Source organism: Erythrolamprus reginae, chromosome 3, assembly GCF_031021105.1.
Source record: "Erythrolamprus reginae isolate rEryReg1 chromosome 3, rEryReg1.hap1, whole genome shotgun sequence".
Taxonomy (NCBI): Eukaryota; Metazoa; Chordata; class Lepidosauria; order Squamata; family Dipsadidae; genus Erythrolamprus; species Erythrolamprus reginae.
In genome coordinates, this window is record NC_091952.1 from 112171518 (window position 1) to 112315696 (window position 144179).

The 144179-nt window shown below is 38.3% G+C and overlaps 1 protein-coding gene across 2 annotated transcripts; it reads left to right on the forward strand.

Moving 5' to 3' along the window:
• The first annotated feature begins 2086 nt into the window (after positions 1-2086).
• On the forward strand, positions 2087-109346 carry PTPRC (protein tyrosine phosphatase receptor type C). 2 transcript variants are annotated; one of them, XM_070746388.1, is made up of 30 exons: positions 2087-2129; positions 2215-2336; positions 52481-52528; positions 61385-61465; positions 63843-63860; positions 65272-65484; positions 68074-68178; positions 68821-68982; positions 71466-71600; positions 74897-75064; positions 78237-78439; positions 81192-81252; positions 81380-81488; positions 85257-85291; positions 87177-87286; positions 89367-89457; positions 89588-89664; positions 89803-89839; positions 91840-91937; positions 93636-93761; positions 94673-94830; positions 95551-95686; positions 96277-96426; positions 97628-97718; positions 99331-99464; positions 100427-100549; positions 101840-101962; positions 104776-104960; positions 105980-106115; positions 107023-109346. In XM_070746388.1, the coding sequence occupies exons 2-30, from the start codon at positions 2270-2272 to the stop codon at positions 107299-107301; spliced, it is 3459 nt and encodes a 1152-aa protein (XP_070602489.1). In that variant the 5' UTR covers positions 2087-2129; positions 2215-2269; the 3' UTR covers positions 107302-109346. The 2 variants fall into 2 exon arrangements, with proteins under 2 accessions (XP_070602489.1, XP_070602491.1); XM_070746390.1 differs by lacking the exon at positions 61385-61465 and having other exon boundaries at positions 2099-2129.
• The last annotated feature ends 34833 nt before the right edge of the window (positions 109347-144179 follow it).

Genomic DNA, 144179 nt, shown 5'->3' on the forward strand with positions numbered 1-144179 from the left:
TTCATCCAGGGAGAGCATACGCAGAAGCCGAATCTCACATGCATGGCATACACATGGTGCTTGCACGGCCGGTGCTGATGGAGCTGCACCTGCAGCTCCATTTCTGCCAGTGGAACGGCGTTCCACACCATCCTGTCAACCTCTGCAGGTATGCATGTGCACACACGGAGATACATAAATGAGAAGCAGGATGCATGAAAGAAGAACAGGAAATGTATTCTTTTGACACAAAAAGAATGTTAGCAATCTATAAGCATCCAATCAATTATGAGAGCAAGTGTATTATAGGTTAGACTAATAAATCACAAGTTTTCTGAGCTCAGGGTTATCGTTTAAGGAAAGACAATGGGATATGTACCACCAAAGATTCCTAGGAAAACATGAATATAAATAAAATTATTTTATTTTATACAAAGTATAATTAAATCTCAAATCAATCCTATTTGATTTGGATATTCAGATTTCCTATTAATAATGGCAACTTCCTTGAATCTTTTCTTTCTCCATTATTTCTTCCCATTTTCCTCCTCAGTTATGTTCAAGGCTATTTATGTAAGTTAACTGTAATTAATGTAAGCCCTGAACTCTCCATTGCCCCCAAATTTCTCCATACACATTTTCACTGTTTTTTAAAATATCATTATATTGCTCTTTGTTGTTTTTAGCCAACGCCCCCAAAAACTTTGCAAAGGAGGCATTCTTAGGGATACTGTATGATGACGATACACAGGTGATTATGTAAAGAAAGATTATGCCAGTCTATGCCCAAATCACTCCCTAGTCAACTTTGTGAAAATTACTGCAGCTTGAACAGATGGAGGTGAGATCGGGCCCCACCCTTTTGGCTTTCCAGGTGGACGGTAAAACCTGGCTGTACCATTTAGCTTGGAGTCTTGATGGGGGCACTCAATGTTGAAGATGGCAGATGAATCAACTGCAAAGATGCTACTGCTGTATTGATTTTATCATTTTTGCTTCTTATCTTTAATGTTTTAGATATATATTTTAATTTTAGGCTGTCCAGAGTTCCTTTTCAGAGTGAGATGGGTGGCATATACATTTTATAGATAAACCAATAAAAATCACAGGACAGTTTCATAAGGTTTTATTTATATTTTACTAATTAAATTTATATGGCTGTCAATTACACATAAAATTACTCCACTTCAGTATTTCTACTACTTTGAAAACTGCTTTAGCATAGGGATAGTCACTGGGTAATTGACCTGGGATATAGGATTGGAGAAAAGTCACATATACCCACTTGTCCCCATAATGACACATATTTTGTGTGTGTAGATGAGTGCAAATAAGGGAAGCAGAGGAAATAAGGTCAGCTGACCTTTTTGATGGATCTTCCATGGATTGGTGTTGCATTATACTCAGATCAACCAGTAAAAGGAATGCATACTTTTCATAGAACTGTTCTACAAGTTGTTACTGGACTGGAACAGAAAAGAGATATTAGATGCATGCAAATGTAAATATAATTATAATTACAATTAATTTTAGTTTGATTTTCCCCCTAATGTCATTCAGTTTTGGAAGGCATACCTTCTACTACTACGGTACTGGAAGGCCCAAAATGGATCTTAATCTGAAAAAAAAAGTTGCATGCATCTAATTAAGATGAGTGATTCTTAAATTACTCCAAGGCTAATTTATTTTAATGTTGTTGTACTATAATGTCCATAATGCTAGCTAGCTTCCTTGATCATGAATGAGAGTTGTAACGCTGTTGCTTCATTTACTTGACTAGTGAGTACTTTAAAGAAGAATTAATTAATTTAATTTTTAAACTTGTCATTATATTATAGCATAGAAATGTTTGCCTTATTCTATTTTTAAATAGCAGGGTTTTATTTTTTTTTCTTTGATCAAAGACAAGAGTATTTAAAATTATTTCAACATTCAATTCTACAGAAGCACTTACTTCTTGAGTAGGATATCAGAACAGCACTGGGGGGAAAACTTTCTTTGTTACTTCCTGGAAACTGAAGAAAGAAGAAAAAGTGGTTTTAGAGAAGTGAGCAAAACTGACATCACTTTGCTGTAGAGTGTGACTGCCAGTAGTTACATTTTGCTTGACAGAGGAAGCTGCTTCTTGGATTATAAGGACGTGTTTCAATGTATGCGTACAGCCTGTTCTACATTTGATGCTGGGGACTTTGCATGACTTTCATAGAGAGCAATAACTTTTATTTTACTTTCCAGAGACAGACATCCACATGCTGTTTTGTAAGGAAACATATAATCCCTGGATATAACCATGTTTTTGTGGCTAGAACTCTTGGTGTTTGGCTTGGCTCTTGTGGACAAGGAAGTTTTCACAAATGGTAGGTGCCTTCATTTGTTTTGATACCAGAGGTCCTCTTGGTAATTGTAGCAACAGCCTTGAATCAGTCTGATCAAATAATCAGCTCTAAAGCTGAAAGTCAGTCTCTCAAGCTTGGGGTTGTTGGTTTTTTTGGCTGAAAAGTTGGAGTTGGTCTAAACTTTAAAAGCATTAGGCCTTGATATCCCTCTTTTTGAGTCCCCCAATTCTATGATCATCAAACCCCTCAAACTAAACACCACCATTTGGTTGAGTAAAATTCAGGTACAGCCTTGAGTTATATAAACAAGCAGCATGCAGAAATGAGCTCTAAATACTCCTGCAATATTCGAGGAAACAGAGGTGTCCACATAGAAGTAATTTCCTTCTCACAAGGAACTTTTTAAAAAAAATTCCAGATAACTTCATCATTTGGGATCTGAACCATGTGGTTAGTTATTTTCCCCCCTCACTGCCTCTGAGGCTGTCCACTAGGGGTTAAGGTCTTCCTTCATTGCCTATGTTGTCTTTGGGTTGTGCAAACTATAATGGAAGTGTTCACACCACAGTGAAGGTGCAGTGACTTTTCCCAGATCTTCTTAGGAATAGATTTTTTTTTATGGTTTTCTTTTTCAATTCAAATGTGCTGCAAATTGGGAGCTTTTTTTGTGAAGAACATTTAAGACTGCAGTCCTACTGCTGTTAAGTATGATACCACATGTAACTCAACAGATTCACATTTAAATGTTGCACAAATACAGTTTTTTCACATTTCTTTAAGCAATAATGTAACAGTGAATTTCCCCTGCTTTAAGATGGACTTCTGCATTACATTTTGAGCCACTCCCTAATCTCAGATCCTGTATTTAGTTCCTCAGATTTCAAGCTCTACTGCATCACATATTTTTTGTTCTTTTTTAGTTAAAATCATCATCAGATTATCAATGATGCCAATATGTTGCATATAGATATAGTCTATAGAGGTATTCATAATGGCCAACACATCTATATTTTTTGTTTTATGATGTCCCAGATTAGAAATCTAATTTTATACACGTTCCTCCACTAGTTGGAGGTTACGTGTCTTAGGCAGTATTGTACTGCCATTTTATTTCAATTGCACTTAACCAAGCTTGTGAACCATTTTGAGTATCTGGAAACCTGAACTTATTGCACAGTATAACTCTCAGTTCTTTGGAAACCCCAAAGATTACCATTTTGGATTCAGGCAAATAATAAAAAAATTATTATTCACAGGAAAAAAATTGCTTCACTTGATAAAAGAGTTTGTGCATCTTTTAGGTCTAGCTGGTGAGAAGATGGTAATGGCTTGATTTATAATAATAGCCTGATCACAGGAAGGGTTGAACCCTTATCTGTATCCTCTTTGAAAGTATATTTCTGCGCGTTTTTGCAAGCTAAAACTAGCAGGAGGTTTCTAAATCTATTTCTGCTGAATGTACAGTTTAGTAACAGTATAAACACTGTATTACTTTATATAACACTGGCCCTCCAGCTTTTAAGAATTCTCATTCCCATTGCTCAATTTCAATAATTCCTCAAGTGGTTAGAAAATATTGAGATCTCACAGTTTACATCTTCTGCTGTTGGTAATGCCACTGGTGGGATTTTTTCCCCTTTCCACTGATGATGTCTAGCCTGATCACAAAAGTGCACTATCCATTAAGAAACAAGGCAAAGGGAGACTGCAAAATTTATACCAGAATATATATAAAATATTAGCTAATAACATTCACAGCTTCTCATAAAATACAGACTTACAACAGTTCATTTAACGGCTGTTCCAAGTCACAACGGCACTTGGAAAAGTGACTTTGTGACCGTTTCCCACAATTACGACCATTGTAGCATCTCCCTTGTCAAAATTCAGATGCTTGGCAACTTACTCATGTTTATGACAGTTGCAGGGTCTCAGTTTCACATGATTCCCTTTTGCGACCTTATAACAAGTAAAGTTTTTTTAATCATTGGATTTATATTATGTATTGTTGTTGTGGGCCGCTACGAGTCTTCGGAGAGAAGCGGCATACAAATCTAATAAATAATAAATAATAATAATAATAATAAAGTCAATGGGAAAGCCAGATTCATTTAAGAACCGTGTCCCTAATGTAACACCTGCAGTTAGTCACATGAAAACTGTGGCAAGAAAGGTGGCATTCATTTAAGAAATCTCTCACTTAGCAAGAGAAATTTAAGGCTCAGTTGTGGTTGTAAGTCAAGGAATACATTTATATGAACTTTTTTTAAAAAAAGTTCTAATATTGCAACAAATGAGAGCAGATTTAATTCTGGAATAAATACATTATGATGATTTTTTATCCATATCCTGCCTGGATATGGAAATCTAAGAGTTATAGAAGTTTCAAAGTGGGCCAACATGTATGGAAGGGCCCGGCACAACATATTTGTGCTTAAGCTGTTTTTCACCTAAAAGACTAGTAGTGCATTACTCACTAATGATTCTTCATGCAACAACCCATTGTTTTCTTGCCAAATTATTGTTATAAGGAGAGTATGAGAATGAAGAGCCCCATTTTTCTTTCTAGTGCGTAGTTCTGTCCAGGTGATTCTGCCTTTGTTGTCTACAGCTAATGCTGTCTACAGCTAATTCATTTAAGCTTAATTTGCGACTTGCTAAAATTGCTACAAAAATTTAAAAAGCAGTTTGTATACATCTGTATTTTGGTGGGGCAGAAGGCAGAAGGAGGAAGTATTCTTCTGTGAACATTTACTACACAGTTTAATTCACTTTTTAAGGCATGAATGAAAATGAAAAACATTTTTGAAATGTTAATGTTAAAATTTAAAATACTAGTGTCAACATAAAGTCACCATGATTCAACAATCCATTAAAATGATCCACATTTCAGTATTTATGCCTGTTACATGAGTGAATCTGTTCAAATTTTAAAATTGAAAAAAAGAATCTGAGAGTCCAGCGCTGACACAGATTTCCTGAATAAGAGTATCAGTATTGAAATTTCAGTCTCTTTTTTGTTTTTTAAATCTTGTAATTTTTCTCCCTGCACTACTTTATAAAGATTTGCATTCAGGTCTTTTGCCATGTGAGATTGATAGAATCTTGGTGACATTTTGCAAGGTCCCATTCATCAAAATGTCGGCAAGATTCTATCACTCTTACACGGCAAAAGACCGAAATACACCAAGACCTACCTACCTATACTTGTGAAATGGGATTTGAACCTGGGACTCTGCCTTGTAAGGCAGAAGCCTTAGCCTCTAGCCTACAGGCTCATTTCTTGTATCAATAGATGGATGGATAGATAGATAGATAGATAGATAGATAGATAGATAGATGGATGGATGGATGGATGGATGGATGGATGGATGGATGGATGGATGGATTTTGACAAAATATAACTGCATCATAAAATATAGAAAAATGAGAATTTTAAAGGAACTGTACTTACATACTAACTTGACAATGTAAAAATTTCTTATATAGGAGATGGGAAGCATAACAAAGAATCAAACAAACAAACAAACTGCAAACAGAACAATTTTTCCTGACATTTTTGTCAAAATATTCTTATATGATTGTTAAAACGGCTGTAATAAATACATGGCAGTAATAAGACTTCTTGTACCCATTGTTGTTGTTTTCTTTTGTTACTGCAGAACGGGACTGCTAAATTCAGAAAAGTACAAATTTCAAAGAAGTCTGTTGACATGTTGTTACATATTGAAATTAGAAAATGAGCATTAAAATGTTTTCTGAATACCTTTCTTCCCAATGGTCTTGTTAAATGCTGATTAAATTGGTCATCAACTTATTAAATTGGTCATCAAGAGAGAGACTATAAGGCTTGAATGACTGTGGTATGAAAGCATATATATGCAATGGAGGACAAAAATGTGTTTCTTCTTCAACCATTTCTCATGCTGTTGCAGCCCAGTGTTTATTTCTGCAGCTTCCCTGTATTGTGACTTCATATGATGTTGAACAGGGAGAGCTATGTGGCAATAATTTTCTCCAACTACCAGATTGCAATCTTCTTTGCTTGCTTGACATAGATAGCCAGGATATCCTAACAAATTGCTGTTATATAAATGCTAACTATTACCTAAGCGTTAGAAACTATGGTTCTAGATATATCAGCTTCTTAACTGAGAAGTAAGGAAGAAAGTCTCTTTTTCTTCCCTTAATTATAATTTTGGAAGGGGTGAGCTACTCCCCGGGCTGGGGGAGGAACGCAGTGGGTTATTAAAAATGGAGCTTTACCTCAGAGTACCCAATTTGCGCTGAAAGATGTTGAAAGAAAATGCAGGGTGTCCTGCATAAGCTATGCCCACAGTGTGGTAGTAAAAATTTTGGTAGCCCGTCACTGGAATAGTTGCATGTTGGTCTTCTCTTCTGTGTTTGTACAGGTAGTCCTTGACTTGTAACAGTTCATTTAGTGACTATTCAAAGTTACAATGGCACTGAAAAAAGAGACATTATTATTTTTCACACTTATGGCACCTGATCACATTTATGGTCAGGTGATTTACATTAAGATGCTTAACTAATTCAGATTTATGACGGAGAGAATCTTGGAGTCACACGATCCCCTTTTGCACCCTATTAGTTAATGGGGCAACCAGATTCAATTAACAACCATGTTATTAATTTAAGAACTGCAGTGATTCACTCTGAGTCTTCGGAGAGGGGCAGCATACAAATATAATAATAATAATAATAATAATAATAATAATAATAATAATAATAATAATAATAATAATAAATGTGGTGAGAAAACTTGTAAAATGGAGAAAATTCATTTAACACATTTCTTACTTTAACAACATAAATTTTGGGCTCAGCTGTAAGTTGAGGACTACATGTACATCTATCACATCACTTGTGACAAGAATATTGTATGTACTTTTGAGCAAGAAAAGGTCCTCTTTTTGTGAAAGAGGAAAGTGCTGTCATGGATATTTCTGAAAATAAAACCAAAAGAGAGCATTTACAAATATTTGATTAAGCACATAGGAATTTTCCCATCAGAGTAACTGCTGCCCCTCCACTCCTACCCAAGTTCTCGTATTCTGACTTTCACTTCTACTCTTACCACATAAATTAGTCTGGGAGATACTCCCCCCCCCCACCAACCTAATTTATCTTTAGGGCAGAGCAAGGGAGATGAAAGAAAAGTTTAAATATGCTGTAGGTAAATAAGGAGCTACAGTCCGAAGCTCTGTCTGCCTTGGATGGGTTGTTGCAGCTCTGTAGTCTGGGAATGACTCTGTTACTTAATGTACAGGTAGCATCTGTGATAAGCAGTACCTCTGCACAATTGTAGCTGGTGCAGTCTGTTTTGGCAAGAGTTATTCCCACTTGGATGGTGTGCAACATGCTTACTATGAGGGTGATCCTCAGGAAAGGTCTTGTGGTTGCTGTTGTTGATGCCAGATGCTTGACTGCTATTGGGGATCAGATAAAGACTCTGCTTGTTGCCAACTGCTTACCATATCTTTGGAATTGACCTTTAAAGACCTATATGGTTTATAATCCAATTATCATGGGACCATCTCTTTTCTTACAAAATTGTCTAGACTTTATTATCTGCAGCAGTGGTTCTCAACCTGTGGACCCCTGAGTGGGGGGGTGACAATGTCATCACAGAGGCTTGAAGAGATGTTATGATTTAAGTCTTGAGTTAAGTCTTGCGGGATCAGTGGCCATGGTTTGTGACCATAAAAGATTTTTAAAGGGGTCCATGGTGAAGAAAAGATTGAAAACAACTGATGTAGGAAAGATGTGTTTGAAGTGACCCTATACGTTTCTTTTTCTAGCACATTATCTGATTCTTGAGGAACTTGTCTTTTATTTTATGTACACTGAGAGCATATGCACCAAGACAAATTCTTTGTGTGTCCAATTACACTTGGCCAATAAAGAATTCTATTCTGTTCTGTTCTGTTCTGTTCTATTCCATTCCATTCCATTCTATCCAGTGATTCTATCCGCTGTTACTCCGTTAGAAAATGAGTAAAATGTACTTCTTTCCGCAGGCTTTTGTAACATTGTTATTACCTGTTTAAATGTTAATGTATGGCTTCTAACCATATATTCTATTTTTCTTTTAATTTTAATTTTGTTAATTATCTTGAGTACACTTCACAGTAGAAAGGTAGAGAAACTAAACAATCATTCAAAGCTCTCTCGTATTGTAAAGTTACATTTGAGAGCCTGGCACCTTACAATCCTTCTGAATTACCAAATTGTTTGCCCTACTACATTTGTTTCAATGTTTTCCCTAACTAGTTCTTATATTTATTCATTTATTAATATCTCACTTTTTCTCTAGGAGCTTAAAGTTACATTCTTTCTTCCACATTAACACAAGTTTGTGAGGGAGATTGGAGTGGGACTAGCACATTGATAGTGACTCACTGCAGATTTCTACCTGGATCTGCTGATAAAAAACAACCAACTCTTCTTGTGTTCTGAGTAACACAGACATTGAGTCTAGCTAGTGTATTAATTTCCTACAATGTCCATGACTTAGGGTACACCACGGCATTGTGAAGTGGTGGTTGTGTTCCTTCATAGCATTTGTGCCCTTATATTAACCCAGAAATTCCTGCCAGTAGAGAGAGATTTTCCACCAAGTTTAGCTCGCCCAGGTCACACTGCAACCTACAGCTTAGTGGGGGAGTTTAGTTGGAATGAGAAGTTAAAATGTACTGATAAAAAGAAACCATTCTCAACATCCTGCCACGTGTGTTGCTAAAAATGCTCCACGCTTTAAAAAGAGTAATAATAAAGAAGACCAATGTAAGAAAATAACCAATCCTATGTCCTACATGGGTCTCAATTACCGCATTTCTTTCACTTGTGCACCATTGAGAGGAAATAATTTTGAGGAAGGTTGGTAGGTATAAAATGCAAGGAGAAAAAAAGGAGAACCTTTGTCTCCTTTCTAAACTTACAGAAAATAGGACCTTTAAAAGTGCAAAAGTGTGTTAGGGCAGGAGCCACCAACCTTTGAGACCTTAGGGACCACTAATTTCATAATTTTAAATTCTGTGGACAACTACTATGTTTTTTTTAAAAAAAGATACAAATCCCAGCGACCGATTAGGACTGGTTCTCTGTAGCAGCCCCGGCCCTCTGGAATCAGCTCCTCCCAGGGATTAGGACTGCCCCCACCCTCCTTGCCTTCCGTAAACTTCTGAAAACCCACCTATGTCGTCTGGCATGGGGAAATTGATTCCCCCGGCTGCCCCGCTTTATGTATGGTCTGTTGAGTTGTGTGATTGTTTTTAATAAGGGTTTGTTAATGTGTTCTATTTTTAATATTGGATTTGTAGACTGTGCTGTTTGTTGGAAGCCGCTCCGAGTCCTCGGAGAGGGGCGGCATACAAATCTAATTAATAATAATAATAATAATAATAATAATAATAATAATAATAATAATAATAATAATTTGATGTAAGTTAAAAAATGCAAATTATTTTTCTGTGGACCTCCAAAATTTTCTCATGGCCCACCAGTGGTCTATGGACCAGTGGACCACAGTGTTAGGCATTTTCTAAAAAAAAAAGCAAGGATACTACAGTCTTGTGAATATTTTCTCTAGTTTCTCCAATAATGAGATCTGCTCTATTGAAGCAGCGCCCTCCATTCATTGTTCCAACCAAATTGCTCAGAGTTTTAGGGTGCTCTGAAATTCTTATGGATGGTGATCAGGATATGAAAGCCTTGGTTGATGTATTTGATGTTTATGAAAGCAAGGGTTGATGTATTTTAGAATTATTAAAGCATTTATAGGAAGAAAATGAAAACTCTGATGTTCCAGATGTTGCTAAAGTACAGCTTCAGCAACTTCATCTAGCAGGGCTCATTGCGAGGGATGTTGGGGGCTTATAATCTAGCAACATCTGAAATGCTACAGCTCCTTCTGGGGATCCTCTGAAATGTGGGTTGCTAGATCAGGCAGTTGGGGCTGAAACATGTCGGTAAAGTCATTTATTTCATGCTTTTGTTGGAGAAAATGATTGATCTTGAAACTAATACTCAAGTAGTACACATATGTCCCCCCATGCAAAAAAAAATTCTGGTCAATTGTGTTTGATTCTCAAAGACTTGCCTGAAAAAATAAATCTCTTTACTTGGCAAGGTTTTTCAGAAATAGTTTGCCATTATCTCCTTCCTAAGGCTGAAAAAAAAAGTAACTGTCTAAAGGTACGAGTCTATGGAGAGAGGCTGCCAACAAATCCAATAAATAAATAAATAAATAAATAAATAGATAGATAGATAGATAGATAGATAAATAGATAAATAGATAAATAGATAAATAGATAAATAGATAAATAGATAAATAAATAAATAAATAAATAAATACATACATACATACATACATACATACATACATACATACATACGGCTCGGTGCCTAAGTTGGAACTTGTTTATTTTATTTATTTATTTATTTATTTATTTATTTATTTATTCATTCATTCATTCATTCATTCATTCATTCATTCATTTATTTATTTATTTATTTATTTATTTATTTATTTATTTATTCGATTTTTATGCCGCCCTTCTCCTTAGGCTCAGGGCGGCTTACAACATGTTAGCAATAGCACTTTTTTAACAGAGCTAGGCTATTGCCCACACAATCCGGGTCCTCATTTTACCCACCTCAGAAGGATGGAAGGCTGAGTCAACCTTGAGCCGGTGGTGAGATTTGAACCGCTGACCTTCAGATCTACAAGTCAGCTTCATTGGCCTGCAGTACAGCACTCTACCTGCTGCGCCACCTCGGCCTCCTCATTGTCTCCTGATATCTAACCTGATGCTTTAACTACCACACCAAACTGGATGGTGTACAGAGGTGGGTTCTTTACACTTCAGACTGGTTCGCCTGAACCCACTGGTGACATCATGAAGATATCACTGAAGCAGATTGGTCGGTGCTGGTCAGTGGGGGCCACCATCTTTTTTATTTTTATTTTTTAAAAATATTATTTTGCTTTTGTGCCTGTACAGAAGCTGAGTTTCCAGCACTGTGCACAAGTTGCCATTTTGTTTTCATTTTTAAAAGGGTGCTTTGCACTGCACATGTGCAAGCCCACACAGCATGGAAGTGAAGTGGCAGCGATGTAATTTGAAACCCACCCCTTGCCTGAAGGGTCCACAAATACAATCCTGAATAAAAGGAATACAGTCCATATTTTTAGATTTTACCGCAAGAATAATATGTGTTTATTTCCCACTTTTATTATTTTTACAAAATAATCAAGGCAGCAAACCTAACTGACACACCTTCTTCCTCCTATTTTCCCCACAACAACCACACTGAGAGAGTGACTGATTCAAGATCAACTTTTTAAAGTGATCTTGGCTCAGAAATTTTAAGCAGAAGTCAAATCTGAAAAGGTGCCCCTTCAAAATGAAACTAGGCTGGGTGGTCTTCTAATGAAGTCATGAGATAAACTAAATATTAGCTACAAAATAATACAAATACCACATCCTATTAGTCATTCTCCTTTCTCAATAATATCTAGTGGCTTACATGAGGAAGAAATAATCACTGCTTTCAAGCTGCTAAAAGGCCCCAATGATACCTCAATTCTCTACACCCAGCTGGGTTAACATGTACAAGTTATTTTTCAAATAATGGAATGGTAATAGTGCTGGTTGTAACTTTGGGTTCTTGAGTAAACTGAACCCCACCAAACTCTGGCTTTCATTTTTTTAAAGTGAAAGTAACTGTGATAAAAAATGTATTAAAATAATTTTTCTATTTCTACATCAGAGTCCATGGCGGGTTTTATTCATATAAAGTATTTTATAAGGCACATTACAACCAAATCATACAAAAGAAATAAACTCTCAATCTAAGTGCTGATGCAAAGACCAAAACAACAACAACAAACAAATAAAATCCTTCAAGTTGAGGTTAACCTCTGGTGACATCATGGACAAGTCCATGTAATTTTCTTGGCAATAATACAAAGTAGTTTTCATTGCCTTTTTATAGTTTTCTTTTTTTTCTAACTTCCTGGTCTAGCTTAGTCCTAGTGGTTTCACTAACAAGGTCCAACCAAGCTATTAACTTTTTTGGACTAATAAGTAAGCTTAAATGTAGTTTAAAGCCAGAATCCATTGTAGTGAATTATGTTCAAGATTTAACCAGATTTGAGACTGCTTAGTTTTGGGGGATCAGCTTCACATTCAAATTTGTTTAAATTAAAGGTTATACGAAGCAGACAAGTTTGCTTTAAAGCTAGTTCCTTGGCTAAAATTTAAGCCTTTGTTGTACCATCTTATGGCTAATGTTCTTAAAAAACACATAACAATTTGATAAAATAGCTGTAAATCTTAAATTTTTAGTAGTTATTTTTCAGTTCCAAGTAAAATATATTTAACTTTGCAAGGCATGATTCCAAGAATCAAAAATATGTTTTGATTCATAACTTACTGCATTTGTTTATATCATGCAGACAAATGTTATTTTTTTAAAAAAATATTTATTTTAAATCAAAGTGGTAAATCATAATCCCTTCCTTCCTTCCTTCCTTCCTTCCTTCCTTCCTTCCTTCCTTCCTTCCTTCTTTCCTTCCATCTATCCATACTTCCTTCCTGTTGTGAGCCTTCTAAAATTTTCTGGACATAATTATGATGGCTGAATTATTTATTGTTGATCTATATCTCAATTTATGTGGCCCCCAATCTCAAATTCATGAATTTAGACAGTAAACATTATATATATCTTAAAAAGTATAAAAATAAAAATAAAAAGGCAATGACAACATATACATAAACATCAGTCAAGGTATAAAATAAACTTAGCAGTAACAAACCAACATAACCAATACTGTATATGGTATCAATTGTATCTCCTGACCCCCAAGCCCGGTAAAATAATTTAGGGTAACAATAGGAAAAAGAAGCAACTCAAACTTATGCCCTGTGTACTTTGTATATTTCAGCGTCTTTCTTTTTGTTAAAAAAATCATTTTGTTTATTAACTTTAGAAGGCTTTTTAGAATTGACAAGAAAAAGGCTGTGGTAAGAATGAAATGGGAAAGCACAGCTGGAGAATGAATTTCTAGCAGGAGATGCCATCTGCTGAGTTTCAGCTGCATATATCAATAAAATAGGACCCTTGCAAGAGGTCATGCTTGCTCTCCTTTTAAGAACTACTAAGCCATTTATCTATTTTCAAATATTTTCTCCATTCTTTCAAATAAAAGAAAGAAAGAAATCCTTTTGTGGCTGTGGTTATCTAGATGTTTAAAAACTAGGTATGATTCTTTTAGAGTGCGCCACAAATGTACATAATGTTCAAAAGAAAAGCAGGCTATTTTTTCGCTCTTTTTTAAAAAAATCCCCTTTTGCTCTTCAGGGTAGCCATTATTCCTTCTGTGTCAACATGTCCTTAGTTGATATGCTTGCTTGATTCTTCTTTTTCCAGTTCAAAGAGTTTGCATCCTTTTACTCCTAATTCATGAACTTGTGCCTCAATATAGTTAGCACTGTCAACCGGATCTTGACAAATGTATCTTATCTTCTCGTATCTTTTCTTTTATGAATACTGAGACCTTAGCCACCAAAGACAAATTATTTTTGTGTCCAATCACATTTGGCCAATAAAGAATTCTATTCTATTCTATTCTATTCTGTTGTGGTTAGCTCTGGCCCAGCTCCTGCCCCAATGAATGTGGAGGTGGATGTGGGGGAAACATCCACATGCCACAGGCCTGTTTTGCTCCTGATAGAATCTGCTGACGAAGTCTCTTCTGACCAAGGAAGTGTGAGTGACAGGGAAGAGGGGAGTTTGGCAGACAGTCCAGGAGGAGATTAGTATTCCTTATCATCCCTGGATTCTGAACAAGAACTTAAGACAGACCCACGCATGCGGAGAGTGATGCATAGGAGAGAACAACTGAAGGATTATTACAGGAGATAAATGAGGCCACCTGTGGTTGGGTGCGGCTGCTGAATTAGTGCTACAGATAAAAAGAGCAGCGTGCTGATTTAGCCTTGTGGAAGTTTATCTGATTCATAGTTTCGTCAAGATCGTGGTTTTTGCTGTTTCCCTGTTCAAGTTTGTGTGTGGACTTTCTGGACTTTAGAATTGGACTCAATTTCCCAGTTATTGGGTGAGAAATTGGATTGCATGTAACCTGTGCCTTGTGTGTATCAGAAAATCCCTTTGACATTTAAAAAGGGAGCTGTTTCTGTTTTTCTGTTGATAAAGACTTTTGGTTTTTCCTTCTATCGTGTGGTGTGTGCCTTTCTGGACTAATTACCCTGTAATTACGGGTAGTTGGGACACGCCGGCAGAACACTATTCTATTCTATTCTATTCTATTCTATTCTATTCTATTCTATTCTACTCTACTCTACTCTACTCTACTCTACTCTACTCTACTCTACTCTACTCTACTCTAGATCTTGCATTATACATACTTGAGCCAGAATGTTTGTCTGTTTTAAAAGATGTAGATTCTGAGGTATTAAAATTGCCTTTGAAATATTGTTTATATGAATAATATTTAAAATAATTGTACTGGTAGACAAGTGGAAAATGGAAATAGATCAAAGCTGCTCTTGCAAAGAGATATGTTGTTGCAATGTTAGCAATAGCAAATTAGGTTCATGAAATGGATTAAATGAATCACAGAATGTTGTTAAAGAAGATTTCTTCTGGATATATAGTTCATTATTCAAAAAGGATATGAGAACATAAACTCTTGCAAACCATGTCATTTATGGGTTTAAAAAAGGTTTTAGATGTATCACATTTGAAATATGTATCAATTTATGGGAAGGCGACTTAATAACTATTTGTTTAAGCACAGAAGTATGTATAATTCTATACAGAAGTCCTCTAGATATATTTTTATTTTATGTAGAAAGGAAAAAAATCCAAATGAAAACCAGCAATTCTCCACCCTCAACAGTTAGATCACGAAGTTGAATTATTAGGCATTGAAGATAATGGAACACAGGTGCCCTTCTTGAATGAGAAATTTTAGAACTGTAAACCTAGTGATCAATAATTGCACTTTCAAAATAATGATTTTTTTAATCTCCTCAGTAAATACCAGAAAACAAATTCAAAAGAAAGGCACTTTTGTCCAAATCTCATAGGAGGAAATAGCCTCCTACAATATAAAGATCGTCCTTATTTACATTAATATAAACAGTCAATTTATATAAATATAAATTTTGTGTTTGAAAATGGATTCCCCTATCAGGCATACACATTCTGTTTCAGAATTTTGGGACTTGAAAGTTGATTATTGCTTCCTTTTTCCAATCCAACTGAACCAGGAAATGAAGATTTATCCCAAATCAAATAGATTTTAGGGGGATATGAGCCTTAATATCTCAGATATTATATCTGCCTTCTCATTTTTTTATTTAATCCCCACATACCAATAAAATCAGGAACTTAATAAATTTGCTATATACTGAGTTTCTCTTCCATTCCACATCAACAGTTCCTAGTGCAATTAATCAAACCAAAGGCAATTTATGACTCTACAGGTAGCTATGACCTACGAATACAATTGAGGCCAAATTTTCTGTTGCTATATGAAACATTTGTTAAGTGAGTTTTGCTTCATTTTCAAAACTTTTTTTGCCAAATTTGTTAAGTGAATCAGTGCTGTTGTTAAGTAAGTAACATGGTTTTTAAGTTCAACAGGCTTCCCTTTGCTTGTCAGAAGTTTAAAAAAGGGTATCATATGATGCTGAACACTTCAACTGTCATAAATATGAATCAGTTACCAGGTATAACTATGAAAAACAGTCATGAGCTGCTTTTTTCAGAGCTGTTGTAACCTAAATGAGCTATTATAAACTCAGGACTACCTGCATTTCATATTTTTTCCTTGTCTTTTTTCTATTTAAAAGAACAAAAATTATAAATGGAAACTGATACAGTTGTGATTCTCTCCACTTGTCCAGCATCATAAAATCTCACAAATAAGGAAAGATGATTGGACATAAGAAAAAAAAAGTCATCTAAGTAAATGTACTCTAGAGAATAAAGTTTCCTGTAACTGAAATAATAAAAAGTTTTTATAGAGGTACAATTTAAGAGCAGGGAAATGGACCATAGAGCTAGGTCAGGATTATTAAGCGGATGTGTGAATATGCCTTTATTTTAACAGTTTGCTGTGGAAGATGGTGTTATTCTTCTGTGTTTCTTTTCTCCAAAAAAGTATGCTTAAAAAGTGAGGGTCGTGTTCAGGAACAGTCTGTTTTTTCTCCACTTGAAAAATGAGTTCTCCACTCCCAGAAGAAGGCAACCTGACCTGCCATCTCTTTTAGGCTCTATACTATATTACAATTAAGCTTGGAGGGCGAGGAGGGGGAAACCTTTAAAATTTTTCACATAGGAAGGTTTTTTCAAACAGGATTTGAAACCTGACGCATGAATTAGGAAAGTAAAAGTGCTTCCATCTTGTCCTACCATCAGCCAATCACCAATTTTAGAGAATAGGAATGTGTGATATCATCAAATTGCCTCCAGCCAGCAGCTAAAACAACTTTCAGCAGTTTTTCCTGATATAGAATAGAATACAATTTTATTGGCCAAGTGTGATTGGACGCATAAGTGCGTATGTTCTCATGCACATAAAATAAAATATATGTTCATCAAGAATCATAAAGTACAACACTTAATGATAGTCCGGATACAAATAAGCAATCCAATAATATTAGAAATCAATCGGTATAAATTGTAAGGATACAAGCAACAAATTTACAGTCATTTGTGGGAGGAGATTGGTGATGGGAATGACAAGAAGATTAATGGTGCTGCAGACTTAGCAAATACTGTAGTTTAACAACGTTGAGGAAAATATTTGTTTAGCAGAATGATGTCATTCAGGAAAAAGTATATAACATCAAACTGAGCAGTCTTCATTCCGGTCTGTCTCAAGCCATGAGGTCTGGAGTATGCTTCTGTTTTTTTCAATTCCTTGTTTCAATTCCTTGTAAGCAAACTTCTTCATGTCATTTGGCTACTGTGGCCTGTGGTACACTCAAGTCACAGACTGATATAGTCTGCTACCATTTTTGAAGGCTGGTGGGCAGGTATGGGAGGAAATGATGGAAAGTAGCTTTTTTCCCCTCTTAAAAACAAAGTAACAATGATGGAACAGTGAAACGTTGACTCTAGTTTTTTTTTAAATATGTCACTGATGAAGCAGTGCCATTGAAATAAATAAATGGAGTTTGTTTCTGAGTAGGTATATTAGACCAAGTCAGTTTAAACTATACTGTTTAACATATGTAGGCCATAACAAGATTGTCTGCTTTACAAACATTTTCTGCTAAGACTACAACCTAAGAAACAGCTTGCTTCACCTCTAAATCAAGGATGTCAAAGTCGCTGCATCATGTTGTTGTCATATGACATACCATGACTTCCTCCCCTTCGATAAACCCGGAATGGGCGTGGCCAGCACATGACGCATCTGACCTGCAGGCTGCGAGGTTGACACCCCTGTCCTAGGAGATTAAATGTTACTGGTCCATATTAACATGGGTCAAAAACTATGCAGACTTCTTGTATTTTAATATTCAATCTGTAGGTTGTATCTATCTTGCTTTGGGGTGAAGTCCAAATTGAATGGAAATCTTCATTCTATTTCCACATTTGTTTTTGTTTTTTACTTTATTTATTTATTTTGTCAAGTACGTATTGGTAGTATACATAAATTTAACATGATACTAGTTAGAGAGAAACATTAGGACAGGGGACGTTAGGCATGCTGGTGCATTTATGCATGCCCCTTACTGACCTCTTAGGAATCAGGAGAGGTCAACAGTAGATAGTCTAAGGGTAAAGTTTTGGGGGTTAGGTAATGATAGTACAGAGTCAGGTAGTGAGTTCCATGCATTAACTACTTGGTTACTAAAGTCATATTTCTTGCAGTTGGAGTGGTTTACTTTGTGTTTCTATCTGTTGTGTGCTCATGTATTGTTGTGGTTGTAGCTGAAGTAGTTGTTGATGGGAAGGAAGTTGTAGCAGATGATTTTATGGGCTATGCTTCGGTTGTGTTTAAGGCAATGTAGTTCTAAGGTTTCTAAACCTAGGATTGTAAGTCTAGTTGCGTAGGGTATTCTGTTGCGAGTGGAGGAGTGGAGGGCTCTTCTAGTAAAGTATCTCTGGGCATTTTCTAGAGTGCTTATTTCAAAAATGAGGTGTGGGTTCCTGCATTCAAGGATTGGTCTGGCAAAAGTTTTGCATGCTCTGGTTAGTAGTGTGAGATTACTGGAGCAGAAGCTACGTAGGATTAGGTTAACAACTCTTGAAGACTTTTTGGCGGTGTTGTTGCAATGGGCTTTGGCACTTAGGTAAAATGATACTCATTTGATATGAGTATTCCAAGATCTTTAACAAAGTGAGGGTTGTCTGTAAGGTCATGTTTGTTCACTTTGTATTTATGTTCTGATTCTTTTTGTCAATGTGTAGGACAAAGCATTTTATGGTTGAGATTTGGAGTTGCCAGATGTTTGACTATACAGACACAAAGTCAAGTTCTTTTTGGAGAGTAGCTATGTTATCAGTGATGTTGAAAAGTTTTACATTGTCAGTGAAGAGAACACAGTTTCTTGTAATGTGATCACAAAGGTCATTCATATAGAATATGAAGAGTGTTGGTCCAAGTACACTGCCTTGGGGTATTTTTTACCATCCTTGGCATTGCACAAAATGGAATCTGAAGACTTTATTTAAGGCTTAAGTAAAAAAGAAAACCACTTGATTTTTCACAATATGTATTTTGGATCATAAAAGTAGCTTTTAATTTTGTTCTCTATTCAGAGTTGCTTGTTGAGATGGATGACCATGCAGATGGAATGGATAAATAGCAAATAAATAACAATAGGATTGAATATCTAGGAGGAGGAGGAAAGTGTCAGGAAGAGAAAACAAAGTTATACTTGGCTGTTTGGGCTGCAGTATTCAAATACAGCAGCCATGTCATCCTTTAATACAGTGTTTCCCAACCTTGGCAACTTGAAGATATCTGGACTTCAACTCCCAGAATTCACCAGCCAGCATTTGCTGGCTGGGGAATTCTGGGAGTTGAAGTCCAAATATCTTTAAGTTGCCAAGGTTGGGAAACACTGCTTTAATAAGACCAACAGGAAGCATTTTTTCATTGGGTGTTACTAATAAGGAAGAGTTGATGCCTGGAACTGATGAATTGCCTTATCTGCAGCCACATGCATAATGTTGCATTTTCTGAAGGTTGCATTTTCTGCGTTGAGTAATTCCTTGGCCCTCCTTATCTGCTACGGTTTTCCGAAGCCATGTTGCTCTTAACTGATTTTTGTGTGATTGATAACTCTTATTTGTATGAATGCTATTCTATTCTAAATCACAGAAATCTAAACCAAGAAGAGGTTAGCATGTTGTGTGAATGCCACCATTAGGTTGTACTTGACAGTTAAGTAAAGACAGCTAATTAAAGCATTGCTACTTTTGTTTAATATAATATTAAAGCAGCAGCACATAATGTTATGTGAGCTTCCTCTCTTGCCATACTCTGCAATTAATCTCTGAAGGTCCTTTAACCTTTCAGCTGTCATTCTAATAGCAAGATTCACTTTGTGTACTGAATTGTAATAATGATTGAACGATAGGATTAAATCAGTCAGAATAAAATAATAAATTAAATCAAAACAGTCAATGAGCTTAATGCATTTAACCTGATTTTTTAGCTTTCATGTTAGAATTAAGATTGTTCTTCCCCAACTCTGAACTCTATTCAAATACAAAGTCTAGGTAATATTTTTAAAAGCGTAGTAGAATAAAAGCTCATGTATTAAAACTTTGCTTTGACAAAATGTAATATAGCCTGAAGATAGAACGACTTGCATAATATACAGGGGTGTGTTTTGAATTTTCTTGCTGCTGTTCACTCAGTGGCATGCCTCTGGGGCATGAGCACATGCACAATGCTTTAAAAAACGTCTGTGCATGGGCAGAAGCTAAAACCAAGATGACGGTGCCTATGGCAGCACTGAAAAAAACCAGTTTGGGGGCATGGGCCACATGACCAATCTAGGTTTCAGACTGTTCCAGTCACCCAGGCAACCAAGTTACTACTGGTTCTATAGAACCAGGAAGAACCTACCATTGATAAGATATAAGCATGACATGTGATAAAACTCTTTGAATTGATCAGATCACCATGACCTCTTAATGGTAAGGAGGAAACAAGGTGAGTGAAGTGGAATTCACAAATATTATGGCTGTTGGAACATACACCAGATTGATAACAAAAAATTGAAAAAGGCTTGTGTTATTGCAATGACTCACAACTTAGGATATTGAGTCAACCAGTCTAATAAGGAGTTATTTCAGCTTCATGAATTTTCATGAATTGAATATATCATTTGGCTTTTAAGGTAGAAAAGAAGGCAGTTTTATTACTGAGCAATGAAAAATTGTTCAGCCATTTTGAATGCAACATAGGAGATATGAAATCCATTGGCTCTTCATATTACAATGCAGGAAATTCATTTATGTGTGTCTGGTCTGTGCTAAAATTGCGAGGATCGCTTTCTTTTTAAGAAGAAAAGAAAAAAATACAAATATTGAAATGATTGATTTCAAGATGTTTCAATAGTGATTCAGTACCTGACCCCCTTATGTGGGTACAATAAACAATTACATGGTTTATCTACCTCCCTATAGATTTAATCAATATTGATGACATTTGCTTCACTGTCAGCAGAATTAAAGATAATCTAAGGGGCTATTTAGCCTAAGAAAGAGATGTTAAAAAAACTTTTATGACCAATATAAGTGTTATTTGGAAGCAAACTCTACAGGAATTCTGTAAGTAGAACACTAGTAAAAATGTCTGAGAATATAAATTCTTATAAAATTAAAGGTACCATGTATGTTTTCTTTGTCTTTGTGATATAGTATGTAACTACCATCTACATTTTTGAATTCTTCAGTTAGCTAGTTTGGGATACTAGCTTGGGGTACGCCAGTTTTGCTTTCATTCCATATTATTTTTTTCTAAATTTGCTTCAAGGCACCTTCCAGTTAATATAGATATCTGAAAAATAACCACATAAAATTTCATAGGTATTTTAATATGCTAATATTGATAATACTTGCATATGTAGTTTTCCAAGTTGGCATACTTTTCATTAAGCATTTAAAAGAACATATAAGACAGGGGTGTCAAACTTGATTTCATTGAGGATCGCATTAGGGTTGTGTTTGATGTAGGGGAGTCTGGAAGGGTTTGAACATGGTGGATGTGACCAGCTCAACATGACTCGTGTTGGGGGCACTTGTGGTGGCCCAAGTCTCTGCCAGAGAAAACAGGTTCTCGAGTTCCAGTTTCAGCTGTGATGGCCTCCTGTATGGGTAGTCCTCCCTTGCTGTGACAGACTCCATGGGCGTCGTTCCCGAGCTCCATTTTCACTGGCAGAGGCACTGTGGGCTGATCCTTGGCTTTTTCCATGGCCCAGATCTAAGCACCCTGTGGGTCAAAACTGGCTCCCAGGCCTTGAGTTCGACACCCCTGACATAAGATATAATGACTGTTATAACAATATGCAAATGGTCTCTGCTCTATATTTGTGCCTATCTCTGCACTAGCATACACATTTTGGGTGATAATTTGGGAGTTATCCTGTAAAGTGTATCATAAAAGTTTGATAAGGGCTAACTTTGTAGGGCATATGTTTCATTTTAAGATTTAAGAGATGTAAATAATGTAAATTAGCATACATATTTGAATAGATTCAATTTTTTATTCTTCCCTATTTTGATTTCCACTGAAAATCCTTCTAGCATTCTGGGATTTAAGAGGAGGGGGGGATAATTTAGCAATACAGAGCAAACTTTATAGAGACAAGTCTTAAAATTTAATCTTGTTTATCCTAAGTACACTCAACCTACTGAATCTCAAGTTATCCAACAGATTGATCCTTTCCATTCCAATGTACAATATTGTAGTAAATATCATGAAATATATTTTTAACTTTTTCTCTGAACATAATGCTTCTAAATTTATTTATTTATTTAACATATGGCATACCATAAATAGGCTGGCAATATTTATTAATATTTCATCTAGTTTAGTAAAACACAATAAAATATAAGCATCTTTAATTTACAACAGTTCATTTAATGTCCGTTCAAAGTTACAACATCACTGAAAACATGACTTATGACCATTATAGTATACCTGTAGTCATGTAATAAAAATTCAGATGGACTCATGTTTATGAAGGTTGTAGTGTCCCAGGATCATGTAATCCCCTTTTATGACCTTCTGGAAAGCAAAGTCGGGATAAACCAGATTCACTTAACAACCATGTTATTAACTTCACAACTATAGTGATTCAATTAACAACTGTGGCAAGAAAGGCCATAAAATGGGGCAAAATTCACTTAACAAATGTTTTGCTTAGCAGTAGAAATTTTAGGCTCAGTTATGGTTGTAAATTGAGGACTATCTGCATAAATGTTAAAAAGATCTATGTTAAAATACCAGGATCTAGGCCAGGGATGTTAACTCCCGGCAGCACATGACATATCAATACTTTTTTCACTTTCACTAAACCAGATGTGGGCGTGGCCAGCACGTGATGCATCTGGTTAATGGGCCAGGAGTTTGACAGCCCTGGTCTAGGCTGTCTAACCATATGCTCAGGGAATTTATTTATCTATCTATCTATCTATCTATCTATCTATCTATCTATCTATCTATCTATCTATCTATCTATCTATCTATCTATCTATTAGATTTGTATGCCGCCCCTCTCCGTAGACTCGGGGCGGCTCACAACAATAACAAGAACAATGTAAGAACAAATCTAATAATTTAAAAAACACTAAAAACCCCATTATTAAAAGCAAAGAAACACACAAACATTCCATGTATAAACTGTATAGGCCCGGGGAAGTTGTTTCAGTTCCCCCATGCCTGACGGCAGAGATGGGTCTTAAGAACTTTACGAAAGGCAAGGAGGGTGGGGGCAGTTCTAATCTCCAGGGGGAGCTGGTTCCAGAGGGTCGGGGCCGCCACAGAGAAGGCTCTTCTCCTGGGTCCGGCCAAATGACATTGTTTAGTCGACGGGACCTGGAGAAGGCCAACTCTGTGGGACCTAACCGGTCGCTGGGATTCGTGCCGCAGAAGGCGGTCCTGGAGGTATTCTGGTCCGATGCCATGAAGGGCTTTATAGGTCATAACCAACACTTTGAATTGTACCCGGAATTTGATTGGCAATCAATGCAGACTGCGGAGTGTTGGTGTAACATGGGCATATCTTGGAAAGAATTGTATTTGGTGTTGTTTTTTTAAAAAAAAATTAGAACAAAAGTAGACAAACACCTCCAATATCTCAAATTACACATTATAACAGTTGCCAGAATTCTTTTGGAATTTTGGAAAAGAGACATAATCCTTACAAACACTATGAAAATTACTAAAATATTAGAATGTGCAGAGATGTGCAAAATGACAATGCAACTACAGAATAAAGAGGACAAAGAATTTTATAAAATTTGGGAGAATTGGTATAAATGGTTGGAACACACACAAAAAATTCATACAATAAATAATATTACATATGACACGACGGGTGATGAAAGATAATAAGTTAATAAAGTTAAGAATATAATAGACCTATGATTATATTAGTTGGGGGGAATTAGTTGGGATTAGTTAGTTGAGGGAAAGATCAGAAGCAACATGAGAAAATATTATTTACTGAAAGAGTAGTAGATGCTTGGAACAAACTTCCAGCAGACGTGGTTGCTAAATCCACAGTAACTGAATTTAAACATGCCTAGTATAAACATCCTAAGATAAAATACAGGAAATAGTATAAGGGCAGACTAGATGGACCATGAGTCTTCTTCTGCCATCAATCTTCTATGTTTCTATGGTAGCGATACGTAATGCTGTAATGTATATATATAAACTTTTTTCTTTTTTCTTATATATGTTGGTTTTGTATATATGTATATTTTGATTTTTCTATTTTGCATGTTGTGTGTTGATTTGTTTTAAATTCAATAAAAACTTTTTTTTAAAGGAATTGTATTTTGATCTGCATAACAAATCTATTCCCCATTTTATGTCTCTTGAATTTTACTTGCCCTTTTAATAGCTCAGTCCCACTAGGCTTCTTTGACTTCTGCTTTTTCTAAATGTTACTTCATTTTGCTTTTGCTTTTGTTCCATAAAAGAGTGTGCAGGTTTTTGAGTCTCGATCTACAGTAAAATGTGGTACATCTCCCCTGAATGAAGCTTATCTGACTATGGATTCTAGTTGCTACTTAATTTCATATTTCCATTATCTAGTAAAAACATGGATGAAAATGGAAAGGGTGTATATTTGCCATGACTCTGTAATCATAACATTCTTGTCTCTGAAAAAACCTACATTTTATTTGTTGCCACTCGTGATCAAACTAATGTAGTTTAGGAGTTGGACAGGTAAGAGTTAATTCAGCTATTACATTCAGTAGGTGAGTTTCATCTGTTCCCCATGCTGCCTCACAAGGCTCTTGAGAGGATTAAAATGAGGGAGGAATACTATATGTCAGACTGATCCAGAGGAAAAATAAATAGTTATAATAAATAATAGCTGCATTGTTGTGACATTTACATGGCATCCTTGTTAAAACAGTGCGGCTGTCAAAGGAAGATCCATGTTTTAAGAATCTGAAATGTAAAAACACAAACTGTCTTGTACTTGTTCTTGGCTGATAGCGTTATTTCAGTTTTCCAAGGGAAATTAGAACTGGGTCAGGGATTATGGATGTGTGTGACCAGGGGTGGGCTGCTGCCCGGACAGTGGGGAAATGCAGTGGGGTAGCAAAAATGGAGCTCCACCCCCGAGCACCCAATTTACACTGAAAGATGTTGAAAGAAAATGCAGGGTATCCTGCATAAGCCACGCCCACAGTGTGGTAGTAAAATTTTTGGTAGCCCTTCACTATGTGTGACCATTCCCATCTATGCTGTATATGCTGTATCTATGCTGTAAATTCCTTTCCTTTCCTTTGTATTAAAATATCCTTCAATGTTAAATAAGTTGCACTTTCTGCAACACCTCATCTTTCTCCTTTTTAAAGAAACAAGGAAATAAGTGAACTCTAATTAAAATGTGCTTATTTTACCTATGCTACAAATCCCCTCTCCTGTTTTACCCTTCCACTCTGTTTTAACCCTTTAGTCTCATTCATCTTAGTCTTCATTCGTCGGTGCTGATCAAACTGAATTCCACACTTATTCCAAGCATTTAGACACATTCTTGTCCCAGATCTTGATTGTCTCCCTTCATCAGAGTTGGATTAAGGTCAAGCAATGCCCTGAGGAGCGGCTGTACCAGTATATCTCGACAGAAGCAAAATTCTCATGCCTTGGGATGAAACTAGGAGTGATAATGATCCATTCAAATCAAGCTTTTAAACTTTAGTTATTCATCATGCCAAAGGCAGATTAATGTTGAATTGTCATTATTCCACATAAAGAAAATTACAAAAATTTGAAGTATAGTCAAATGTTGCAATGAAAGAGTAAAGGCATAATAGTTAATTCATGACTGATCATACTCCTTCAGCTTTTTCTTTCTCAATCTATTTTGGTTCTTCAATTCTACTTCCTTTTCATTGTGCTCATTCCTTTTCCTTCTTACTGTATGTTTGGGCATGTTCTCTTTCTGCTAGTATGTTCCTGTGTAAAGTTGAAACTGGTACATTTTTCCTTCCTCTGCGTATAGATTCTTTCTTTCTTTCTTTTTTTCTTTCTTTCCTTCCTTCCTTCCTTCCTTCTTTCATTCCTTTGTTTTCTTTCTTTCTTTTTTCTTTCTTTCCTTCCTTCTTTAATTCCTTTGTTTTCTTTCTTTCTCCCTCTCTTCTCCCCCCTCCCTCCCCCCTCCTTTCCTCCCCTCTCTTTCATATAACCAGTATTTTTAATACAGGTTAACTAACTGGTCTATTTTTGAGACATTCAACTAAATATTTTTGGTGGATTAATTATATGCCTTTAATAATTAAACATTAATGAATTACATATCCAATCTATAAAACAAGTACTTTAGTAGTATTTAAAGAAAGATTAACATTTAAATCAGTGGTTATCAACCTTTCTAATGCAGTGACCCTTTAATACTGTTCCTCATTCATAAATCTAGTGCCAATTCTCCCAACATAGCTTTAAGCTGATTGGCAGGAAGATCAGAAGGTCATCCCCATTATAAATGCCTGATTGGTCAGATTATATAAATATATTGCAATATATTGGTATTCCTAATACCATAGAAATTTGTCTTTTCCCACGGTCTTAGGTGACCCCTGTGAAATGGTCATTCAACCCAAAGGGGTCCCAACCCCCAGGTTGAGAATCACTGATTTAAATAAAAGAAAAGCTGAAATGCTTATTCTATACATTTTATATGACTGAAAACGTAAGTACCAAGGTAGTCTAAACATTCAATATACAGTGATATCTCATCTCATGAAACCCTCATCATATGAACTTTTCGAGATATAAACCCGGGGTTTAAGATTTTTTTTGCCCCTTCTTTTGAACTATTTTCACCTTACGAACCCAAGCCGCCGCCGCTGGGATGCCCTGCCTCCAGACTTCTGTTGCCAGCCGAAGGCTCCCCTCGCTGGGAAACCTCACCTCTGGACTTCCGTTGCCAGCAAAGTGCCCATTTTTGCGCTGCTGGATTCCCCTGAAGCTCCCCTCCATGGGAAACCCCACCTATGGACTTCTGTGTTTTTGTGATGCTGCAAGGAAATCCCAGCAGTGCAAAAATGGGTGCTTCGCTGGCAACGGAAGTCCAGAGGTGGGGTTTCCCAGTGAGGGGACCTCAGTGAAATCGCAGCATCACAAAAACATGGAAGTCCTCCAAACCCCATCTCCGGACTTCCGTGTTTTTTGCAATGCTGTGATTTCGCTGAGGCTCCCCTCACTGGGAAGCCCCACCTCCGGACTTCCATTGCCAGCGAAGTGCCTGTTTTTGCGCTGCTGGGATTCCCCTGCTGGGATTTCCCTGCAGCATTGCAAAAACACGGAAGTCCGGAGGTGGGGTTTCCCATGGAGGGGAGCCTCAGGGGAATCCCAGCAGTGCAAAAACAGGCACTTCAGCTGGCAAAAGGGGTGAGTTTTGGGCTTACATGCATTAATCGCTTTTCCATTGATTCCTATGGGAAACATTGTTTCATCTTACGAACTTTTCACCTTACGAACCTCGTCCTGGAACCAATTAAGTTCGTAAGACAAGGTATCACTGTATCCTTAACTAAATTAGGAGAATTACAACTTTAACCAATTAACCTTCCATTTAAGGCAGGGGTGATAAACTGGCAGCCCACAGGCCAGATGCATTATGCACAGGCCATGCCCACCCAAGCTCTGCAAATGTGAAAAACTTCGTGTAACATCACATGATGCCAATGGGATGCAGCAAGTTTGACAGCCGTGTTTTAAAGTGTTCACTAGCCATAACTAATGAGAGGAAAAGAACTGACACTATAAGTGAACATAAAATCAAGCATGTTCCTGGTCTTTAAAGTAGTAAGTCTGACATTGTAAATCTGAGAACCCAGAAATCCTAATAGCTCAGCCAATTTGGACATAACTTTTTTTTCTTGTTCAGTTTATTTTCAATTGTTTCTGTATACTATGAGCAGTCAGGTAGAATGTTTTATGGATTTATTGCTTGTTTTACATCTTAGATCAAAATTATTTTGCAATGAACCTTTCTGGACCCAATTTGACCAAGTCAAAGGGCATTTATTAAAATGGTTGATCTTACTTTTAAAAGAAAGAGTAAGGAATGAAAAAAGAAAAAAAGTCTTTCAACCCTTGACTCTGTAGTGACTGGTAGCTACCCATGGTAGTAAAATCAGAAAATGCAATAAACCAAGAGCAAGCAGCAAACGAAAGTACTTTAGAGGCATGCATTTGAACGATTGTAGTAGAAAGAAAAATGGATGCATGTATTATCAGGTTTTTGAGACAGACCCATTGCCAAATGATTCAACAATAACATATATCAGATCCAGAAGATCAAGAATAACTCAAAGAATTACTTCAGAGTAGTTTTTTATAATTGCCGTTTGCCTATAGACAGAAATCTTGCCAGACTAAAGTGAATTGCTAGGAAGGGTCCACCTTCGCCCTCTTCCTGCTTACCCAAGATACCAAGCTACATCAGCTCTTTGCTCTCTGTGAGCAAATCCAAGATTTGGATTTGAGAAGCCATCCCTTCTGCAGCTCTGGAATACATTCATCCACAGCATGCTATCTTTTAAATATGAAATGGCAACATGCTGTAGATTGTGCATAAGGATGTGAAACTAACCAACACCAATTACAGGAACCAGAATCAATCAGACCCATAGGAGAAATTCTTTTACCGATTATACAGAGCAAAGATGCAAGCAAAGCTCTAATCTTCACCTGTAAGGATGAAAGCTGGGTTATATATCTTAGAATAGAATAGAATACAATTCTTTATTGGCCAAGTGTGATTGGACACACAAGTAATTTGTCTTGATGCATATGCTCTCAGTATACATAAAAGAAAATATACATTTGTCAAGAATCATGAGGTACAACACTTAATGTTTGTCATAAGGATCAAACAAGCAATCAGAAAACAATCAATATTAATAGAAATCTTAAGGATACAAACAACAAGTTACAGTCATACAGTCATGAGTGGGAGTAGATAGGTGACAGGAATGATGAGAAAAAACAAGTAGTAATAGTAGTGCAGACTTAATAAATAGTTTGACAGTGTTGAGGGGATTATTTGCTTAACAGAGTAATGGCGTTTGGGGAAAAACTGTTCCTGTGTCTAGTTGTCTTGGTGTGCAGTGCTCTATGACAATGTTTTGAGAGTAAGAATTGAAACGTTTATGTCCAGGATGTGAGGGGTTGGTAAATATTTTCATAGCCTTCTTTTGACTTGTGCAGTATACAGGTCCTCAATGGAAGGCAGGTCACCTAACCAAAAGGCAATTGGTTTTTTCTGAGTTCTGATTATCCTTTGAAGCCTGTGTCGGTCTTGTTGGTTTGCACAACCAAACCAGACAGTTATAGAGGTGCAGATGACAGATCAATGATTCCCCTGTAGAACTGTATCAGTAGCTTCTTGGGCAGTTTGAGCTTCCTGAGAACATTCTTTGTTGTGCTTTTTTGATGATGTTTTTGATGTTAGGTGACCATTTTATGTCTTGAGATATGATAGAACCTAGAAATTTGAAGGTCTCTACTGTTGATACTGTGTTGTCTAGTATTGTGAGAGGTGGTAGGATGGGAAGGTTTCTCCTAAATTCCACCTCCATTTCTATGGTTTTGAGTGTGTTCAGTTCTAGATTGTTCCAGTCGCACCCTGCCATTAGGCGCAATGAAATCATTGCTTTAGGCAGTAGACTGAGAAAGGGATGGAAAATTGCTGCTAAGCTCGGGTACATGTATTTCTGACTCTGCAATCCTGAAAGGCTTTACCAAGTTATTATATGACAAGTGTAGTTTAAAAGTTAAATCTCTTTCAGAATGATAAATTCTTTGTGTTTGTCTGCTTCAGGCTGGAGTCACCATGCATTGCACTGCATGATTTGGGGTTCCATGACCTGTGCCTTATAAGGCCTCTGGGTACATATGTGCATCTGTGTGCATGGATCTTTTTCTCTAGTATTCTGCTAACCTGCTATTTGAGTCTAAAGCCACTGAGGAATTCTGGGAGTTAAAGTCTGCACATCGTAAAGCTGTTTTAGCAAATTGATGAAGATACTTTCAAAAGTCTTCAGGTCAAAAAATATATGATTTAGAACATCACCTTGATAACTTGTTTGTTTGTTTAGGCCTACCTATCTAAACATAAAGCATATATTTTATACAGAAAATAGTTTAATGTAATGCGTCACTTAACCATGAGGTGGAGCTCAAACAGACAGACAGGGGTGGATTCCTTCCGGTTCAGACCAGTTTGCCTGAACTAGTAGTGGCCCACTGGTGATGTCACAACGACATCACCAAACTGGATTGGTTGGCGCTGGTGTGTAGGCACTGCCATCTTTAAAAAAAAATTTTTTTTTTGAACAATTCCTTCTGAGCATGTGCAGAAGCTAAGTTCTGGCACTGTGCATGTGGTCACCATCATTTTTTTTTTTGCTTTTTTTAAAAAAATTGTTACTGCACGCATGCCCATGAGGCGTGCCCACACAGCGCAGGAGAAAGGAAACAGGTAGTGAGGTAGGTTGGAACCCACCCCTGCAGAAAACTAACATAGTAGTTCCAAATATTTTTTTAGAAACATCTCCCCTGTATAGTTTCCATAGAAGAAAATAATTTCCAGGAATACGGACAGCAATACTTACTGCTATATCTCTGGGACTGCCTTCTGCCACACAAATCCCAGCGACCAGTTAGGTCCCACAGAGTTGGCATTCTCCAAGTCTCATCGAGTAAACAATGTCGTTTGGCAGGACCCAGGGGAAGAGCCTTCTCTGTGGCGGCCCCAACCCTCTGGAACCAACTCCCCCCAGAGATCAGAACTGCCCCCACCCTCCTCGCCTAATAAATAAATAAATAAATAAGTGAGTGAATGAATGAAAGAAAGAAAGAAAGAAAGAATGAATGAATGCATGAACAAACAAACAAACAAACAAACAAACAAACAAACAAATATATAAATATTCTAGTTTTGTTTGTACTTGCTGCTTACTCTCATTTGCAACCTGCATTACTTGATGGACATGGCTTGGTGGGCATGGCAAAGGGAGGATATTGCAAAATCCCCATTCCCTCACCACTTTTGGAGGAATGATTTTGAAAAATCTTCATTCCAACCCCACTCCAAGAGATGGATACCGCAAAATCCCTATTCCCCACCCACACCTGGGGAAGGCTGCCATAAAATTTCTATTCCCACCCCACTAACATGCTTTCCAGCTCCATTCTCCTGTGCAGGGCAACAAAAGAAGACCCAGCCAATTAGCTGGGACTTGGGAGGCAGAAAATAGATAGGGGCAGGGGCAGCCAGAGCTGGCATTTGCCAGTTCTCTGAACTACTCAAAATTTCCACTAACCATTCACCAGAACCAGTCAGAACTTGGTGAATGCCTCTGGATATAGAGTTTCCTGCATAAGCAAAGGGTTGAATTAGAAGACCTCCAAGATCCCTTCCAACTTTGTTAATATAATTCTAATTCCCATTGACATTTTGTATCACCCCCCCCCCACACACACACACAAAGATTTCAGACCTGAAATTTCTGTATTTAACGTAGCAATAATTGCAGGCCTCCCTACATTTATATCCAATTTATTTTCCCCAAACTCTCAACTTATTTAATGAGTTCACATGTCTATTTTTATCTTACATTTTAGAGTGTTACATGATATTTGATTAATTTCTTACAGATTAGAAATTCTATTTTTGGATGTGTTTTTTTAAAAGTTTGAATGGTTAGGAAGACTTTTTTTCTGGGCTGGAAATTTGAAGAATGTGGATACAACATCAGGCAAATAGATTTTTGTTTTTTCAAGAAAATTCAGGTAGAACATGCTAATATTTACATATGTTTATTGACATATGTGGAAACATTCTAGAATCCATGTGGTTCACATTGTGAATTGTTTCACATTTAGAATGTAAAGACCAGCACAGTGTAAAATGTAATTTTAACTGAAATGAATACTCATTAAAAAATGAGTCCTCTAATTTAGCAAATGTTTGGAAGTTTCAGTGACAACATATTATATAGAATAGAATAGAATTCTTTATTGGCCGTGCGATTGAACACAGTAGGAATTTGTCTTTGGTGCATATGCTCTCAGTGTACATACAGAAAAAATAAAATATATTAGTCAAGAATCATAAGGTATAACATTTTTGATAGATGTAAAAGAAGGGATTTAAGGAAGAATATCTTATATCATTCCAGGGAGAATAATTATGTAAGTGAATTTAAGTGAAAACCAAATAAATCAAGTTAATTTTCAAGAAAGCAATATGATGCAGGACAAAATTGTGTTCAGGGCTGTGGCCTACAATCTTGACAACCGTACCTGATACCCGAATGTCTGCTAACAACACTAGGCTTCATTTTGCAAGATTTTCAGCCATATGCTGGTCTTTCCAACTTGCTGCAGGATGAAAGTCTTACAATGCAATTCCAAATATCAACAAATAAAGGATACTAGATAGGAAAGAGCCAACAAGACCCAACTTTGTTAGTTTAGTTAGTTCTTCCAAACTGCTGATGGGGCAATGACAAAAGATGCTGATTTCCCCTACTATATATAATGTTCAAAGACTTCACACCCAGAAATGTTATTGCAATTGCTTATAGTGGGTCAAAATCCTTATCTACTTTCCCCCATGAGTTTCTGCAATGTTGTTTTTGCTCATTGGTGCTCGTTCACTTCTTCATTTATAAGAATCTGATCTTGGAAATGAGAAGGTTGCTTCTGAAAGCGTAGGAGCTGAAACAGGTGCTAGCTCCCATTGCAAAGTAAAAAGACTCTGTATGCTGAAGATAAAATTAACATAGCCACATCCGGTACCAGTCAGTTGTTCAATATATCAAGCCTATGCCAGGAAATAAAGTAATGAAATGCAAAAAGCCGTATTTACATATGCACTGTTAATGGGGTGGCTAAATGCTGGGAAAAAATCATTTCTTGACTGTTATACAAGAAGGGAATTATTTTTCTTGTTGTGTTCCACACTACACTTGACTAAAATGTCTTTCTCATATTTCTAGTGAACTACTTCAACACTGATCATGGCCTTACCAAAGAGGGCTGAGAAAGCTATGTGAATTATCTGATGCTGAAATAATTACCAAGCTTTTCTCCATAATAATTATTATTTCTCATAAAGGAAATATATTTTCTCCTTATTCTCTCTCTCTCATTTGCAAATACTGTTGTGACCACAGGTATTTTTTCTAAAGTATTTTTTTGGAGAGCTTAGAAATCATATCCAAGCATTGATCCTTATGAAAAGCAAGAACAGAGCTTGTCAGACAGAGAGGGAAGAAAGAAAGCAAGAAGGAATGAAGGGACAAAGAAAAATATAGTAAAGCATGAATTTTACAGGCCTCCATCTGGCTAACTTAAGATGCAAACTTTTTCTTTAGACTTTCAAAGAAACTTCATAAATTTCACATTGCATTTCACAAATAATGGACAAGTTGATCTAATTGATAACTTTTATCTCATGGCACAATTATGATGTCATTATAGGTACTGTACTATATTTGGAAGGTCTATGGATATTTACAGTATTTTATTTATTTATTAAATTGTTATGCTGTCCATTTCCTCTATAAAGTGACCCTGGGTGACTTGCAGGCAAGAAAGCAAAACTTGCTCTATTTTCCTACCAAAAGGAATCGGATTGTAAATGCTATACCAGTAATCCTATACCAGTAATCCATTTATACATAAAGATGAATGGAATTAATATCAGAATATTCTCTCTAGTTTTTGCTTAGGATAGGGTATTTCTCTAAATTCTTACTGAAATTACATTGATAATTTGGTTAAACAAGTTTAAAAGTTAACCTAAAATATACCAGGTTGTTTAGCCTTAAGGCTTACTGCCTTTTGTTGACTTATAGTTTTCCCAATAAGGCTCAATTCTCAATGTTTCTTATTGGTTTCTCAATATATTTGTTGGCATCATCTCAACTTGGTCTACATTTCTTTCCTCTTGTTGAAATGTGCATTTGTGTTCTCAGGCCCCTAAACCAGAACTTCATCTTTAATTGTTTACATCCCAGGCCAACAGGAAGAGCAAGAAATTTATCATTTCCTGAGTTAGTCTTTGTGTCCTGTGGATTGCTATGTCAGTATATGACTGTAGCTATAAGGAACCTACTTCTTCATTGGATCTCCCAATGCTGCTTAATATCACTTAGGAATTGAAGCAAGAAAGATGCACTGTACAGTTCAGACTCCACTATTGCTCCAGAAATAACTGTTTTGCAAGCCAATGAAATTTAGAAATTAATTTGGCAAATGGGCTGGCACCTTAAAAAAAAAAGGTCAGGCAGACAAACAGTTCTGTACAATAGCTGAAATCTGTACAAAAGATCCTCTTGTTTTACAACAGGACATTCGAAAGATTTATTTTTGGACAGCCTACTGGTGATAATACACACAAATCTACTGCCAAGCATTTATCATTGTGGAAGCACAACAAGGTTTTTGTTGTTGTGGACACAACTAATAACACTGATGTCCTTTCTTTGTGATAGTTTGTTCTATCACATTTTCTCTATATGTCTCACTATTCAATTTTTGAAATGCCACCTTAGAAATACTTTGTTGTCAAGCTCAGAAAAGTTGTTTACAGGTCTGCTGAGTCCTCTGGCTCATGTTTATTAGAGAATAGAAGAAGGGTAAGAAAGAAAGTCACTGGAGCATGTAATCATGGGTTTTCTCAGCTATTGCCCAAAGGCTTTATCTGAAGCCTGGAGCAGAGACTTTTAAAAGTCCTGGCAGATTTTCAAAGCCTCAGCTTCGCTCAAGATTTTGCACCTCAACTTATTGAACTAAAACCACACACGCAAACTCTTTTATTTTCCTTTGCCTGCCACTTTTTCTCAGTATGGTACAAATTAAATGTGTGGTATAAATTGAATAAAACAAACATTTGAGCGAAAGGAATAGCTCTCAGAAAAAGCTTTTTCTTCTTATTATTTTAGCAGTATTTTGTAAAACAGGTACATCCACACACATAGCTTCAGTAAAATTTAACAAGTTTTTTAAAAGACCTTTGTGACTATAAACATTGTATTTTGGAGACAAATGAATCAATCCTGCTAAATCATTTTAATTTGAATGGAAAAGCTATAGCCAAGTTTATAGTTCTCACTAAATTAAAAAAAATGTTTCATTTTGCTGCATCATCCCCAGTTTTATAAAAATAAGACTCAAATCCTATAAGGCTCAAGTCCATTTTTTAAAAAAATTATTTATTTATTTATTTGTTTGTTTGTTTGTTTGTTTGTTTATTTTCTTTGTATGTTCTGTTTGTTTAAATTGTTTTTCTTTTATTTCTATTTTTATATGTAGGAACTTAATAAATATTTTTTTTTTTACAAAAAAGCCTCAAATCCTATACATACTAAGACAAAAGTGCGCTTCAGTGACACTAATATCTAGTCTGCCTGCTTACGGTTGTACTGTGAGATCTTAATAATAATTAGAAAAATAGCATAGCTTTCATTATAACTATATATTTTAAGCATAATTCTAACATTTTAAAACATTAGAAAAAACTAAAAATATTCAGTGCCCATTATTTGCAAAACTGAAACAAAAATGAAGATTAATATTAACAAATAGGCTTATCAAAAAAGTGGGTCTAAAATATAAGAGAGGAATAGGGGTAGCAGAAACCATATGTAGCCACTTTTGTCACAAAACTGTGAAGTTGTACTGGCTAGGAATTTTGAGAGGGGAGTAATTCAATAGTTACAAAATTTGTAGTAGCACTGACTCATAACACTTGCCAGTACACAATAAGGTAAATAGAAAAAAGAAAAATGAAACATGAAATCACACACACACATACACACAAGCACAAACATAAATTTGTTCAATCAGGATCAAATGCATAGTAGAACAAAAAATGTCATTACCCTGCAAAGAGAAGAGTGGGGATGCTACACACATCTTGTGGGAAACATAGAAGTTTGGGGACTTCTACAGAGAAGGCTCGTGTTTTGATGTTATTTCCAGAGAGTTTCAGTAGATCCTCAAGATTTTTGAACAAGATAGGCAGACTTAATATTGACAGGGCAATAGCTAATGGAAAGTTGAAGTTAGACAAGTATAGAAGGTGTCATTTGAGGAAGAATGATCTACACAAACAAAATCGATTCTCGGGGCTCATGGCACTGATTCAGTTCATTGCCATACAAATATTAACTTAGAAAGTATTATTTTGCCATTGCTTGTAATTGCACACATTAGCATAGAAATGTTCACTAAAGAAATCAAGCAATGACAGTAGTTCAAGACCATCTCAATGGCAATATGCTGTCTATTGTTGCTAGAGTACCACAAGATGTGTTCATTGGTCAGACAACTCATCAATATGTTCACCTGTTATTTATCTCATAAGAATTTTAAAAACTGCTGAAAACCTGGTTCTCCCAGATATTTCTGGTCAGTAAGTAGAACAGTCAGACCACTGATGGGTAATGTCACCATTAATCTTAATATTATGAATGATGGATTTGTTACACAACTGTTACTATGTTGTTTTACTAATATTGTTTGCGAATATGGCATTGAACAGATTTGGTTTTGGTAGAAATTTTTCAGATATTGTTGTGAACCCCTTGGATTGGTGTGACTGAAGGACCTTAAAAGCACCTGAAAATCAAAAACTTTCATGAGCTTGCCAAAATTTTGTGGTGATTTTAAAAAATCCTAAGTGTCTTCTCCTAAAGGAGGATCCAGGATTAAATGCAAAGCTGATAGCGATGGCTCAGTTCTCAGGACATATTTTGTAAAACAGAAGCAGTTGGCATTTGAGGCAATTGATAACATCCCTAAACATCTACATCCATTGAAATGGGATTTTGAATAGTCGCATTGACAAAAGAATGGTGACAGACCCTGTTCATCCTTGCAATGTCTATAGTTTTAGGTTCTCTTGGAAACTTTACAATTAAAAGGTATAGCACGTTTATGAGGAGATTGATATTGGTGAAACTGGTTTCATGTGCTACCATTTCTGGTGCCATCAAAATATTGCAAACACTGGGGAAAAGTTCATGATGTATAATGCACTTCTAAGCATTCATATAGCCTCCTATAAAATTATTTTAATCAAATGATCATTCCGTGTGTTCTCCAAAATAAGACCCTGTCTTATATTTTTCTGAAACCAGAAATAAGTGCTTGGCCATATTTCGAGGAGGTCTTATTATTTTGGGGCGCAAGGAGCAAGACAGAGCTCCTCTTGCCAACTTACCTGATTTCCAGCTCTGTCTTTCTAACCCTAACCAGAGGAAATGATGAGAACTGGCTGTGTTTAAATATTTTCGGGCGGGTTATTTTTGAGGGGAGGCTTATTTTGGGAGGGATTATTTTCGGGGATGGGCTCAAAAGCCCGATTAGGCTTATTATCAGGGGATGTCTTATTTTCAGGGAAACACAGTAGGTACCTCCTCATTATTTAATAAGTTTTCTACCATTACACTAATCACACTTATGTGAAGAATTTGCTTATGGTGTTTAATATCATTGAAACCTAATTTGTGTTTCTGTATGTATGTTTGATATATGTAGTGTTACTTCACCCCTTTAGTTCCTGGATATCTCTCTGTTAGCAGGAAAAGACAAAATTTTGAATACCAATCAAACAAAATCCTGGTTTTGGATTTATTCCATTTAATCAGGCAAATGCTTGAAACTCAATACGTACTGTTTGTGTCTATACAGGGCCAGTAATCTACTGCTTTGAACTGACTCAGGACTGTATACAGAAATGATCCATGACTCGTGTGTGTATACTTGAAAGAGCAGGTGCTAGATTTATATCAAGCAGTGGGATTGAAGGTACTATAATAAGAAATTGAGGTCAGGGCAGGTGAAAAGCATGAGCTACCTCTTAAGAAACCATCACTTCTGGAAAGCCATGTTAGCTGGATTTAAGATACAGAAATAGAAAGAAGGCTCCAGTGAATAACACAGAGAGAAGGAGCAGGATTCTGAAGGACGATTTATTGAGAAACAAAGTTTTTGTACAAGACTTGCTGCAATATAATACTTACCATGATTCAGAGAACTTCATGGTTGCTATACTTAATCCAGAATTTTTCTAGAACTATAAAAGGCTGAGGAATGATGCTGTAAAGTACTTTGCTGTACTGCCAGGGAACAGTAGTATTCTGAATGTTTTCACTCAAAATGAAAACCACCACATTTCTATTATCTTGGGAAGGGAAGGGAAGGGAAAGGAAAGACCCATAACCATGCAAAATCAAGGATCCAAACTATATTGGGAAAGGAAAAGCTTAAATGATTTATTTATATTATTTATTTCTCAAATGGACATGCCACTGATCTTACTGTCAAGTGACTCACAACGTCATAAAAATTATCTTAAATTATAAATTACGATCAATGTGTACTTCAAAATAAAATATTTTTAAAACGGTTTTTAAAATGTATGAAGTGCTATTTTATTTTGCAGTTGAAATTAGAGCACAAGTTACTTTCTTTCCAGAGTTGTTTATGGGAAGCCATTTGTTCCTTCCTCCTTTTTTATTCATCCTAAATATCCATTCATCCATTCATCCATTCATCCATTCATCCATTCATCCATTCATCCATTCATCCATTCATCCATTCATCCATTCATCCATTCATCCATTCATCCATTCATCCATTCATCCATTCATCCATTCATCCATCCATTTATTTATTTATTTATTTATCATTTGTTTGTTTGTTTGTTTGTTTGTTTGTTTGTTTGTTTGTTTGTTTGGATTTCTAGGCTGCCCTTTTCCAGTGGGCTCAGGGCAGCTTACAAGGTGAAAACAGATGCAATATACAAAATGTGAGAAACCCAAAGATAAAATATAATCTAAAACCCCTGACAGTTAAAACCATACAACCCAATTCATCCAATCACAATCAAACTCTCATCCAATCAGCCAGAGCAGAATGTCGATTCTCAATGGCCAGCAGAGGTGTGTTTTTAAAACCTTTTGGAAAGCCAAGAAGGTGGGGGCAGTATGGATCTCTGGAGGGACCTGGTTCCAAAGAACTGGTGCTGCCACAGAGAAGATCCTTCCCCTAGGCCCCATCAGATGACACTGCCTGGCTGATGGGATCTGAAGAAGACCAACCCTTGGGATCTAACCAGCTGCTGGGATGTGTGAGGTAGAACACGGTCCTGTAAGTAGTCTGGTCCTAAGCCATGTAGGGATTTATAGGTAATAACCAACACTTTAAATTGCATTCAAAGACCAATCGGTAGCCAATGCAGCTCATAGAGTGATGGTGATACATGGGTATACCTCGGTAGGCCCATGATGGCTCGCATGGCTACATACCTATATGTTTGGAACATACAATGATTAAATGATGTCAATCACATTGTTACCTTGGGCCATTGTTATCCCCTTACTATATGTTAAAGAAAATATTTTTTAAAAAAATCAGGGTACATGAAGTAGCTTATTTATGTTGCTTTTAGCACCAGCCCAGCTTAGGCCACAAATGCTAGGAAAAACCAGCAGGAACAAAAATTGTTTGTTGGGGTTGGGGATTACATTTTGTTCTTCAGCCCCAAAGCAAAATATTTTGGGCAGGCTCTGGAAAAGATGCATACACATAAACATGTTGGAATACACACCACAAATATTTAAGGTTCCAATCATTCTGAAAAAGAATTTATCCTTTGATGTCACCAGGATTTTCAGAATAGAAGAAGAAAATACTTATATCTTTCTCTGTTTTGTCTGATGGAGGACATAACTTCAGACTACTTGTTGCATAGGCCTGAGTAAATGTCTTCCCATATCAGAGCAGTATCAAATGGAAAATCTCCTACACAAGGCCATCCTTGTAAGTTCTGCATCCCTATAAAAAAGTTGCCTAAGCTACTCACACTCTGACCTAGAAAAAATTACCCTGCCACGTCCTTTCTTCTTCAGATATCCTGAACTACTGCATAGCAAGGTATGCATAAAAAGATGCTGTCCCTGGCAATTCTCAGAGGCATTAAGCGAACGTTAGTGTCTAGAATATACTACCTGACTCTGCAGTTTCTTCCACAAACAAATCCCAGCGACCAGTGAGGTCCCACAGAGTTGGCCTCCTTAGGGTCCTGTAGACCAAGCAAGGTCGGTTGGCGGGACCTAGGGGAAGAGCCTTCTCTGTGGGAGCCCCGGCCCTCTGGAATCAACTCCCCCCAGAGATTCGCACTTCCCCCTCCCTCCTTGCCTTCCGAAAGAGCTTAAAAACTCATCTTTGCCGCCAGGCTTGGGACTCTTAGATCTTCCCCTGACCAGTGAATATCTTAAGTATGATTGCTGAATGCTTGGTTAATAAGTTAATTTTTAGGTTAATTTTCTCATTCTAATTGTTTTTAATATTGTAGTACTAATTGGATTATATTACTGTTCTTTTTTTATATATGCTGTGAGACGCCCCAAATTCTCGGAGAGGGGCGGCATACAAATCCAATTAAATAAATAAATAAATAAATAAAATAAACCCCCAAGCTTTAACCTTGGACTGTCTACTGTTGACCTCACCCCATTCCTAAGAGATATTTAAGGGGCAAGCATAAGCACACCAGCATGCCTACCGTCCCTGTCCTAATAGTCCCTTTTATTTGTATCCATTTCTTGTATTCATAATCATGTTTATAATTATCTCTGTTATCTAATACATGCTTGATGAAATGAATGAATGAATAACATGGTATTCATTTTATCTTCTTAGTCCATCTATCTTCAAAACCAAGACATTTTTTTTAAATAATAACTGGAAGTGATTGTCATTCATTATTGACAATATTAGATATCCATCTGGGGCCTTCTTACTGATTTTGGGGAATATGGGAAATTATTACTGCCATGGAATACAGTATGCAGATATTCAAAACCACAACCTACATCCTTTAATCTTAAATTCTCCTTCACAGTGGAGTCTTCTCCCTGAATAAGAGATATATTATATCAATATAAGGAGTCACAAGGTACTTAATATTGTCCCCAGTTGACCATTTTTGTTCCCTAGCAGCTCACTTTAATATACCACAGCTTACCTGTGGCAGGAATTTTACTAACTCCTAATGAGAAGAATGTCCATAAATGTACTGAAATTGGGTTAAGACTCATTTAAATATCAGCTTGTTTAAAAGTTTTTCAATGGATCATATCTTACATTTTAAAATTCCAGTGAAGGAAATTTATCCTGAAGAAATGAACCTGAATTCTTTAAAATGGCTTCAGATGCCTTTGGTTGAAGTCTTAAATGCACTGAGAAATCTTATTTTTTCATTAAGACTAATTTATGCACAGGACTTTGAATGAAAAAAGAAGTCCAAGATCCAATAAACTAAAATGAAAATTAAATTCATAAATCAGGTTTCAGCATATTGTAGTAAGAAAAAGCTCCCATTACTGCCCTATGCTTATATTGGAACTGGAACTAATTTATGCAATTAGTTCTTCAGTCAACTATAGTTTTATATGTTATTGTTATAGTTCAGTATGGACATACACTAAGTCAGTAACTAGTAAACTTATTTTTGGCTTCAGGGACAATCATGCAATTTTGTATGCAGTGGGTAAGCCTCAAATAATATATTTTTTTGAGTGGCAGAAACCTCATAAGATTACAAAATTGTAATTTTGTTATCTAATGTGGTATTTTATGAGGCTTGCCAATATCATATAAGGTCACTGAAATGTCGTATTAGAATTCTAAAAATTGGTGATATTGTACATAGTCTTATCAATACTTTACACAATTATACACATAATTTTATGTGGATTGTATAATGCTTGAGAACACTATCAATGCTATAGTTCTCATAACCAGAGTGTAAATACTGGACATATGTTCTGGAAAATAAATAGAGTTTGTGAAAAGTTTCCAAAGTGGTCATGAGTTCTTAAGGTTTTCTTCTTTATTATAGATTTCTAGGAATGCAAAAGGACAGCAAAAAAGATTGAAAAAACTTTTTTTGTGTTATGGGATTGTTAATGTATTGATGACATTTGAAAATATAATAGAATGTAAGTTTACTCATTGCTTTAGATTAATATCGTCATATTTCTGCCTGCCAGAAGAAGCTAATAAAAAGGTCATGATAAACCCAGACTGATTTTTCTTCTAGCACCATAATACTTTAATCAGTGCATAGTCATTCAAAAAAATTCTAGTTGAAAATTCCATGGCCTTTCTTTCTCATAGGGAAGGATTTCTTCAATAGCATTTATTTCAGTTTCTCAATTTTCTATTTTTATGATTTGTTCTGCTTTTATCTTAGAGGGTTTTTTTTTATTCCAAGCAAAAAGTCCTATTTTTTTTAATGTGCATTTCTCTCCCTTATATCCATTTTGTGTAACACATAACCTAAGACACCATATATTTGTACAAGGTTATCAAATATACCTCTCGGTGTACATTTCCCACCTCAACACACCTAAGTTTGTTTTGATGTCTGATTGTCATAATGCAGGTAGTCCTCAACTTATGACCACAATTGAGTCTCATATTTATGTTGCTAAGTAAGGTATTTGTTATGTGACTTTTGCCCCATTTAAAAACTTTTCTTGTCACATTTGTTAAGTGAATCACTGCAGTTCTTAATAGCAACAGCACTTAGACTTATATACTATTTCATAGTGCTATTACAGCCCTCTCTAATAGAATAGGATAGAATTATTTATTGGTCAATTCTTTCTTGGAGCAATAAAGTGATTGGACACACGAGGAATTCGTCTTTGGTGCATATGCTCTCAGTGTACATAAAAGAAAGATACTTTTGTCAAGAATCATGAGGTACAACACTTAATGATTGCCATAGGGTACAAATAAACAATCAATAACCAATCAATATTAATATAAATCATAAATAAACAAGCAACAAATTACAATCATACAGTCATAAGTGGGACGAGATGGGTAATAGAAACGATAAGAAGACTAATGGCAATAGTAATGCACCTTTAGTAAATAGCTTTACAATGGTGAGGGAATTATTTGTTTGGTAGAGTGATGGCGTTTAGGAAAAAACTGTTCTTGTGTCTAGTTGTCTTGATGTGCAGCGCTCTATAGTATCGTTTTAAGGGTAGGAGTTGAAACAATTTATGTCCAGGATACGAGGGGTCAGTAAATATTTTCACCAACTTCTTTTTGATTTGTACAGTGTACAGGTCCTCAGTGGAAGGCAGGTTGGCAATAATTATTTTTTTTGCAGTTCAGATTATCCTCCAAAGTCTATGTCAGTCTTATTGGGTTGCATAACCAAACCAGACAGTTATAGAGGTGAAGATGATTAGACATTTACATTTACAATCTGGGTCCTCATTTTATCCATCTTGGAAGGATGGAAGGCCGAGTCAACCTTGAATCTGGTGGGATTTGAATTGGTGAACTGCAGTTAGCAGTCAGCTGAAGTAATCTGCAGTACTATCCTCTAACCACTGTGCCACCTCGGCTCTTAAAATAGTAACATGGTTGCTTTTGCTTGTCAGAAGGTCGCAAAAGGTGATCATATAGCCCCAGGACACTGCAACTGTCATAAATATGAACCAGTTGTCAATCATCTGAACATAATTCACATAACTGTGGGAATGGTCATAATTGTGAAAAATGGTCCTAAGTCATTTTTTTCAGTGCCGTTTGATCCGTCACTAAATGAACTATTGTAAGTTGAGGATTGTCTGTATTTAGGGAAGAAATACTTTTAAGTTATTGTGCTTGTGTTTTCATATTGGCTTGGGGAGCCCACAGTACGTAAGTTCGCATGAAATATGAATTAAATTTAATATGATTAAATATGATTTGTATGCAAATCAAATACTCTACCTGCCCTCACTTTATTTGTATTTTCTCCATTCTTTCCCTGTCTGTACTTCCCTCCATTCTTCCTTCTCTTCCTTATTTTTCAAATTACGCTTCTAAGTTGGCTTCATACCTTAACCAGGTAATTTGGTATCTCTATATTCAGACACATACTATGAAAATATTGCTGATATGTCATAGCTTTCTGCAGTGAAATATGTCTAATCCTACAATATATAATTTGTTGAGGAGCTTGCCTTTGTGCCTCTGCGTGATTTGTTGTCCTGGATTTCCTTCCCTGAAATCAGTTTCCCTTGCGGCAAGTCTTTTCGTACACGTTAGATATGTAAGATTGGATTGTGCAATTGCCAACAACGAAGACACACAGCAGAATCTATAACATGAGCAGAAGTTGTTTATTGGCTCTCATTATGAGTTGTTCCTCTGCAAAGCACCTCTTTGAATACAATGGTGACAGTACAATAAATGAACTCCTCCGAAGTCATTATTTACTTATTTAACATATGATGAGAACATAACAAAGATAATTATATTATTACATGGATTGTACACACAATACACATAATAATATACAAAACATCTACAAGGGTAGGGCAGTGCAGTAATAACTGGAGGTTCAATTCAGCTATCTGGAGTGAGTTATACTTATTCTTGCACATTACAAAATATACACTGGAAGAGGAACTTAGCGCCTTAACACCAGGCGTTCAACCTCCATGAACAATTATTTTTGACATTTTCATGAGCAAGTCTGGGCTGGGCAAAATGTATTGTATGACTCTTATTTATTTGGCTCCCCTTCCCTGCAGGGTCTTCCCTCCCCTCCCCTCCCCCCCCCCTTCCTTCCCTTTCCCTCCTTCCCTCCCTGATAAAACCATCCATCTCATTTGGATGATCAACTCTTTTTTTAAGACAACTATGCACCATTTTTGAGCATCATTAGAAATGCCCAGTTGTAGCAAAGAGTGAGAATCAGGAAATATGACAACTGCACTGGAGAAGTTGTGGTTTAGCACTCCGAGTGGGCTGAGACTCTGAGCCTGTTGCTGCTATGGAAACTGTTTCGCCACTTAGACAAGCTTGTGTTCTAAAACCACAATGTGCTGCACATCCCCTTCCTTTTCTACAGGCTTCTGAAAAAGAAAAAAAACCCAGAAATACCCATAGCAAAACCGCACATGTGTAACTAAGGACTCATTTGCTGCAGGTATCCTGTTTGCTGTACTTTTTCTAAATTAGTTGAAGATCAGATAATGGGGAACTTGCTGCACACAGTCAATTGAAACTAAAGATTAGAAATCAACTGTGTTTTCATTTCAGTGCAGATTAGCACTCCTTTTTTATTTCCCCATTGTTCACCTTAACTGGAGGAGAGTGATATGCTTAAATCTGAATTTTCTAGATTTTGTAATGTACCTCTTTTTATGGAAGAATGTCTGTAGAATATTTATATTACAGCAAAGGGTTTGATTATAGCTTAATTACATGGCTTAGAAAAATATGCACATTAGTAAAATTGCATCAAAAGCCTACAAAATCATGTTTGTGTTTTTTTTTTAATGATGCAAGTAAGAGAAGCATCTTGAAAATAAGCTGAGCTAAATATGGAATTTTTTAAAAACAATTAGCCTGGGTGAAACTGAAATAGACTTGGTTTACTTCCCTAGTTACGAATGGCACCAGCTTTCAATTCTGTAGGTCAGAACTACTTTAACTTTGCCACATAGCCATATGTTGGGTGAGAACTTTGTTCAGTTAATAGAAGAAGGCTGACTTCAACCATTGATGTCTTCTATCTTTATTATGTCTGATGAGTTTCATTCCTGATAAACTTTGTAGAAATATCTAAACTGTTTTTAAAAATTTTGTTGATATTTCAGTGAAGGCTTTGTTACATATGCTTATATATAGCAGTGTAATGGCTAATATTTTCTGGACTGAGTGCTCAAAGCATACGCATGCACATGCAAATGTGCATTTGTGCACCCGAACCGCCAAAATGCAATGCGCCTGCAGCCCCCCAGCATGTGCCACATGAATCCCAGCGACCAGTTAGGTCCCACAGAGTTGGCTTTCTCCAGGTCCTGTCGACTAAACAATGTCTTTTGGCAGGACCCAAGGGAAGAGGCTTCTCTGTGGCGGCCCCGAACCTCTGGAACCCCCCGGAGATTAGAACTGCCCCCACCCTCCTTGCCTTTCATAAACTCCTTAAAACCCACCTCTGCCATCAGGCATGGGGGAATTGAGACATCTCCCCTAGGCCTAAACAGTTTATGCATGGTATGTTTGTGTGTATGTTTGCTTTTAATAAGGGGTTTTTAGTGTTTTTAAATTATTAGATTTGTTGGACATTGTTTTATTGTTGTTGTGAGCCACCCTGAGTCTCCGGAGAGGGGCGGCAAACAAATCTAATTAATAATAATAATAATAATAATAATAATAATAATAATAATAATAATAATAATAATGTGCCCCCGCATCAAAGGATGGTGCTGGTTGAGCATATTGCTCCAAAGTCACACACCCCAGCAACTAGAGCACTGCTAAGATTTTTTCCCCCCATTTTCAGAGATTTCCAGGATATGGGGTTTTTTTAAAAGGCAAGATGTAAGCTGTGAGGATACAGTATAGTGATACATTAAAAATAGGCAAAGCCTGAATCATACAATCATGGGTTGCTTTCTTGACTTTTTAACACTGTCCTGTTAAAATAATGGAGCAAGAAGAAGGGAAATGGGATTGTCTTGCCGATGGAGAAAGTGTAGAAAAAGGCTTTATTTTTTAAGATCAATAAGCTTGAACTCATGTCCTTGTAGATAAGGTGTGATCTGTTGTTTGACATACAATTCAGATTATATCTAGCTTCCGCTAAGCAAAACCTGATCTCACCCTCACATATTTAGCAAAGCTGTTTTTATTTTCAACATATCCCCATTACAGCTCCACATGGCCCTTCTTTTATAGCAGGGGTGTGAAACTTGTAGCCTGCAGGCTGGATACATCCTGGCCCCGCCCCCCCCTCAGTTTAGTGAAGGGGGAAGGTAACTGATGCTGCCATGATGACATGAGTTTGACATCCCTGTTTTACAGCTTTTGCTGCTGGTGGGTAAAGGCTTTCCAGGCTTCTTTTAAATATCAGTTGCGCTTCGCAGGTTAATTGAAGAACCGTGTTAGTTGAATGAGCTTTCTAGCAACGTACGGTATGTTATAAATATAAGCCATTATTTGCACAGCAGTTACAATATTCATTGATTCTCCTGACCAAGCCAAACCTACTTTTTGTCGCCTTGTGATGTAAGAACACTGTTTGAATTCCCTGGACCATTCCATGACATGATGGCACCCAGTGATTTCTTTCCAGTGGCTGCATTCATTCGATTGCCAACTGCTTGTGCAAGGCTAGCCTTTGAATCTAGCAGTTGGATTACGGTCTTCTTTTAAAGCAAAATGCAAAACTACAGTGTTTAACTGAGTTTTTTATACCAGTTCTATCCATCTTTTAGCCATTTCCGTTCATATATTGTAATGGTAAGTGAGAAAGATCTTGAGAGAATGGGCCAAGAAAGGCCCAGCCGGCAACTTAACGCCGGCCAGGATTTGCGGCAGGGCCAGGGAAATGCGGCCCTCGGCCTCTGCCGCCATTTTGAATGGCCAGGATCTCGCTCGGGGCCTCCTTTTCACCCCTGACAATGAGCAGGTGAACACCCGCCCGCCATCCCTATCTTTCGGTGTGCTACTGGGGTCGCCCTTAGGGGGCCGAATAGGAATTTTTGGCGGTCTCGGTATTTTCTGCAACTGTTTTTTTGCCTATTCCACACTGTGGTGCGGGATGTCTGGTTAGGGGGTGCTTCGCTCCCCAATTAGTTCTAATTGGCTTACCTCTGGTCGGCAGGTTAGGGGTGGAAATTGGGAGGTGTTTAGAAACTGCGTGTTCTCCGTTAGGCATCTTTGGGGATGATTGGCAGACTCTCTCCAAGGGCTCATGGTGCCTTTTAAATCGACCTGAGCAATTGGGGAGAACCTGCCTGTGGGTCTCACCCATTCCAATTCACTTTCAGGGATTGGACGACGAGACCTCCCACATGCATGGCATGGCTGGGATACAGGTGAGGGCGGGCCCCTTCACCTGGATCAGCATGGAGCTACGCCCTATGTTGCCCCGGAAGTTTTTATGACATAATTTCCACCCTGGAAGTATTTCAGTTGACCTCTGCGGGTCCATGTTAGGTTGAATTAAATTAATTTTAATTTAATTAATAAAAATGACCCAGTTTTAAATCCAGCTCTGTGTCCGCGTTGTTATTCAACCTCTGCTGCAATGCTGCCTGGGGAGTGATTAGGTAAGAGACAGCATAGCTGGCAACTGGATACTTGATAGGATGAGAAATTCAAAAGAGGCCCTCCTTAGCTTCTCAGACTATAAAAAAGATGGAAGGAGAATTGCACTTTCAGACTAACGTGATTCTCTTAATATAGCTTTACCATGAATTAGAATTAGTTCACCTTGCCATGTTTTCTGTCTGACCAGCCTAGAAAAACAGACTTCAGTTTGGACATCTGTGGCATTGAGCTGGGAATAGCTGTCGTACTGTATAGACTCATTTGGATATAACCAGAGAAGCGCTTACTTCTCAATAAGCTTACATAAGAGGCTCATTTTATAATAGATTTGGTTGTTGGAAACTAGGTTCAATCACATACCATCGTACAGATTGATACATTGATAATAATCCTTCCCCCGCTCCTTGAAATTCATTTTATCTACATTTTAAAACTTTGAAACACCTTCCAGTTTGGGGGGATTTGCTTCTGTAAACTGCAGAAAGGTTATTTTCTGGCTATTATTTGTTTGTTTTATTTTATTTTTTATTTATTTTATTTATTTGTTTTGTCAAGTACATGTTGGTGGTATACAAAGATATAACATGATATATACATGATACTAATAAAAGGGAAGCATTAGGACAGGGGATGGAAGGCCCTCTGATGCACTTATGTATTCCCCTTACTGACCTCTTAGGAGAGGTCAACAATGGATAGTCTAAGGGTAAAGTTTTTTGGGGGGGTTAGGGGATGATACTACAGAGTCTGATTAGATCAGGGGGCCCAGGAGCCTGCAGGGTTCTTAGATATGGCCATGGGGCTCCTCTGGAAACAGCGAAGGACAGGCCCATAATGCTTCTGCCAGCGAAAATGGGCTCCTGAGCTCTGTTTTTGGCTGCCACAGCCTCCTGCAGTGAAAATGGAGCTCGAACGAGCCACATGCCTGTTTTCTCTGGCAAAGGGGTCAGGCCACCACAGGCACTGCTGAAATGAGTGACATTGAGCTGGCCATGCCCACCCTGTCCCCGGCCTCCGGCTCCCCTGAGGTCAAACACAACTCTGATGTGGCCCTCAATTAAATTGAGTTTGAGACCCCTGCTTTATATCATCCTTCATTTCAAGACATGTTACTGACTGCCATATTTTTTCTATTTAAGAAAGGTTGAAGGCATACCACACTAGGCTAGAAAAATTAGATGGCAAAATTTTGCTGTTGGTCACTTGGTGTGTTTTTTTTGTAGGCCAAATCTGTTGTGTCTACTTATAGGGGAAGTCTGAGGTTTCTAAGATAATGTATTTTTAAAAAATCCAATGGACCCTAGATAATCTAATATCAGTAGACCGGGGGGGAGGGGGGGTTGTCAAAACATGCCAAAAGTTAGCATTTTTACAAATATCATATTTATGTTGAAGTTCCAATCATATAAGCTTCCCTAAAACCCTGTAGACTGTTTAAAATATAAATAACTAGCTAGATGTGATCACAGCCATAGGGTTTTTACATCTTTGCCTTTTAAAAGCAACTCTCCTCATCAACTGCCTGGGTGACTCATAGCTACCTTGTTATAGTGAAACTGATCCTACCTCATAGAATTTGTTAGAGTTTGTTATGTTATGGTGCCATCTACTGATTTCTTCTTAAATGATTTTTAAAAACTTAAGAGAAAGCAAAGATAGCAAAAAGAATAACCTGATGATTGTCCTCTAATTACTGTACCTTTCACAGCTGAAAAATGGTATATAAATATTAATAAACTTTCTATGCCAGCACAAAACTATCTAAATTTTATTATATGCACGTGGACATATATACTCAACACACAAAGGCATCACCTGTATTCTTTCTCTACATCCATCTTTCTATGAGGCTACTTTATTTTGTATCTGTCACTATCTCTGTAAGCAATTGATTGGGCTATCAACTGATTAAGTATCAGTTCTGTGGGTGTGGCTTGGTGGGCTTGGTGGGTGAGACCGGGGAGGGATACTGTAAAATTTCCATCCCAACCACCACTCCATTCCCACCGCACAGGAAGATTACCACAAAATCTCCATTTCCTACTTATCAGCTAGGACTCAAGAGGCAGAAAATAGATGGCGGCACGACCGGTCAGAGATAATATTTACCAGTTCTCTGAAGCACTTAAAACTTCTGCTCTCTGAACTACTCAAATTTTCCAGTAGCGGTTCTCCAGAGCTGGTCAGAACCTGCTGAAACCCACCTCTGGCACAAGCCCAGTCACTGTGGTTTTTAGCTTGTGACGTATGCTTTATTGTGATCTAATGAAGCAAATCATGATATACAGGTGATCCTCAGTTTAAGACTGTAATTACGATTTCAGTTGTAAGCCATCATGGTTGTAAAGCCATGTAATCAGACCTCTTTCGCAGTGGTCATTGAGTGAATACAGTGGTTGTTAAGTAAATCCATTATTTACTTTGGGACAGTTTTTGCTGGTAATTGGAAGTTAACATCCATTTCCATCAAAAATGCCATAAATCACAGTCACAAGATTGCAGGGCCCTGAAAATGGCTGTAAATGGGGGCCCATTGGTGAACATCCAAAATATGGTCATGTGACCCCAGAGGGGGGTAGACACTGGAACTTTGAATCCAGGTCATTAGTCGATTTTTCGGGGTCTGTCATAGCTTCAAACGATTGCTAACTCACCAGTCGTAAGTTGAAGACTATATTACAATGAGCATAGCAGTTTCTGTAGGTAACTTGTGTATATCGGTTGTGTGTACAACGGATGTACCTTAGTGTGAGTATCTATATATTCACATATTTTTCCTTCTCTACATTCAAGAAGCTAAAAAGGGTTGATTTAATTACCATTTTCTAATCTGGAATCTGATGGCCTGCTCAAAGAGGCTGTTAGCGTGAGGTGTGAAAATTTGGAAAGTGCTCAAAGAGGCTATAACTGTGAGTTCCAGAAAAATTATAAATGACACATTACTCTCTCCAGATTCCAGAATGCTGTTTTTAGGTAATACAGTGTTGGCGTTATTTAAAGCTGTCCTGTGACAGTCATCTCATCTCATTCCATTCTAGCAATATGACAATGTCAAAGAACTTGACAGGACTGACAGTGACTTTCCTAAACTTAAGATAAGAAGTCCTAAGTAAGGGACTTGTTTTCCCCCAGGAACCCTCAAGTGAATCTTGAGTCTGGACCAGTGTGGGTTCTCTTTTGCTAGGTTGTTAATTCAGTGTAGCATTCCATTTTACTTACATTATTGTGTACTTTAATTTTTGTTAGCTCCCATCTTTAAAACAAACAAACAAACAGGATACAAATCAAATATTGTACATCATTACGTAAGAGGTGAGGAGGGAATTATCAATCATTTAAAATATTTCTTAGACACAAACTGGCATCTGAAAATCATGAAATTTTCAAAACTGCTTATGCTGGATGAGGTGGGCACCTTTTATTTCAAATCAATAAACCTATGTTAATATTTTTAAAATGTAAGGACAGAGCTGGACCTGATCCCAGGGGTGGGCTGCTAGCCGGAACGCCTAATTGGGCTCGCCTCTGTGACTTTGGAGGTACTGTGAATCCAAGTGGAATTATACTTCTGCGCCTGTGCAGGAGCAAAGTTGCGCATGGAGATGCAGGTGCACCCGTGTTCTGGTGAGGTTCTGGCGCATACGCAGAGGCAAAAAACCCCTCACTGGAATACGGGTGCACCTGCATCTCCATGAACAATTTTGCTACCTGCACGGGCGCAGAAGCATAATTCCGCTTGAGCTCATGGTACTTCCAGAGCTGCGGAGGCGAACCCAATTAGGCATTCCGGCTAGCAGCCCAACCCTGCCTGGTTCCCAGAAAATCCACAAAAGTTAGATTGAGGTCTGCTTATGTTAGAATTAAACAACATCTCTGGTGTGAGGGCATGCCATATAAGCAACTATGTCTCCCTCCAAGAGCTTGAAGGAAGGTGTGCCCTTGTTGTATGAAAGCTACAATGTCCTCCTGCATGTCACATCATCATGTAATAATGTGGATTATACAGACTACATCAGTTGAATTACATTTGATTGAATTACATTAAGTTTGGCCAATACAGAATACTGGGAAATGCTACTCTTCGGTTGCATTTAACCATGTGGCAAGTACAGATTTCCAATTAAAAATAAATACATTTTGTCCTTTGAAGCATTTTTCTAAAATATCTGGACAATTTCCCCCCCCCATAACTACAATGTATTCACGTCTCATTTTTCTTCCTTCTTAGGCCAATCAACACCACCACGAACAACACCTGTTATGAAAGTAACAAATGGTAAGCAATACATGTATTTAATTTGTTTTTGTGAAATCTTTTCATGAGATATATGATCTTATGCCACAATAGCCATTCATCAACAATGAATCAGGAGCAGAACCTTGCTAAGAAATGAGGGCAATGGGATGGAGATGTATCATTACAGCTTTGGAATTAAGTTGCTATGTGACCAAGTGATCAAAGTGACCAAAACAAGAAGAGGTTTGCATTCTATCCTTATATAATTAATTTCACAACATTATTCATCGGTACTAACCTTTGAACTTGCATGGTGAGCTAGAGGTTAAGATGCTTGTCTCACAATCAGGAGGCTGAGATTTCGATCCTAGGCAGAAGCAGATGTTTTTTTTTATCAAGGTTGCAAAGAGAAAATATTTGCTGTGAACTCCATATAAGCGTCAGGAAAGGCATCTGGCCATTAAACACTTGGCTCCATTCAGTTGCCCCGACTCCACCTTGATGCAAGAGATTACAAGGTTGTAAAAAGAAAAAAAAATGGCACTAACCTTCAATGTAACATTACATTTGTCTCTCCACATTTTTGGGAAATATTGGTTTAGTTTGGCTTTTCCTTGTGTTCCCTGGTGTTGTTAATTTAATTCTGTTGTAATACTTATGGGCTTATCTACCCAGTTGCCCCATTGCCAAAGTAGGAAGGCAAAAAATGGGAAATGCGTGGTTTTCTGTCCTGTCTCTGAAATACATTTTTCCATCTTATGTCATCTCAAGTGTTCTTATCTATTTAAACTAGTTTGTTGCAGATGCCTTGGTGTATATGTGTGTACACAAATGTACACTCACATATACTTATACACAAGAGTGTAGGTATTTGCGAGTGTGCATGCATGTGAGCCCCAGAAGACCCACCCAGAGAAAAGAAAATAATTAACAATTGTTTTTTGGGGAGTGGGGGGGGGGGAGAGAGAATAATGGCAAGGCACAGCAGCAGAGACCTTGTCCAATGGAGAGTGTGGTAGCTTATCATTTGATATCTTTCATATCTTGCAAGCTGTTAGAAGAATGTCTCAGTCTGGATAAGATTTTCTTAACCCTGGTGTTCTGTTCGGATCTGTGAAACCCAAAATCAAAGTTTGAGACCCTGTAAAAAATTTTCCCTGCATATCTGAAACTTGAAATTTCATGACTTTGCATCATTTCAGGGGTTCTCTCTATGAGAATTTTTTTGGGGGGGCTTCTTTCTGGCTGAAAAAAAGTCCCTAAAATTCTGTTCCCGGGTCACCCTGACCCAGACCGAAAATCAATTGGTCAATTTGAAAACGTTTTTCACTGGAAGGTGGTCCGAACATTTCTGCACACAATGATATGAAAACTGAACTGAAAAAAAAAGATGCTTATTGGTTTTAAAAATCAGAAATAAGCCCCCCCCCCCCCGGCTGCTTGCAACCATTTTCACTTTAAATTTTTTTGAGTATAAGCCTATTTGAGTATTAGCGTGGGGGTCCTTTTATGAGCAAAATAAACCAATAAGCATCAATATTTACAGTTCAATTTTCATTTCATTGTGTGCAGAAATGTTTAAACTAGTTTCCAAGTGAAAAAAGCTTTCAAAAAGACCAAATATAAGTACCTAAAATGAACAATTTTCCGTCTGGGTCAAATAGACCCGCAACAGAAGATTAGTGAGGTTTTTTAAACAGAACAGCAGGGTTAAAATGATTTCATCAAAATTGCCTGAACACACTGTAGGAGCAACTGAGATCAGCGGTGAAATCTACTTATCTTCCCTATCAGTTCGGAAGTGAGCACTTTGAGTGTGCGCCAGTTTCGCATGCACATTTTCACACTCTGTGAATGCACAGAAAGCTTTGCGCATGGACAGAGAGTTAAAAAAAAGGAAAATGTCGATGTCCAGGTGGGTGGGTGGAGACTCGCGCTGCTGCCACCACCTGTTCTATAAACTACTGGCAGCCGCCACTACTGGTACACCCAAACTGTGCTGAACCGGTAGCATTTCACCCCTGACTGAGACGTGTGATTATGCTCTGTTTGTATCTTTTTAAAAAAAAACTGGTTTTGTAAACTGCATTCATAAATGTGATTGCTGAATGATATAAATGTACAGTGTCCTTTCCCTCTGACATATGATTAACCAGTTTCTTTCCAAGGGACAAATGCTGAAAATTTTACCTCCGTTAATTATGTCCTAATTGTTTTTACTATCTTTTGGAGAGATTTTCATGACTCTCTAATCAGTGAAGCTCGTCTTATTTTAATTTAATATATTTAATATGCTGCAACTTCCAGGAAGTTTTTCAAAAATAATAACAATTAGAAGGGTCAAAAGTGCTAAAATGCACATTGCAGGTACAATAAACCTTTCAGGAAATCAGTGTTGTATTCTTCTAAAGTATAATTGTATTTAATGTATATATTTGAAATAAAAATATTTTTTAAAAAATAAATGTTAAACTGCCTTTAATATGGGCAGAATTGCTAAATTTAAGGATAAAAGTGATATTAGAGTAATAAAATGAAGAATGGGTGAGTAGACCTGTGTTTTTGCAATGTTTAATTATAAAGCCTCTGAGGAATGGTCTCAGGTCATTACAGGTAGTCCTTGACTTACAGCCACAATGGAGCCCAAATTTTCTGTTGTTTAGTGAGATATTTATTAAGTGAGTCCCCCCTTCACATTATATTTTTTGCCACCACTATTTTTGCCACCACTGTTAAATAAATTACCGTAGTAAATAAGTTAACAACTTATTGTTAAGTGAATCTGGTTTCCCCATTGTCAGAAGGTCTCAAAAGGTGATCACATCCGAATTTTGATCATGGGAATGCAGCAAAGATCATAACTGTGAAAAACAGCCGTAATTCACTTTATTTAGGGCCATTGTCATTCTGAACAGTCATTAAACAAACTACTGTAAATCGAGGACTACATGTACTGTGTTTCATACATTTTTGAGTGAAGCAAATCAATTTGTAGGGATGTTTTTAAAAAAATCTGTGTACAATAATCCTGATTTTTTCCCCCATTCTTTATCTGCCCTCCATAGGAAAAACAGCTCCTGACTTTTCATTGACACCTTCACACACCACTCCATTCTTACCTGCAAGCACCTTTGGAGCAAAGCCCGGTTCTCCATCCAAGGAAACAGTGCCTCCTCCTGTTTCTCAGGGTGTTAACTTTACTGAAACTTCTCTTAATAAAGAGAGTGTGGCTTTCATTGCTACTTCTGCTTCCCTCACTGTCTCAGGTTTGCTTTAGCGATTCAGGCACTAAGAAAACTAAGCTAAACTGAGAATTTCAGGTTATATAATGGCTTGTAAATATTGTCTATTTGCAAAGGGAAATCTCTGTGTCTATGTTGCAAAGTTGAATTCCATAGGGCTGGAAACATTGTATTGGGACTCTTGATTATACTAAGTTGCAATGCAGGATTACAGGTAATGGTGATAGCTCTGCTCTCTGTCTGGAATAGGATAGGATAGAATAGAATAGAATAGAATAGAATTCTTTATTAGCCAAGTGTGATTGGGCACACAAGGAATTTGTATTTGGTCTATATGCTCTCAGTGTACATAAAAGAAAATATACATTTGTCACGAATCAGGAGGTACAGCACTTAATGATTGCCATAGGGATTAAATAAGCAATCAGGAAACAATCAATATTAATACAAATCATAAGGATACAAGCAACAAGCTACAGTCATACAGTCATAAGTGGGAGGAGATGGGTGCTAGAAACAATGACAAAAACTAATAGTAATAGTAATGCAGCTTTAGTGAATAGTTTGACAGATTTGTTTAGCAGAGTGATGGTGTTTGGGGAAAAAACTGTTCTTGTATCTAGTTGTATTGGTTTGCAGTGCTCTATAATGACTAATGGTCAGTCTCTATGTCAGCTCCCCCCAACCTTGCTCTTTTCATATGGATTAGACCAGTAGTGGCTTGTAAACAATTTTTCCACTGGTTCACGTGTGTGCTTGTGTGCATGTGACACTTCTCGGTTGGGTGGGTGGAGCCTTCTGACTTCGGTGCTCCCGGTTCTAAGAACCAGTCCAAACCAGGAGTAATCAATTGCTGGGTTAGACCCATAACTCTCCAAATTTCCATAGACTGGAACTGATACACTGAGAATGCTGGGAACTACTCTCTCAATCCAGGGGTAGGCAAAGCTGGCTCTTCTATGACATGTGCACTTACTTTAACTCCCAGAATTCCTGAGCTAGCATGATTGGCTCAGGAATTCTGGAAGTTGAAGTCCACAAGTCATAGAAGAGCCAACATCGCCTACCCTGTCTCAACCCGTCTGGATGGCACTAAGCTAGCAAAGGTTGTTTATATATGTAGCTAGACAATGAAGTAGGAAAAGAGGGATCAGCTCTTTCTATAGGGTCTGAGAGGTAAATGCATGGAAAAGTGCTGAAGGTGATGTATCTCATCAACATATAAGCTGGCTTTAAATCTACTTTGTTTATTGTACCAGGAAAGGCTGAACTTCTAGGGAGCCTTCAGCTAGCCTTATCTGTTAAAGTGATATTCAGAACTACCTTCTCCTCCTCCTAAACATTTTGAGATTTAGGAAAGTTAACACCATTTGTCTGAAGTTGTATAGGGTTTCCTGGCTAAACAGGGGGTTGGACTAGAAGACCTTCAAGGTCCCTTCCAACTCTGTTGTTGTAGTAGTTGCTGCTGCTGCTGCTGCTGCTGTTATTATTATTATTATTATTATTATTATTATTATTATTATTATTATTATTATTTGCTTAGTGTGACAATAAGCGAAACAATTAATGGGACATCTCTGCTATGACTATGCACTAAGACAGGGGTGTCAAACTCGCGGCCTGTGGGCTAGATGTGTCACACACTGGCCACACCCACCCCTGGTTTAGCGAAGGGGAAAAAAGTCACAATATATCACACAGCGACAATTTGATGTCAGCAGGGTTGATTTCCCCCAGCATTAAGATAACCAGATAAGGAATACGCAGGCCAATATGTAACATTGCTACCCCCCTGACTGATTTGTTTAACCAATCCCTGTTAACAGGAGATGTTCCTGAGGATTGGAGAATGGCCAGTGTTGTGCCTATCCACAAGAAGGGCAGTAGAGAAGAAGCTGGTAACTACAGGCCAGTTAGCTTGACATCAGTTGTAGTTAAAATGATGGAGACTCTACTCAAAAAGAGGATAAATCAGCACCTAAAAAACAATAACTTATTGGACCCAAATCAGCATGGCTTTACTGAAGGCAAATCATGTCAGACTAATCTCATTGATTTCTTTGACTATGTCACAAAGGTGTTGGATCAAGGTGGTGCCGTGGATATTGCCTATCTGGACTTCAGCAAAGCCTTTGATACGGTTCCACATAAAGAGCTGATGGATAAATTAGTGAAGATTGGACTTAATCCTTGGATAGTTCAGTGGATTTCAAGCTGGCTGAAGCATAGACATCAGAGAGTTATTGTTAATGGCGAGTATTCTGAGCAGAGACAGGTTACAAGCGGTGTGCCACAAGGGTCTGTTCTGGGTCCTATTCTTTTTAATATGTTTCTGAGTGACATAGGGGAAGGTCTGGTAGGGAAGGTTTGCCTATTTGCCGATGACTCTAAAGTGTGCAATAGGGTTGATATTCCTGGAGGGGTCTGTAATATGGTAAACGATTTAGCTTTACTAGATAAATGGTCAAAGCAATGGAAACTGCAGTTTAATGTTTCCAAATGTAAAATAATGCACTTGGGGAAAAGGAATCCTCAATCTGAGTATTGCATTGGCAGTTCTGTGTTAGCAAAAACTTCAGAAGAGAAGGATTTAGGGGTAGTGATTTCTGACAGTCTCAAAATGGGTGAGCAGTGTGGTCAGGCGGTAGGAAAGGCAAGTAGGATGCTTGGCTGCATAGCTAGAGGTATAACAAGCAGGAAGAGGGAGATTGTGATCCCCTTATACAGAGCGCTGGTGAGACCACATTTGGAGTACTGTGTTCAGTTCTGGAGACCTCACCTACAAAAAGATATTGACAAAATTGAACGGGTCCAAAGACGGGCTACAAGAATGGTGGAAGGTCTTAAGTATAAAACGTATCAGGCAAGACTAAATGAACTCAATCTGTATAGTCTGGAAGACAGAAGGAAAAGGGGGGACATGATCGAAAGATTTAAATATGTTAAAGGGTTAAATAGGGTTCAGGAGGGAAGTGTTTTTATTAGGAAAGTGAACACAGGAACAAGGGGACACAATCTGAAGTTAGTTGGGGGAAAGATCAAAGGCAACATGAGAAAATATTATTTTACTGAAAGAGTAGTAGATCCTTGGAACAAACTTCCAGCAGACGTGGTTGGTAAATCCACAGTAACCGAATTTAAACATGCCTGGGATACACATATATCCATTGTAAGATAAAATACAGGAAATAGTATTAGGGCAGACTAGATGGACCATGAGGTCTTTTTCTGCCGTCAGTCTTCTATGTTTCTATGTTTCTATTATATATCTGACTCAGAGTATGATGGACAGTACCCAAATTTTGACAAATAAATCAAGTGTTTTTATAGAATTAACATGTTGAAAGCCAATCTCTATTTGTTTGGGGAGGGGTTTTCACAAGTTGAGGCATAAATTATAGGACATTGATCATTGATCATTTTCCCTTTTTTTTTTTTTTGCAAAATTGCACAAGAGCAATGTTTTAACCAATTGTGCAGTTGTGAAGATTTGGCAAGTGCCTTTGACTTCAGTGAGACTTACTCTCAGATAAGTATGCATGGCAACAAGCTTGCTCAACCTGACCATTCTTCTGATGTGCTGGACTCCAGCTCCCAGAATGCTTAGTCATCTATCCTTTAACAATGCAAGATGGGGAACAATGGGAGCTGGTCCACCACATCTGGAGAGCATCACATTGGGAAAGGATGGTGTATAAGACTGCTGCCTGATTAAATTGTGGCATTCTGATAGACAAATTATTTCTTTGTGCTCTGACCATGGAAAGCAGGACTTCTCAATCTGTGGATTAAACTGCCTGGAAGTTTCAAGCAACTTGTGTGTGCATGTTTGTGTGTGTCACTGGGCATACATATCTATGTGAGTTGAAAAACTTGATTGGGCTCATGCAGGAAGATGCTGTAAAAACATGCTCTGGGCTTTGGTCTTTCTTTAGTATATTTATAAATTAGATATAGATTAGCAGTAGTATATTTATTATGATCAGTGATCAGTATTTTATTATTATTGTAAAGCAGTGGTTCTCAACCTGGGGGTCGGGACCCTTTTGTGAGGTCAAATGACCATTTCACAAGGGTCGCCTAAGACCACATTAAAAGACAAATTTCCCATGGTGTTAGGAACTAAAGCTTCTATTCTGGCACCTGGGAACATATTTTTACAATCCGACCAATCAGTTGTTTACAGTGGGGGTGTCCCTCTGACCTTCCTGCTAATCAGCTTAAAGCTCTGTTGGGAGAATTAGCACTAGACCTATGGTTGGGGGTCACCACAACATGACGAATTGTATTAAGGGGTCGCAGCATTACAAAGATTGAGAACCACTATTGTAAAGGCATTACAAGATTCAAAGACAGAAAATTTTGAGATGGGTTCGGGGGGGTGCTGGGAAGCCCCTCAGGCTGGCTGCGACCTTTTAAAACAGCCGCGCCACTTCCCAGCTGTCTCCTGAAGCCGAACGCCAAAGCCGAACTTCCGCGTTCGGCTTCAGGAGACAGCTGGGAAGCGGCGCAGCTGTTTTAAAAGGTGGCAGCCGGGCTGGGGGGCTTCCCAGCAACCTCCCAAACCGAACCCGGGGTTCAGAAAAATTTTGCCTCTTCTTACGAACTTTGTTCGAGTTACGAACCGGCGTTCGGGAGGCTTCTGGGAAGCCCCGCCGCCCGGCTGTCACCTTTTAAAACAGCCGCGCGGCTTCCCAGCAGTCTCCGAACACCGGTTCGTAACTCGAAAAAAGTTCGTAAGAAGAGGCAAAATTTTTCTGAACCCCGGGTTCGTATCACGAGTTGTTCGTAAGACGAGGGGTTCGTATCTTGAGGTACCACTGTACTAGGGAGTTAGAAAATCACTGATTCAGTAGCAATGAAATCACTGTATTATTCAATTCCAAGTGTACTGAATTCAACAATTAATATGGATTGCACATTTCTGCTTATATTTCAGTGTAAGAACATTATAGCATCTAGATATCTTTTCTAAAGTCTTCATGACTGCTCTATCAAGTTTGTGACATTTTTCTTAATAGCTTTTTTCTTTATAGCAAGGGAGGAGGGAGACTAATTTGACCCTAATCTGATTACCAGCATGAGAAACCATTGTTCCTCATGACCCATGATGCAATCATTCTGATGTGTCATAATCTCCAGTTAAATAGGGGAAGGGTTTCACCTTAAATTAACATTAGTTGTACGCATGTTTGTTCGGAATGTAAGCTCTGTTATTGTGCAATAGATAGAGTGTAGCATGTAATACTACATAATGTGTAGTCAGAGGTGGGTTGCTGCCGGAATGCTTAATTGCACGCAGTTCCCCAGCTCTGGAGCACAAGTGCAGGATTCAGTGTAATTACACTTCCTGCACCTGTGCAGGTAGCAAAATAGTGCCCAGAGACGCGGATGCAAGCATGTTTCGGTGAGGTTTTTTGCTTCCCTGCATGTATTCGCGTTCCAGAGCCTTGAAGCTGTGCACAGTTAGGCATTCTGGCAGCAGCCCACATTAGTGTGTAGTAGAAAAATTATATTTCTTTCTACTTTTGATTTGGAAAAGCAACACGACACATTTTCTTTCCTTTCAGCTTTAAAATTGTTTCCTTAGATGGGAAATATATTAGCAGTTATTTCTGGATGTGATCCTAACATTCTGTTTATTTTTTGGCAGATGATGGGAATACTTTATTTACTCCAACCACTGGCACTGCAACAAGCATCTCTTCAGCTCTCCCAAACACCACCTCAATAGGTGACAAACCTGCACCCATTTACTTACTACACATGCAAAATTTTGAATACAAACCACACTTTAATCTTAAAGTGAGGTTTGATTCTAGGAACATTGGTTGAAAATGTTTTCCTGTAGAAGTCAACTGAATGGAATAGGAATTAATTAAAAGCTTTCTGAATTTTGCATTCAGCCCTATAATCTGAATGATGAGCTAAAATTCATAAAGTACTTGATTCAGGGTTGGTTGTTTTTGTTGTTGCTTTATCTCTTTGAGTCAGTGTTGACTCCTACACAAATCACTGGATTTTGCCTTCTTCTTAGGATAGTGAGAGAGTGACAGTGAGATGCCCACATATGTAGGCATCTATATATGAATCTCCAAAAACATGAAGGAGCATTGTGACAATCCAAACCTACCGTTACTCTAATAATGGCAATCCATTTATGCATGATTGCTATATGGGTCTCAACTGAGTATGTGGATAACTATAAGATAAATTATCAGTTAAAAACTGTCAGCTTTACAAGCTTTCAAGTATGTTTCAAGGAGGGGTGGGTTCTAATTTACCTCACTGCCGGTTCACTTCCTCCTATTCCGCGTAGAACATGCACAATGCCGAAACATCAAAAAACAATTTTTAAAAAGCCAAAACAAGATGGCGACAATGTGCAGTGCCAGAAACTTGGCTTCTGTGCATGTGCAGAAGAAAAAAACCCCAGAAAAAAAAATAAAAAAAGATGGCAAAATCCAAAGACCAACACACCAAACCAATTCTGTGATGTCCTCATGATGTCACCAGTGGTTTGCTACCAGGTTTGGGCGAACTGGTGTGAACCAGGAGAAAACCTCCCCCCGGCTTCAAGTACAGTCTTAAGATTGGAGGTTGGAGTAATGCATCTCAATTTTCAATTAGCTTGAGCAATGTTTACATAGAATGATCTAATCCCGTTGCTGCTGTTAAATAGTCAGCAGAGTCAGTGGAAGAGTCCAGTTGATAAACTGGTTCACTATGGTGTACCCTTCAAGTTGCTGTGATCTGTACATAATAATTCTGCTGAAAATTCATATACAGCACACCGTATATGTAATGTTGAATGACAGCTGGAGATGAATTGAGCTTTGTAGTATCTGCTGGAACAGTTTAATTTTCAAACAAATTAGCGGATTAGTTCCAATTACTAACTAAAGATCATAGAGGTTTGTAATGTTGTGAAGTCTGCATTCCACTTAAAAAAAGGAGATTATAATCTGATGGTGCAGCATCTGGAATATTGTTGCCTCATGTGGCAAAGACAATAGAAAGCAACAACTATGTTCTACTGTGCTACAACCTTAATGAAAATTCTAAACCCATTTAATTTCCTCCATGTTGGAAAACTTTCTTTAAAAAAAGAGGATGGTGGACATATTATCTATTATCTGGCTCCTATTCAATGTTGCATACAAGGTAACTAAATTCTGGTCAGCTCTGATGCATGTTTGCCAGAAGGTTTCCTAAAATTTGCATAAGGCAAGGTTACAGTACAGTTGTTCAGCTTGTTTGCATTGTGTATTGGGCAATTACCCACTTAGAGGAAGTATTCAACTTAATGACAATTTGTTTAACAATGGGTCAAAGTTATCAAAGTCTCATAAAAAGCAACTTATGCATCCAATCCACACTTACAATTGTCGCACCCTCACCTCCAGTCACAGGATCATAATTTGGATACTTGACAAATGACTCACTTTGCAACTAGTTGCAATGTATGTAGTCATGCGACTTCAATATACTAACTTCTTTTTTGCCAGTTTCTTATCAAATATGGCAATAAAACCCCACTTGAGAAAGCTGTGACCAATTGACTCTCTTCACAACACCCCAACAATTTCATAAAATTGGTTCTGTTCATGGGCTGACTCAATTTGATCATAGTGACTCACAACAGAAATTCCATTTCCAATTCTGGTGGTAAGATGAAGATTGCCTGCATTTAGTTTAATCATTGTGAAGTGATCAACTGATTTTAGCAGTCCAACTAACCTTAGCCAATATAAGGGTCTGGGGCTGTCTGATACAGCCAAGAGTTAGTGAGGTATGTACTGAACCTTCAGAAATAGATTATATCCTTAAATTAATGTCTCCTGACGTCTGACATCATTAATGGGAGAAAACATTTTAGCATGGTTTATGAGCCACATCCCAAATATAGCAGGATACTGAATATCCAATTACTGTTTTCATGAAATTATGAAATAGTTCTACTAAGCAACGCAACATGTTATGTAATCTCCATCCTCTCAACCAGAACACAGTTAAATAATGTACATGAATGTGTAAATATTAAATAAAATTATTTTTTCCCACTTAGAGGCATTTGCTACAATGACTTTATATTTTTTTTTTCTTTGCAGACTACCGTAAGGATTGTGGTAAGTTTTTAATTCCCCCTCCCAAGAAGATAGAATACAGTGTTCCCTCGATTTTTGCGGAGGATGCATTCAAAGACCGCTCGCGAAAGTCGAATTTCCGCGAAGTAGAGATGCATAAGTAAATACACCATTTTTGGCTATGGACAGTATCACAAGCCATCCCTTAACACTTTAAACCCCTAAATTACCATTTCCCATTCCAACCATTTACTCACCATTATTATTAACAATTTTTTTTTGTTATTTATTTGCAAAAATTATTAGTTTGGCGATGACGTATGACGTCATCGGGCAGGAAAAACCACGGTATAGAAAAAAACCCACAAACTATTTTTTAATTAATATTTTTTGAAAAACCGTGGTATAGGCTATTCGCAAAGTTCGAACCCGCGAAAACCGAGGGAACATTGTATAGCCATTTGAATAAGAAAGAAGCTCTATCAAATGGAAAGGCTGCCTCCACAGTTCTTTTGCATATTCTTGTACCATCAAAATGTACACATACACATGCCATATAAATTATTATACCTTTTAGAATATATATAGAGAAGAGCTTTTGCTGGAATCCTTAGCAAATGTCTATGGAGATTCTCAACCATCCAGATCATGGTTGTCTTAAAGATTATTTTCTAAATACTACTGGACTTTCTTTGGGATTTTTTGTGTGAGAGGAGTGGGAGTGGGGGTTTGAAAATGTTTCATGTCTCATCCAAGAAGCTTCTTCCATTCTGATTGAATAGTGGGGAATATTATATTATTCCTCATCATTCAGTTGGCAATAAAGAAGGAACAACAACAACAAAGAAAATCCACTTGTACTTTGAAAAGTAAGGTATGTGTTTGTCTGTTTGAGAACAAAAATATTCAGAAAAGTTCATTTGGAAGCATAATTTGGGACTTTGGATCTGTTAGCTTCTGTTGAAGTCAAGGATATGTTGTATGATCACAGAGATAGCTTTGCCCCAACATTGTTAATGCTTGAACAGATAGGCTGCAAGGAAAGAATTAAAGAATTAAAGAATTAAATTTATCTATAATAATTAGTTGTCCCAAATTTACATAATTTATTTTTATTCACTACTTAAGCAGTATAGGAAAACCTAATCCAGATTGAGTGAATACATCAAGGGCCTTGAAGAATGATTTTAGTTGGCTTTATAAATCTAACCAGAAAAATTTAGATTACATTGATTCTACAGACCTTTTGTTTTTATACAAGTAGAGTCATTGCAACGGGGCCAACATCGAATCCTCTGGGTACTGAGTAGTTTAATTAATACAGAAATAAAACTGTAATCTTATGATTTACATATTTTATTATCTCATTTGTGGCCTTCTTTGGATTTCATTCTATTATTTGAAAGTTTCAGAATGATTACATCCAACTTTGATTTGTTGTTTTGTGTTATAGATGCTATTAAGCTTACTCCGAACTTTAGAAATGATCGTCACGCTGCAGATCTTGACTTTGGGAAATCATTAGATTTGCTGAATGTTACCTGCGATTCTTGTGATTGGAAAAACAATACTTTATCTCGACTGACAGAATGCGAAACCTATAGCATAACAGCAAAGTTCAGCAAAGATTGCAAGAAATCTTTTCCCATTGATGTTCCCATTTCTGGTAATTATAATTCATTAAAACAAAATCCACATTATTGTTCCTAAGTGTTGTTTTCCGTATTCTGTTAAACGTTGCCTTAAACATCATTTTGGGTGGAGGTAAATCCTAATGTGCTTCTTTAGCATTTAGATTTAGCTAAATGAGATAGACTGAATAGACTTATCAAGCAACATAAGGTATAGATAATAAAGATGCTCATTGCAATGTAAACTAAGACCGAAACATGAATAGAACTAATGTAATAATGTGAATCGTTGTATAATAATGTATATATATTAAGGAATATAACAGATCTTTGTAATTTTTCGCAATTCTTATTCTAAAACCAATATAAATGTATTTTCCTTTCCCCTCTTCTCCCCTCCTTTTGATTTTGTTCTCTCCTCTTTCATTAAATTAATAAATTACCTTAATGCGGTGGGACCAGAATATCTCCGAGACCGCCTTCTGCGGCCGATCAGGTCCCACAGAGTGGGCCATCCCAGCGGCCGATCAGGTCCCACAGAGTGGGCCTTCTCCGAGTCCCGTCAACTAAAGAATGTCGGTTGGCAGGCCCCAGGGGAAGAGCCTTCTCTATGGTGGCCCCGACTCTCTGGAACCAGCTCCCCCCAGAGATTAGAACTGCCCCTACCCTCCTCGCCTTTCGCAAACTCCTTAAAACCCACCTTTGTCGTCAGACATGGGGAAACTGAGATATCTCTCCCGGGCCTATACAATTTATGTATGGTATGCTTGTGTGTATGTCTGTTTAATAATGGGTTTTTTAAATATTTTAAATTGTAAATTATTAGATTTGTTATAAACTGTTTTTATTGTGTTGTGAGCCGCCCCGAGTCTACAGAAAGGGGCGGCATACAAATAAATAAATAAATAAATAAATAAATAAATAAGACAGATGAGTTGCTTAACAATTATGTGGGATTCATGTAAATGTCAACATTGCCACTGTAAGTCAGCACTATCATGTGGCATCATGCTTTACAACTGCATCACTTAGGGATGGAGTTGTTGATCCCAATTACCACCATTAAGCAACAACCTGAACTTATCTCTATTTTGACTGACAGAATTTTCAAAATTATGTTTTCATCCGTAGTAGCACTAAAAATGTCTTTCTGAAATCCTAGTGGCTCTTGAGTTTGCCAGCTAGGTGGAGCTGGTGGTAGCTCATCAGAAAGTTATTTTCTGAATAGGAAACACTCCCTTCTTGTTTGACTTGATCTCAAGATTGCACATGTTACCAAGTATTACTCTCCCTTTAAATGCAATAAATTTAAAATAGGAATGGCTGGGATATTTTGCTTTTCAAATGTAAAGGCATGCCCATGTTACACCAACACTCCGCAGTCTGCATTGGTTGCTGATCAATTTCCGGTCACAATTCAAAGTGTTGGTTATGACCTATAAAGCCCTTCATGGCATCGGACCAGAATACCTCCGGGACCGCCTTCTGCCGCACGAATCCCAGCGACCGGTTAGGTCCCACAGAGTTGGCCTTCTTCAGGTCCCATCGACTAAGCAATGTCATTCGCGGGACTCAGGAGAAGAGCCTTCTCTGTGGTGGCCCCGAGCCTCTGGAACCAGCTCCCCCCAGATATCAGGGTTGCCCCCACCCTCCTTGCCTTTCGCAAGCTCCTTAAAACCCACCTCTGTCGTCAGGCATGGGGGAATTGAAATTTCCCTTCCCCCTAGGCTTATAGAATTTATATATGTTATGCTAGCATGTATGAGTGGTTCTTTAAATTGGGTTTTTTTAGATTGTCTTTTAATATTAGATTTGTTTACATTGTCTTTTTATATTGTTGTTAGCCGCCCCGAGTGTTCGGAGAGGGGCGGCATACAAATCTAATAAATAAATAGATAGATAGATAGATAGATAGATAGATAGATAGATAGATAGATAGATAGATAGATAAATAATAAACAAACAAACAAACAAACAAACAAATAAATAAATAATAAAGCTGAAGATTTAGCAACCTTCAGGGAATTTATCCAGGAATTCAACTTTAACAGCTGAATACCAGAAACTGCTATATTTGCTTCCCTCACCCCACAACTAGAAGCTGTGGTTCATAGGCAGATGAAGATTTCAGTGGGAGAAACAAGGGAGAAACTAAGACAACTCTGGCTGGAAATGGCATTTTATACTTTAATCCAGTGGTGGGTTGCTCTAAGAACCGGTAGCGCTGGCAGCAGGAGACTCTGGTCACCCACCCGGATGCTTCTGCGCAGGCACCGAATCATCACATGTACGCACAAACTGGTAGTAAAGGGTTTTAGAACCCACTACTGCTTTAGTCCCTTTGGGAGAGATAGGCCAGGCCTACCTGCCCATGAAAGAAAAAGAGCTTCCAATGTTGTGATCGAAATGTAAGAAAAAATTATTTGAAAACATTAAAAAGGAGCTGTTCATCATTGCAATTACACATCTACCTTTCTTTTTCCTCTCTTGCTTGTTGAAGACATTTTTCATCCACTGTACAGTTTTGTAACCCATGCATTGTATGTAAATAAGGAGGTAATTTTCCAGCATTTTTTTAAAAACATGAAAAATACTTCAATTAATTAATTTTCTCTCTGTTTCAGAAAACAAGAAATTGGATAAAATCGTCACTAATACTACAATAACTTTATTTTGGGACACTGAAGATCGGTGTAAACTGAATTATTCATATTGCTGTTTCCAAACTGGTAGGATTTTTTTTAAAAAAACAATCAATTGCCATTTGATCTAAAATTAATGGAGAAATCAAAAAGTACAGTACTTTGTATATAAGCACTTCATCTTAAAAAAAGATAAAGGCAATATTATAAAAATGTTTAAATGATGTGAGTTTTCATGTACAGTATGTTCATATAAGAAATCCTGATTGAGCCACTGACCTATACAGTGATGAAAACTGACTTTGTGACCAGTTCACATTTATAACCTTCAAACATCTGTAAAACAAAAGAAAGCTGAAGAAAAATTATAAGCCCAGCCATGGTTTCACTTAGTGACTGCTTCATTTAACAATCAAATTGCGGGTTCCAATTATGGTCACTACAAGAGGACTATCTGTAGTATTATTATTTAAGCAAAATACAACATTTTAGTATGGTAGATTGTATTTAGAATTATTTTTATTCCATTGTAGATTTATTTTTTTTCCTCCTTGGAATAACAAATCATGATTTTCTTCTTTAAAAATCAAATAAAAATTCAGCATTCTCAACCCGGATGTTCTTGAACATTTAAATTTACAGAATTCTCAGTTATGCTTATATTGAAGATGTAGAATCTCCCAGGTGCCTGGATTTCAGGGCAATAATATTTTTTTTCATTTCTTACAGGTAATGAATCTAATCCCATTTGTCGTGATGCAACTACATCAAGGCATGTGTTTGAAAAATTGTCACCCAACACACATTACACATGCAATTCAACTATTCAAAATTCAAGCTTTTGCATTAAATCAGTAAATCGTAAACTTAGCATAACAACAGACTATGGAAGTGAGTATCACTCTGTGATTTTTAAAATATTTTGTTATTTACTGCTTACTGAATTTGCCCAGGAACTTAATAGTTCTGCATGTGTTTAAACAGGGATATGTATTGAGATCCTGGTAACTGGTAATTGGTAAAATATATCAGATTATAACGCTAAATCAGCCAAGTTCATTATAAACAGCCAAACCCACAGGGGAAATCGAGGCAGAGTTCTCAAGTGTGGCCATTCTCCCCAGCTTGCATTTTAGTCTTATTGGCCAACATCTGAATAATGTAAATTATTTAATATTAGATTTGTTCCACTGCTATATTGTTTTTATTACTGTTGTGAGCCGCCCTGAGTCTTCGGAGAGGGATGGCATACAAATCTAATAAATAAGTAAGTAAGTAAGTAAGTAAGTAAGTAAGTAAGTAAGTAAGTAAGTAAGTAAGTAAGTAAGTAAGTAAGTAAGTAAGGAAATAAGGAAATAAGGAAATAAGGAAATAAGGAAATAAGGAAACAAACAAACAAATCTCATTATTGCAGGATAATGAGATTAAAGAGAAATAACATAAGAAGAAATAGCCATTAAAGATAGGAATGGCATCAGTTTGTGATTTCTTCCCTTTGTAGATAACTGCTTCAAAATATTTATTTCTTCTCAGGACTAAAGAAATCATGCCATATTAAATGTGAATATGCATTCAGCATTTAGTTTGGCCCAAAGCTTGTTAAACATTTCTGTTCATGGTCATCTAAAAGATATGATGCTTGTTAATTTTTTGCTCCATCCTTCAATTTTTTTTTATTTAGTGCAACAGTATAAATACTGTATGATTAGCTGATCTTGAGAACATTAGTAATCTTAGGATTTTAGATTAGATTGTGAAAAGCCTGGAAAAAGACAATAGGAATGCTATTAGTTGCTGTTGAGAAAATTAGATGGATATGTCCATAGTATCATAAGGAGTCAAGCTAAACTTGAAGGAGTCAAAACCTCGATTAACAAGAAGATTATACATTACTTGGAGAATGTAGGTCATTTGTCCATTGCTCAAAAAAATAAAGGGAACACTTAAACAACAGAATATAACTACAAGTAAATCAAACTTCTGTGAAATCAAACTGTCCACTTAGGAAGCAACACTGATTGACAATCAATTTCACATGCTGTTGTGCACATTCAACTTTGTAGAGAACTTCATGAGAATATTTCATTCATTCAGATCTAGGATGTGTTTTTTGAGTGTTCCCTTTATTTTTTTGAGCAGTATATTTTGATTTTCCAAAATCTTCCATAACTTGGAGATTTTGTTGTTATTGTTGTTGTTGTTATAAAAACCCATTCTCTCTGCACATTGGACAGAGGATAATTGGTCATAATTACTTCCCTGTACCAGATTTTGACTTTTCTTCTCATCCAATCGGAAGTCATTGGAAATGATTAGAAATTAATGAAAGTTGTTGATTCATTGTTTATGGACTCAGCTGGCAGAAGATTCTAGAGACCAATATATGATTTCTAAAGAGATTTATTTTGTGAAAAGAAGAATTTAGTATACTTACATGCCACCCATCTCTCAACAGAGGCTATCATCCTACATCTTATCCTGAACCTAAGGAATAAATATTACCTCTGGGGCTAGTAGAAATTATAAAAGCAGAGTTGGAATTGAAGTGATAGGTCTATGTGGGTAGTTGACTAACCTCACGTAGGACTTCCTGGTCTTGTATTCTTACTCTGGAGTTGATAAACGTTTCTAAGACCTGAAATTTCTGACATTTTCTGGAAATATACAAATTTGTTTGTTTGTTTGTTTGTTTATTTATCCAATACACAATAATACACAATAATGGTAATAGAGCATACCTTCAAATAAAATATGTTAAATGAAGAAAAGAGTGGAGAGTGTAGGAATAAAAATACATCAATTAGAAAATAGAAGTAAAGATATAGGCATAGAAGAGAAGATATAGGAGATATAGGAGAGACAATAGGACAGGGGTCGGAAGGCACATTAGTGCATTTATACACGCCCCTACTGACCTCTTAGGAATCTGGATAGGTCAACAGTGGACAGTCTACTGGAAAAATGTTGGGGGCTAGGGAATGATATTATGGAGTCCGGTAACGAGTTCCATGTTTCAACGACTCTATTACTAAAGTCATATTTTTTACAGTCAAGTTTAGAATGGTTAATATTAAGCTTGAATCTGTTGTGTGCTCTTGTGTTGTTGTGGTTGAAGCTGAAGTAGTCTTTGACAGGCAGGACATTGCAGCAAATGATCCTGTGGGTGTTAATTAGATCATGTTTGAGGCGTCGTAGTTCTAAGCTTTCAAGACCCAGTGCACAAATACACAATGTACTGCTCAACACTGATTCTATTTCCCTTCTGTAAATTCATGGGAGTCATAGTTTATTTTGCTCATATTCTATTTCTTGTTGTCATGTCCCAGAGACCGTTATTTTATCATTATTTGCTTTTCTGTTAATTTTTGTATCAGAACCAGACACACCTAAAAACTGTTCATCCGAGTCAACTGAAGAAAATATAATAGTTACTTGGAGTGCACCACCAATCCAGACAAATGGCCCTATTCATGGTTATAATATCAAAATAAGCAATACTAAAACTGGTGGTATGTATATATATATATATATTAATACTGCTGTAGCTACTGATATGTACTACTGGTATGCATTTCTAATTGTTTGAAAGCACCTACTCATGCATTTTCAGAATTTTTAAAAATGATTTTCAAAATTTCTTGGATGGATATTGTAATAACCTTGATAAGTAGCTGCTCTTGTTTGCTTCTTCTCCTAGTAATAGATTTGCCCTATTAATCTCTGTTAATTTCAAGGATATTTTCAAAGTAGTTTTCTAATCTCTATCACCAACTCTGAAAATAGTTTGATTTTTGTATTGACTCCTCCAAATGGAAGCAGTTCTTCTTTCTGTAGATCCCATGTATCTTGACAATATCATCTCCCTGTTTCAATTAACAGACATACATGGCAATTATTAGTAAAGGACACTGGATACTCCTCAGCCACTCCTTCTGGATCTCTAATTATTTCCTCTCTCTTGGAAGGTGGGGAAGTAGATGGCACACAACCAATAATACATCTCAGATATCTTAGCAGTCTGTACATAGCTTGGTATAGTGCCAGTATAAAAGTCATTTGCTACTCCAGTTCATATTGATATATTGGACAAATAAATGTCCATATGTCTTTCATTGCAAAATCTCCTTGGCCAATTTTACTTGAGGCCATGTGAAACCAAATTTTATTCAAAAGGTTTCCTTTAGACCAGTGGTTCTCAACCTGGGGGTTGGGACCCCTTTGGGGGCCAAACAACCGTTTCACAGGGGTCGCCTAAGACCATGGGGAAAGATGAATTTTCCCTGGTGATAGGAACTAAAGCTTCTATTCTGGCCCCTTGGAACATATTTTTACACTCCAACCAATCAGGCATTTACAGTAGGGGTGTCCCTCTGATCTTACTACCAATCAGCTTAAAGCTCTGTTGGGAGAATTGGCGCTAGAATTATGGTTGGGGGGTCACTAACACATGAGGAATTGTATTAAGGGGTCGCGGCATTAGAAAGGTTGAGAACCACTGCTTTAGACTTTACTGATTTGTTTTCCTTGGGGGAGGAAGGACAATATTTAAGCAAAGGAGTGGATTGAAATATCAGAGAGAGATTATTTTTAACTACAAGTAAAGTTCTCTCATATAGACCGATATAGAAATAAAGGAAAATCCAGTATTTTGGCTAGAAGTTCAGCAGAGGGAAAGAACAGGAAATTATCTGTTCGTCTATCCATCCTTCTATCCATCCTTCCACCCATCCACCCATCTATTTATCTATCTATCCATCTACTCTTGTTTCCATCCACCTATCTATCACCTCCACTTAGTAAACTATTTTTTTTCCATGTCAGAAATACCTAAGTGCTTCTATGGCATAAGGATTTGAGAACACTATTGCTTGGGGAGACCCAGTTGGGGGCTTTTTTCATGTCCTCATAAAGTTGCTCACTTAAATACTACTCATTAATCTAGTCGAGTATTCTGAGCAGAGTCAGGTTACAAGCGGTGTGCCACAAGGGTCAGTTCTGGGTCCTATTCTTTTTAATATGTTTGTGAGTGACATAGGGGAAGGTTTGGTAGGGAAGGTTTGCCTATTTGCCGATGACTCTAAAGTGTGCAATAGGGTTGATATTCCTGGAGGCGTCTGTAATATGGTAAATGATTTAGCTTTACTAGATAAATGGTCAAAGCAATGGAAACTGCAGTTTAATGTTTCCAAATGTAAAATAATGCACTTGGGGAAAAGGAATCCTCAATCTGAGTATTGTATCGGCAGTTCTGTGTTAGCAAATACTTCAGAAGAAAAGGATTTAGGGGTAGTGATTTCTGACAGTCTCAAAATGGGTGAACAGTGCAGTCAGGCGGTAGGGAAAGCAAGTAGGATGCTTGGCTGCATAGCTAGAGGTATAACAAGCAGGAAGAGGGAGATTATGATCCCGCTATATAGAATGCTGGTGAGACCACATTTGGAATACTGTGTTCAGTTCTTGAGACCTCACCTACAAAAAGATATTGACAAAATTGAACGGGTCCAAAGACGGGCTACAAGAATGGTGGAAGGTCTTAAGCATAAAACATATCAGGAAAGCCTTAATGAACTCAATCTGTATAGTCTGGAGGACAGAAGGAAAAGGGGGGACATGATCGAAACATTTAAATATATTAAAGGGTTAAATAAGGTCCAGGAGGGAAGTGTTTTTAATAGGAAAGTGAACACAAGGACAAGGGGACACAATCTGAAGTTAGTTGGGGGAAAGATCAAAAGCAACATGAGAAAATATTACTTTACTGAAAGAGTAGTAGATCCTTGGAACAAACTTCCAGCAGACGTGGTAGATAAATCCACAGTAACTGAATTTAAACATGCCTGGGATAAACATATATCCATCCTAAGATAAAATACAGAAAATAGTATAAGGGCAGACTAGATGGACCATGAGGTCTTTTTCTGCCGCCAGACTTCTATGTTTCTAGTCATAGTTGCCCACTTTCGAACTGCTGGGTTGGAGGAGGTAGAATGTGTGATGGGAGCACACACCATCCACTGCAGCAATGGGTGTCAAATATGAATCGCCAATCATTGGTCAAGACTTTTAATCTTCTGAGCCACTGTGTTTCTTAGGAGATTAATTTCCCCAAGTAGACAGAGAGACAGATGATAGATAGAGCTAGAATTTATTGGAATGGGATTCTCCATTTTCCAAATTCCAGTATTAATACCAATAATAATTGCCCCAATGTTTATACACATTTGAAGTGAGCAATATAAATATTCTGAGGTAAAAATCAATTAAGAGTAAATTTATCGAAGCAAGGTATTATTCTGGGATAAGGTAAGAAATGTGTTTAGTTTGCATCGGAAGTATATTTACTACCAGATCTAATTCATATTAATATAGAACTTGAAGTTAGTTAATATCCAAACAGCACCATTTTACAGTTTTCTAATAAAAAAAAATACATTAGAGAAAAATGTATATATTTGTAAAATCAATATTCATAAATGCATTGTTAAAGAAGATTGCGATAACCGTGTAATACACAAAACTGCAAATGAAATTGATATGTTTGGAAAAATATACATAAAAATACATAAAAACCTTAAGCTTTTAAAAAATAGATCTCAGTTTGACAAATGAAAGTTGCTGGATTCAGAAAAACAAAAAAAATTGAATCTGATATGTTTATTCATCCATCGATATTTTGGCAATCTTAATGGGAGATTGGTTTTCTTCTATGAAAATGAGTGTCAATGATTATCTCTGAATTTTTGTCTCTGCATCAATATTATTTATATATATATATATATTGTATTTATGGTTTTAACATTTCCAGAATATCGACAAAATAAGACAGGAAATAATAGCATGCAGCATATATGGACTGGTTTAAAACCTTACACAAATTATACAATGAGGGTATCGGCATACACGCAGAGAAAAAATAATACCTCAGCACTTGAGGGAGATCCCTGTACTCATAATGTAAGGACTCTTCCAACAAGTAAGTTGTGGATATTTAATTGTAAGTATTTAATTTAGTTGTGAAATATAATTATGGGGTAACGTTATAACCTCGAGGCTCGACTACTGTAACGCTCTCTACATGGGGCTACCTTGGAAAAGTGTTCGGAAACTTCAGATCGTGCAGAATGCAGCTGCAAGAGCAATCATGGGCTTTCCCAAATATGCCCATGTTGCACCAACACTCCGCAGTCTGCATTGGTTGCCGATCAGTTTCCGGTCACAATTCAAAGTGTTGGTTATGACCTATAAAGCCCTTCATGGCATCGGACCAGATTACCTCAGGGACCGCCTTCTGCTGCACGAATCCCAGCGACCAGTTAGGTCCGACAGAGTGGGTCTTCTCCAAGTCCTGTCAACCAAACAATGCCGCTTGGTGGGACCCAGAGGAAGAGCCTTCTCTGTGGCGGCCCCGGCCCTCTGGAACCAACTCTCCCCAGAGATTAGAATTGCCCCCACCCTCCTTGCCTTTCGAAAGCTGCTTAAAACCCACATCTGCCGCCAGGCATGGGGGAATTGAGATACTCTTTCCTCCTAGGCCTTTACAATTTTATGCATGGTATGTCTGTATGTATGATTGGTTTTTATATAATGAGTTTTTAACTGTTTTTAGTATTGGATTTTGTTCTTTAATGTTTTATTGCTTTTGTTAGCCACCCCGAGTCTGGGGAGAGGGGCGGCATACAAATCCAATAAATAAATAAAAAATAAATAAATAAATAAATAAATAAATAAATAAATAAATAAATAAATGAGTGAGTGAGTGAGTGAGTGAGTAAGTAAGTAAGTAAATAAATAAATAAATAAATAAATAAACCACAATAAATATTATTTTTATTTATTAAATTTATATGCTATTTGACTCCCAGTGACTCTGGATAGTTATATATAAAAAGTGCCATCCTGTGTATTTCACAAGTGTACAAATGGTGCACAGAACTCAGAATTGTTGGCTGAACAACCAGGGCCAGCCTGACTATATGTCAAGGTCCATGAAATCTTATTACTCTCAGGGTTTCAAGTAACATCTGCACCCAAGTAACAACATCTGTGGCAGAATGGCAAAGTCTTTGAAAAAGTGATGGGAAAATATCAAGAAAGTGCTGTCACATGCTGCAGAACAATATAAAAAGAATAAAAATTAAAATAAATAAATTAAATAATAATATTAATATTAATAATAATATTAATAATAATATTAATAATAATATTATTAATAATAATAATACTACTACTACTACTACTACTACTACTACTAATAATAATAATAATAATAATAATAATAATAATAATAATAATTTATTGGATTTGTATGCCGCCCCTCTCCATAGACTCGGGGCGGCTAACAGCAATGATAAAAACAACATGTAACAATCCAATAATAAAACAACTAAAAACCCTTATTATAAAACCAAACATACACACAAACATACCATGCATAACTTGTAAAAGCAGACAGACAAGCACTGTTCTCTCCAACCTCCTCACTTCCATGTAGGAGATAAGGTTTTCCTATCAACCAAATATATATAGTTGAGGCCTGACAATTCCCTTCTTGACAAAGTGGTACCTATTTATCTATTTCCATTTTATGCTTTCAAACTGTTAGGTAAGGAGAAGCTGGGGCAAGTAATGGGAACTCATCCTTCTGAATAGTACTCGGATTGATTACAAAAAGATATTCAAGTCCCTGCCACATGAGTAGATAATTAAGTACTGTACCTAGAAAAATTAGGGCTCAGTAGAAACGTCAGAAACTTTGTGAAAAGATCACTGATGCAATGGAAGATACGGTTGCTGATCAATAGTGATAAACTGAGAGAGGTTAATATCAAGAGAAGAATCTTTCAAAGTGACTCTATTATTATCTGTCATTGGACCTATTCCTTAGTCAACAGTACTGAATAAGTCAGGCTCTATCAATGAAAAAAAAAACCCAATATTTTAGCTATCATTTTGACTTTAACAACGTGCATAAAACATAATGAGGATCAAATTGAGAATGGCAAAAACTAGGATTTTATTTTGAAAAATTACTTTGGTGGTTTTCCTAAATTTTTAATTGCTTAAAAACCAATGAAAAGTTTATAATTAGTATACTGCTGATGCAGTTTTGGTGGGTTTTATAGATTATATTCATCATCATAGTTTGTGGAAATAGATTTTAAAAGAGAGAAAGGAATTCTGTGCCATAAAGAATATCAATATCTGAATATATTTGAGTCTTCAGAAAGGGACGGCATATAAATGTAATAAATAATAATATAAATCTCATGGCTAAGAAAAAAAATCTGTTTTGTGGAGTGAAGAGCAGAACAAATTATTGAGAAATTTGGATTTATTTTCTTGAAGATGAATCCTAGTAAAATAGTGAAAATAATCCTGGTGAAATAGTGAAAATAGTTAGCATCTATAATTAGTACAGGTAGCACCAGGATTTTATTGTATTTTAGATACATATAGTCCTTGTTTAGCAACAGTCTTAGATATTGACCTTTTGTAAATGTGACAGTAATAAACAATAGTAAAAAAAATCATTTCCCAACCAATGCACACATTTGGGACAACAGAAATATCCAGTGCAAAACTGATTATGGTCTGGTCAATTTCAGACAGCAGCAGCCAGTGACCCAGAGTTCTAATCAACTAATTAAGGTGAGCTTGTCATTATGGTTAGAACTTTTTTATGGAACTGCTGCACTGCAGAGAAAAACAACTCAGAAAGACATGCAGGTAGTTGTCGACTTATGAACTCAACTGAGCCCAAAATTTCTGTTGCTAAGTGAAATATTTGTTACGGGAGTTTTGCCCCATTTTACAACCTTTCTTGCCACAGTTGTTAAGTGAATTGCTGTAGTTGATAAATTAGTAACCGGGTTGTTAAGTGAATCTGGATTGCTCATTGACTTTGCTAGTCAGATGGTTTCAAAAGGTGATCATGTGACCCCGGGACACCGCAATGGTGATAAATATGAATCAGCAGCAATCAGTGAATTTCACAGTGTCCATTACTGTCCCTCTCTCTTAGTCACATCTTCACTTAGTGATCAGCTGATTGCAGTCATTGAGCAAGAACTGCTTGAAATTATTGATGCCTATACTCTTAGCACTGCTTATTTTCTTTTAATGAAAACCACTTTAATTTTCAACAGAGCCAAGTTCTTTGAAAAACTTTAATGTAAACATATCCACCGAGGGACACAATGTTGTAGATGCTTCTTGTGAGGGACCAGATGAATTAAACGGACCCAACAAATACTATTCTTTAGAATGGGATGGCGGTGATATAAAGAACAGTAGCACTTGCATATTCAAAGTGAAAGACCTTTCTTTTTTGAAAACATACACTTTTGAAGTAAGTTGAATTGTCCTAAACTTGAGACTGAGATATCCCCTCCCCCCAAGAAAAATGCTGTATGTCTATCTGCTTATTCATCAATCAGTGAAGTCAAAACTTTGAGAAAATAATGAATTAGGTTGATGGTCTGAATCAATTCTTCAGCAATCTAATGGCCTGGATAAAGGCTGACATACACAGAAACCGAAATCTCTGTTTGTGCTTGGTTAATTTGGGGATTAAATTCAGAACACACTGTTCTGGAATGGATTGCTGCAGAATTATAAGAGCAATACTTAGCAGTATTCAGATCTATCATTGTCATGAGTAGTGGTCAATTGACAAGCGATTTCAAAGACCAAGTGTATCTTTTATCTTTGGTGAGATGTAGTAACTACAACCCTATCTGGTCAGGGGCACCCTGCAACCATTTTTAAACAGAACTAAATCAGATTGCTAATAGAATAAATTTATTAATTAATAGCCAAGCATCCTCAAAATTTAACATACCAGATTTTTCTGAGTATAAGATGCAGTGGAATATGAGATGCACCTTAGTTTTTGGGGAGGAAAATAGGGAAAAGAATCTGCTTACCAGGTATTCATCTACCTAGCGCCCTTAGTTTACTCAGCTTCAGTACATTATTTTATCCCCCGGTTAAAGGCTTAATTTTTTTTGTTCTGAGAGAGTAACAATGAAAGAGCTTGCAAGCCAGTAAGAGCTGGGAACTTCATTAGAAACTGGAAAGAAACAGTCTGAGCAAGTAGAGCAGTGGAAAAACCCTGCAAAGACTTAGGGCTTGGAAAACATTCTTCCCAGAGAGTAACAATGAAAGAGCTTGGGTACATTAAAACCACCTAGTTAGGGCTGGAAAGAAATATTTGAAGCAAATTAGACCAATAGGGAAAAAACCCTACAAAGACTTAGGGTTGGGAAACATTCTTTCCAGAGAGTAAGAGTGAAAAAGCTTGCATAAAGCAATGAAAAAAACCTTACAAAGACAGGGTTTGGAATACATTCTTGGTAAAAAGGAACAATGAAAGAGCTTGCAATCCGATAAAATCTAGGAACATTGTTAGCACCTGGTTAGGGCTAGAAAGAAACATTTGGAACCAATAGAGCAGTGTTTTTCAACCAATGTGCCACGGCACACTAGTGTGCTGTGAGACATGGTCAGGTGTGCCGCGAAGCTCAGAGAGAGAAAGAAAACAAGAGAGAGAGAGAAATAAAGCAAGAGAGTAAGAAAGACAGAGAGAAAGCAAGAGAGAGAAAAAGAAAATGAGAGAGAGAGAGAAAGAAAGAAAGAAAGAGAGAGAGAGAAAGAAAGAGAGAAAGAAAGCAAGAGAGACAAAAAGAAAACAAGAGAGAGAGAAAGAAAGAAAGAGAGAGAGAAAGAAAGACAGAGAGAAAGCAAGAGAGAGAAAAAGGAAATGAGAGAGAAAGAAAGAAAGAGAGAAAGCAAGAGAGAGAGAGAGAGAAAGAAAGAAAGAAAGCAAGAGAGAGAGAAAGAGAACAAGAGAGAGAAAGAAAGCAAGCAAGGGAGAGAGCAAGAGATAGAGAGAAAGAAAGAAAGAGAGAGAGAAAGAGAGGGAGGGAAGTTGGGAGAGAGAAAGACAGAGGGAGGGAGGGAGAAAGAGAGCAAAAAAGAGGAAGGTAGGAAGAGAGAAAGAAAGAGGGATGGAGAGAGAGAGAGAAAAGAAGGGAGAGAAAGAAGGAGGGAGAGAGAAATAGACCAAAAGGGAGGAAGAGAGAAAAAAAATGTGTCCAAACTTTTTTTAGCCGCCCCCCCCCTCAATGTGCCCCAAGGTTTTGTAAATGTAAAAAATGTGCCGTGGTTCAAAAAAGGTTGAAAATCACTGCAATAGAGAATGAAAAAAAAAATCAAAGACAGGGAATACATTGGAATACATTATTGGCAGAGAGTAACAATGAAAGAGCTTGCAAGCTGGGAACATTGTTAGCACCTGGTTAGGGCTGGAAAGAAACTTACTCAGAGCAAGTTCAAGTAATGAAACAAACCCTGCAAAGACTTAGGGCTTGGAAAACATTTTTTGCAGAGAGAAACAATGAAAGAGCCTGCAAGGTAAGAGGTGGAAAGATCGTTAGCAGCTAGTTAGGGCTGGGGGGAAAAGTTACATTCAGAGTAAAAGATGCACCCTAATTATCAGCCTCTTTTAGGGAGGAAAAGGGTGCATCTTATACACCGAAAGGGTGCATCTTATACATCTTATACACTGAAAAATATGGTATATCTGGCATAGAACACTTGGTCAGTTTAGAAATAGCAATAACATTAATATTTATATATTGCTTCTCAGTGCTTTACAGTCCCTCTTCAAGCGGTTTACAGAGAGTAAGCATATTGACTCCAACAATCTGGGTCCTCATTTTACTGACCTTGGAAAGATGGAAAGCTGAGTCAGCCTTGAGCCTGTTGAGATTCGATCTGCCAAACTGCTGGCAACCGATGATCAGAAGAACTAGCTTGCAGTACTGCACTCTAGCCACTGTGCCACCGAAGCTCAATGCAGCTTTTTCATTGCAATTTTTTAAAATAGTATTGAACTTTTCATCTTCCACATAAATGAGGGCAAGGTGAAATAAGTTATTTTGTATCTTTGAACTGATTCTTATACCTCATTAAGACATTTATATTCTTAATAAAGGTTTTATATGTCTAATTTTCATAGGAGATTTTGGAAGATTTATGGAAGAGTTAGTTTTTACAGTATTTCAGAACTCTACATTTATTGTGTCTTCTTCTTACAGGTGTATGTTTTCAATGGACATTATTATTCACAGCCAGTATCGAAAAAAGTAACCACCAAATGTATGTTAACATTTTAAAAATTCCTTTTATTTTCCTGATTAGTTTAATTTGCATATTGAAAACACAAGATAATAACAAAATGTTGACATTTCCTAAACCTTTTGTTTCATTTTGTTTCATGCAACAGATAATGTTGGAGCTGTCATTGGATTCTTGGCATTCCTGATTATTGTAACAGTTTTGGCTTTACTTCTTGTCCTGTATAAAATATACATCCTTAACAGAAAGAACTTAAGGTAATTTTGTGAAATACAAAATGCATGACAATAGGAAAACTGCATCCTCGTCTGTCCTATTACGAATGTCTTGCAATGACCACTTGAGGAGCTTCTCTGTAGCAAATGAACTGTACAATTATCATTGTCATTGCATTGCAGAAAATCACAGAAAATTTTGCACCATACAGTGGTACCTCTACCTACGAACGCCTCTACTTACAAACTTTTCTAGATAAGAACAAGGTGTTTAAGATTATTTGGCCTCTTTTCAAAAACCATTTTCCACTTACAAACTGGAGCCTCTGAAACTGTAACCAGAAATGGCAGGGAGAAGCCTCCAGGGGCCTCTCTAGGAATCTCCTGGGAGAAAATAGGGCCAGAAAAGGTGGGGAGAAGCCTCCATGGGTATAGTGACCAGATTTTAACATTGGTTAAAGAGAGACACCATTGACGGGGTGGAGGGGTGGGTGGGCTTGATTAAAAATTTGGTCTATATGGAGCAAAACAATATTTCTCTCTTTTTTTGTCTCTCTCTCTTCCTCCCTCCCTTTTATTTCTCTCTTTCTCTCTGCCTTTCTTTCTCTTTCCTTCTTTCTTCCTCTCTTTTTTCTCGCTCTCTTCCTCTCTCTTCCTCCCTCCCTTTCTCTCTATTTCTCTTTCTTTCTTTCTTTCTTTCTCTCTTTCTCTTTCTTTCTCTCCCTTTCTCTCTTTTATCTGTCTTTCTCCTTACCACTTTATTTATTTTTCTTTCTTTCTCTCTCCCTCCTTCTTCCCTCTCAGTCCTTTTCTCTCTCTCTTTCTCCCTTTCTATTTCTCTCTCTTTTTCTTTCCCTCTTTCTTTCTTTTTTCTTTCTCTCCCTGCCATCTTTTCTTTTTCTCTCTTTCTCTCACTCTTTCTTCCACCCTGTCTCTCTCTCTCTCTTCCTCCCTGCCTCTCCTGTTGTTTCAGTGAGGCTGGAATCAGAAAAAGAGTGATCCAGAGTCTGTTTTAAGGGTGATGCCGTGGTTGAGTGAGGGGGAGGGCAGAGGAAAAAGGAGGAGGGGGAAGGAGAAGGGATAGCAGCACCCTTATCTCTCTCCCTTCTTCCCTCCGTCTCCCTCCCTCCCTCTCTCTCCCTCTTTCTCCCTTTCTATTTCTCTCTCTTTCTATCTCCTTCTTTCTTTCTTTCTTTCTTTCTTTCTTTCTTTCTCTCTCTCTCTGTCTTTCTTTCTTTCTCCTTCTTTCTCTCCCTTCCATCCTCTCTTTTTCTCTCTTTCTCTCTCTCTTCCTTCCACCCTGCCTCTTTCTCCCTTTCTCTCTCTCTCTTCCTCCCTGCCTCCCCCATTGTTTCAGCAAGGGTGGAATCAGAAAAAGAGCGATCCAGAGTCTGTTTTAAGGTGATGCTGTGGTCGAGTTGGGGGGGGAGGCGGAGGAAAAAAAGGAGAAGGGGGAAGAGAAGGGGTTCAGCAGCCCCCCTCTCCCTCCTTCCCTCCCTCTCACTCTGTTTCTCTCTCTTTCTCTGTCTCCCTTTCTATTTCTCTCTCTTAATCTCTCCCTCCCTTTCTCTCTATTTCTCTCTCCCCCTTTCTTCCTTTCTCTTTCTCTCTCTCTCTCCCTTCATTACTCTCTTCTCTCTCTGTCTCTCTTCCTTCTTCCTTGTCTCTTTCTTTTTTTCCCTTCCTCCCTGCCTCCCCCGTTGTTTCAGCAAAAGAGCGATCAGGGGGGAAGACGGAGGAAAAAGAGGAGGGGGGAGGAGAAGTGGTTCAGCAGCTGAACCTCCCAAGTCTTTCTCAACCAAGAAGCCAGCCAGAAGGACTGAAACGGGAGGTGGGGGAAGAAGAGGGACCTCCTGAGCTGCCGAGGCTTGTCAAATGTCCGGCCGCTTCAGCTTTCTCCTACCAGCTGCCAGCTCCTCTTGCCTCTTCAGGGATCCACCTGGGTCATATCCAGGAGGATGTCTAGGCTGGTGGGGGCAGCTTGATGAGAGGCTACCCACCCTAGAGTCGCCCATGAAGACCGACTGCTGCGCCGGCTATCTCTGTGTGATAGTTGATCTTTTTAAAAAAGCGGGACATTTTTCAAATGCTGCGGACAAATGATCAAAAAGCGGGACTGTCCTGCTGAAAATGGGACATATGGTCATGGAACCTCTCTAGGAATCTCCTGGGAGGAAACAGCGCTCCACCCTCCCTGTGGTTTCCCCAATCACACACATTATTTGCTTTTACATTGATTCCTATGGGAAAACTTTCTTCTTCTTACAAACTTTTCTACTTAAGAACCTGGTCACGGAATGAATTAAGTTCGTAAGTAGAGGTACTATTGTATTATAGACAGAATCCTTTATTTATTATTAATTAAAGGAGTTGTCTCCAATTTTATGACATTTTTGTTACGGTTGCTAACTCAGTCATTGCAGCAGTGAATCAGTATAGCTGTAAAAATAAAATAAAATAGTCATTAAATGAATCCAGCTTCCCACATTGACTTTATTTATTGGAAACTTACTAGGAAGATCCCAAATTGTCATCCCATGATCCCATGACACAAGTGCCAAGGGCTTAATTTCTGATCATGTGACCATGAGGATACTGCAACAGCTGTGATTGCAAAGACCAGCCACAACTCATTTTTTCAGTGCTTCTGGAACTTCAAACAGTCACTAAACAAGTGCTTCAAGTAGAGGACTACCTGCATGAATATTTTGCCCTTCTTAATTTACCGTATCTCTTTATACTCAAGTCATATTTTCTCTTTAGAACTTATTTCTCTTTAACATTATTTGCAATCTCTTTTTAATACCTTAAGTATCTTGCACGTACTTCTTTCATTTATTTGCCTTTTCTTTTCATTTTTATTCTCCTTGGAAATGGATAATTTTAGATTTATTTTTTAAAAAAATTGGTCAAGTACACAAAAACTTGTACTTAGATTGAACATTGAACATTTAGAAAGATGCTGATTGAATGGTTCAGTTCCAGCCAGGCAAGTATTCTTCTAGGAAATGATCTTAAATTTTTCCATCCTTTTGGGGGTTTCCCCACTTTTTCCCAATAAGCTGCCAGATATTTGTGTATTGATTATGTACATGGAATACATACACTTTCCTACCAATTCTTGACATCAAATGTCCATATAGTTCTTAAATTAAATGCCCCGCCTTAACACAATCATCATCTGGAGGTTTTGCAGATTCAAACCAGTGGTGAGTTGCTCCAGGTTCAGCCAGGTTCAGTGAACCAGTAGCTCTGCCCACCTGCCTGGGACATTTCTGTGCATGCACAGAATCATTGTGCTTGCACACGAGTGTGCCCATGAACCAGTAGTGATGGGATTTAGAACCCACTACTGATTCAAACCCTATTAAAAGGATCTGAGCTCTGCATTGAAGCTATGCCTGTCTTACAATCTGCAAATAGAGTGAAATTGGTTTCAAGTTTCAGGAGATTCTGTTAATGAATTAATCTTTTTAATTTTTAAAAAGATTTTAATCATTAATCTGTTAATGAACACATGGTAATGTAGATCAGGGATATATTTGTATGTTGGGGGTGAGGCTGTCCTCATGCTTATCTAAAAAGAGGGGGGTGTTTGAAATAGTTATTAATATGAATCAGGGGAGCACTGGATCCTGTTTGAGCAGGAGGGGAACCTGCTCTTTTTTAAAGCTGGAGTAACAGAATTAGAAAGAAGGATTAATGTGCTCACATTCTGACTACACCTGTGTACTCATTAACATCTATTGAAAAATAGTAATATTTTGTTCTCACCATTCAGTCTTATTTCTGTGATTTTTTTTTTTGCAGCGATGAAGAAGAAGGAGTAAGGCTGGTAACCAGAGGTAACTATTTAAAAAATTCTAGAAAGTACAGGAGCCTTGAAATGGTACTATGAAAGCTTTATCCAAATGTTCATAAAGCCCATTGACACATGAAATTCTCTACCCCAGGGGTGTCAAATTAATGGTATCATGTCATCACATTATATGTTGTGATTACTTCACCCTTTGGTAAATGGGGGTGGGCATGGCCAGCATCTGACTCATGCGGCTCACAGGTCACAAGTTTAAGGTAACCAGACATCCTGCTTTTGATGGGACAGTCCCATTTTTTAAGAATTTGTCCTGCATCCCATGGGTTTTTTAAAAAGTCCCGATTTTCCTTTCTCTGGACTAAACATCTCCCAGTGCCCAGAGAAAGGAAATGTTTCATTCGCTCTGAGCCAACCAGAGCAAATGAAATGTTTCCTTTCTCTGGTTGCTGGGAGAGGGAATAAATATATCTCACTGGCCAGAGAAAGGAAATGCTAGATCTGGATGGCTCAGAGTGAATGAAGTGTTTCCTTTCTCTGGGTGCTGGGAGAGGGAATAAACTTCTCTTACTGCCTAGAGAAAGGAAACGCTTTATTCGCTCTGGATGACTCAGAGAGAATAAAGTGCTTCCTTTCTCTGGGTGCTGGGAGGAGGAAGCTTCTTCCACCACTAAGAAAAAGGAAGTGCATCCCATTATGGGCTGGCTTGTCAATCTTGGGATGGAGCGTGGCCCCCGTTTCTTCCCGGTTAGAAAAGGGGAGGAGGGATGAAAGAAGCGATGGCTCCGGGTATGGGTGCAGCTCCCAGGGAGACTAGACCAAATTTTATTCAAGGACCCCTCCCCCCGTCAATGGTGTCCTGCTTTACCAATGTTCAAATCGGGTCACCTTACATAAGTTTGACACCCTTCTTCTATCCTGATGAGATTTCCTGCCCTGCTTCTGAATTAAGGTGCAACAAAGAGAAACCCTAAGCCCAATGTTGTCTCTATCATCATCCCTTCTTAATTCAGTTTACCTATATATCAATGGAATTATCACAGCCTCATTATTATTGTGAAAATAACCATAAAAAGCAAGGGCGCGCTCTTTATCTTATTTAGTTTATTCTTTCCGTTTTGCTCAGAAAAGAAGTTTTAGCTTTATTATGTCATTTTAAACAGTGAATCTAAACTTCATTTCAACATAATTTCATATGTCTTTAGAGTTTCTAATACAAAGCACACTTGTGCTAAACTAGGTACTCTAAAAGACTCCCCCCCCTTTGTAAATGAGAAACAATTTGAATAAGACATAAAAGTCATCTTATTCTAATTCAGGCTGGATTGTAAACAGAAGGTGTCCTCATTAGCATCACAAAAACTATACAATATTTGGGAAAAGACTAATTCTTTTCTGATCCTTGATCAAAACAAATTTCAAAGCCCTTGCAACTACATGGGGATTTGGTTTTTTTAAATGCAATTAGCACCATTGAAGAATGTTAAAAACAGTATCTAAAAGTAATATCCCTATATAACTTTTCCCCCCCTAAAAAAAGGAATAAGTACAAAAAAACGTATGTTTCCTTTATCTCAGTGTTCTCAACCTTGGCAAATGTAAGGCTCCAAAAGGAAACATGGAAAAATTGTGGTTATAAATTATATTTGCATGATCGTATAAATTTTAGGTGCTGTTTTATTCACTTCTCTACTGTGACTGTGAAGGTTTTAAATGCATATGCCATAAGTGAATTAAATGCCCTTGGATTGAATAATTTGATGGTAAGTTTTAAAGCTTAACTCATTGAGTTCAGGCAGCAAACCCATTCAATAATTTTGACACTTGTGCTCAAGCATGTATTGAATTTGTTTCACTGCACATATGAGAAGCAATGCACATATGCTTATCTGGAAGTGTTTCTACCTCTTTTAAAGATGATGAAAGACACATGAAGAACATCGATCCAATTCCTGCAGAGTTATTATGGGAAGCTTATAAGACAAAAATAGCAGATGAAGGAAGGCTTTTTTTGGATGAATTTCAGGTTAGTATCCCAATCAAAAATCTAAGGAGGGTCTACGTATGGTTGGTGGTTAGCTTTTTTTAGTAAATAGTTCCCACCCTAAGGATTTCACATATTTTAATTATTTTACTTCTTTTCAACATCAGGGAGCAGTGTGGTGGCCTAGAGGTGGAGCTATTGCCTAACAATCAGGAGACTATTGGTTCTATCCTAAGTAGCAACAGATATTTATCTCTTTGGGTGCAATGAGTAATTGCTGCAAACTCCACATAGGCATAAGGAAGGGCGTCCAGCCAATAAACAGTTCCAATCAATCGCTCTGATCCCACCCTAATGCAGGGTCATAAAAAAGTGTCCCTTTCAATATCAGGGAGATTAGATATGTCTGAATAGTGCTATAGCAGTCTCTTCATAATAATCTGAACTTTGTTGTTGCTAGTTGCAAAGTCATGTCCGACTTCGCAAACCCATGAATAACATTCCTCCTCTACCATACCCCAGAGTCCATTTAAGCTCACACCTACTGCGTCAGTGACTCCAACCAGCCACCTCATTCTCTATAGTCCCCTTCTTCTTTTGCCCTCAATTGTTCCCAGCATTAGGCTCTTCTCGAGTGAGTCCTTCCTTCTCATTAGGTGACAAAGTAGTTTATCTTTAGGATCTGGCCTTCTAAAGAGCAGTCAGGGTTGATCTCCTCTAGGACTGACCAATTTGTTCACCTGGCAATCCAAAGGACTCACAGGAGTCTTCTCGAGCACCATAGTTCTGTAACGCACTATGTGCTGTAACGACTACTGCAATGCTCTCTACATGGGGCTACCTTTGAAAAGTGTTTGGAAACTTCAGATCCTGCAGAATGCAGCTGCGAGAGCAATCATGGGCTTCCCTAGGTATGCCCATGTTACACCAACACTCCGCAGTCTGCATTGGTTGCCGATCAGTTTCCAGTCACAATTCAAAGTGTTGGTTATGACCTATAAAGCCCTTCATGGCATTGGGCCAGAATACATCTGGGTCCGCCTTCTGCCGCACAAATCCCAGCGACCGGTTAGGTCCCACAGAGTCGGTCTTCTTCGGGTCCCATCAACTAAACAATGTCGTCTGGCGGGACCCAAGGGAAAAGCCTTCTCTGTGGCGGCCCCGACCCCCTGGAACCAGCTCCCCCCAGAGATCAGAATTGCACCCACCCTCCTTGCCTTTTGTAAGATCCTCAAAACCCACCTCTGTCGTCAGGCTTGGGGGAACTGAACTACCCTTTTCCCCCTAGGCCTATACAATTTATGCATGGTATGTTTGTGTGTATGTTTGGTTTTAATAAGGGTTTTTTAATTATTTTAAACATTAGATTTGTTACATGCTGTTTATTACTGTTGTTAGCCGCCCCGAGTCTATGGAGAGGGGTGGCATACAAATCTAAGAAATAGATAGATAGATAGATAGATAGATAGATAGATAGATAGATAGATAGATAGATAGATAGGTAGTTCTAAGGCCTCAATTCTTTGGCGCTCAGCCTACCTTATGGTTCAACATTCACAGCCATATATTGCAACTGGGAAAACCATAGCCTTAACTATATGCACTTTTGTTGGCATGGTTATGTCTCTGCTTTTTTGTATACTGTCCAGATTTGTCATAACTTTCCTCCCCAGGAGCAAGCTTCTTTTAATTTCTTGGCTGTAGTCCCCATCTGCAGTGACCTTGGAGCCCAGGAAAATAAAATCTGTCACTACCTCCATTTCCCCACCCCCATCTATTTGCCATGAATTGAGAGGGCCAGATGCCATGATCTTAGGTTTCTTAATGTTGGGTTTAAGCACATATATGGAAAATGAAGATAAGCATATTTATATCTCCATTCAGATTACATTGTTTATTTAACAAGTGTGAATTATTGTTATTTCTGCATAGGTTTATTTAGAAATATATCCTGCTGATTGATTTGGGGCGGTCCTATGCTAAACAAATGGAATAGAAAACTGGATTCAGAATAGCCAACAACAACAAAAAAAGCAAAGATTTAGTAATTAATCTTCATTGTCTGAGTTTATAATGTTTTTCACCTAAGGTCTTTGGCTCAGATGGATATTGTCTTTTGCAGAGCATTCCCAGAGTCTTCAGTAAATACCCCATAAAAGAAGCACGGAAGCCATATAACCAGAACAAGAACCGTTACATCGATATCCTCCCCTGTAAGCACATCATGCAAACATAAACTTTTCAACTTCTTGTTCCTCTACCTGCTTTCAAAAACTATACCAAACTAACAATATTGATTGATTGACATTCTTGGTCTTGATTTTTTGTTTCCCTATAAAAAAGATGATTACAATCGTGTGGAGCTTAACTCAAGCCCCGGGGAACAGGGATACGACTACATAAATGCAAGCTACATCGACGTGAGTGACTTTCATTTAAAATGTGCAAACTCATAGTCAAATGTTATTCAGCATTTTCTAACTCTTAGATTGTGCATATAGATATATATATATTGAGCCCATGCATGCAGGATAATAATATATGACTTTCTATCACAGGGTTTTAAAGAAATGAAAAAATATATCGCTGCACAAGGTTTGTATTATCTTTCTGACTTTGAATAGCACATAAAAATGAATTAATGCAATCATTACTACCTCTATTTTCTTTGATTGGATCGCCAAGCAGAATGCAAACTGGGGTGGAAATTTCCTTCCCATTCTATATCACGACTCACCCATCCATTAATCTTTCTGTCCTAGAGATCAATGTGCTCCTTATGTGCCTAAGAACGTGCAAAATAATAAACAGTTTAAGTTCCATAGATTTACCTTTAGCTGGTTCATGGTAACCATTGCTAGAGATTAATTTATTTCAGTTCCATAGATTGTACAAAGATGATCAAATATGTACCTAACTAGCAGTCATATTGGGAGCGGGGTGTATGTGTGTGTGTCAGGTTTAGTTGGTTTTTGTTAACCATCTCTAAGGATTTATTTGTTTGTTTGTTATGGCCACCCATTCCAAAAAGCTCTTGAAAAAAACCCAGAAAACAATTAGAATCGTTATAAAAACATTTTTAAAAACTGGGACACCTGAAATTCACTTTCTGAAAAAGTTAAAAGATATTCAATTTAGTAGCAATTAATTGTAAATATTTTATTTGATCAGCAAAGGAGAATATTTGCAGCTCAGGATTGAAATCAGGTTTCTTGTTATCTCAGCTGGTTCAGCTCAGGGAACAGCAAAGAGCACTCAAATTTTATGCTAGTTTATTTTTGTCACTTGGAGTATGGAATATGTATGTATGTATGTATGTATGTATGTATGTATGTATGAACATACAAACACACACACACACATATTTTCCAACTGAAAGATGTGTGTATGTGGGTGGAGTATGTAAAAATCATAAATAAAAGAAAAAACTAAGCAATTTTTAAAATAAACGGTTTTTTAAAAGTACATTCTTTGGTGGCATATAATTTTGCTATACAAAAACTGTCAATATTTACATTGGGTTTTACTGAATTGTTGGTCTCTAGGTAACTTGATAATAAGTGCCATTTTACCCTCTTAATTTCTCTTCTTTAATTAGAAATTATGGTTGATTAAAATAAATGGAGTTGAGTGAAAACAATATAAAATAAATAGAAAAGGATAATTTTTTAAAAAAAGTTATAAATAAAGCAAAAAAGGAAAGGGAGAAATATTGAAAATGCCAAACCTTTAGAATTTTAAAATTATAATACAGTTTAAAGGTCTTAATGTGATATTATGTGCTGGTTAAGAACAGCAATTTCATTTCTTTTCACATTAATTCAAAAATTGCTATGAAATTCCTAAACAGCAAACTAAAATTAGACCACATGAAATTGTGCAGTATTCTCCAAACTTGTCTGTTAATTGATATATAAATTAGTTCAAAGGCTGAGAGTAAACAAATGTTATTTAGCCAACTTCCAGAGTGTAGTACATAGTCAGGAAATACTTAATTGCCTAGCTTTTGGGAACCTTTATCTAAGGGGCAGATAAAAAGCTATCCCAAGCCATTTCAGTACAATTTACTTAAAACAGATCCTGAAAGAACTTTGTGGCAGATTCTGCCAAATATTATTCATGTTTCAGATAAACAGTAAATGCACTATACGTATATTGGAAACAAATACTAACTGATTGAAGTGACTTATGAGTTCTATAAATAAAATGAAATATTCATGTATGGATAGTAATGAAAATTTCTTCTAAAACATATTCTTCTAAAATATATTAGGAAAAATATCATCCAGAATCAGGTGGCATTCAGGTTTAATAAATGATTATTATTAAAATATACAAAACTGCATGACTATATGAATATTTGCGTGTTTGTTTCTCCTGTGCTAGTTTGATTTGGAGAAAGTCCCATTCTGCTAATCATGGAAAAAGAACGCTTTTACATATATTCATGCTGTGGAAAAACCAAAGAAGCTTATGAGATGCAATCCATTTAGGGCTGTAGAAAAGAAAACTCTGACATTTCAGTTGATAAATCAGCCCATCCCTAATTATCACCTTGTAACATTTCACATGATCAAACGTAATATTTTTGGCAGGTCCTAAGGAAGAGACAATAGATGATTTCTGGAGAATGATCTGGGAACAAAAAGTAACCATTGTTGTCATGGTGACTCGTTGTGAGGAAGGCAGCAAGGTGAGCAGAAAATACCCATTGTGTTATTCATTAGTGCCTTTACTTGGGGAAAAATATACCCTACTTTTAAACCATCCATTATTCCAATGGCTACTTGAAAGTTGACACAATTTGCTTAGCTGATTAATTTCGTAGGAAATTTCTTCACTATAAATTACCTGAAGTGATACATAATGGTCCTGTGGTTTTGTAGTTTGCTATTCATTTTATTAATGTTGTATTAATAATGTTGTATTTCTTAGTGTTGTACCACATGTTCCTTGACAAATCTATATTTTCTTCTATGTACACTGAGAGCATATGCATCAAGACAAATACCTTGTGTGTCCAATCATACATGGCCAATAAATTATTCTATTCTATTCTATTCTAATTGTATTTTAAGCAACTTAGACTAACCTGTTTCAGTGAAAAGGTGATTACAAAACTGAAATGGTAGAAACAAGAGTAGAAAATAGCTCTTATCTATGCTAATGGTAAATCTGATATAGGGCCATAAAAATAGACTTTGATTTGTTCAAATGCTAAACTAGTTTCGAACTGCTGCCATTTTTTCCCCCTGATGTGTTGTGATTCAGCCTGAGGCTGCTCAGGGACCAGCTGTGTCTCTGCTGGCTCCATGCCCGGAGGAGGATGACAGCGCAGAGGAGGGGGCTGAACAGTCGGACGGGAGAGAGGAAAATCAGGAATGGGATGAAGGAGAACAGCATGAGAGCCCCGGGGGGGGGGGGCTCTCCCCAGCCAGTAGCTTGGAGTCATTAGGTGATGACGCACAAGCTGTCATTGACATGAGACAGCGACGTTCAGAGCAACAAAAGGAGCAGTTAAAGAGATATTTTCACCATTGAAGTAAAAACAGCTGAGTTTGGGTGTGGTACTCATCAGCAGGGTTTAAAAGGCAGGCAAGCCCTTTAAGCCATGTGGAGTGTTATCAGCTTGGCGTGGCGTTATCCTGTCTTGTTTCTCGGCGTCTCTGTTCCTGGATTGTGGCCCAGCAGCTTTGGAAGATCCGTGGGAGATATAGGTCTGCTATCTACAGCTTTGGTTTGGCAGCAAGAATTCTGTATTGCTGCATGGACTTTTGGCCTTCGTGAATATATCTGAAGATACAGCATTTTCCTGTTTGTAAGGACATTTTCTGTTACCTGTATTTTTCTTGGATTTTATAAAACTGCCTTTGCCTTTTACCAGTGTGTCTGGCTTCTCTTTTTGGGTTGATATTGGCTTCTGGAGTGACCCAGACAGAACATGATGTAACCTGTTTTTTATTCATTCTACCTAGAAGGCATAAAAGTGAACAACTATTTTAGTGTCTTCATTTTGGCCAAGCTTGACATGCAGCATAGACCCATCTAGCAATAGCAATAGCAATAGCAGTTAGACTTAGTGCTTTACAGCTCACTCTAAGTGGTTTACAGAGTCAGCATATTGCCCTTAGCAATCTGGGTCCTCATTTTAAGGACCTCGGAAGGATGGAAGGCTGAGTCAACCTTGAATTGCAGGCAGTAGGCAGAATTAGCCTGCAATGCTGTATTCTAACCACTGTGCTACTATGGCTCTTTTTAATATAAATATATTTTGCTCTAGATCATTGTGTAAGGGTTATTAGAGTGATATATCCAGTAACAAAGACAAACTAAAAATCTATGCAACTCATTAGTTTATCAATAAAGCAGGAACATATTTGTATTCCCATAGATCAAATGTGCCAAGTATTGGCCATCACTGGAAGAGGAGACTGCATCCTATGGGGACATTATAGTAAGCATAAATGAACGCAAAGTCTATCCAGATTACATAATTCAGAAGCTGCACATCAACCATGTAAGTAAGAACATCAAAATGTGTAAGAGTTTGTTCAATAATTGTAGAAAGTAAAGGGGATGACCTAGTCATAATATGAAAGACCTGTTACCTAGCCAAAGAGGACTGAAACATTCTTCAGGTACTGAGAACCAGATAATATCTGGAAGGAACTCAGGCAAATGACTTCCTGGAGTTTACTGGACTATAACAGGAGATTTGTAACTGTATCTGGTATTATAGCCTATGTCAATAAAATATAGTTTTAGTCTTTCAGTGGAATTGATTTTTTTTTTCTAGTTTACCTGGTAGGGCTTACAGAACTAAATATTATCTATGAAACAATTCATGTAACATCCAGATGATAGTTATAATGTCCAAATGCCTAGAATCATGAGATGTGAACCAATAGTTTATTGATTCATATCTCACACCTACATACGGTATCTACTATGTAAATTTTGCCTGGTTAAGGTTAGAATTATATTTACTGGATTATCCTGAAGACGTCTTAACAAAAGTCACTGTGATGAATGCAAATTCGATGGCATTTCATAATCTCGTTCATCTCTGGCCTATTTTCTACTAATCAAGATTAAGATTTAAGATTTATTAGATTTGTGTGCCGCCCCTCTCCGAAGATTCGGGGCGGCTCACAACAACAACAATACAATACACAGAATACAAATCCAATAGAGTTAAAAAACGAGATTTAAAACCCATAGATATTAAAAGCAATAATTACTGCACAATCACACCATTCTCATATATTACAGTCAGAAAAAAAGGTGGTGGTGGGGGAAGAGATAGCTATTCCCTCCATGCCTGACGACATAGATAGGTCTTCAACATCTTGCGGATTTCTACTAATCAATGAATGTTATATGGACTTTTTGATATATAACTGACGTTAAACGGACTTTTTTTTCCAGAGAAGAGACAAGTCAGCAGGAAGAGATGTGACCCAAATTCAATTTACAAGCTGGCCAGATCATGGGGTACCCGATGAACCCCATCTTTTGCTGAAGCTGCGTCGCCGAGTCAATATTTTAAGCAATTTCTTTAGTGGCCCAATAGTAATCCATTGCAGGTAAAATAAGTATTGCTCAATAAGCTTGTGCTCAGTTGATTGCCAAGCCGGTGCAGAAGTTGCTGATAAATCAATGGCTTGCCACACTATCTGTAAAAGGCCTGATGTTTATGGGAACCTGGGAGGGGTGATTTCACGAGGGAGCAGATGCAGCCACAAAGCATTCTTTCGAGAGGTTCAAGGCCATCCTATGCCCTCCCACCTGGGTGGAAGCGGAAGAAGGAGTTGCCACAGTGGCACAATCTGACAAGTTTGTATGTATGAGGGGCAAGGCATGTGCACTTTCAACTGGGTGAGAAACTCAGATTTGGGTTCCTCGGTGTGGGTGCCAGGATGGCTCCAGAAATAAATTGGAACTTTGAGGAATGCCTTGACTGGGACTCCAATTTAAATTTGGATCTTACCTGGAACCATGACAGTGATCTTTTCTTTTCTTTTTTATATTGATAAAACCTGCATAGTAATAAGAACATACCATTTTTACCAAACAATTTAAGCAATACATTTGCTTAAACTTTACTTAACAATTTAAATTTGGATAAAAGGGATATGATAAAACTCGAGAAATAAATTTATCAGACATCAAAATCTCTGTGAGTTTAGTTGAACTGATTTAAGGACAAATATTAACACATTTCCCATAATCTGTTAATCTTAAAAGCAACAGCTTGAATGATGCTTGTTGCATTTTCTTCTCTCTCTTTTTTATGATTATGACAGTGCTGGTGTAGGACGCACTGGAACCTATATTGGGATCGATGCAATGCTGGAGGCATTGGAGGCTGAAGGACGAGTTGATGTCTACGGCTATATTGCAAAATTACGGCGTCAGCGATGCCTCATGGTTCAAGTGGAGGTATATTTAAAGAGCTTGATTAATTAGCACTGCCTTTCTGTAATGTATGAGATCATTTTCACCTTTGTTCTATTGTGATATTTCATTTCACTTGCCCACAACTGTATATATTTCTGCAACAAGAACCGTAAAATTCAAAGATATGAATTTGCTTATCTCCAGCAAATTCTTTAAAAACAGAAATCCCTATCAGGTCCATTTAACATATATGCTATGGGCATTTAAAAGAATTTTATTTCAAATAGAACAGTATTGAGTACCTTGGTATTCAATTGCTTTGAATCTCATCTAATTTGGTACTCAATGAATTCTTAGGTGAAAATTTTGTCCTGGTACACATCGTTTGTTTGCTACTCAATCCACAAGTTAGAACTTGTCGGTGTCCCTGCCTTGTGACTCACTACATTATTCCTTATGGGAAAAATTTGCTTGGTACTCATCATTTTAGATACTCATTGTGCCTCCCTGAACCAATTTATGTTGAGTACCTACGTACCACTGTATTGTACTTTATGCAATGTTGAATTGATTCAATTACCAATCCCATTTTTATTGCCATTTACAAAATCTGCAATTTTTGGATTCTTTAGGCACAATACATCTTGATCCACCACGCTTTGGTTGAATATGTCCAATTTGGTGAAACAGAAGTCTTTGTTTCAGAACTGCCCAACTATCTCAGTCAGTTAAAGAAAAAGGATTCTCTCAGTGAGCCATCTCTGCTGGAAGCTGAATTTCAGGTAAATAGGATTTCTTTCTCTGGCCATACAGAGACAGCCAGTTTAGTCTAATGGTTAAGGCACCAGGCTGGAAAGCAACAAACTGTGAGTTCAAGCTTCTCAGCCATGAAAGTTAGCTGGGTGACTATAGAACAGTCACTCTTTTTCAGCCCAATCCATCTGACAGGCTTGCCACTTTGGGAAAATATGAGGAAGAAGGTGTGTTTTGGTTTGGTTCGCTGGCTTCAGTTATTTCTGAGAATAATTATGGGATATAATTGAGCCCCATGAGCCTCAGTGACCAGTTAGGTCCCACAGACTCGGTCTTCTTCAGGTCCTGTCAACTAGACAATGCCGCTGGCAGGATCTAGGGGAAGAGCCTTCTCTGTGGGGGCTCCGGCCCTCTGGAATCAGTTCCCCCCAGAGATTCATACTGTCCCCAACCTCCTTGCCTTCCACAACAGTCTGAAGACTCACTTGTGCTGACAGGCCTTGGGACATTAGTCATCAGCCCCTGTTGATAAATGGAATGTATGTTTGGTTTGTTAGAAGTTACTGGTTTTTTTAATTAAATTGGGGTTTTAGATTGTTAGTTTTAGTTTAATATTGGATTCCAGATGTTTTGTATTGTTCTTTTTATATGCTGTAAGCTGCCCCGAATCCTTGGAGAGGGGTGGCATATAAATCCAATGATGATGATGATGATGATAATGATAATGAATAATGAGGATGGTGCTGTGGCTTAGCAGCTGGAAACCTGAGCACCCTGCAAATGGGTGAATTTCAGTCCTCACCTTACCCCAGCTCCTGCCCACCTAACAGTTCAAAAGCATGCAAATGCAAGTAGATAAATAGGTACCACTTTGGTGGGAAAGTAACAGCACTTTGTGATATCATGCTGGCCATTTGACCAGTATAACATGGCCTTGAAATGATGAAAACTGCCTCCTATAGTCAGCAACCATTAGCAGAGTACAGTCCCTAGGGATTTCTTTTTTTATAAATAAATGAATGCAATAAAATGAATACAGCAAATGTCGGCTAAACTAACACTTTAATTTTAAGCAGCGGTGGGAATGTTAATACTCGGTCATTGCAAGTTGGTTTCTGATCACTTTAATTGATTGGCATTTAAAATAAAGTAAACACAGCATAGTGATGAAATAGAGTTTACTGCATTACTGCTTAACGATAACTTTTCTTTGGTACTGTTTTTATTTAGCGACTGCCTTTATACAAGAACTGGCAGAATCAGAAAGCTGGTAGAAAACAAGAAAATGCACAGAAAAACCGGAGTGCCACAGTAATTCCATGTGAGTATTGCAAGGGGATATCTGCAAATCATATATTCTTAGCTTTACTGTTCTAACTGATCCATGGAATTTTTTAAAAAATAACATTACATTTTAAAACAATTTGCTTAGATCTTTTATAATGAACTTCATAGAAATTTTCTTTCTGTTTCTGTGAGAAGTCACACATTTCTCCAACTAATTTGCAAAAGAGGCCTAAAAATATTAGATTTTGCCTCAGTCATCTAAAAAATATGATCAATTTGGGGCACAGAATCAAGAAATATAGGATGGATGGATGCACTTTTAGTTCCTTTGGAATTTTACAACTCCAAATCTTCCCGATCACCTTTATTTGTTAATTAATTTTAATTAATTTTATATCCATTTTTTATAAGGACAAGTTGTAGGCCAGCCACTCGAGGCGGGCTGATATTTGCGGTGGGGTCAGAAGCACTTGGCTGCCACTGAAGGCAGGAGAGGAAGGTGATCGCACGAGAACATTTGTGATCGCCCAGGAGGCCCAACACATGGCTCTGGGCAGGATGGGAGCCAAGGGGAGGAGCGGTGAGTCCCTGTATAAAAGGGACAGGCTCACTGCTTGCCATCCAATGCAAAAAATGTTGTACAGATTATTTCCTCCTCCTGGTTTTCCCCAGAGTAACAACCCCTTTGAGATGGGTTGGGTTGAAAGTAACGTAGCCCAAAGTTACTCAGTGAGTTTCCTTGGCTAAGGAAAAACCATGACCTAGGTTTCCCCAGTGCCTGTCCTTTTGGCTTCCCCATTGACGTGTGGGGAGCAATCAGATAACATTGGAAATGACTTCATGTAACCATGCCTAACTACAATAGTGTGTCAGTATGGCAGTGCTGAAGTGGGCACAGAATTTTCGAATTTCAATCCTATGAGTAATGATCCTAGATTTGGATGCATTCTCTAAGTTCACCCATTTGAGGTACCTTGGTTCATAAACTGTTGCCTTACAATGCACCATTTTACCCAATTGAAGGTTACAAATAGACATAAGAACTTTAGCAGTATATAGATAAATTAACATTAGCATTGTAAAGTTCAGAAATCCAGGAGGAACCAATTCAGGCTTTACAACATAAATGCTAAATAACTATGCTGACCCTTGTTTTCCAGAAAGTGGACTGCTTTTTTTGTACCCAATGAAGATGTGTATTTTCCCAAGTAGCGCAACATTGAGTTATTTAGTGATCAAACAATGAATATTTAGTGGTCAATGAATTCTGATTGACTGCTGTAAAAGAAAAGAGAGAAGAGGGAGGAAGAAAGGGAGGGAGAGAGAAAGAGAGGGAGGGGGGAGAGAGAGAGGAAGGGGGAGGGAGGGAGAGAGAGAGAAAGATAGAGAGAGACACACAGAGAGAGAATGAGAAGAGTAGAAGAGTGGTGTGAAATATCATAGAGTCAAACAAGCATGCTTTACTACCTGGAATACCAATGAAGATCCAGCTTGTATGATTATAATAATTCTTTGTATAATTCCTTCTAGACTAGCAGGACTGATAAGTTGCCATTGCTTTTGTAGTGGTTTGTGAGTAACTGAGATGAGCCATTAACTTCTATGAAGCTATTGGACTTATATGTTCTGACTCTCTTGTGGTGCAGATGATTACAACAGAGTGTTATTCAAACACGAAGAAGAAGGAAACAGAGAGAGTGAACAAGATGTCGAGTCATCTGATGAGGATAGTGATTGTGAAGAGGAACCCAATAAATACATCAATGCTTCCTTTATACCCGTATGTACTTGATTCATTTTGCCACTGCCGTAGGTCTCTGAAGTCACATTTATTTTCCAATATTTTTTTTTTAAAAAATCATTTCATGAAAAGGCATTTTTCATAACATAGAAGCCTAAAATGTCCTTATAAGATTTCTTTGCAGAGGTAAAAAGTATCTGTTTCTTTCCCCTTCTACTTTCAATTGATATTTTTTTATTAGTGTATGGCATTGCTACAATAGCCAGGAGACAATAGTGCTATTGCAGAGTAATAGTTTGGCTTGCCAAGTTACCAGCCTGTTATAGGAAATGCTTGCAAGCTTCCTAAAATGCATCACAGGAGGGCGAGCTGGTTGCGCACCACAGAGAAAGTTGAGTGGATTTTCCTACAGTGTTAACCAAGGCCTCCACGCTTCCTGAAGTTGCCTCGCAAATGTACAACGCAACTGGGAAGGTTTGGAGCCATCAAGTATCTGACTGCCTGCACAGAGCACCACTTGTCGCCCCCACCAAAGTGGTACTTATCTATCTACTTACATAGAACATAATTTCAAACTTTTAGGTGGACAGAAGCTGAGGCAAATTTCAGAAGCTAATCCTGAAAGATAGTGCTTGAGCTCAAATTGCACGAGCTAATACCATCTCCAGCATCATTAATCAACTGAGCCACCATGCTTCAATGGATATTTATAGATATATAAAAACATTATGGATCTGTAAATATTGCTTTCTTAAACTTTGTATCAGGAATTAACTAAATCAACAGAAATTTGCCTTTTTAAAAATTTATTTTTTTCCAATTGCATGGATAATCTTTAAAGCAAGCTACCAACTTTTAAGTGATATCAGACAGTCTTTCATTTCTTTCCTTTAATTTACCATGTATTCAATTTATGTGTATTGGTATATGTTATTCCCTGAATATTTTCATACTATTGATTTTTAAATTATTTTATTTTTATTCTTTAAACTATTTAACAGAGTTACTGGGTTGAAAATGAAATTATAGCAACCCAAGGACCACTTCCAGAAACAATAGGTGACTTCTGGAACATGATTTATCAAAAGAAAGTCAAAGTTATTGCTATGCTGACAGACAATCAGGTGAGCAAATTTATTTCTCTATAGTCATACTGCAACATTTCTATTATGGAGAAACACCAATTTCAGTTCTCTAAACCAAACACTGACTGAAAGCATATCCATTAGGAAACAAAATATACCAATTGAATCTAGGCTTGGTGGCACCTACTCCTAGGTTGAAAGACATGATTGTAAGTATTTAAGTATTTTCATTTATCAAGAAATATGTATTTACAAAAAGATATTCAGTATGTTATAGTGTTGAGTTCATATATTAGTTTGAAAGTGCAAACTTAGGTTAATTTAGAAAACTAAACTAAACTAAATATCATTTACAATTCAGCATGAAATATATTGGAGCTATTTGGCCTTTCACATTTGCTTTAGTATTTACAAGGATTTGTGAAAAAAGCATCCATATATTTCATCCAGGCAATTCATTTTTACTTTTTCTCAGCCTGGTTTCCTATCTCTCACCTTACCACTAGTTTTGCATATCTAAATAAAAGGTCTAAATTACGTTTGAAAAGATCTTCAGCGTTTCTGTCCTAGGAACCACTTTGTGACCTTATTCACAAGAAAGTGAATGACTGTTTTTTTCTCAATGGAATACCAAGTATAGGTAGTCCTCAAATTATGATCACAATTGCAGCCAGAATTTCCTTTGCTGAATAAGGCGGTTTTTATGAGAGTTGCACCTGATCTTACAACCTTTTTATTTTTGCTACAGTTGTTAAAGAGAATCAGTCAGTTGTTAAGTAAATCTAGCTTCCGCCACTGATTTTGCTTGTTGGAAAAATTTGGGAAAGTTGCAAATGGCAATTACAGATAGTCCTTGACATACAACAACAAGTGAGCCCAAAATTCTTGTTAAGTGAGACATTTGTTAAGTAGGCTTTGCCCCATGTTACAACCTTTCTTGCCTCAGTTGTTAAGTGAATTGCTGCAGTAGGTAAGTTAGTAATCTGGTTGTTAAGTGAATCTGGCTTCCACCAGTTTCCCAGAAAGTCATAAAACATGACCTTGGAACACCACAACTGTCATAAATATGAGCCAGTTGCCAAGCAGCTGAATTTTGATCACATGATCATGGGGAATGATCATGGGGAAAAGGTCATAACTGTAAAAATGGCCATAAGTCACCTTTTTCAGTGCCATTGTAACTTCAAACAGTTACTAAACAAACAGTTGCAAATTGAGGACTATCTGTATATTGCTCTTATATAATTTGGTTCAAGACAACTCATTTTATTTTGTCCATATTTCCATGGATGCTTCTTCTACACTAATTTGGTCTTTCTTCAATTCTAGGAACTCTGTGCACAGTATTGGCAAGAAGAAAAAATGACATATGATAATATCACTGTTGAACTAAAAGACAGCAACTGTAACCCAAGTTACACCATGCGTGCCTTTGACGTAACTCACGTAAAGGTAAAAGGACTGATGACTCATCCTCATCTACTTTGTCTCTCGCTTTTGGTTACACTTCCAAAGTTTTATTTTCCACTTCCTTCGGTGTCCCTGTTTGTTTCTATGTTTTTAATATTTCATGAAGCAATTCTGGGTTTATTTTAAAAACTACAGTACTATGGAAATTTTCAAATATTGAACTGATAGAGATACATGAACAAACATTTATTTTAATGCACACCACTTGGAGACAAACTATAGTTGTTCAAATGATTTAATGTAGCATGTCGGAAGAATCCCATTTACTGTCATGTAAACAGGATTCACATCAGAGGTGGGTTCCTCCCAGTTTGGACCATTTATATAGAACCAGTAGTAACTTGGTGGCCTGAGTCACTAGAACTGGCAGCGACCCAGTCCTGCCATGTGCATGAGCCAGTTCTCCTGTTGGCACCATAGGCACTGCCATCTTGTTTTTTGCTTCTGCGCATGCATAGAAGTTTGTTTTAAAGCATGCATGTGTGCGCGACGTGCACACCCACATGCCATGTCACTGAGTGAACTAGTGAGAGCCAGAACCCATCCCTGATTCACATTCATAGCAACTTGCTTTCTCAACCTGATGCTCTTCAGCTGTGCTGAACTTCAGCTATTATGAATCAGCCAACCTGATGAACCTTGACCATATTTGCTGGGGATTCTAATGATCTCCAACTCACTAGGAATATATCTTGAATTTAAACCAGGATGTAGAGTCTTTTCCCTTCCCTATGTATGATTGTGGGTTGGGGTTGTTATGCCGGGCTTCGCGTTACGAGCCCCAGTTAAGTCAGAAATGTAAATTCAAACACACACGCTGTTATAAAGTAAACAGAAACGCAGTTTATCCAAAATAAAGCTGTGCACACACACTTTAAACTGAGCAAATTAGCTCACACACAGCTAACAGTCCTTGAAAGCTGTGAGAGACAAAAACAAACAGAACAGATAAGAGCAGCTATGAGAGTGTCACAGCCAAACCTCTTCAAGTGAGTCGACAAGATTTACTTAGCTGTGAAATCCCAAAAAGTATGTGAAAGTCCAGGAACAAAGCAAACACGACATATCCTTCTCCAAACAGATAAACTCCCACATGTGCTTTCTGCAATGCTGGTAATTTATCAGCAACCCCATTAGTCTAATTGCCTCAGCCACACGTGTTCTCCCTTATCTCCGATGATACCTGCACAGTTGGTCCCTTCTAGCCATGAGCCTGCGCATTCTGGCATCTATCCACCGATCCTCCAAGTTCAAGTCCGATGATCCACTTATGGGGTCATTAACTAATGGGCTGGCTGCATCCATCTCTTTAGCTGATTCTTCTTATTCCCCAGCATCTGACCTTGGCAAGGAATCCTCACTGTCAAAAGCTGATGGCAGTAAGACAAGTCTCTGGGAACCTGAGGGCTCTCCTAAGCCAACATCTAAATTCCCCGTTGCAGGAACTGGCCCAGAGCCAACCACAACGGGTGGGGGTGAGGGTTTGGCAGTAATTTTATTTTTCTATTTGAATAATTTTATTTTGTTGTAACTTTTTCAAGTATATCATTTCAATATGTTTGAACACATGAACAGAAATAGAAACAATATCAATAAAGCAATGAGGATTGACCTGTTACTACAGAAATGGAAAATACAAAAGAGCAAATATTGTAGAAACAGAATCCAATTTGTGGATCAAAGGTGTAGTCTTTCGAGCTTTCAGACTCATGCTGGAAACCATCCTCAGGGAATTTCTTTCTAACTTCTCTCCAACACATTCTGCTGGAGAGAATTAGATGCAGATTAGATCCTGCAACAATATCCCAGGACATATAACACTGTTTGAAATCACTTAAAAGTTTGTGTACATCTAGTTGTAGGTTGGTGTTTTCCTTTATATAGAAATGGTGGATTTATTTATTTATTTTATTTATTTATTTATTCATTTGTCCAATACATAAATACATAGGAAGAAAATAGACATGTGATAATATAAAAGAGGGTGAAAGTGAACTTAGAGGAGAGGATATATGAAAGGAAGAAAATATATATGAAAAGTGAGAGAAAGGAAAGACAATTGGACAGGGGATGAAAGGCACACCAGTGCACTTATGTACGCCCCTTACTGGCCTCTTAGGAACCTGGAGAGGTCAATCGTGGAGAGTCTAAGGGAGAAATGTTGGGTGTTAGGGGTTGACACAATTTAGTCCAGTAATGAGTTCCATGCTTCGATAACTCGATTGTTGAAATCATATTTTTTACAGTCAAGTTTGGAGCGATTCGTATTAAGTTTGAATCTGTTGCATGCTCTTGTGTTGTTGCAGTTGAAGCTGAAGTAGTCATTGACCCGTAGGACATTGCAGCATATGATCTTGTGGGCAATACTCAAATCGTGTTTTAGGCACCGTAGTTCTAGGCTTTCTAGGCCCAGGATTGTTAGTCTATTTTCGTAGGATATTCTGTTTCGAGTGGAGGAGAGTGGATAGAGGAGAATTCTGTCAGGCAGGCAGAAGATACCCCACACAGGAACAGAAATGTCAAGTTGTATTTTTAATTGACAAACTGGAGCAAGGCACTAAGCAATTAAACACTTTCACAATCTCAGTAAAGAAGCTCCCAGCTCCTGAGATTATAGGTAATCTTTGGAGGAAGCCTTAGTAAGGTCTTTTGCTTTCAGCAGTAAAAGTCATCATTTGGATCAGCATTATGACAGACTTTCCAGGTTCAGTATTTTAATCTTTGTGCATGTACAAGTAAGGATCCTCAGCTCTAAACATGGATAGATTGTTTTCTTCTATCTGCATTCGTTTCAGAGGAAAGACAGCAGGAAAGTATTTCAGTATCAGTACCATAAATGGGATAATTCTGCTCTCCCAGAAACCCCCCAAGACTTAATCACCATGATTCAGAGTCTCAAACAGAAGTTTTCAACCCATGATGCAGCTGAAGCAAATGTGACCAAAAAGAACAAGACTGTTCCCCTTGTGGTTCACTGTGGGTAGGTACCATCTTTTTTGACCTGCTTTGAGCTGTACCTGTTGCATATATAATACTTACATGTTTTTATCGGAATAGGTTATGTTCTATAGTTTTGATCCTAAGGCAGAGTACAAATGTATAGTACCAGTCCCATAAATAGGAAAGCTCTGCCCTTGCTAAAAAAAAAAAGTGTGATGATGTCATTTTTGATTTAACAGTACAGTAATCCCTCGCTACTTCACGGTTCATCTTTCACAGATTTGCTATTTCACGGGTTTTCAAAGGGGGCTTAAATCCATTAAATCCATTAAAAAAATTAAATTCATTAAAAATTTATAAAATCCTTCTACAGTACTACTGTACTCTATTAAAGAAACTGGTAGAATATCACATGTAGTTCCAGCTGAGAAACACTATGGAATGACTGTTTAATGCAAAGGGTGGGTTTTAAAAGTCCAAATACTCGTTAAATACATAAAAAAATATATTTCCTCTACTTCACAGAAATTCATTTTTCACAGGTAATTTTGGAACGCATCCCCTGCGAAAAAGAGGGATCACTGTAATTTCCTTTATTATTCTTCACTCATAGACAGAATCTTGCCAGACTAATGCAGCCATTTGCATAACTACATTGTACTCTAGGAAAAACTAAGAAGGTGCCATTTTAATTCTTTTCCTTCTCTTCACCAGACTGGCCATGCCCAGTTCCTGCAGTCACTCTTCTTCTTCTTCTTCTTCAACAGAGACTCTGTTGTAGTCTCCAGTCCCCTAATCATCCTGGTTGCTCTCTTCTGCACTTTCTCTAGACTCACCACTGATTACTGTGGCAAGAAAAGTTGTAAAATTGGGCAAAATTCACTTAACAAATTTTTCACTTAGCAGCATCAATTTTGGACTCAATTGTGGTCATAGGTTGAGGATTACCTGTACTATGTTAAGATTTGTTGATCTTTCCATTTTACTGTTGCTGTTAACTAATATTTTTGATTAAATATGTATATATAACTATATCTACATATAATATATATTTTCTAGTGATGGTTCAAAACAAACGGGAGTATTTTGTGCTTTGCTAAATCTCTTGGAATGTGCTGAGACTGAAGGTGTAATTGATGTTTTCCAAGTTGTGAAAGCTATTCGTAGAGCCAGAACAGAAATGATTTCCTCCTTTGTAAGTAAATTATATTAGTAGTTAATTTCTTTTATTTTCTTTTTAAAAGTCTGTCTGTCCTATAGAATTGCATTGTCATTATCGTTCAGTGGGCAAAAGTTCAGAGTCCAAACAAAGATTGCTTTGCTGGGGTATTTGCCTTATGATTTATTTTGGACAGTCGTTTTATTCTTGAATATTGAAGATACGGTATTTACTAGTAATAAAGTAGGAGATTCATAATTTGTTGAATCAAAGAAGTAACCACTGGGTAAATTTGGTTTCTGTTCTGTGTATATTTAAGGGAGGGGATACTTTCCTGTCCCTGTTTTGGGTTCCTCTGCTATAGCTCTGTGGTAAAGTAGGGAGGGATGGTAAATGATGGATAATTTTTATGTTTGGTATGTATGTGTTGTATGGTTTTAAATTGTTGGGGTTTTAGATATGTTTTATTTTAATATTAGATTTGTCTCACTGTTATATTGTTTTTGTATTACTGTTGTGAGCCGCCCCGAGTCTTCAGAGAGGGGCGGCATACAAATCTAATAAATACTACTACTACTACTACTACTACTACTACTACTACTACTACTACTAATAATAATAATAATAATAATAATAAGAAGAAGAAGAAGAAGAAGAAGAAGAAGAAGAAGAAGAAGTGACAAGCTATAGTTTAGGAAACTTTGCCAGTGATTACTCATATCTTCTATTTAACAATCCTTTGTAAAGGCTTCCTGTGTTCATGAAAACCAAGTACCTGTATGAGAGTAGCAGAACTTTATGAACACTGAAATATATTAACTAATTAAGCCTAGGCAGCATATTGTATCTTTCTCTCAGGTTTTGGAACATTGTCATATCATTAAGTGAAACTACATGATGGGTTTGTACACATGCTAACTCTCTCTTTTTAAATGCCATTTAGGAAGATTATCAGTTTCTGTATGATGCTATTGCAAGCCTGTATCCTGCCCAGAATGGACAGCTACAAAATGCCCAAAGCCATAAAGAAATCACTAACATCCAGAATGAAGTCAAGAAGGAAGAAGAGAGTAACTCTTTGGAATCTGATTTCCAACTTATGAGTCATGAAGATGGAAAAGATGCTGAAATATGCAATGATTTCAAAGCCAAGGATACGTCTAGGGAAGCAGAGAGTTCTATTAATGGACCTACAAATCCAGTTTTAAGTGACATGGCTTAGAATTTGAATCAACCTTTTGTCCGCACCATACAGAATCTTCCTGCAAAAGAAAATTGCAACCAAAGTATTAGAAATGGGCATTCCTCTGCAGAACATATCTTGTAAAACTCAAAGGATTATTTTCTTCCAAGGAACAATATGGAAGAATGAGTAACTTTTGAGTAGATATAAGAAGACTGTGAATTTTATATGTGTGTTTCTATGGAGATTTTAATCACCGGCTGTGATTTGTACTGTTTAATATTTTTGGAATTACGTCATACTTTTTAATATATATATATATTTTCCATTGTTCCAAAAGAAGAGAATTGATCTTCTCTTCCTTAGTTTTTTTTAAGAGGAAAGAAAGTTATTCATACACAGTTTGGTTTGTGAAAATATTCAGGTTGGTATCCAAAAAGAAAGCACAACTGATTCTGAATGCCTAGAATATGTTAAAAAAAAGACGTGCGGGATGTGGTTTCCACTATAAGCTTGTAGTCACCATCTTGACTTTTTAACCTTCCCTGCATATGCCATAATATATTTTTAAATTGAGAACTATTAGGCCCATAGTTCTAAAATGATTTGACTTTTAAAATGGATTTCTGATATTGCATGAGGGTTATTGATAAATATCTTGGAATGGGGGAACAAACTCTTTCATCTTTGGAGAAAATACATAGAGATTACATGCTAAATTTTTAGGTCAATTAATCCCATTGGTTCTAACAAGCACAAGGTGATTCCAGTTTAAATATGTAGAGAAAGAAAGTACAGTGGTACTTCTACTTAAGAATGCCTCTACTTAAGAACTTTTCTAGATAAGAACCAGGTGTTTGAGATTTTTTTGTCTCTACTTAAGAACCATTTTCTATTTAAGAACCCGAGCCAGGAAAAAATTCCCAGGAAATTTGAGAGCGGCACAAAGGCCTGGGCAGTTTCCTGCCATTCCCCCTTTAATCCCGGCCATTTTGGGCTTTTCTGGGCTGCCAGAGGAAATTAAGGAGGCTTTGGCAGTCTAGAGTGAACAAAGCATTTTCCTTTCTCTGGGCTCTTGTAAAGGGAATAAACCTCTGCCAGTGCCCAGAGAAAAGAAATGCTTCCTTCGCTCTGGGCAGCCCAGAGCGAATGGAGCATTTTCCTTTCTCTGGGCACTGCCTCAGAGCCCTTCTTTTTTTTTAAGCTTTAAAGTTTTGGATTTTTTTGATTCTTCTCACCTCACCTTCTTCCTTCAGCAGCAACTGTCCCCCTCCTCTTCTTCCTCCTCCCACCCAAATTCCGAGCTTTTATTTCTTTCCTAATGGGTTTCCACACATTATTTGCTTTTACATTGATTCCTATGGGAAAAATTGTTTCTACTTAAGAACATTTCTACTTAAGAACCTGGTCATGAAACAAATTAAGTTCTTAAGTAGAAGTACCACTGTATAATGTTCACTAGAGTCATAGGATATTAAAACGAAATGAACAGATTGTAGTCTTGCACAAATGTTAACAAAACAAGAGAGATGTAAAATAAAGTTTATGATCTGGGTTGATATAAGCTTGGACACAGAAACTGAGCTCTTAAAAAGTTAACATTCCTTTGACTTGAGTTCAGCTAGTGAAGAAGGCATAATAAATATTCTTTTCTCAACAGCAATGTAAAAGTGTTTTCCCCAAAACACAATTTTCTAGTTAAGTTTTTGAATTGCAAATTTAAATGTGGCCTCAAGATGGCACTGTATGTACAAGGAATTCCTCTGAATCACCAACAAATCTAAAGTTATGAATGCTGAAAGCAGCATAAACTTCAGCTAATGTTTTTTTAGACATGTTAATACACATGATCTGTTTTGTAGTTTCTTTCTATGGCTTGAATAGAGGTTTTATTTACAAGATGCTCTATTTTATTCTTTATAGTTTATTCCTTTGGAAAGGCTGCACTTTGCATTAAATTTTATATAGAAATCAGTTTTAGATATTATATTTTTGGACCATTCCTATTTTAAAATAAAAATGATGTATAGAGGTTTTTTTTATATAAAGGAAAGTAAAATTATGATTAAAAATACTTCAGGCAATGTGAAAGGCTAAGCCTTCAATACTTTATAGATATATAAAATTAATGTTTATGTTTTTAAAATGATTATCAATTATCAACTACAACTACTACCTACAATCTGGTTTTGAAGTTCCGATTGCTGCCTCCCTCTCATGGTCTATTATGGGAATTTGGCAATCAACCCACATTTATGACAGTGAGTTCGCCACTGGTTTGCATTGCAATGTTTTGTGTGCCTGCTTGATCCACTCATGCCCGTGTGTCCCCTTGTGCGAATTCACTTTTGCACATGCTCAGAAGATGGTTTCAGCTCGAAACACAGCTGAAGCTCAGCTGTGCTTCGGGTGAAAAAATAAAGATCGATATTAATCCGGGAGTGGATGGGAGGGCTCTTGTCACAGTAGAGGACAAGGAGAAGCCATCCAAATACCGAAAAAAAATCACTGAAAATTCTGAAAAAAAGATGGCGGCAGGCACAGACCACCACAGAACAGGATCCATGGCACCATCTTCACGTCACCAGTAGGTCATTAATGGTTTGGGTGATCAGGTGTGAACCGGGAGGAACCCTGCCGCAGAGTCATATGACACCATTTTACAACATTTTTTTCGAAAATCTGATCTACTTCTGGTTTTTGGCAAAACCGGTCAATCATTGATTTATTTGATAATCATGGCTATTGCAAAAAAAAAAAAATTGCAGCAGTCACACGAGTGACCTGTTTTACAATTGTTATTGTGAACCGATTCTGTTATGGTCATAAACCAGGGATTACAGTGGTACCTCGAGATACGAGTTTAATTCGTTCCGGACCTGGGCTCTTAAGTCGAGCAGCTCTTATCTCGAACGACTTTTCCCCATAGGAATTAATGTAAATAATTTTAATTGGTTCCAGCCCTCAAAAAACTCACAAAGTTAGTCTAAATTATGCAGAAAGACATGTTTTTAATGAAGAAATGTACATGTACATATAAATGAATAATGAAGTTTCTTTCACTTAACTTGTAAACTTTCTTAAACTTTTAAATTTACATATGTTCAACTTCTCTGCCACCCAATCCTGTAGGACAGAGGTCCCCAACCCTTTTTGCACCAGGGACCGGCTTTAAGCGATCAAGAGAGGAATGGGTGAATGAATGGACGGAGGGTGGGAAGGAAGGAAGGAAAGAGGGAAGGGACAGGAACAGAGGAAGGAAGCAAGGAAACTTATGAAAGGGGAGAGTAAGAGAGGAATGAGTGAAGGGAGGGAGGGAGGGAAGAAGGTGGGAAGGAGAAAGAAAAGAAGAAATAGAGGAAGGGAAGGTAAAAGAGAGAAAGAAAAAGAGCAAGAAAGAAAGAAAGAAAGAAAGAAAGGGGGAAGGGACAGCAACAGAGGAAGGAAGCAAGGAAACTTATGAAAGGGGAGAGTAAGAGAGGAATGAGTGAAGGGAGGGAGGGAGGGAAGAAGGTGGGAAGGAGAAAGAAAAGAAGAAATAGAGGAAGGGAAGGTAAAAGAGAGAAAGAAAAAGAGCAAGAAAGAAAGAAAGAAAGAAAGGGGGAAGGGACAGGAACAGAGGAAGGAAGCAAGGAAACTTATGAAAGGGGAGAGTAAGAGAGGAATGAGTGAAGGGAGGGAGGGAGGGAAGAAGGTGGGAAGGAGAAAGAAAAGAAGAAATAGAGGAAGGGAAGGTAAAAGAGAGAAAGAAAAAGAGCAAGAAAGAAAGCTGCAAGCACCCCCCCGAGCCCCCCAGGCCGGCTGCAACCTTTTAAAACACGCGCGCCGCTTCGCAGCTGTCTCCTGAAGCCGCTTGTATCTCGAATTTGGGCTTGTAAGTAGAACAAAAATATCTCTCCCCTCCCAGCTCTTATCTCGAATTGCTCTTAAGTAGAGCAGCTCTTATGTCGGGGTTCCACTGTATTTGTAAGGATGATTGCGGGTTTCAGTGAAATAGGAAATAAAAAAAATACACAATTTTCACAATGGAGTAATGGCAAAAGGGGAGATCCAGGAAATCATAAAAGCTATGTGAGACTTCAAGTATTGAATGCAAACATTGCTTTCAATGCAGAGAAACAGAGAGACTGGCACATCACCTCCTGGTGACTCTTTGAAATAAATGCAATTTTTCTCTGGATCAAAGTAACTGTGGAAGACAGCTGCAGGACTCAGAGGAAGAATACAGCTGCTTTAAAGAGTGGTAGATGGGTGTGCATGACCACCTCCAAGGGCTGGTTAAAAGATGACTTGGGAATGGGTGTCATCTTGCAGTGATGATAAGTAGGAAAAATCTACCAATAATACATGCTTGTTATATCAATCTTGGCAACTTTAAGATGAGTGGACCAGTGAAGGGCTGCTTGTCTTCAGCGCTTTTGAAGATGCACCTCTGAGGCCGTTGCGGCCGCAGTGTGCCCATTGGCATGAGATTTGGCATCTGCGCATGCGCAGAAGCCAAATCTCATGCCAACAGGCATATGCGCGCCCACTGGACATGTGCATGCCCACGACGGCCTCAGAGGGCACACCGGTAGTGTTGAAAACAAGTGGCCCTTCACTGGCCCACTCATCTTAAAAGTTGCCAAGATTGTTATACCAAGCATGTATTATTAGCAGTTTTAGTATGTGCAGAAGCAAAGATTTAGTATGCACAGAAGCAAAAGTTGCCAAGATTGTTATACCAAGCATGTATTACTAGTAGTTTCTGCATGCGCAGAACCCAAAAATCGGCAAAAATCACCAAAATCCCATTCGTGCAAGCCTCCTCGCACAAGATTTCTCTTGCCACACATGTGCAGAAGTCAAATCTCACACAGGGGCCTGCGTGCATCATGGGCACATCCCAGAATTTCCTACTGGGACAGAGAACCTGACAGCACTGGCTTCTGTTTGAATTCCTAGAATTCTCCAACCACCGCGTGGCAATCCACTCTTTTTAAGAATACTAACTTTGAAAAACACTGGTTGAATTGCAAACGGCTTCAGTCCGTGAGTGGGTTCTGACTTAGATTGCTTCTGATTCACTTCCTCAAACCCTATGTGGGCATGTTGCATGGCCACGCACACATGCTTCGTGCGGGCGTGCACGGATGCACAGTGCTAAAAAAAACCCCAGCTTCTGCATGTGAGCAGAAGCAAAAAACTAGATGGCAGCCTCTATGGCACCGCTGAGAAAGCTGGTTCAGGGGCATGTCCATCATTGCTAGTTCAGCAATCAGGGGGGAAATTCCCTCTAACAGTTCTATAGAACCGGCAGGAACTCACGTTTGCTGCAGGCTTGAGAATATCTTTAAAATTAACTGGAAGATTTGATTCTTGGATATTGTTCGGAAGATGTTTCTGCTGGATTGCATAACCAGGAATATTGTCTCTCTCTCTTTTAATACTTTCCCTGTCTGGTTATCGTCTTACTCCTGGTTATCGAGTTATCTTTGTTCTCCTTTGTTGTCCTTTCCATTTAATGCTGTTCTTTTTAATACTATTTTGTTCTTCTTGTTGTTTTTTGAAGTTGTGTATCTGCATGGGATCTTAAATGTAGCCTCATCTGTCTGGAGAAACTATCTATACCAAGTGGACTTCAAATAACTTTTTATTAGGTTGAGTGGGTGGGATGGGGTTGGAGTCTATTAGAGCAGTGATTTTAGACCTTTTTTGAGCCGCAGCACATTTTTTACATTTACAAAATCCTGGGGCACATCACCAACCAAAATGACACAAAATGACACTCTAACACAGTACGTGTTATACATATAGTTAATAATATAGTTTTTAAATATATTTATACTCACTTAGTGTGAAACCTGGGCCTATATACACCATCAGGATAGACATAACTAGCTGAGGTTGAGGCTTCAACTACTGGTGGCAACATTTACCTCCAGTCCTCGCCAGGACTTGAAATTGGGTCCATGGGGAGGAGTAGCAGCTTCAACGACAAGTGCGCTGCAGCCCTAGCGGGGACCTTCCTGGGTGTGGATGAGAGGCGGCTTGCTATTGGTTCATCGCTAGTGGTTGGGATGAATCCTAGAAGGTGATTGGTCAGTGAACGTTCCCTGGGCCTCCACTCTTCCTGTCGCTGATAACTGGAGGGATTGTGAGGGGAATGTTTATGTTCGGATGGAGGCGGCTGATGGCGGGCTGGATAAATGTGGGCTGTATCCGGCACACAGGCCGTAGTTTGATGACCCATGTTTAATTTCCCCCACGGCACACCTGACCATGTCTCAAGGCACACTGGTTGAAAAACACTGTACAGTATTACAGCCCTGCTTCTTTGTCCAATTCTGAAGGTAAAGATTTCTGTTGCACTTTATTAATTGCCCACCAGGTCGTGCTAAAATACTTCTAATGTATTGTTATCTTTAAATATTCACAGAAGCAAATACAGCAGAAGAATGAAAAAGCTATAACCCTTTTAATCGATGAAACTAATAAAGTTTCTCCTTTCTCAGCGTCCTTCCAAATTTTAAGAATTTTAATTACAATAGTAAAGTCTAACACAAACTAAATTTACAGAGAGAGAAGTGAATGGGGAACAAAAATGTGCAAGAAAAGAAAAAAAAGAAAAAAAGAGAAAAAATACAATAAAGACAAAGAAATATATAAAGAAATGTCTTCCAACTTTTATCATGACGGGTATAAACAAATTTAGTAACTCTCCAACCTATGAAAGGTTACAGATATTTCTTCATCTTATGTCCCATCCCTTGTTTATAAATAAATCCACAAACATCAAATTCTCCAAGTTTCCTGGTGTCTGCAAAAAGACCATAAAGGCTTCCCAAAACACTGCAAAATGAAATGTCTTATTCTAATCTTGATAAAATAAACCAGTGTTATATTCCTTACTTTTCTTTCTAACACTTTAATCTTTAATGCAGCCAGATATTGTCATAAGATAGAGAAAAATTGAACAGAAATCAAAAGAAATCATTTCCCAGATCATTGACTTGGTTTATTGTTTGCACTTCTCTTTTAATTTTTAAACCTTTGGACAATTTTTTAAAAATATATTCAGTAAAATGTCCTTTTCCAATCATTCTTTTGGCATATCACTTGTAGTTTCACTTCTAATACTTTTTATACTTTATTCTATCTAATTTGTCCTACATCTGTCATTCTTTCATTAACATCTTTTAAACATAGTCTGATCATAAAAGCAGACATCATAATTTACAGTGTTGATATTATTTAAAAATTATTATTATTATTAATTATACTGTAATAAGTAATAATTATAACAAGTAATAATTATAAAATTATTACTTATCTTTGTTTTGTTTTGACTTACAATACCCAGTAGAGCCAAAAAAGGTCTGTTTCCCATACAAAGCTATTTATTTCAATTTCAAAATCTTACAGTAAAAATCAATATTTCAAATTTATCTGGACCCTTATATATGTGTAACTTTTTTTTAGTTCAGAATCTTAGCTTTTTACTGTTTATTTCAAATTCTTTAAATTCTCAATCTTACCATTTTTCTTCTGCTCAGAAGGGAAGAAAAACTCACATGACTTTTCGAACTTGTTCTGAAGGTCACTTCAATGGTTTTAAGACAGTTATTACAGTGAACAATATCCAACAGTGATTAGAAGTTGAGGTTTGAAAACTAACTGTCCTTTAAAATACTCCTAAAATCATTTGTGAGCTGGGGAATTATGCACAGTTAGAGTTTTGTCTTGCCATTCTGAAACATATCACGCTATCCATATTGCTTCTCCAATGTATTGCTTCTTTCTATTTGTAGGGTTATTGATCTTTTTCTTCCTAAAAATTTATGTTACTCGCCTAGGCTGCTTATGTGCATTTTACAGGAAACAGTAAGCGAATTTTCATTTAAAATATTTATACTTGTTAATAATGATATTTAATATCATAATCTTTTCCCCCTAACAAATTTGATTCAAAATGATGAAAGCCACTTGTTTCTGAAGCAGGAGCAGCTGGAGTATTATGCCCATGCCCTTAGATTAATAATAATAATAATAATAATAATAATAATAATAATAATAATAAAAATTTATTAGATTTGTATGCTGCCCTTCTCCAAAGACTTGGGGCGGCTCACAACATAATGCACAATGTAGAAATCCAATATTAAAAACAGAATAAAACCCTTATCATAAAAAATTAATCATACAATCCAAGCAAACTATACATAAATTGTAGTAGCTAAGGGTCATGTAAACTTCCCCATGCCTGGCGACATAGGTGGGTTTTTAGGAGCTTGCGAAAGGCAAGGAGGGTGGGTGCAGTTCTAATCTCCGGGGGGAGTTGATCCTAGAGAAGGCTCTTCCCCTTGGTCCCGCCAGACGGCATTGCTTAGTCGATGGGACCTGGAGAAGGCCAACTCTGTGGGACCTAATCGGTCACTGGGATTTGTGCAACATTCGCGTGGCATTTGTGCGGCATTTATTTACTAAAATAAAACCCTGCCTTATATTTTTTGAACCCTGAAATAAGCACTTGGCCTTATTGCCATGCACTCAAAAGCCCAATTATGCTTATTATGAGGGGACGTCTTATTTTTGGGAAAACTGAGTACAAGGTTCCCAAGTATGTCTCTCTCTCTCTCTCTCTCTCTCTCTCTCTCTCTCTCTCTCGTAGCCTTGATCAATCTGCTTCTCCCATTTCAAATAAATTCCAAGCAAACATATTGGATTTTTATAGATGGGATAAGTCAAGGAGACTTTGGATGAGACTTCAGCCTTATCAGATTGACCAAACAGAAACACACGCTGATGAGTTAATTTTATTTTATTGTAAAATTCATTTTAAAAAATTGGAAGTCTGAAAGTGTAATTTTCCTGTTGTCATTTTTACAGCCTGAGAACTTAGCAAGAGTTCCTTTCTGAGCTTTTTGCTCTGCCCATTATGCAACTATGAGTTATGAAATCTCTTCTTTGACCATTCCCTTTGCTCTGTCCCCCACAGTTATTCCCATATACTCTTACAGAGAGGGTGGGATAATCTACCCATGACACATCCAACAATACAACATTCTCAAAAATCACCATCAAAAAGTAAACAAATGAAATTGGTTGAAATGTTTTTAAATGTCTGGGGTTTAAGATTTAGGTTTTATGTCTGGGTTTCATAAATTTTGTACAGTGATACCTTGTCTTATGAACTTAATTGGTTCCAGGACGAGGTTCGTAAGGTGAAAAGTTCGTAAGATGAAACAATGTTTCCAATAGGAATCAATGGAAAAGCGATTAATGCATGCAAGCCCAAAATTCACCCCTTTTGCCAGCCGAAGCGCCCATTTTTGCATTTCTGGGATTTCCCTGAGGCTCCCCTCCATGGGAAACCCCACCTCCAGACTTCCGTGTTTTTGTGATGCTGCAGGGGAATCCCAGCATCGCAGAAACAGGCACTTTGCTGACAACGGAAGTCTGGAGGTGGGGTTTCCCAGTGAGAGAAGCCTCAGGGGAATCCCAGCACTGCAAAAATGGGTGCTTCACTGGCAACGGAAGGTCCGGAGGTGGGGTTTTCCAATGATGGGAACCTTCACCTGACAACGGAAGTCTGGAGGTGGGGCATCCCAGCGGCGGCGGTGGGTTCATAAGGTGAAAATATTTCAGAAGAAGAGGCAAAGAAATCTTAAACCCCAGACTCATATTTTAAAAAGTCTGTATGACGAGGGGTTCGTAAGACGAAGTATCACTGTATCGATTTTATCTTGTAAGCTGCCCTGAATCCACTGGAGAAGGGCAGCCTAGAAATTAAAATAAAATAAGATAAGATAAAATAAAATAAAAACCCCAAACTATGTTTCCAGGAGAATTTTACAAAATCAAATATTGCAAGGTGTACTTTGACCCTGAAATAAAAATGAAATGAGAACTTTTTAAAAAATGGAAATGAATATATTTTGCAAAATGTAAGAATGAACAACATTCTCGATCTACAACAGCTTAACAGAAAAAATGAACCACCTTTTTTGGCAATTTTTTGAAATTCAGCACACTGAAGGAAGACTCTTCTTCATTTGGAGGATTGATACCAAGATACAGTAATCATTTCAGATATTTGGAAAGACCAGCTCAGGGTAAGATCCCACAAGAAAACAGAGTTTAATAAAATATAAGTAGGATATAAATTGAGCTTGGCCCAAAAAAAGAAACAAAAATGAATTTCTTTATGCAGGTGTGCAGCTGTTGACCTACCAGACCTTTTTGGAGGAAGTGGGCATGCCAAATTAAACAGTGTATGTTGCTGCCAAATGTATGCTTGTGAAACTTCCTTCAGCAGAAGTTTACATGAGGCAAGGATTCATGTGTCATCACACTGAAAGCCTGATACTTATGGTAATGAACTTACAACATTTTTCTACCAATTCAGATTGTATTTTTTCTCCCTTCATCATATGGTCAAGGGCGAATTGCGTGTATCTACCAGTATTTTTTATGACTTAGTGATTTTGGCATCTGCCCATTACCTTTATTTATTTATTATATAGATATAGATTTATATAGCCACCCAACTCACACACTGGTGACTCCAAGCAACTTACAACATTTTAAATCCAATACAAAAATCCCCCCCATTAAAATCCCAGCCGCAGCTCCATTGCAACAACAACAAAAATTAAATCAACAACTTGACTGGCTTTCCATTTGCAATTCCCAGGCCTGCTGACAAAACCATGATTTTGGGTCCTTTCAGAAAAGCAACACGGTGGGGCTTAGCCCAACAGGGTTGCATACCAATTAAATTGTCTATATTTGTATTTATTTCTCCAGATACATGCATTGGATCAGGCTATATTCCAGGTCAATTAATCCATATACAGTGGTACCTCATGATACGAACCCCTCGTCATACGAAATTTTCAAGATACGAACCCAGGGTTCGGAATTTTTTTGCCTCTTCTTACGAACTTTTTTCACCTTACAAACCTGCCTCCGGCCGCTGGGATGCCCCACCTCCAGACTTGAGTCCCTCCCGTTTTTTCCCACCCTGTCCTGCCCCATTCTCCCCTCTGGATCTCCATGGGTTTCCCCCATTTTTCCCCACCCTGTCTTGCACCATTCTCCCCTCTGGATCTCCATGGGTTTCCTCCGTTTTTCTCCACCCTGTCCTGCCCCATTCTTCCCTCTGGATCTCCATGGGTTTCCTCCGTTTTTCTCCACTCTGTCCTGCCCCATTCTCCCCTCTGGATCTCCATGGGTTTCCTCCGTTTTTCTCCACCCTGTCCTGCCCCATTCTTCCCTCTGGATCTCCATGGGTTTCCTCCGTTTTTCTCCACCCTGTCCTGCCCCATTCTTCCCTCTGGATCTCCATGGGTTTCCTCTGTTTTTCTCCACCCTGTCCTGCCCCATTCTCCCCTCTGGATCTCCATGGGTTTCCTCCGTTTTTCTCCACTCTGTCCTGCCCCATTCTCCCCTCTGGATCTCCATGGGTTTCCTCCATTTTTCTCCACCCTGTCCTGCCCCATTCTTCCCTCTGGATCTCCATGGGTTTCCTCCGTTTTTCTCCACCCTGTCCTGCCCCATTCTTCCCTCTGGATCTCCATGGGTTTCCTCCGTTTTTCTCCACTCTGTCCTGCCCCATTCTCCCCTCTGGATCTCCATGGGTTTCCTCCGTTTTTCTCCACCCTGTCCTGCCCCATTCTCCCCTCTGGATCTCCATGGGTTTCCTCCATTTTTCTCCACCCTGTCCTGCCCCATTCTCCCCTCTGGATCTCCATGGGTTTCCTCCGTTTTTCTCCACCCTGTCCTGCCCCATTCTTCCCTCTGGATCTCCATGGGTTTCCTCCGTTTTTCTCCACTCTGTCCTGCCCCATTCTCCCCTCTGGATCTCCATGGGTTTCCTCCGTTTTTCTCCACCCTGTCCTGCCCCATTCTCCCCTCTGGATCTCCATGGGTTTCCTCCGTTTTTCTCCATTCTGTCCTGCCCCATTCTCCCCTCTGGATCTCCATGGGTTTCCTCCGTTTTTCTCCACCCTGTCCTGCCCCATTCTCCCCTCTGGATCTCCATGGGTTTCCTCTGTTTTTCTCCACTCTTTCCTGCCCCATTCTCCCCTCTGGATCTCCATGGGTTTCCTCCATTTTTCTCCACCCTGTCCTGCCCCATTCTCCCCTCTGGATCTCCATGGGTTTCCTCCGTTTTCCTCCATTCTGTCCTGCCCCATTCTCCCCTCTGGATCTCCATGGGTTTCCTCTGTTTTTCTCCACCCTGTCCTGCCCCATTCTCCCCTCTGGATCTCCATGGGTTTCCTCCGTTTTTCTCCATTCTGTCCTGCCCCATTCTCCCCTCTGGATCTCCATGGGTTTCCTCCGTTTTTCCCCACCCTGTCCTGCCCCATTCTCCCCTCTGGATCTCCATGGGTTTCCTTCGTTTTTCTCCACTCTGTCCTGCCCCATTCTCCCCTCTGGATCTCCATGGGTTTCCCTCCCCCCACTCTGTTCGCCTCAGCTTCGTCTGCCGGCAGCTTTTTTTTTTAAGCCTTAATGTTTTGGATTTTCCTAATCGGCTTGCACGCATTATTGGCTTTTCCATTGATTCCTATGAGAAACATTGTTTCATCTTACAAACTTTTCACCTTACGAACCTCATCCTGGAACCAATTAAGTTCGTAAGATGAGGTATTACTGTACTTGTGTTGTATTTGGCTGGATCAGGGGTGTCAAACCCACATTATATAAATTAGATAGATAGATAGATAGATAGATAGATAGATAGATAGATAGATAGATAGGTGGGTGGGTGGGTGGGTGGGTGGGTGGGTGGGTGGGTGGGCGGACGGACAGAGAGACAGAGAGACAGAGAGACAGAGAGAGACAGAGAGAGAGAGAGAGAGAGAGAGAGAGAGACAGACAGACAGACAGACAGACAGACAGACAGACAGACAGACAGATAATCACAGCAGCATCAAGTGATATACTGTGACTTTTTTCCCCCTTCACTAAATTGGGCATGGGCATGGCCAGTGTGTGACACATCCGGGACACAAGCTAAAAGTTTGACACGCCTGGGCTAAATGCATACAACCAACACTCAGAATGGTTTCTATTCTGGTGAAACGTATGGTATAAACAAGTTACATGTACTCTATTAAGCATATCATTTACTGATTAGATAAGATTGGCTGCTTCTTTAAACTTCTGCAGAGATGGTGGATGAGAAAAGGTTTATTCTCGGTATCTGATGGATCTGAATGGCTTCCTAAAAGAATCTGGATTTTTCTGCCTCTATTGCTAGTCAGCTGTGACTAATCTACAAAATGCTACAATGTCTTAAGGAAGTCACCAGAATGATGACATTTTCTTATTTTCTCCAAAAAGATAAAACATAAGAAGTATTGCATGGATTGGGAAAGGCCATCGGGGAACTTCCAGTCCTTTTAGACTTCAGAGAAAATAGCAAGGAATTATGAACATTCCTCTCCATAAATGTTATTAGCCAAATGTAGTGGAAAAATAAGGATTTTCTTGCTTCAGACAATTAAAATATTAAATGGAGAACAGTCAGTCAAAGGTCAAGCAAATCAGCTTATTCAGGAATGTCCATTATAAACAAATGGAGGAATAGTGTAAATTGCAATTTGTCTCTTAGTTAGAGTTAGCAGACAATGCTTTTCTAGACAGACAATAATTTGACTCATCAAAATTTACCCTGGGCTTGGTCACTTTAGAATCTAAGACTTTGCAAAAGAATAAACTTGCAAAAGTAACGTCTAGTTTTTAATCCCTCTGTTTAAAATGGAAAGAGCCCTTTATCAAAAGAACTCAATGAAACAGTGGAATCACCCATTTTATCCTCCTAATAGTATGATAAAGTAACACATGTAGGGGCAACATACTCCTGAGTCCAATGACATGCTTTTGCTAGGCAGTGAACCCAGTAACCACACAATGGGATAAAATGTTTCTGGAGGGAAGTCATTTTTACATATACTATTCCTGCTCTGTTTATCATGATTTAAAGCCGGGTGCTCTTAATGTGAATGTACACATCAGACCTACTTAATACTCTCATACTTAATTATTAAACATGTAAAAAAACCTTCCAAATAAATCTACCAAGTAACCAGGCCAAGTCATCAAGCATGTTTTATACTATAGTTTGTCTTATAAAACAACAACAACCTATGAACAGTAGCCATAAATTTGATTCTCAAAAAATTGTGTCACGTAAGATTACTGTGGAACAAGATTTGATTTCTTGCAATCCCAATAAAAAATTATTTCCTTTTCATGTGATGATCAACTCCCACCTACTCCGAATAGATAAACATAAAACCATTTGGATACACCCCGGAATTGACTTTGGTAGAGAAAACGGAGCTAAAGATAAAATTCATGCTTTCTTTGAAAAATATTCTGGTAGACAATTTTGTAGAAGGCTCCTTCCTGTAATCTTAAAAAACTTTCGGGAAAGAATCCAAAGAATATGCTTTCGAGATATGGCGAGACCATAAATGCAGGCACCCATAATCAGTTTGGAAGCCGTCTGGTGTGGAGGCTGAAAAACTTGTCAGATAAACTCTCTGGCTTGATATAACTTGTTGCATATAGGCAGATAGTAGAGAGAATTTCTACTACATCAGTAATAATGTTGTAATTCCAAATATTAAATTATTAAATGACTGGCTTATTTATTTCTGCTGATATTATTTTATTCCTGATTTTTAAGTATGGTGATGAGCATGGGGTTTATTCCCTAAGTATTTTTTAAAATTACTATGTGTTAGAATATTAGTTATGCAATATACTAACCAGCACAGCTGGGTAGTTAACATAATTACCTAGCCTTATTTCAGGTTTACCCCAAGACAGTAGTCTTTCTACAAAGAGCATCATAACACAGCAAAACATTGCAGGGTTTTCCTCTTGTCAGTATTGCAATTATTGTGGGTGTGAGGGGAAACGATAGGAACACAACTAGGGTTGACCCAACCCACTTGTTCGTGGCTTGATAAAAGCCTTTGCTTCTATTCTCTCTTGCAAATTCCCTTCTGTGAAGTCTTGCTCTGATGATGTTTACATGTGGTACTCATGAGTGAATTCTTCCCTAACAGACACTTTCTGCTCTTCACCCACACCATATTCTCTCTCTCTCTCTTTGCCTCCCTCCCTCTCCCCCCTCCTGAAATATTGCAAAACTGGTGTTCCAAGGAGTCAATGCCCCTCATTATGAGCTTATCTGAGACGAGTGAAGGCAGCTGCTGAGTTTCAGCAGCTAACCTCATTAGGAGTGTGAGAGTTTGTCTGCAGGAGGGAAATATGGAGGGGAGACCTGAGGGGAAAGCTTTGCATAATTTCATGGCACCTTTAAGGAAGGATAGATTTTGTGAGGGGGAAGGTGTGAACAAAGGTACAGATAGACAAAGTGTGGAATTAAACACAGGCGGTTGCAAGAAATACAGATAAAGGAGAGAAAAAATGAACAAAGGGAGGAGAGAAAAAACTTAGCTGGACGAACAAGAGGAACACTAATAATGGGGGTGACAGGATTCCTTTGGTGTTCTGAAGTCTTGTCAAACCACCTGGGAAAAGATATCTTGATAGAAACATTGATTATAGCTAGTACGTTGTTTATTCTGCCTAGAAAAGGATTCTGATAATTTGTAATGGGTTGAGACTCTGTCTCAGATGCCTGTTCCCTTAGAGAAAATGAGAAAATTGTACCTATAGGCTTTCAGATTTCCAAACAGATGGGTAGAAAGAAAAGGAGGGAAATGCTAACACTTGTAATCATTTTTGGAGATTATGTTGGTTGAACCTGATTGCATTCACAGAAGAACACCAAACATTCAGGTTCTTTTGCACCTTTGCCTCACCCAGTTTGCTGAAATCAGTATGATTTCTGAATTGTTAAAGTAGCCAAGAGTAGCGTTCCTCCTTTTGTCCTTATGTTCGGGAATCGGTTTTGCTGGGATTAATAACGCCCAAACCATTTTCACACAATATTTGGTGAAGTTCCAAAAGAAGGACTCTCCAATCATATCCCTGCAATCTCAAAAGCCATGATCGCAATCACAAGAGTAGGCTTTTCAAACCTCTGGATTGTTAAGGTCACAAATGCACTTCAATAAACCTCCAGTCCCCAAATAATTTTAATTCACTCTTACGTCCTTTATGCTTGCTCTCTCTCTATCTCAATGTTTTTGCCTCCCCCCCAATTCTTTACTGTGCTTTAAAGAAAGCTTAGCTGCACTGTGTATTTATTGTTTTTTCAGATTGCCTTAGTCAGTAAATCACCCTGTCATAGAAGGCTCAGAGCAAGCCCAGATCAGAAAGCTTTACAAGAACTTTGTTTCATCGTTAAAAAACAGAATGCTAGAAAGAAATTCCTGGCTTAACACACGTTAAGTCAGTAAACATCACAAATAACAATATTCACATATGGAGAGTTGTCCACAAAAATCCTCCTACTGATTTCCAAGCATCTAGCAATTAACATATATTAGATGGAGTCTGACTGTCCAGCAACAGATAATAAGCTACTTTCCGCTCATCCCACATTATCTGTAACTGAGAGAAAGTTGAAAATTGAATAACTGTACTTTCTCATCTCATGTTATACATTCAGCAAGAAATATTGGCTCAAATTTATCATAACACAGCACACATAGCATTTTGATTGCAGTTCCAATACGTTCACTGCTTTTCCAATCTATGACGGTTCCCCCCCCCCATGAAATCTGTAGAAGTATTCTCAGTCTTCCTTGCCCTCTTCTAAGTGTTTTATCCATTCTACTCCCCCTCCCAATATTCTTCAAGATATATTTGAACAATATTATAATGGAAACTGGCATGTGGCATCACTAAGCATCAGCTTTGAGATTCATTTCCAACATCATGTTAGAAAATACAAAAGCTGCATTCCAATTTTTGCTTACGGAAGTGCCATCTTATTCAGAGATTTAAAGAAGAAAATGGATATGAAGCATTTGCAGGGCTTAACGTACTGTTTGTCAAACTTAACAACTTTAATGTGTGGACTTCAACTCCCAGAATTCCCCAGCCTGTGTGAGTTGAAGATCACACATCATAAAGTTACCAAGTTTGAAAAACACTGCCACAAGGCATAATTTTGCTACTTAGAGGACCAATAAATCCCCCAAAATCAAAATAAGGTAAAAAAAAAATGCAAACAGGTGCTGGAAGCCTGCAAAAATATTTTATACTTTACCATTTTTGAGACTTGCATTGCCTTGAATATTCAATCTGAATTAAAAAATAGCACATACATTCATTTAATTTTTAAAAAAGAAAATAATAACTACTGGTACTCCTGTTTATTTGCAGAAAGGACAACTCGTTCACTAAATCCAAATCTATCTACCTATTATAGTTGTTATTATAGCTCGCAGGCACCATAACCTCTTTGCTTGCATTGTTTTTTATTTATTCATTTATTTACAAAGAAAACTATGAGTATTGAAAATCAAGTCGAAGGTATTAGCACTTGGGCTCATTATAGTCCTGATCCAATACAGAATACAGAAACCATACAGTAAAAACAAGAAGTAGAAATTTCATACAATACAGAAAATAATATGTAGGCTGGACACAAAGCACAATTTACATTACATGCAGAGTCCAGCATCTTATCCTAGATGAGGATAAGAAAATTATCCTCTAACAAAATTATATTTTATTTTGGGAACATATAAAGTTCTGGGAATTGGCACATTTTCTTAAACAAGGCAAAATACGCTTATTCTTTAAGCAAATGCCTCTTGATGGAGCTGAAGACTCCATTAATGGGTTTTATAGTAAAATCTCTGGTAATCTTAGACATATGTTTGTATCTTTAATTGCATTCCTTATAAAATATAGACTTTGTGCAGTTATGACTAACAAGCAGGCAATTTATGATTTATGGCCTGGAATGCAGTGGCTTTAATCGTATTTCCTGCTGTGTTGGAGTAATTCATAAAGATACACTGGTTGGTGAGTAACTTAGGTATTTAAAGATGAAAGTGATTTTAAAAAAGCAAGTTCCTCCACTTCACTTTTTAGTAGTCATGCTGTCTGCTAACATGCGATGTATGAGCAGCTTCTGAGACACTCAGGCACCATTCTTGAAAACTAACTGCTTGCTTTTTTTTTTCTTTTCCTCCCCCCACCATTGGTAGTGGGCAACTGTAATGGAAATGTGTGAAAAATTGCTTCAAGGACTTTATGTCTCCAGTTAAAGGATCTGAACTCCAACAACAGCAAGCTTGTTTTAAAAGTTACATGGGAAATCCATAGTGGACATATCAGTCATTTTTTTTAATATGCTGGTGCAGTTGCTCTATAGGATTTTTGATAGCTTGGCTAATGATAATTATTATTATAATGATGATGATAATAATAACAACAACAGAGTTGGAAGGGACCTTGGAGGTCTTCTAGTCCAACCCCCTGCTTTGGCAGGAAACCCTACACTACTTCAGGCTAATGGTTATCCAACATCTTAAAAACTTCCAGCTTTTAACCGCAGTGTGGTTTATCTGCAGCCACAGCATGGTGCTCTGGGCCAGAAAACGAACTGCAAGGTCGGTTTCTGGGACACAACTGAAGCCGCATGCATTGGCTTGGAGGGAGAGGCATGAGATAGGACAGGCTTCTACCTTTGCTGTTCGACAGCGATGCTGTCAACATGGTGTTCTGCCGGGCTCTCTGGTAGGAGCCTCCTGAAAATTCAAGGGTACAAATTTCAGACACACACACGTTTGAAAATTCAAAACAATGTTCTTTATCACAAAATTCAAAATAAACTAAGCACTCTTTTTGTACTGCAAAGAGCACTCGTCCCAAAACAACCGGGTAGTCTGTACAATTTCCATTAAGCAGTTATTAATTACTTAGCTACCAACTGTGAAGAAACTTCACATCCCTTCTTCTTCCAACGAAGTGAGACACACATACACATTGCTCTGCTTTGGTTTCAAAGGCGTGAAAAATCAACAAACAAAGTCCAGAAACCAGCAACACATGATTCCTGAAGAACTGCGATCAGATACTCTTTCACAACAGCCAAATCCACACGCTGCTATTTATAGCAGCAACCCTAATTACTGGAGCCCCACCCAACCACAGGTGGCCTCATTTTCTCTTGTAATAATCCTTCAGTTGTTGTCTCCTATGCATCACTCTACGCATGCGTGGATGTGTCATTAATTCTTGTTCAGAATCCAAGGATGATACAGATGATTGATCTCCTCCTGGGCTGTCTGCCAAACTCCCCTCTTCCCTGTCACTCATGCTTCCTTGGTCAAAGGAGGCTTCATCGGCAGATTCCATTGGGAGCAAAACAGGCCTGTGGCATGTGGATGTCTCCCCCACATCCACCTGCACATTCCTTGGGGCAGGAGCTGGGCCAGAGCTAACCACAACACATGGTGCCCAGTTGGCTGGTGTTGCACATTGGGGGCAACAATCTGGGATCAGTTTAGAGTATCACTCTACTGCAGAGGGTACTTGCGGACCTTCAGGTCATAAAAATGTGTTGGCCAGATACCCAGATTGTGTGGTCAGATATGATACCACGGTTCTCTTGGTGACATGCAAAAAACCTCAAAGGGGTGAACGGAGACAGAAAAAGGGGGAAGGGAGTAGTGTTGGAGCTCGGTGGCATTGTTACCCATCCTCCTATTTGTGGGTCACATGAAGGGTTATACTTTTCGCATGGGGTCCATTTAATTAATAAAGGTAACAACATTTTCTTCTCCGACCTGCAGAGGTGCCTGTAACACTGTTTGCGGGGTGTGTGTGTGTGGAGTCAAGGTGCCAAAATTTTAAAAAAATGACTCTCTGCTATGGCAGGTAGGGGTGGAAAAGGGGCATTAGTAGCAACTGTGTGATCTCCTTTTGGACACTGTTTGGGTGGTGATGACTTGCCCCTTACCAAGATCTCCAGCAGATTCCACCTGAGTAATGGAAGGTGGATGCCTTTGAGGCTGGCTGGCCAGGGTCTCCCAGGGACTGGGGGCAAGCCTTCCCACATGCCAAATGGGGCATGGCAAAATGGCAAGGGAAGGGTGGGACCCCTCCCCTTGCCCAGCAAGGAGCTTTCACCCATTAGTTGCGTAGATATGTTATTGAAAGGGACATTTCTGCCCCTGTGTCTTCACCTCTGTAGATGTTTGTTTTAGTAAGGCCAAATTAATAAAGTGACCCTTATAACCCACACTGTTGTCCTTGTGTCATTCTGTCTTCACCACACCTGACTGTTGGCAGAACTTACCGCCAGCAGCATTTGCAGCAAGGTAGCTGCACACAGTGGCCGCCATTATTAATTGGATTTGTATGCCGTCCCTCTCCGTGGACTTGGGGTGGCTAATTGTCCATTGTCTAGTGCATTGCCCATTGACTAATTGTCGGGCAGCTCTCTGCAGGAAGGGGATGATGTCATGAAGATTTACAAGATCACTGACAAGGCTTAGCGCTGAGATGCTTCCAAGGGCTGTTGGGAGAGGTGGGGCCGGTGAGGGGCTTTTATGGCCACCTCACACGCTGCTCCTTCCGTTTGCCACCACCTGAAGAAGGACATCCGCCTGCCCTCCCTCTTTTATAAGTGTGATAAAAGTGGTGCTCTAGTCTCATTATGGCAAGACCATTGTTTTGCCTACTTCACACGGAATGGGGACAGGAATGGTTAGGGGGTGAACTTTTCTTTAGTTGAAACTGGATTATAATTGGCTTTTTGTCATTATGGTCACTATGGCAGGTAGGGGTGTAAAAGGGGCCTTAGCAGCGAGTGTGTGATCTCCTTTTGGACACTGTTTGGATGGTGATGGGTTGCCCCTCATCAAGATCTCTGGCAGATTCCACCTGAGTAATGGAGGGCGGATGCCTTTGAGACTCGCTGGCCAGGGCCTCCCAGGGACTGGGGACAAGTCTTCCCACATGCCAAATGGCACATGGCAAAAGGGCAAGGGAACGGTGGGACCCTTCCCTTGCCCGGCAAGGAGCTTTCACACATTAGTTGCATGGATATGTCATTGAAAGGGACATTTTCACTCCTCTGTCTTCACCTCTGCAGGTGTTTGTTTCATTAAGGCCAAATTAATAAAGTGACCCAACCACACTGTTGTCCATCTGTTATTCTGTCTTTGCTGCAAAACCAGTCCTTCTTTTTTAGCCCTGGAGCGAGGCAATGACAAACCATTCTGAAATCTTGTCCAACAACAACAACAACAACAACAACAAACTTTTAAGAACCTGAAGAGGAGAAGGAAGAGAAGGAGGAGAATAATTCTTGTAATTCAAGGTATCCTTGGCACCATAAAGATTTTCTCCAGCACCACAAAACAGCATTATTATTTTTTCTTTATGACATATATTGCCACTGAGAAAACCATGGTCTTGACAAATCCCTTGAATGTCTACATTTAAGAAAATTGCTATCTCACTCTGAATTTTACTCATACTCCGTCCAAGGACCTTTTTTCTTTAGAAAAAGAAATGTCTGCCAGGCATCTCTTTCTTCTCCCAAAGTATTTCAGAGAAACGTAAGAAAAGTTCTGCTAAGAAAAAACACAAAACATGTTGCTTTCTATAGTGTTTAACCATTAAAAAATTATTTCAGCTAGTTAATTTGGTCAAGATGAAGTTAAAATATGCTTGGGAATGCTGCAGATATCTCAGAAGCTGTGTTCTCACAAAATGCTCCAAACAGTTTAATACCTATGAAATATTCAATTAACTCATTTTTTTCAAGTTCACATAACTTTCTGTTCAACATTTAACCAACCATGCAACCTGAGTTTGGAAAAAAAACAGGCTAAAGTTTGGAGAACTAGTTTATTTATTTATGAGATTTGGGGCCTGCCAAAATGATTCTGGCTAGCTTACACAAAAATTCCTAATATAAAGTTTGCATTCTGTGAATTTTTATTTTGGTTTTCTTTTTCCCCCTTTTCTTTATTTGTTGCAGTGATTCCCAAGGCAATTTAGTCTTTTCAAATATCAATCCATCACCATAATTATAACTCTCCAGTCCTGAAAAAAACATGTGGATTAAAAATAAAAATATAAAGTAGTAATCACAGTACTGTATAACAGTATATCACAGTAATATCAACCGCAGAACCTAGCATCAAAGTAGTAACTAATAATACCTGGACAACTTCAAACTTTAAAACTACTTGAGTGAAACCAAATTCTTAAAGAGGAAATTGAAAGATAAATGTAATATTTAAAACAAATCTGAAAAGGAGCATTCTAAACTTGGATGTGAGCAGAGTTCTACCAGCTGGTTTCACCTGTAAGAGGAATATGGCTCGCTGGGGAATTCTGGGAGTTGAAATACAGAAGTTTTAAAGTTGTCAAGTTTGAACACCAGTGCAAGAGGGCAAAGTTTCTGAAACTATAAGGTACCATATATTTCCCTTGGGGTGGAAGAAATGGACTCCAGGGGAACTATGAAGAATCTTTTAATTGCATATTGTCACAATAAAGCCACCCTTCCCAACATTACATTGTATTGTTTTCATTGAACATTTGCATTCATTTGGATTTTCAGCATAGGTAGGCTATGTACATTAAGATTACACTAAAGCAAGGTATGATGGCAAAAAGTTAAGGAACCCTTGCACGAGGATGACTTAAATGGACTTAAAGCCACAAAGATTTATTTGCTAATACATTAATTAATATATATTAATTTGGAATTTATGATTTAGTCTTTAAATTAAGTAATTAATTAATTAATCTTTATTGATATTCTATTTTCTTAATTATTAGTTAATTAAATCACGGATGTCCCAGCAGTGAAGGGCTGCAAAAGATTTTTACTACCACACTGTGGGCGTGCCTTATTTTGTGCCAGCCATGTAACCCAATGGGAGTAGCTTGACGATCATGTGAGCGAGGGTGGCTTAAAGGTCATATGGGTGGCTTAAAGGTGGCCAACTTGACATCACTCATTTCAAAGGTTTGAGTTAGGGTTATGGTGCTTGGTCTCTCCTCACCTCAAAGAGATACCATTTCCCTATCTATTTACTATTATTGAACATCCAAAATATACTATTTAATTCTATGTATAAATGTCATATGTGTATATACATATTACACATAGGCACACAAAAATATACATTATCTACTATATAAACTGTATGTGTATGTGCAGGCACACATACGCACGCACAGCTCTTCTAAAATTATAAGCATTCAACCTCATTTATTGCAAGAGGAAAAACATACCCAGAGCCCAGAAGGTATTTTTTTTTTAAAAAAAAAATCGATTCCCCCCCCCCCCCCCGCCACTGGTTAGCTGACTGTACCCATAGAAGCCCATCACTGTGTCCCAGTCATTCCACATTTGGACAATTGAAGTGCTATCTACATGAGACTACCCTTAAGAGTTTTGGGAAGTTACAGCTGATGCAGAATGCAGCCAGGTGGTCAGTTCTAAAAAGTCCTAAATTGCCCAAGCTGCAATGGCTGCCAGTCTACTTCTTGGTCCAATTCAAGATGTTAGTTATGACGTTTATGGTCCAGACCATTTGAGGAACTATATCACCCAAATGCAATTGGTCTTCCCCATTCATTGTAGCAGAAGGTAGGGTCTTCTCCCACCCTCTTGGCCTTCCATAAGATCCTCAAAAGCTGATTCTGCCAATTGGCCTGGGATACTGATGGGGGCTTTTCATTTCCATGTTGGAGAGGTTTATTGCAGTAGGAAGAAGATCCTACCTCTATCTCATAGTATTCTAGTTTTTAAATATATTTAACCTCTATTTTAATATTTAATATTCGGTATCTTTGTTTTTATGAAATTTGCAAGCTGCTTAAGAGTTACTTTACAGTGAAATGGGCAGCATATTAAATAAATAAATATAAATAAATCAACCATGTGTTAGAAGTGTTATATGCATAAGAGGCATGGTTCTGGATTCGTGGCAATATCTGAGCTTCCTTCAGGGAAATTGATGGGAAACACTTTATAGTCATTTGATCACAATGTACACTTTTAATTTCAGCAAGGGTTTTATAATACAAACTATCTAAAATGGTCTTACATATTTAACTGTAACTCTCTAAGCTGCTAAAATTACATCAGATGCAAATAATTAGAGAGAAATTCCAACCTTGTAATCAGGATCCTGTTCCAAATTCCCGTATGGTAGATTTGTAAAGTAATTAAAAGAGTTTCTTCTATAGGGAAAATTTGCTGGGCTAAATATCATGTGACCTAGGTAATTAGCACATTTTTAAATAAAACTTGGTGTTTCCAGTTCAAAGGGAGTTAAAGGCAAATTCCAGCTATTTTAACAGATCAAAGATGGATACAAATTTAATTTATGGTGTATCAGTGCTTGGATTGGTACGAAAACCATGATTTCTCCCCCCAGGATCATTCTTCACCTCTCCTAATGATGCTAGTGAGGAAAGTTCCACTTCATTCATATACATAGAAGTGTGTAAACAGAAAGAACATTCCGCACATGCCCTTGAGAACTCAGTAGCTTTTAATGTTGGGACTAACTGAAGCAGTTCTGTTCCGAAGTTAATAATATGAAGCAGCGTGATACAATTTATATAACAAATTTAAATGCTCAGAATACACATTCTCCTTGTGCCAGGTCAATGCAATACTTCTTCATTTTTCAGGCCAAGTATGCGATCTTCAGGTAGCTTTCATAACTGGGATCAGAATTAAACATTTTTTCCCATGTGAAAACAATCGATGGCCTTTCATATATGGCTGAACATATGACATTAGATAGGCTAATAAAGCTTTTCCTCTGGGTTGCAAGTTCTATTTCTTCTTTGTCTCTTAACTTGGTGACCCCAGTAGTTGGCTATTTAAAATAATAATAATAATAATAAGCTGAAAGGCAGCATCTGTGTGTCATTTTTTTAAAAAAAATGGCTTAACATTTTTCTCTCTCTTATCTTTCTCTTTTGGCTGAGCACTAACAAAGATAGTTATTAGAGCAGAAAATGCTTTCCTCTGCACAACTTTTGCCTCTTTTCTGTGATCTGCACAGCTTGATCCACATAGAGGGGTCAGGATGTGAAAGCTCTCAGGATTGGCACAACAACCTCTCTGTTTTCCTTCTCATAAAGCTCTGCAATGAAAGTGGAAAAATTATTAACTGGAACCTTTGCAATGATAGCCCCAGCAGCACCTGCTGTAGGCTGCGAGTTCTGTATCTGCACAAGAGATCTGAAACAGATGTCTTGGGTGAATAAGCTGGAGTTGCAGGTTGGTTTCAAAATTCTCATTGATTTGAGCATAGGAATATTATCTTGAAGCAATCGATGCTAGGCCTCAGCAGAATACAACATTTTCAGGAAATCCTTGGTATGTTGAATATTGAAGGAAATTCACATGATGATGATGATGATTTATTAGATTTGTATGCCACCCCTCTCCGTAGACTCGGGGCGGTTACAGAGACTTTTGCACCCTCCAGAAGTTTCTAGAATACAGTGGTACCTCAAGATACGAACCCCTCATCTTACGAACAACTCGAGATACGAACCCGGGGTTCAGAAATAAATTGCCTCTTCTTACGAACTTTTTTCGTGTTACGAACGCCAAACCCGAACTTCCAGGTTCGGCGTTCGGGAGGCTGCTGGTAAGCCCCCCGGCTGTTTTAAAAGGTGACAGCCGGGCGGCGGGGCTTCCCAGCAGCCTCCGAACGCCGAACCTGGAAGTTCGGGTTTGGCGTTCGTAACACGAAAAAAGTTCGTAAGGAGAGGCAAATTTTTCTGAACCGTTCGGAGGCTGCTGGGAAGCCGCGCGGCTGTTTTAAAAGGTGACAGCTGGGCTGGGGGGCTTCCCAGCAACCTCCTGAACCCCGAACACGGAAGTTCGGCAAAAGTTCGGGGTTTGAGAGGTTGCTGGGAAGCCCCCCAGCCCGGCTGTGACCTTTTAAAACAGCCGAGCGGCTTCCCAGCAGCTTCCCGAAGCCGAACGCCAAACCCGAACTTCCGCGTTCGGCATTCGGAGGCTGCTGGGAAGCCGCACAGCTGTTTTAAAAGGTGACAGCCAGGCTGGGGGGCTTCCCAGCAACCTCCCGAACCCTGAACCTGGAAGTTTGGCAAAAATTCGGGGTTCGGGAGGTTGCTGGGAAGCCCTGCCGCCCGTCTGTCACCTTTTAAAACAGCCTGGGGGCTTCTCGGCAGCCTCCCGAACGCCGAACCCGGAAGTTCGGGTTTGGCGTTCGGCGTTCGGGAGGTCACTGAGAAGCCCCCAGGCTGTTTTAAAAGGTGACAGCCGGGCGGCAGCGTTTTTTTTTTGCGGGTATTTTTGGGTTGCACGAATTAATTGACTTTACATTGTTTCCTATGGGAAACAATGTTTCATCTTACGAACCTTTCGTCTTACGAACCTCCCCCTGGAACCAATTAGGTTCGTAAGACGAGGTATGACTGTACACTTGAAGGGCTGAAGTCAGTGTTCCCTCTAATTTTTTTCCGGGGTGAGCGGAAAAGTATAGTGTCTGAGCGGCAGTCCCTTTGGCACTGGGCGGCATATAAGTATAAATAAATAAATAAAGTAAGTAAGTAAGTAAGTAAGTAAGTAAGTGTGGGCGTGCGCTATCACACATGAGCAAGTTCTTGCATCCATAATTCTATCCTTTCTATGTCTTCCTCCCTCTTTCCTCCCTCCCACTTTCCTTTCTATCTCTCCCTCCCTCTTTTCTTTCTATCTTTCCCTCCCTCTTTCCTTTCTATCTCTCCCTCCCTCTTTCCTTTCTATCTCTCCTTCCCTCTTTCCTCCCTCCCCTTTTCCTTTCTATCTCTCCCTCCCTCTTTCCTCCCTCCCTTTTTCCTTTCTATCACTCCCTCCCTCTTTCCTTTCTATCTTTCTTTCCCCCTGCCTTTCTTCAAGCCCTTCCTTTTCCCTCTCCCTAACTACCCCCTTCTCCCTCCTTTCTATCTCTCCCTCCCCCTTTCTCTCTCCCTTCCTTCATCTTTCATTCCCTCTCTCTCCATCCCTCTTCCTTCCTCCCTCTCTTTTTTGTTCTTTCTCTCTCCCTCCTTCCCTCCCTCTATGTCTTTCCCTCCCCCTTCTTCCCCCCTCTCTTTCTCTCTCTCTTGCTTTCTTTCCCTGTCTTTCTCTCTTGCTTACTTTCTCTCTTTCTTTCTCATTCTCTCTCCCCTCCTTTCTCTCTCTCTCTCTTTCTCTCTCGTTCACCACGCCGGCAACAGAGAGAAAAAGAGAGAGAGAGAGAGAGAGATGGAGAGAGAGTGGAGGGCGCCGTTGTCTTCGCCTCTGCCCGGCGGCTCTGCAGCGAAGAGGAAACAGTAGCGCACCGCCTCCCGGGAGCCCGGCCGACTTTTGGAGCCGTTTTGTTTTCAGCTGGGCTCCCGGGAGGCGGAGCGTGGCCGGGCACCGTGTCTTCGCCTCCGTGCGCCGCCTCCACCCGGCCGAAAACAAAACGGCTCCAAAAGTCGGCCGGGCTCCCGGGAGGCGGTGCGCGACTGTTTCCTCTTCGCTGCAGAGCCACACGGAGGCGAAGACACGGTGCCCGGCCACGCTCTGCCTCCCGGGAGCCCAGCCGATTTTTGGAGCCGTTTTGTTTTCAGCTGGGCTCCCGGGAGGCGGAGCGTGGCCGGGCACCGTGTCTTCGCCTCCGTGCGGCTCTGCAGCGAAGAGGAAACAGTCGCGCACTGCCTCCCGGGAGCCCGGCCGACTTTTGGAGCCATTTTGTTTTCGGCCGGGCGGACTGCAGCGCAAAACAAGAAGAAAAGATCAGCTGTGAGGCGCGCCTTCCTGCCCGCCTTTCCGCGGGACCTTTTCTTCTTATTTTGCGGTGCGCTCCGCCAGGCTGGAGCTTCCCTTGCGGTGGGCGCGTATGAGCTTTGGGGCCCGGAGGGAGGAAGGATGGCCAGCGGCAGCAGCGGCATTGTGACTAGCTGTGGGGCAGCGGCAAGGTGGTCAGCTGTGAGGCGGCTACTCCCAGTGCCGCTGCTGCCGGCCAGCCACCCTTCCTCCCTCCGGGCCCCAAAGCTTATACACGGCCCCCGCAAGGGAAACTCCAGCCAGGCGGAGCGCTGCAGCTGCCGGAAAAGTTGGAAGGCGCAAGTAAGAGGACCCCGCGGAAAGGTAACACGCCCGGTCGTCGGCACCCCCCAGGCTTAGAGGCCTAGAACACACACACACCGAGGCACCCGGTCGGCGGCAACCTCCCCCCTCCACACACACACCGAGGCTTAGAGGCCTAGTGGTGGGCTGCGCCACCTGCCCTCTTACTTTTCTGCGTCACTCTCGGCAGTCGGCGGGTGGCGGCAACCCCACACACGCACACCGACGAGGCACCCGGTCGGCGGCAACCAACCCACCCACCCACACACACCGAGGCTTAGAGGCCTTGCGCCACCAGACCTCTTACTTTGCTGCGTCACTCTTGGCAGTCAGCGGCAACCCCACACACGCACACCGACGAGGCACCCGGTCGGCAGCAAGCAACCCACACACACACACACACACACACACCAAGGCTTAGAGGCCTAGCGGTGGGCTGCGCCACCAGCCCTGCCTCACCCATCTCGGCAGTCCGGCGGCAACCCCCACCCCACCGAGGCTTAGAGGCCCGATTTTCTTACCTTACCCGACATCAGCTAAACAACCGTTTGGCTGCCGGAGGGCGGGGAGGAGAAAATCCAGGATTTAAGGGGCGGGGAAGAAAGCGGGCCTGCTGTGATTGGCCACTTTGCACTTTGTTTCCCGCCTTTGCTTAAGGAACTGTTGCTGCCCTATGTTGTAGAGCAGCAACCGTTCTGATTTCAAATTCCAGCACGGAGGTCGGTCTTCCGCGCTAAATTTGAAATTCCCGGGCCGACGAGTAGAAACCTCTGCGCTATAGCGCACTGCGCAGCTTACAGGGAACTATGGCTGAAGTATTGTCACACCAAAATGGTGAATTGCATGAAAAGAGTTTTCATGGTCTTCTTGAACCCATGGACCACACATCCAAGTTGGAGATAGCTCCTGGCTGTTTTTAAAAAAAAAATTATTTAGGAGATACCTGTCATTCTCTGTCTTTTGAGAGGAAGCAGGTAACATGTGTAATGAGGAAGTTTAAGCAGATATAATTTTAAGATGTAGCAAGTACTTAATTTCTTCCTCTGCCATCATCAACCCAATTGTAATGGAATCCTTTTGTACAAATTGAAGATAATATATTGTATGTAGCTCAGGGCTGAAATGTGGAGTTCTTGGTGCTCTCTGAGCTTGTTTGCAGATGGTTTGATAGATATCTGACTAGGTAACACCTAACATGCAGTGAAGATTTTAACCTAGTCATAACAAAACATCTGTCAAGCCGAAGCTATTTTATTTGGGATCTTTGGCCTGCCACACTTTATACTATTCTACTATGCATTTTCTACTGTGGGAAATGGGAGGGGTGGTGGTGGTGGTATGATGTTGTTAGTATGTAGCCATAACTAATTCTTTCTAGAAAGCCAAGGTCATCTTTTGTCTCTACACTTCTGTACCTGCACAGAAGGGGATGGATGGAATCTGCCAGCATGGAACTTAAAGATTAGACAACATGATGGATTTGTGGGGACAAGGGCTTGAGCTTTAGAACTGGGTGGGGAAATCTGGGGGACTTTAGATTCGGGTTTCACCCAGATGTATCAACATGGCTCTGTCAATAAATTGGAACTTTGAGAAATATTTTGCCTCAGACTCTGATTTAATATAATGCTATTTGGAAACCTGACATTAACCCGAATCTCCTTTAAAAATCACCCAGCTACCCCAAATTCTCAAGGTGCTGTTTGGGGTCCTGAGACCCAGGATTATATTAGAAACCCTGACATTATCTGCAAGCAAACAACCAAGCTCAGAAAGCACCCAGAATTTTTCTGTTTTCTCCCCTCCCCCCTTTTACTTTATATTAGTGTGTTTTTTTATGTCAAGCTGGGTCACCATTGCTATGACTTGTTTTAGAATAGCTAAGCATAATTCCATTCTCCATAAAGAAATATTGTGTGTGAAGGGTTTTGACAAACAGCTACTTGGCTATGGAAAAGGCTTGGGTACCTGAGTGGTAGAGTGAGTCTCCCCCTTCCATCCCCCTCCCATGCACTCCTTTTTCTCACCCTTTCTACAATCCTGGCACTTTGCCCAAAATCCACCATGTTGTGCCATTTGCCACTGACAGGGAGTTATTTGGAGGGGACTTTCTTCCCCCTTCTCTCATGCCCATTATCTCTGCCTTCTGCCTTCCCTCTCCCATGTGCTCCTCTTTCCCACCTGCGTGACCGTGGGGAACGTGCTTTTTTTTGCTGCAGGGAGCAGGGGGGGGGGGTTGCACAAAACTATAGCACACAGCATGGAGTAGGAGACTTGAAGTGCATATAACAAACCTTAAAAAAAAACCATGGGAAAATATTTAACAGGGATGAAAAGAAAGGAGGAGAGTGACGGAGACAATGAGAGAAACGTAAGTCTCCCAAAAGCTAAGATGAGAAATATGACAAAGTGTATGTAGTGCTTGGCTCCACTGTGACTATGGTGAGAGACGGTGAAAAGCTGCTATGTTTACTGTATCTAAAAAGGTTTAGATTACACCCCAATCATACTGATAAGCCGCTTGGGTTTTTCAGCGAAAATGTGCTGAATATTGCAAACAATCGTCCTGGTGGACAGTTGGGGGCGGGCAAAATGTTTTCTTCCTGGGGGGGTTGTAACAGAAAATAATTGACACTGCTTTTTTATATATACACTAGCCGATAACTCGGCATTGCCTGGGTTCTTAGACATTGAAGAATTTGTCTGACAGGGAGCTATTGGGAGGTGCCTTTCTTTACCCCACTATGTCCTCTCCCTTTCCCTCCCATGCATGGAAACAAAAACATGCTGGGAAAGACAAAGCTGAAGCTGCGCACATAAGTGCGGCAGTAATGGAAATCCGCCCCTGTGCTAGAGGTGTTTTATCCCCACAGTATTTGTTTCTAGAGGGTAAGTGATCTATGTACCAGGTTTAACTGAAATTGCATGAGGTGTTCCAGAGTTATGCTGGAACATACATGCATAGAGCCTTTCTTATATAGATGATAGATGATAGGTAGGTAGACAGGGATAGATAGACAAGCAGAGAGACAAATTATAAGAGATGAGGTAGTCTGTGAACATACTTTTTTTTTTTAGCCAGGATTTAGGCCCCAAGTGACCCTAAGTGATACTAACCAAGACTCAGATAATAGGTTTGTATCTGTTTTTAACTCTTTTTGGAGCTACTCAAGACCACACCTGCCTTATTTCCACCTGCAATTGTCTGCATAGCCAGAAGTAGTTAATATAAGGTTAAAATCATTCTGTAGGAGTGAGTTTGTCATTGTGCCTTATTTCAGCAGAAATGCATCAATTAGCACTGATTGTACTTGATAATTAAAATGATTTACACATCAGATGGTGTTATTGACATTTGGGGCAACCACCTGTGCCGTCTCCTGTAGCCAGAAGTGATGAGGTTGGTAATTCCTTTCCCCTTCCTTCCTGTATCACTATAATGGTGTGTGTGTGTGTGATTTTAAAGTAGTTAATTTAGCCTCCCCACCCTCTAAATGATAAATTAACTCAAGATAATTCTTTTTTCCTTTGACAAAGCTTTTGGTAAGGTTGGCCCTTTTTCTTACTGAATCTTTTCCAGCTAGGGAGAAAAAGGTAGAGCTTTTTCCTTATATCCTTTTTTCAGCTTTATTGGTTTTTATGTCTAAAAATATGAATGTTGGCATCTGAGGCACAAAATCTGGCTCAGACTCAGCTCTTGTCTCAGTCATGGACTCCTACAGAGAAATGTTCAAGCTTCATTATAAAGACAAGTTGGGAGAAATTAATGGCTGCAAGACTGTAATTTTGACAAGGCTGTTATTGGCAATGTCAGGATTTTGTCACTCCCTCTCTTTGCTTCCGTTGAATTCCCTGGTGTGTTTACTTCAGGCTGAAATATTCTCAGTTCATTCAGCAATTCTGTAAGGACTGCTTTCCATAGTTAAAAAATAGGTCTATTTCAAGGTTCAGAAGTAAATACAATTAATTAAGAACTTTTAAAGGTACAAGCATACGTCTCCTCCCACTTCTCCAGGGAAGTAACATTTATCAAGGAAGTGTGTATTAAAGAAAACACAAACAGCATAAAAAGGAGCAAAATTAGAAAGGAGCAAGTTAGATAGGTTCATTTTTTTCTTGCTTTGAATTTGGTAATAGGCAAAGTACAATTCATAGAGACTAAGTGAATATGAATGAATAAGTTTCATAATTTTAAAACACAATTTTTATTGAATCATCTTAGGAAATAATCCTGGAAATATGATAAGAAGTCTAGCAAGTTACTGGATTTTAGATTTTAAAAAGACACTGAGGTTGTGTGTATGTTTGCTTTTAATAGTGGGTTTTTTAGTGTTTTTTAAAATTACAGGGTTCCCTCGATTTTCGCGGTTCGAACTTCGCGAAAAGCCTATACCATGGTTTTTCAAAAATATTAATTAAAAAATACTTTGCAGTTCCCCCCCCTATACCACGGTTTTTCCTGCCCGATGATGTCATATGTCATCACCAAACTTTCGTCCACCTTTAATAATTTTTTAAAAAATAAACTTTAATAAATAAACATGGTGAGTAATAATCTAAATGGTTGCTAAGGGAATGGGAAATTGTAATTTAGGGGTTTAAAGTGTTAAGGGAAAGTTTGTGACACTGTTCATATCCAAAAATAGTGTATTTACTTCCGCATCTCTACTTCGCGGAAATTCGACTTTCGCGGGCGGTCTCGGAACGCATCCCCCGCAAAAATCGAGGGAACACTGTATTAGATTTGTTGTACATTGTTTTATTGTTGCTGTCAGTCGCCCCGAGTCTACGGAGAGGGGCGGCATACAAATCAACTCAACTCAACTCAAATCAATAAATACAATATTTTTATCTAAAGTAATTCCTGAGGAGCATAGTACTAGAAACATTTGTTAAAAAAATATTTTTATGGAATATGGAACTCCCAAAGCTATCATAGTACTGGGTCCTTTTTTAAGAAATAATGGATAATACAGGTCCATCAGTGGCATTGACTCCAATGAATTGTTGGTTGCTGTAACAGACTCTTAACTCCAGTTATGAACATTTTAGTGAGATTTTATATCATGGTCCTTCCCTCCCAAAAAGGGATCAGATCCCATCCTAACTATAATCTCATATCGAAATGTAGACTTGAGGCTGATTTAAGTCCTTAAAGGGACATTACACTTCATTTGAGGCTTGGATAAATCAGTGTCTTGCTTCTAAGCAAAATTATAGTTGCTCATAACCAATGTCACTTCACTCATGTGTTTGGAGCTGAAGTGGCTCCAATAGTCATAGTAGGCCCCAAAATTTTCACTGCTGCTTTATCATAAATTAGCCTTTTTAACAACATGCATGCAATTCTGACTGTCCAGGTTCTGAGGATATTAGCATCTTACCTGATATAAAAACCTTTTAACTCAGAATGGGTGGAATTCAGTTGTTATAATTTCTGTGAATGTTTTGAGCATTTTTGAAATCATTTCTAAAGGTGAATTTTGGGATATTATTGGCTTTTTGCATCTAGGGGAAACAAATATAGATAGTCCTCAACTTACAACCATTTGTTTAGTCACCATTCTGTTACAATGGCATGGAAAAACAGACTTAAGTTTTTCATTTGTAGTATCCCCTGGTCCTCTGATCAAAACTCAAAACTGATTCATATTTATGACAGTTGCAATATCCCAAGGTTTTGTAACCTTCTGACAAGCAAAGTCAATGGAGAAATCATATCCACTTAATAATCATGTTACTAACTTAACTGAAGTTATTCATTTAACAACCATTAACAAGAAAGATCATACAATGGGACAAAACTCACTTAACATATATTTCACTTAGTAACTGAAATTTTGGATTTAATTGTAGTAAATCAAGGATTACCTGTATTCATCAGGGCCCCACTGTATTTAATCTCTAGATCAGGGGTGTCAAACTCAATGACATTGAGAGTTGTGTTTGATCTCTGTGGTGTGGCCAGGGTGGGTAGGGCCAGCACCTGTGGTGACCTGAGTGCTTTGCCAGTGAAAACAGGTTCCCAAGTTCAGCTTTTGGCTATCACGGCCTCCTGCAATCTTCCAGCAGTCAAAACAGCTTGGGAGAGCTGCCTTCCTGAGCTTCATTTTCACTGGTAGTAGGTTGTAGGAGGGTGTGGCAACTGAGGTATGTAACCATATAACTGGCCCGCTGCTTCCAGGGTGGCCCTGCGGGCCAGTTACCTGGTTACATACCTCAGGCCTTGAGTTTGACACCCCTGCTCTAGATCATGAGTTTTTAAAGTTGTATTCTGATATTTTAAAATCTCAGTATAGTAATGTCTAGATGATTTTTTTTAGTTGGTAAGTGTATTTTTAACTTTGACATACAGGAAACAAAACCTAGATAGATAATCTAGAATATCTTTACAGAACTAGAACAAGATGCAGTAAATATTACTGTGAACTGAATTTTGGAGCTAAGCTGTATTGCAAAGACTTTTTTTAATCAATTCATATTATTTTCAGCAAATTATTGGTACTAAACAACTTTATTTGGCAGGATCACTGTTTGAAATTTTCATGCATGGAGTACAACATCCTGTTGAAAATGTGATTTTTTTTCACTTCCAAGCTTTATTATTTAAGGTACATAGTGGACCACATTCAATTTGAGATTATGGACAAAAGGATGAATTTGGTTAATGAAACTGACTTGCGACAACTGATGGCACAAGGTAAGACGATACATGGCGAATAGAATCTGAGACCAAGCTATAAGAAACAAATTGGAATCACTTTATATGTAAATAAATATTTTGCTCTTGGGTTAAAATGGTTTATACAAGAAACACCCCCGATTGGTGGTGGGGTACAAATGTTTGTCTGGTGGTGGGCACAATCACTGAGCACTTGTTATTTGTTGTGTGTGTGTTTTATATTATAAAATCAATAAAATATTTACAAAAAAAAGCTTTATTAGTTTGTCTTATAAATTAAGAATTTTAGAATGTGATCCTCTTTGAATTTGTTAGGCCCTGTTGCAGCACTTTATAAAATTTGCAGAGCCTAACATTAGTCTTAATTTACCCCAGAATGCTTCTTGGTAATTAATTCAACCCAAGCATTGTTACTTAGATTCTGTAGTGCCTTGCTCCTTCTGGATTTCCTCATTTTGAGCATCTTTTTGAGAAAACTCCAACATGGATTTCTTATGTTGTTTTGTAAATGATTCAACCTTCAAGCCGTTTTAAGCAGGCAGTTCATATTTTTAACTGTTGAGAAAATATGGTTTGATAATATTTATGTAACACTGCAAGTTGAATTTGCTAATTGCATTTTTGTATGCCTTAAACTTTATTGTTACTATCACTATTATAAAGTACCGTAGATGAAGTAATGGAATTTGCAGAACTGGCAGTGGGAATTAGAAGGCAAAAACAGTGTCATAACATTGTAGCATAAGCCCCTTCGCTTTTTGATGCATTATCATGTTCTCAAAACGGGCATAGTTTATTGAATATATGCTTTCATTATTTTCATGAAAGCAGCAAGGCCCTTTGGATGCCCATAAAGCTAAATAGGGATATTTTTAAATCATTATTTCAAAATATGATTTGTTCAACACATTTTCACAAAAGCCAAAAGCACTTGCTTGCACAACTTCTAGACCACTGATTTAGAATAATTCTAGCTGAATTGTATTTGTTTCAGGCAAGCATTACGTTTTTTAAAAAGTTAGGAAGGAAGACAGTATTTTGAGAAACTATCCACATGGATATTATTCTTCATGCTAACAATGGCTAATTGAAAATTTTTAGCATGCGTTTTGATTGAAAACCAATAAGAACTATAGAATAAATGCATACATGAGGGTCGCCCAGAAAGCAATGCACATTTTTCTCTCAGTCTACAGTAATGATACGAACACGAAACTTTAGATATACATTATTTGAATTGTCAGGAGTGCGTGTGTAAATTTTGTGTTTCTTTAGACAGATCGCGTAGCTAAAGCAGTGTTTCAAAATGGCGTAAGTGATGTATGTTACAAGCCACATGTCGTAATTGAATTTCGCACTGCAGAGAAAGAAACTGTTGGGAACATTCACAAATGTTTATGCAGCTTATGGAGAATCCGCAGTCAACAGAAGTACGGTTAGTTGCGGAAGACAATTTTTGGATGACGAAGAGGTGATTTGCACAGTGCAGAAATGGCTTCATAACCAGAACAAGGAGTGGTACCAACAGGGCATACACGCTCTTGTATCTCGCTGGAGAAAGGCCATAGAATGGGATGGGAATTATAGAGAGTGTAGAAGAAACATCATTCTTTCTTGTGTGCAAGTTTCACTGTGTTCAATAAGTAAATGTTGAAGGAAAAAAATGTGGTGCATTACTTTTTGGGCGACCAACGTATATTATCCTCCATGTATTTTAGACAATTTACACACAGCAAAATCAATGAGGCTGTTTTGGAAGGAATTGGATTTCCCAAATTGGAATTTGGGGATTATAAACAATGGCAAACATCTTAAGTAATTATTATTTGTTAATATCTAGTATACTCCCTATCAATTTTTCAAAATGGCAGTACCCTGGAAGTTGATAAGATTTTATAACCAAATCACAAAACCAATATTCAGCATAGAGTTGTATACTGTATACCAGGCATCCCAAAAATTATCGACTATACTTTATTTGCAGCATAGTGTTTCAGGAAATTGCATTTAAGCTGTGGATGAACATTTCCTTTATCCATCTAAATGGACAGTACATATTTCATTGCTTCTAATAAGAATTTTATAGTTAAGATGACCTAGAATAAAGTGATGACCTGCATGAGTTCCCATAGGCAGAAAAGCACCTTTTGTGTGGTGGTGTGTACAAGAGCTTCACGGCTTCACCGAGTAACAGTTTTTTCATTG

Excerpts from the sequence above, each read along its gene's own strand:
- PTPRC (XM_070746388.1), top strand. The coding sequence starts at position 2,270 with ATGTTTTTGTGGCTAGAACTCTTGGTGTTTGGCTTGGCTCTTGTGGAC. Across the intron at positions 52,529-61,384 it reads TGTTATGAAAGTAACAAATG|ATGATGGGAATACTTTATTT; the intron begins GTAAGCAATACA and ends ATTTTTTGGCAG. Across the intron at positions 95,687-96,276 it reads GCCTCATGGTTCAAGTGGAG|GCACAATACATCTTGATCCA; the intron begins GTATATTTAAAG and ends TGGATTCTTTAG.